Source organism: Ranitomeya imitator, chromosome 1, assembly GCF_032444005.1.
Source record: "Ranitomeya imitator isolate aRanImi1 chromosome 1, aRanImi1.pri, whole genome shotgun sequence".
Classification (NCBI taxonomy): domain Eukaryota; kingdom Metazoa; phylum Chordata; class Amphibia; order Anura; family Dendrobatidae; genus Ranitomeya; species Ranitomeya imitator.
Genome location: NC_091282.1, coordinates 733,998,317 through 734,142,495, shown reverse-complemented (window position 1 = coordinate 734,142,495; position 144,179 = coordinate 733,998,317). Strand labels below are relative to the sequence as shown.

General features: G+C 44.5%; 2 protein-coding genes across 6 annotated transcripts; one reads left to right on the top strand and one right to left on the bottom strand.

The window, feature by feature from the left end:
- The first annotated feature begins 1,726 nt into the window (after window positions 1–1,726).
- On the top strand, window positions 1,727–20,298 carry DHRS7 (dehydrogenase/reductase 7). Its single transcript, XM_069733563.1, has 7 exons — window positions 1,727–1,913; window positions 2,131–2,283; window positions 10,951–11,057; window positions 12,529–12,768; window positions 13,999–14,121; window positions 15,867–16,082; window positions 19,889–20,298. Exons 1-7 carry the CDS (start codon window positions 1,781–1,783, stop codon window positions 19,928–19,930), a joined length of 1,014 nt encoding a protein of 337 aa, XP_069589664.1. The 5' UTR covers window positions 1,727–1,780; the 3' UTR covers window positions 19,931–20,298.
- Window positions 20,299–33,630: 13,332 nt separating this feature from the next.
- Window positions 33,631–142,122, bottom strand: PCNX4 (pecanex 4). 5 transcript variants are annotated; one of them, XM_069733542.1, is made up of 12 exons: window positions 141,995–142,122; window positions 123,146–123,198; window positions 117,438–118,184; window positions 114,255–114,434; window positions 109,023–109,525; window positions 106,816–106,916; window positions 73,891–74,007; window positions 66,334–66,697; window positions 60,364–60,467; window positions 56,593–57,641; window positions 55,280–55,466; window positions 33,631–34,181 (listed from the first exon to the last, which is right to left on the bottom strand). In XM_069733542.1, exons 3-12 carry the CDS (start codon window positions 118,124–118,126, stop codon window positions 33,930–33,932), a joined length of 3,546 nt encoding a protein of 1,181 aa, XP_069589643.1. In that variant the 5' UTR covers window positions 118,127–118,184; window positions 123,146–123,198; window positions 141,995–142,122; the 3' UTR covers window positions 33,631–33,929. The 5 variants fall into 5 exon arrangements, with proteins under 5 accessions (XP_069589643.1, XP_069589625.1, XP_069589633.1 ...); XM_069733524.1 differs by having other exon boundaries at window positions 141,915–142,037; XM_069733532.1 differs by lacking the exon at window positions 141,995–142,122 and adding an exon at window positions 123,318–123,416.
- Window positions 142,123–144,179: the final 2,057 nt, after the last annotated feature.

The window sequence follows — 144,179 nt, the reverse complement described above, 5'->3', positions numbered from 1 at the left end:
CGCTGGAGATTTCTGCATGTGGCGCTCCTACCCTGGGGATTTCTGTACATGGCGCTCCTACTTCGGGGATTTCTGCACGGGGCGCTCCTATGCTGGGGATTTCTGCATGTGGCGCTCCTACTCCGGGGATTTCTGCACATGGCGCTCCTACTTCGGGGATTTCTGCACGGGGCGGTCCTACGCTGGGGATTTCTGCATGTGGCGCTCCTACTCCGGGGATTTCTGCACATGGCGCTCCTACTTCGGGGATTTCTGCACGGGGCGCTCCTACGCTGGGGATTTCTGCACGGGGCTCTCCTACTCCAGGAATTTCTGCATGTGGCGCTCCTACTCTGGGGATTTCTGCACATGGCGCTCCTACTCCGGGGATTTCTGCATGAGGCGCTCCTACGCTGGGGATTTCTGCATGTGGCGCTCCTACTCCGGGGATTTCTGCACATGGCGCTCCTACGCTGGGGATTTCTGCACATGGCGCTCCTACTTCGGGGATTTCTGCACGGGGCGCTCCTACACTGGGGATTTCTGCACGAGGGGCTCCTACTCTGGAGATTTCTGCACGTGGCTCTCCTACTCCGGGGATTTCTGCACGGGGCTCTCCTACGCTGGGGATTTCTACATGTGGCGCTCCTACTCCGGGGATTTCTGCAAGGGGCTCTCCTACTCCGGAGATTTCTGCACTTGGCTTTCCTACTCCAGGGATTTCTGCACGTGAGGCTCCTAATTTGGGGATTTCTTAACTTGGCGCTCCTACTTTGGGGATTTCAGCACGGATCGCTAATACTTTGGGGATTTCTGCACAGGGCGCTCCTACTCCGTGGATTTCTGCACAGGGCGCTCCTTCTCCGTGGATTTCTGCACAGGGCGCTCATGCTCAGGGGGTTTCAGCACGGGACGCTCATACTCAGGGGGTTTCTGCACGGGGCGCTCATACTCAGGGGGTTTCTGCACGGGGCGCTCATACTCAGGGGATTTCTGCATGAGGCGCTCCTACGCTGGGGATTTCTGCATGTGGCGCTCCTACTCCGGAGATTTCTTCACGTGAGGCTACTTCGGGGATGTCTGCACGGGTCACTAATACTTTGGGGGTTTCTGCACAGGGCGCTCCTACTCCGTGGATTTCTTCAAAGGACGCTCATACTCAGGGGATTTCTGCCCGGGACGCTCATACTCAGGGGGTTTCTACACGGGGCGCTCATGCTCAGGGGATTTCTGCATGTTGCGCTCATACTATATATTAGAGAAATGGAGACCTTTTGAAAACGTTGTTTCCATGTGTTAATCACTTACAGTACATTTTAGTAACACGCCTAGCCATCCTGCAGTCTCCATTATTCCAGCACTTCTCCGTCTCGGTGTTGTTGAGTATATACGTGTATAAGTGTGTGTATTATGTCTACACATGTTAACAGGATAGTCATTTATTCTGGAACCCTCATGAACCTGGAGTAGAGCATTGCGTAGGGTGCTTATTTTTCACATAGCAGCAGCCCTGTCAGACTTCCATCTTGGCAACCGCTTCGCACTTATGCAACAACAGCCGTCATCATCCTCCTCCCCTAGGTGACATCGAGTGCGGCCGCCATGTTGCATGAGGGCGTGGCTTCATCAGGGTTGTCGTTAGCGTCACCGTCCAAACAAGAGGTTAGAATAGGGGAGGGGCAGCCTAGTGACTCCACCCCTTCTGATTACTAGGTGGGCGGGGACTAAGCGAGGCCGCAGGGTGATTGACAGCAGCTGCGCACAGCCGCACACACACCCGGGAGCGGTGCACGGTCCGGACATGGAGGTGTTCACCTGCTGCACGTTGCTGGTCCTCGGCTGCCTCCTATACGCCGTTGTGCAGCTCGTCAGGCTCGTTAAAGCGGATGCAGATTTAACTTTGCTATGGGCTGAACGATTTGGGAGTTCCCCAGGTAATTATCAGAGGCAGGAGATAACGTGCGTCACTAGAAAAGTATCATTACCTTATTCTATGTCCTGTCTTATGGAAAGTTGCACAAAAAAACTCTTTTACTGAGTGGAATACAAGTTTCTCGTCTTTAAGACAAGCTGGGACTTGTAGTTGCACAAAATAAAGATGGCTTATAAGTGGGAAATGTTTCATATTTATTTATTTTTCTACCTTTGCAGAAAGTAAGCTCCGTGGTGCTGTCGTCTGGGTCACCGGCGCGTCCAGCGGAATTGGGGAAGAACTATGTTACCAGCTTGCAAAGTTAGGCGCTTCCCTGATCCTTTCCTCCAGAAGAAAAGATGAATTGTTGAGAGTGAAAAGGAAATGTCTTGGTATGATTTTATTTATTCCTTCTGTCAGCTGTGGCCTGCCTAACGGTGGGGGTCCAGTGCTTGTATTGGGGTGCTGCATGGTGTCCTCCAAATAAACTTTTTTGTTTCTCAGACTGGATTTCCTGCAGTTGCAAAAAGTTTTGCAACTTTTTTTTTTTCCACTCTGTAGTAACAAAAAAGTGATTTCATGAAATAAAGGATAGTTGTGCAATATGTATCTATTATCGCCCTGCAGATTGCTGCTCCGCACTCTTATGCCACGTAACATGTACTATATGGCGAGATTTTGTTCCAGAAAGTGTCACGTGCTTTTATTGTAGCACTTTTTTATGACTCCTCCATGGCAGTGTGTCGCAGGCTAAGTTCTTTCTGACTTCAGATACGACAGTCCGATTTTTTTTTTTTTTTTTTTTTCCCTAGATCAATATGGCATCAGAGTCTCGTACCCATAACTGTGATTTTACATGAACGTTGTCCTCCTTGAACATCGTGTGGCAGAGAGTTCCATAGTCTCATTGCTCGCTTGCACAGTAAATAATCAATCTCACTGCTCTTACAGTAAAGATTCACCATCTGTGATTATGCTTAAACCTTCTTTCATCTAGGTGTAGAGGATGCCCCCTTGTCATCGTTGCAGGCCGTAGGCTTTGTTCACATTAGGCTCCATGACAGAGTTGCACATATTTGACAGTAAAATTGCCACCCTTGCCGATATTTATTTATTTATTTTCCCCAAAGTAAATTTTTCTGGTTCACTATAATGTAAATCATAAATGAATCTAAACAGATTGGCCACAGGCTCAGTAGGTGCTGTTTATTGGGTGTGATAACATACCGTATATACTTGTGTATAAGCCGAGTTTTACAGCACATTTTTTTTTTTTTTGTGCTGAAAACACCCCCTTTGGCTTATACACGAGTCACGGTACAGAAAGCTGGCGGAGCAGCGGGTGCCAGGAGCTGGCACACACATCATACTCCCCTACCTGCGCGCCCTCGGTGCTGGTACTGCATCTTGTTCCGGCCGCCGGCACCTGTCTGCGGCTCCTCCTGTGCTCCGCGTTCACGTGGTACCGCTCATTAAGGTGATGAATATGCGCTCCACTCCTATACGCTCCCAGGGCGCGCAGGTCGGTGAGTAGGATGTTTTTGTTTTTTTCAATAGGAAACATGCACACAGGGATAGGGGATAAGGAGGCATGCATACAGGGACGGAACAGAATTTAATTGGCACTTCGTCCTTTCCGAGCGTTGCTTTGCGCCGAAACAGTAGTTTTCCACCAAATACGGGGTATCTGTGTAGAATAAATTGCAGAACACATTGCACTGTCCATTTTCTCCTGTTACCCTTGAGAAAATGTAAAAATTTAAGGCTGAAGTAACACTTTTGCAGGAAAAATGTATATATTTTTTTTTATTTTTGCAGCTCAACATTATGAAATTCTGTGAAGAACCTGTTGGTTCAAAGTGTTCACCACACATCTAGATAAGTTTTGAGGGGTGTAGTTTCCAAAATGGTGTGACTTGTGAGGGGTTTCCACTGTTTAGGCACATCAGGGGCTTTGCAAGTGTGACATGGTGTTTATCTATTTCAGCCAATTTTGCACTTCAAAAAGCAAATGGCTCTCCTTTCCTTCCGAGCCCTGCCGTGTGTCCAAGCAGTAGTTTTCTTGCACACATGGGGTATCTGTGTACTTAGGAGAAATTGCACAACAAATTTTAGGGTTCATTTTCTTCTGTTATTCTTGTAAAAATGCAAAATTTGGGGCTAAATGAACATTTTTCCATCACCCATGACAGCACCACGAGAGGGGATCTGCCCATCAAGGACAGGAAACCTTCAAGATAAAAGGGCGGCTCCTCTCTCCACATCAGTTGGTTTCCTGTCCTTGATGGGAAATCCTCAAGATGAAGATCCTTGGAAGAGGATGCCCGTGCCTGGGTCGGATGGGGTTTGGTAGCCATGCTGCTGCTTCCGTCACCAGGTATCGGTAGTCTCCTCAGAGGCCATGTCTTGCCATGCCCTCCCTGAGCGAATTATGGCCACAGCCCATGAGGCAATGCCCGGGTGAAGATAGGAACCTCGGAAACCACGTTTGGTGTACCCTCCCTGATGCATGCAACCCTCACATTGGTGCCTGGGTGGGAAGAGAAGCCTCGGAGACCATAATACTGTGCCCTCCCTGTTGCAGATGGTGGCCATGCTGCCCACGAGGCACATCGGTGCCCGGGCGTTCTAGCAAGCCTCGGAGGCCACATTTGCTGTGTCCTCCCTGATGCAGGCAGCCTGTGAGACGATGGCCGGGTGAAGAGAAAAGAGCTTCCTGATATTATGACCTGCAGCCCGTGTGATGGCAGCAGGATCACGTCCCGCTGGGCCCTCCCTGACATACCTGAAAGGTGCTGGGTAAGGTTTGCTCCCTCCTGCAGCACACTTCCCTGATCGAGGTAGGACTGTGGGGGTGTCATGGCGGCAGCACATGGGCGGCAAGGGACACCGGCCCGGGAGCGTATACCGGAAGTTACCCCAGTGATGCTGGGTTCATGCGGAGTCTGAATCAATAGGAACGCGCTTCAGATGTAAATCAAAGGCTGCGGATGAGGCAGGTGTGTACAAGGAAGGGGTGGCACCCTTCTTAAGTTAATGAGGCCTAGAAGTATTTAAAGGAGCGGCAGGCTTGCAAGCGAAGACAACCATGGAAGCCTTGACGCCTGAGCACTTGCAGTCTAACCAGCAGCGGGAGCCAGTAACGCGGTCACGCTCACAGGAAAAGAGACAGCCACGCCGCAGCGCGGTTGGATCTCCGGGATTCCAGGAAGGGGGAGGGGGTCCATAGTCTCTGAAGGAGACACTGAGAAGACCATGCGAACTCTGGATCCGCTACCCGTTTGAAGCATCCAAGTGAGCTCCGAGAAAGTACAGCACGCTAATGTCTGTTTTCTTTCTCCTGTCTCCTAACCTCTCCGTTTTTTGTATACATTGGTGGGTTGGAGTATAGGGGGTCCCTAAGAAGAGTAAAGCCAAGCTTAAAAATAGTGTCCTCTATGCAGATGACGGTTAGAGCCCCCCTGGGGAAAAAAGCTATGTCAATCTCAGGACTGTATTGATAGGACGAATGCAGAGGAGATTCCCACCTTTTCTGAAAGCTTAAATCTCTGATACAGTCCGAAGTCTGTAAGTTGGTGTGGGCATTACAGGCCACAATGCATACAGACAGTAAGAGAAGAGAGAGGTCCAGTCCCTCTTTGATATCACAAGAAGACTCCACATGTTAAGAGCCGGAAGACTCGGACCAATCACAATATTCTGACAGTAGTTCAGGAGAAGAGATTATGTTCCCGGTAAAAGGCAACAGACAAACTAATAAAAGCGGTCTGGTCTACTATGGGACTGGTAGAGGAAAAAGCTAAGCAGTCAGCTCAGGAGCTCATGTTTGGCGGCTTACAAAGAAAAAAAATGTAGAACCTTCCCCATTAATGAGCAGTTGCAGGGTCTCATTAAAAGAGAATGGGAGAAGGCGGGGAAAAGAACACAGACAGTTCTTTAAGAAAGAAATATCCATTTGAAGAAGCTTTTTTTTTTTTTTAATCCTGGGATAAGGCACCAAGACTTGATGTGGCAATCTCGAAAGTCTTTCCTCCCGTTTGAAGACTCGGCGTCCTTGAAGGAGCCATTGGATAGGAAGATGAATAAGGCTACTTTCACACTAGCGTTTTCTGCAATCCGTCACAATGCGTCGTTTTGCAGAAAAAACGCATCCTGCAAAAGTGCTTGCAGGATGCGTTTTTTCCCCATAGACTTGTATTGACGACGCATTTGCGACGGATTGCCACACGTCACATCCGTCGAGCGACGGATGCGTCGTGCTTCTGCGGACCGTCGGGAGCAAAAAACGCTGCATGTAACGTTTTTGCTCCTGACAGACCGCTTTTTCCGACCGCGCATGCGCGGCCGGAACTCCGCCCCCACCTCCCCACACCTTACAATGGGGCAGCGGATGCACCGGAGAAATGCATCCGCTGCCTCCATTGTGCAATGCGCTAAACGCTAGCGTCGGAATCTCTCCCCGACGCATTGCGACGGGGAGATTCCGACGCTAGTGTGAAGTAGCCTAATTTTCTCAAGGCGACTTGGGAGTCTTCAGCAAGGGCATTGAGACCAGCCATTGCGGCCCCCTGTGTGGCTACATCTCTGAAGTTTTGGCTGGACAACCAGCTGGAACAACGGGTCCCCAGAGAAGCCTTCTTGGAGGCGATGCCTGCCATCAAAGAAGCAGCTGTATTTTTAGCAGATGCCTCATCAGATTCCGTAAGACTGGCGGCCAGATCAGCAGCACTGGCCAATGCGGGACGTTAAGCAGTATGGCTGAAATTCTGGCCTGGGGATCTGCTCCCTGCCTTGTGAAGGAAACTTCTTATTTGGGCCAGCACTAGATGAAGTACTAGAAAAGGCCAGAGATAAGAACAAAGGGTTTCCAAAAAAGCCATATCCATTCTTTTGACGCTCCTTTCGGAGGGGTCGTGGATCCAGGAGACAGCAATACAGAGATCGAGAGAGAATGGGCAAACAATTTAGGGGAGGGAGAGGCTTTTACTTCGGTAAGCCCCCCCCCCAGTGACTGCTCCTCCCAGGTAAAAGGGAGGCTCTTTCACTTCCTCTTCGCCTGGGAGAGGTTAAAGGCCAGTACCTAGATTCGGCAGATCATAGGATTGGGTCTGAGACTGAGATTCTGCAAATGGCCGCCACAGAGATACAAACAGACTCCAGTACAGCCCTCTCAGGAAAAAACAGCACAGCCTGGAAGAAGAGGTGGTGTTGTTGCTGCTGGAAAAACATGTGCTGGAGGAAGTTCTGGTGGAGGAAAGAAAGAAGGGATTTGATTCCCCCCTATTTCTCATAAAAAAGCCGGACAACTCCTGGAGGACCATTATAAATCTAAAGGGCCTCAACTGTTATCTGATAATTCCGTCATTGTGGTCCTAGACCTCAAGGACGCGTACTACCACATCCCCATCTGCCAGCAGGATCACAAGTTCCTCAGAGTGGCAGTTCAATTAAAATCCCAAGAGGAGTTCCTTGGGTATACAAAGCCTCCAAAATAGTAACTATGGATGTCAGTCCCTGGGGGTCGGGAGTACATCTAGATACTGTGGCTCCAGAATCCCTGGGCTCAAGAAGAAAGAGGTCTGTCGTCAAACAAATGGGAACTGCTGGGGGTAGAAAAGACTCTGATTGGGTTACTACCACATCTGCAGGGACAACATGTGAGAGTCCTGTCGGACAACCAGTCGACAGTGGCCTACATAAATCATCAGGGAGGCACTCGCTCTCGAACATTGATGCAGAGAGGATTCTATATCTGGCAAAACATCATTTCCTCTTATCGGCCCTGCATATCAGAGGCGTAGACAACTGGAAGGTGGACTTTTTAAGCCGCAATCATTTGAGACAAGGGGATGGTCCCTGAAGGAGGCAGTTTTCAGTCAGATTGTAGGTATGTGGGGTTGTTCCAGGATGGATCTCTTCGCTTCACGGGCCAACAGAAAAGTTCAAAGATTTTGTTCCCTGAGTCCAGCAGACAGGCCAGTGGCAGTAGACGCCTTCAGAATAGAATGGTCATCAGGTCTCCTATACGCCTTTCCGCCAATATGCCTCATACCAGCAGTCCTGAGGAAAATCCGAGAGGAGAAAGCCAGATTAATCTTGATAGCCCCGTTTTAACCAAAGAGGCCTTAGTTCTACTGGTTAAGGACAATAAGACACAAAAACGCACAGAGAGGTCAAAAATACTCTGTTGTAAAAAAACGTCACAGTAAATAAGCAAGTGCTAGTCAAAAAATGAAAAAAATACAGGGTATTTAGTTAACATACATTTTTTTTTTTTGGCAAAAAAAGTATTAAGCTGCTCCACCAATCGCCAAGGTATACCCATAATAGAGCAGTCCTATCTAATCCATATAATCCCTATCTGATGTATTTAAAAACCTGATCATCTGTATAGTACCTGTATAAGCAGGGTTCAGAGAGAAAAAATCTACATGTGGACATACAGGATGGAACAATTACAATGCAAATGACCCACAGAGGAGTGGTGGACTCCCCAGTCTTGTAGAAACAAGAGAACAATTATGTAGCCCATGTGTTTTTGGTTCTATGGTTAAGGACAATGTCCATGACAGATCCTTGGGTACTCCCAGAGGACCAGGACCTTGTAAGGCAGGGCCCCTTCTGTCATCCCCAGAAATCCGGGCTGCACCTAACAGCCTGGAATTTGAGAGGTCACTACTAGAGAGTAAGGGGGTTCTCAGCAGGGTTAGTATCTACACTTCGTAGCAGGAAGTCGATAACCACCAGAATTTGTGGAAGGATATAGCATAAGTTTTTGTCTGTTGCAGGGCCGATACGGGAAGGGGAAGTTCCGATAGTGGCCATATTAGAGTTCCCGCAGAAGGGACTAGAGTTGGGATTGGAGGTCAGTACCCTGAAGGTGTAAGGGTATGTGCACACGATGCAGATTTAGTGCAGAACTGCAGCAGATTTTTCTGCAGCAGAAACGCTGCAGAACTGCACTGTGATTTACAGTACAATGTAAATCAATGTGAAAAAAAAAAAAGCTGTGCACATGGTGCAGAAAAATCTGCGCAGAAATGCATGTCACTTCTTTTGTGCAGTTCTGCAGCGTTTCTGCACCCCTCCATAATAGAAATCCTTTGGTAAAATCTGCACCAAAAACGCATAAAAAACACACCTGCGGATTCTGCCAGGAGATGCAGATTTTATGCAGAAAATTCTGCACCAAATCTGCATCGTGTGCACACAGCCTGAGTTTCAACTCTGGCAGCTTTATTTAACTGTGACCTGGCTAATGACAGATGGGTGGCAAGGGTTGACAAAGCATGTAGTAGAAAGAACTCTGTCCCATCTCCTACACCTCCTCCTTGGGATCTAAATCTAGTGTTATCAGCTCTAGCAGAGAGTCCCTTTTGAGCCATTGAACACGGTGTCAGAAAAAATAACGCCGTCTTTAACGTGACTATTAGTGGCACTCACTTCGGCCCATAGGATAGATGACTTGCAAGCACTATCAGCAGACCCTCCCTACACTCAGGTCATGGACAATAGAGTAGTACTAAGATTAGACCAAGCCAATCTCCCCAAGGTGGTGTCGAAATTCCATAGGTGTCAGGAAATAGTCTTACAATCTTTTTGCCCTAATCCAAGAAATCAGGAGGAGAGATTTCATTGCTTGGATGTTAGGAGGTGTCTCCTATGGTACTTAGAGGTGACAGAACCCTGGAGAAAGCAAAAGGCCTTGTTTGTCTGGTTTCACGGGTCAAGAAGGGGCCTCAAAGTCTAAACAAACTATAGCTAGATGGGTGAGCGAAGCCATTATGCTAGAATATAGTAGTGCAGGCAGGGATGTTCCAGGAGGTCTAAAGGCCAATTCCAGGAGACCCATGGCAGCATCCTGGGCGGAGAGAGCAGACGCATCCATCGACCAGATCTGTAAGGTGGCCACTTGGTCCTCCGTCTACCTTCTTCAGACACTACATATTAGATCTGTCTGCTTCCTCTGACCTCACTTTCAGGAGAAGGGTGATAGAGGTTTGATCCCCCTCCCTAAGAGTATACAAAATCTCTGTAAATCTCTTGTGGTGCCTTCATGGGTGATGGAAAAACACGGGTATTACGTACCTGGTAATGAGTTGGTTTTTTTCATGACCCATGATGGCACCATTATATTCCCTCCGTATTGATCACGTTATTTGTTTTGGTGCATTGTTATATTTAGACACTCACTTAGGTGTTGCTAGTCTAGAAATGTAAAAGATTAAATGGATGTATTATTTTGAATGTACACTAATCTGCGGACTGTGGTAAAAATTAAAATGCTTAATTTTTGCCTTCCACATTGCTTTAATTCCTGTGAAGCGCCTAAAAGGTTAATGAATGTGGTTTTGAGGGATGCAGTTTTTAAAATGTTCTAACTTTTTCACTTTTGGATATTTTCTGTTTGTAGGCCCATTAAAGTCACTTCAAACGTAATGTGGTCCCCAAAAAAAAAAAATTGTTGGAATAATGATAATCAAGTAAAAGTAGATGTAAAGTAGACATATAGGAAATGTTATTTTCTACAGCATGAGTAACTGGTTTAAGGATATAAAAATTGAAAGTTTGAAATTTGCAAAATTTTCCCCCACTTTCCTATATTTTCACAAAGGCAAAAAAATTTCAACCTAAATTTACCGCTAACATAAAGTACAGTGTGTCACGAAAAAACAGTCTCTGGAAAGCTTTGACGAATGCAAGCGATTCAGAGTTATTGCCTGATAAAGTGAGTGACACTGGTGAGAATTGTAACAGGGTGTTGGGGTGAAGGGGTTAATGTAGTAATGCATGGCAGGGGATATATATTCCTCGCAGCTGCACCCTGCAGAATACAGGTGCTTATGATATGAGCGAACAATATAGATTCTCTTTATGCTGTACGTTATAATTAGAGTACATAGTGGTGCTAAATCATTTTGGTTGGGAACACATCGTAACCATTTGTTTTTGTTGTATTTCATTTCCACCTGGACAAAAAAAAAAAAATATATATATATATATATATATATATATATATATATTTTTTTTTTTTTTTTTATTTGTTTTTGTATTATCAGAGATCAGCAGTTTGGAAGAGAAGGATCTATTAGTTGTTCCTCTTGACCTGATCGATATTGGTGCACACAAGGCAGCAACGGACATGGTCATAAAATATTTTGGAAGAGTAAGTGTACATTTATAATGTGATTTCTGTCTTATTCCTCATAGTTTGGTCAGTAGTTTCTGGCCACTGAACAAGAGCCCTGCAAACAGTAGCTGGCATTCCCGGCTCCTCTTTTGACTAGGTTGCCTAGCGTGACATAATCATTGCCATATGATGCACAAACCACATCACAAAAGCCTGGCTAATGAAAAGAGGAGCCGTAGATGCCGGCAGGTAGGATGCACTTCTAAGGTGTCCTATATAGTAGCTACAGACCACCAATGTTGATAGTGGATCAGGGTCCGGTCCTGCTAATCGATTCGTTATTTGGAACCCCTCTGAGAAAGAACATGAAGTTCCTTTTCTTTGGCATTAGATGGTCAGTAGTGATGAGTGAATGGTCAGATTAGTTGTTATCTGAGCATGCTCGGGTGCTAAGCGAGTGACTTTGGCGTGTTCAAAATATATGTTCGAGTCCCCGCACCTGCATGTCTCACCGCTGTTCACAATTGCAACACCTGCTGGGATTGTCTAACAAACAGGTAATCCCAGCTTGTGTTGCAGCTGCTGAACTGCTGCGAGACATGCAGCAGGGACGCAAACATATATTTTGAACACGCCCAAATTACTCGCTTAACACCCTAGCATGCTCAGATAACACCTTATCCCAGCACGTTTGCTCATCTCTAATGGTCACCTTTGAAATCAATGGATAAGTGGGCTTGCCAATGGCTAGTAATCACTAGCTTCAGTTATCAAGAAATAAAAGTTCCAAAGTTGCCTTGACTACTGCAACCTCCTGCTCGTTGGCCTCCCCTCTAACACTCTTGCATCCCTCCAATCTATTCTAAACTCTGCTGCCCGACTAATCCACCTGTCCCCCCGCTATTCCCCAGCCACTCCCCTCTGTCAATCCCTTCACTGGCTCCCCATTGCCCAGAGACTCCAGTACAAAACCCTAACCATGACATACAAAGCCATCCACAACCTGTCTCCTCCATACATATGTGACCTCATCTCCCGTTACTTTCCTGCACGCAACCTCCGATCCTCACAAGATCTCCTTCTCTACTCCCCTCTTATCTCCTCTTCCCACAATTGCATACAAGTTTCTCTTGCGCATCACCCCTATTCTGGAACTCTCTACCACAACACATCAGACTCTCACCTACCATCGAAACCTTAAAAAAGAGCCTGAAGACCCACCTCTTCCGACAAGCCTACAACCTGCAGTAACCACCGATCAACCAAACCACTGCACGACCAGCTCTATCCTTACCTACTGTATCCTCACCCATCCCTTGTAGATTGTGAGCCCTCGCGGGCAGGGTCCTCACTCCTCCTGCACCAGTTATGACTTGTATTGTTTAAGATTATTGTACTTGTTTTTATTATGTATACCCCTCCTCACATGTAAAGCGCCATGGAATAAATGGCGCTATAACAATAAATAATAATAATAATATTAACCTTAAATTTTCTTTGTCTGTAGATTGACATTCTAGTGAATAATGGTGGCCGGTCACAGCGCTCTCTGTTTGTGGATACAGGTCTGGATGTTTATCAGGGACTGATGAATCTCAATTATATAGGAACAGTTTCCATAACTAAGCATGTATTACCCCACATGATTGAGAGGAAGAGGGGAAAGATCATCACCTTAAGCAGCATTACTGGCCTGATCGGAGTGCCCCTGTCAACGGGATATGCAGCCAGTAAGCATGCCCTTCAGGTAAATATGTTGCTGATTGTTAAATGAAATGTTTGCAAGGATTGCTCAGGCAAATATTTACTAGCACCAAAAAAAAACTTTTTTTTTTAGCTGCGTGGGAAACAATGATCTGACAGAGGAGAGAAACTAAGGCTAGAGCATTAAAAAAAAAAATGGCTGTGGAGAACGTTCCTTGAGAAATGTCTACTGATCTAGTAGATAATCAGATTGGGGGGGGGGGGGATTAACGGCGATGCAAAAATGTGCCCTTTTTACTATCCGTTGCCACTGGATCCATTCTCCAATAACTGCTAAAACTGTACCTAGTGACCTTGTCTTATAAAGTATCTGATGGTTGATTATGCATAACAACTGCACCCAGTAACCCGGTCTTAATTAATGAAAAACAGATAAACCTACAACTGTTGTATAACAGACCCTCTCACTGCATCCTCATTGCCCTGATATTAGGGATTTGGCACTGTTCAGCTATGCATGCAGGGAAAGCATGATACTGCTCTAAAGATCTCTTCCCACATGAACCACCAATGAAATGTGAAGTTTGTACTTGGTAATGAATATTGATAAAATTTTGGGCCTGTCACCAAATCCATATAAAATAAAATTTAGCCATATCAATAAGCACATAGAGTAGCGTGAGGAACCTGCAGCACTAAGGAGAAGCGGGATGCTACTGAGATATATCTTTTAGCAGATAAGAATAGAACTGCCCATTTCCCTCAGTGAAGCTGGATACACACAGGGCAGAAGGAAGTGAAAAAAAGACTCAATGGTACAAGAAATAAACTTTACTGAGCTTGTTCTGTATAACATCAGTCCTGCAAAATTATTCCCACAATCATTACTTACTATTTGGATCTGCCACGGATCCAGTGGTTTCCACTTGGACTGTAAGTGATCATGTCCCAACGGTTAATTTCATCAGTAGTCTGGTGACTAATGATGGGGATGTTGTCACTTTTGATCGTGGTGGGTACCACCAGCAGGGGGCAAGAAGAGATTGTTTCTTTTCCAATTATCCTTACTTTATGGCAACTTTTGAAGAGCCCTAGAAAACCCTCAATAAGTGAATCCCTGAATTGCATTCTATAAACCTGCTGTCTTCCATACAAGACAATGTTGCATAATTGTACAAAAGTTATTTTGGGAAGGTTTTTTGTTTTTGTTCTTTTACAAAATTACCAATCCAATGTTTTTTTATTTAATTGTTTATTCTTTTTTTTTTTGCAGGGATTTTTCAATAGTCTAAGAGTTGAGATGGGAGCGTATCCAGATATTGAAATCATCAATATATGTCCAGGACCCGTAAAGTCAAAAGTGGTGGAAAATGCTTGTACTGAGCAGTATGAAACGGTAAAGTCATGCACATTTTTTTTCCCGGCAGACCTAAAACATGTATCCTCATCTTTGTATTTTGTTGCAGATGGGCTCAGGTTTACTTTTCAAGTCTAATATTTTGTGGATTTCCCCCATGCTCTGGTCTACCACAGTTCCTTGTACTGAAGCCATTGCTACTGTGGAAGGACCTATAGCACAGTCATCATGAACACAAAACCTTTTTGTAAGGCTGTATGGCCATTTTACAGGATCATTATGTTTAAGGGTAAAAAAAATTGGATTTGATGGGTTCCTGATAAGAGAAACTTTTTTTTTTCTTTTTTTTTTAACCCCTTCATGACCTTGGGATTTTTCGTTTTTCCGTGTTCGTTTTTCACTCCTCTCCTTCCCAGAGCCATAACTTTTTTTATTTTTCCGTCAATTTGGCCATGTGAGGGCTTATTTTTTGCGGGACGAGTTGTACTTTTGAACGACATCATTGGTTTTAGCATGTCGTGTACTAGAAAACGGGAAAAAAATTCCAAGTGCGGTGAAATTGCAAAAAAAGTGCAATCCCACACTTGTTTTTTGTTTGGCTTTTTTGCTAGGTTCACTAAATGCTAAAACTGACCTGACATTATGGTTCTCCAGGCCATTATGAGTTCATAGACACCTAACATGACTAGGTTATTTTTTACCTAAGTGGTGAAAAAAAAATGCCAAACTTTGCTAAAAAAAAAAAAAAATTGCGCCATTTTCCGATACCCGTAGCGTCTCCATTTTTCATGATCTGGATTCGGGTGAGGGCTTATTTTTTGCGTGCCGAGATGACGTTTTTAATGATAGCATTTTGGTGCAGATACGTTCTTTTGATCGACCGTTATTGCATTTTAATGCAATGTCGCTGCGACCAAAAAAATGTAATTCTGGCGTTTCGCATTTTTTTTCTCGCTACGCCGTTTAGTGATCAGGTTAATGCGTTTTTTTTAATTGATAGATCGGGCGATTCTGAGCGTGGCGATACCAAATATGTGTAGATTTGATTTTTTTTTTTTTAATTCATTTATTTTGATTGGGGCGAAAGGGGGGTGATTTAAACTTTTATATTTTTTTTATTTTTTTCACATTTTTTTGAACTTTTTTTTTTTACTTTTGCCATGCTTCAATAGCCTCCATGGGAGGCTAGAAGCAGGCATAGCACGATCGGCTCTGCTACATAGCAGCGATCATCAGATCGCTGCTATGTAGCAGAATTGCAGGTGTGCTGTGAGCGCCGACCACAAGGTGGCGATCACAGCTGCCGAGGATCAGTAACCATAGAGGTCTCAAGGACCTCTATGGTTACTATTCTGAAGCATCGCCGACCCCCGATCATGTGACGGGGGTCGGCGATGACGTCATTTCCGGCCGCCCGGCCGGAAATGGTAGTTAAATGCCGCTGTCTGCGATTGACAGCGGCATTTAACTAGTTAATAGGTGCGGGCAGATCGCGATTCTGCCCGCGCCTATTACGGGCACATGTCAGCTGTTCAAAACAGCTGACATGTCCCGGCTTTGATGCGGGCTCACCGCAGAGCCCTGCATCAAAGCAGGGGATCTGACCTCGGACGTACTATCCCGTCCGAGGTCAGAAAGGGGTTAAATGTATTTTGAGGACATGCACCCTGCAGTCTAAATGCTTACAATTATTTACATAGTAACATAGTTATTAAGGTTGAAGGAAGACTTTAAGTCAGTCTAGTTCAATTTAGTTGTTTTTTAATATTTTATTTATTTTTTAGTCTGTTGAAACAGTAACAGATCAAACTCACAAGATGGCAACAGACCGCTGTGTTCGCCTCATTTTGGTATCTGCTGCAAATAACCTGAAAGAGGCCTGGATTGCAGACCAACCCTATTTAATCCTGTATTACCTATGGCAGTATGCCCCCACATGGGGATGGTGGATAACGCAGAAAGGTGGTCAGAAGAGAATACAGAATTTTAAGAGTGGAATAGTAAGTGCTGCATGTAATTATAGACCCCTTTTCAGGTCATAAATGAATATGTAATTTTAAAAGGATTGTCCCATGAACAGTATGTATCCCCTAATCACCAGATAGGTGATAAATGTATGATCGGTGGGGTCCCGTCACTGAACTCAAGGAGTCTCGTGTGAATGGAGCGGCGGTGTGTACGTGTGACCACTGCACCATTTATAGGACAGGAGATCCTGCATATATACATAGATTCCCATGGATTAATAGATGTACTCTTGCAAACCACCACTCCATTTACATAGAGGACACCAGATCAGTGGAGGTCCGATCTTGCTTGTGTAACAACCCCTTTAATAAGGTTATTAGGGGATGTACATCACTAGCGATGAGTGAACGTGCTGGGATAGGGAGTTATCTGAGCATGTTCTGGTGCTAACCGAGTGTGTTTGGCGTGCTCGAATAATATGTTTTGAGTCCCCACTGCTGCACGTCACGACAGCCACAACAAATGCAGGGATTGCCTACCAAACAGACAATCCCTTCATGTGTTGCACCTGTCGAACAGCCATGAGACATGCGGGGACTGGAGAATTATTTTCGAGCTTGCTTAGATAGCACCATATCTGAGCACGTTCGCTCATTGCTATACAGAACGTTTTATGTGACCTGTTATTAGAACGGACCTTTGTATTGGAGCATTTATTTGCATGGCTATATTGCACATACTGTATTGTATATTCATCTTCTGGTGTACGTTACATGGTTTAAGTGTGACGGAGCCATGCTGATGCTCTAAAATTGCACGTACAAGAGAACAGTGATCTGATAGATGAAGTATCCCAGTGTAATACGTGTTGGAACAGCAAAAGTATGCATGGAGATCTGACAAGTTATACTCCCCTCCAGCATCGCAGCTGAGCGCAGAGCATTCTTAGCACATACGTTCTGGTTCCTGATGACGTTCTTCACTCTTGCAGTGTGATTTCTGCCTGATTTCTGCCTGCTTAGGCAACTTTCACACATCAGGTTTTTTGCATCAGGCACAATCCGGCGAATGTTGGAAAAACCGGATCTGGCGCATATTGTAAAAAACTGATGTGACGGATCCGTTTTTTTGACGGATTTGGCTAGCATATCTAGATTATTGGATAAAAAAAATTTGGAGCATGCCAGTTTAAAAAAAAACAAAAAAAAAAAAAAAAAAAACTGGAATCTGGCACCGGAATCCGTCATTTTCCGGATCCGGCACCTTCCGGCTCCCATAGGCTTCCATTCTAGCAAACAGCCGGAAGCGCTATGGACGTTTTTTCTAGAAACGGCGAAAAACGGATGAAACGCAATGTCATCCGGTGCAATCCGGCACTAATACAAATCTATGGCAAAAAAACTGGATCCGGCGGCAACATTCGCCAGATCTGTTTTTTTTTAAATTTAGCCAGATTAAGCCTGACAACGAAAACCTGATGTGTGAAAGTAGCCTTAAAGGGACTCTGTCACCTGAATTTGGAGGGAACAATTTTCAGCCATAGAGGCGGGGTTTTCGGGTGTTTGATTCACCTTTCCGATTGTCCACAAAAAACTGAGGCTCACCTACTTCGATGCATATTGTGGATCAAATTTGCAAACGTAAATCATTGGCCTTGAGGAAAAATGTGTGGTGTTCATATTTCACAGTGTAATGGGTAGGAGAAGGAAGTTACTTGGGTGGGAGGAGATCAGGAAACTGACATGTGAAAAACAGTTAAATTCAGATGTGCATATGACCAAGGTTGTCACATTGGGTTATATGGAAAAATCATATCAGTTTGGTCTGATGTTATAGACCAGACTAGTGGATATAGATAGAAGGGGCGCTACTGTCCACTATGCCAACAACCACACGGAGCCAGCCACATCGACAATTTGCAAATGTGACTGGTCTTCAAAGTGCAGCGCTTGTCTGAACTGGGCCTTATACAGCCTGACATTGCTGCTAGCCTCTTTTCTCTATATAGCGCTTTTCAAGTATTCACTTTTCATAATTTCCAATAATGGAGTAATGATGTGAATTCATCAGTAGCTATATGAGAGGAAAAAAATCCAATTTGCCCGATTCTCTGTTCACTCAAGAGAAAAGTCACCACCAAATGGGTATATAATGCGTTGTTCCCCTCTCATTGAGAATACATACCCAGTTAAACAGTCTCCTTGTGTATAAGGAGTTGGAAGGAACTGCTGTCAGCGATCTAAGTTGTTTCATAGAATTGAGACAAAGGATGCACAGGACCCTTGTCCAATGGCCACGTTGGTAGTCCAACACCACTGAACCAGAATCCTGCAACTTTTTTTTTTTTTTTAAATTCTACCTGACAACATTCCCAGGGCCCCTCTCGATTAGTAGGGCCAGCTCAACATGACGAGCGCAATGCATCAATTACATTGTGTCAGGCTTACTAATCAGAAGGCTTAGGGCAGGGGTGGGGAACCTCATGCCCTGGGGCCATTTACAGCCCAGGATGATCTTTCTTTTCTCTGGGACCGCAGTGCTCAGGCCGGCAGCTCCATTTTGACGGCTACTGGCCCTTTAATTTCTTTTTGCTCTGTGAGCATGCACTATTCAATATTGAACACTGCGGCGCATGCAATGAAAGATTGTGCTGATGCTGGCCAGTGCCAGGACTTACTTTGGACATGTAGTTAGTGTGCTATGTGCTGCCATCCCAGAGGAAAAAAAAAAGTTGCAGCCCCAGCGTTTCCTAGGATGTCTATACTGCAGGCCCATGTCTTCTGTGATGTATATGTTTCAGCCCCATGTCTCCTATGATATGTGTATACTCTAGCCCTGGGGTCTCCTATGTGATGTGTAGACAGAAGATCTCACACTGCTTGAGTTCAATAAATCTAACATGTTCAGTGATGATTTTTTGAATTTTGCACTGTAAGTAGACCTCTAGTGTAATATACATCTATGTTCGGTACGACTTACTGCAAATCTTGAGCATTTACGATTAGCAACGACATCCATACCACCTAACATCACACACCTCACCAAAGTGAAGCAGTTCCAGCCATGACATTAAGGACGAGTTAAACGTTTGTCCAAATATAGCAGGATAATTTTCAAGTTGATAATTTTGTACAGTACTCAAACAATGCTATAAATATTGAAATGGCCCCAAGCACAAAAAAAGTTCCCCACCCTTGGCGCAGGGGATGTTGGCAGCAGGGCAGTGGAGTTGATATAAAATGGACAGACTCCCAAAATATGTAATAAATTGGGTACAGTAGTACAATGCAGGATGTACTGTATTTTTTTTCTTAAGTTGGGAAAGTTATGAAATATCCTATATGTCTGTTCTGTTCCTGATCTCGGCTGTTAGTTGAGATGAATCTGTGCTGCCCTTTATGTACATTCTCAGTAGTGACCAGTGCTGTGGGGTCAGAGTTGTGATGAATCTGTGCTGCCCTTTATGTACATTCTCAGTAGTGACCAGTGCTGTGGAGTCGAGATTCAAGTAAATTGAGGATTTGGAGGTTTGGCTTAGTGACTCCCCACGGCCCTGTTTGGCAGGTAGCGGGTGGTTAGACCGTGGCCCCCAGCACACAGCCTTGCTATCAATGTGGAAACTAGAAGAGGATCTGTCAAAACATTTTGCTCAAGTGAATGGGCTCTAATGTTTACCTAGACAACTGCTCTGCCCTTTTACCTTGAATTGTCTCCTGCCGAAAGTTTTTAAACACTTGCTGTTTATACGGTTGCTGTACTATATGGCCGCTATTATGACCCACTGTTTTATATAATTTTGAGTTACTGTCTGTAACACTTGTGCAATTTTCTTCTGCAGGATGCCGATTCTACTCTTGTCTTTTCAAAGAAAACTTCCTAATGGGAGATTCTTTGCATTCGTCAATATCAAGACTCAGGACAGCATTCTGCCTATGAACACAACTGTAATAACCAATCAAAACTGCAAGCTTTGCCATAGATATATTGATGTTTCTAGTCCTTTTGCATTGCACCTCTGCTGAGGGACAGCACCAATGCACTATGTGAAAACAAGTATATGCACTGTTAGGACAAGCTACATAACTGTTGAACAATTGTATTCACAAGGTTTTTGTTTTTACTGTTTATGATACAAAAATGTTTATTTTCAGAATGAGCAGATTCTTATTTGCTGCTGCACTAAGATTTATAAGAAAATAAAAAAATGGAAAGGTTTCAAGACCATTAAAGTAATAACTACATTAGAAATTTGGGTCAAATATTGTATCTTGCTTATATCTTAATGGTGAAATTTTGCAACTTGAGCTCAGCCACAGTTTTATGTGTTGATTCACACACATACACATTAGTGGAGATTTATCAAGCCCTCTGCACCCTGTTTCATGACGTGCATTATATTTATCATGTGCTTTTAGACACTTTCTGCACCTTATCTGACAGAGGAGCATGAATTACCAGAAAGGTGGAGAGTTTCCACATGCAAATTGAACCAGAATTTTGGAGTACAAAGTAAGCCAACTAATAGGTAGTGTAAACTTATACCAGTCTAAAGATGCGCCAGATTTAACAAAAACCATGAACTAGTATGATATAGCCGGAGCATTTTTAGGACTGTCTAGTTTGAATTTACATTTGGCATATGTCACATTAAGATTAGTGCGTAATTGTAAAATATCTTCAGATCTCCCCTGCCATTAACTTGACTCCGTGCATCTAGTATTCATAATAATTGCACAATCTTCCACAAAGGCAGCATTGACCTAAAGCATAGGCATAGTTATTAGAAACTGGGCCTATAACAGCAGTGTTGGGATCACTTCCAACAGTTGGTTTCGGGTGTTCTCAATATTCAGGAACTGTTCCAACACTGGCCGTACACACAGATGTTTTTGAGACTCCTTTTAAAAAACAAAACACCCTATGTGCAAAACATCACTTAAAATTCTATCTACTGTATATACTCGAGTATAAGCCGACCCGAGTATAAGCCGACCCCCCCCTAATTTTGCCACAAAAAACTGGGAAAACTTATTGACTCGAGTATAAGCCTAGGGTGGAAAATGGAGCAGCTACCGGTTAATGTCAAAAATAAAAATAGATACCAATAAAAGTAAAATTAATTGAGACATCAGTAGGTTGTGTTTTTGAATATCCATATTGAATCAGGAGCCCCATATAATGCTCCATACAGTTCAATATTGCCCCATAGATGCTCCATATAAAGCTGTGCCCCATATACAATGCTCTGCACCGTTCATTATTGCCCCATAGCTGTGCCATATAGTGCTCTGCACCGTTCATTCTTGCCCCATAGCTGTGCCATATAGTGCTCTGCACCGTTCATTATTGCCCCATTGATGTACCATAGAAAGGTCTGCTGCTGCAATAAAAAAAAGCCATACTCTCCTCTCTTGCTTGCAGCGCTCAGCGTCCGGTCCCGGCGTCTCTCCGCACTGACTGATCAGGCAGAGGGCGCCGCGCACACTATATGCGCTTTCTGACCTGCACAGTCAGTGCCGAGAGACGCCGGGAAGATGGAGCGACGTCCGGCGTGTGGAATGGGGATAGGTGAATATGCGATACTTACCTGCTCCCGGCGTCCCGCTCCTTCCCCCGGACAGCTGGTCTTCGGTGCCGCAGCTTCTTCCTCTGTCAGCGGTCACCGTTACCGCTGATTAGAGAAATGAATATGCGGCTCCACCCCTATGGGAGTGGAGTCCATATTCATTTTTCTAAGGAGCGGTCCCACATGACCGCTGAAGAGGGGAAAAGCTGCAGCACCGAAGACCGTGGGACGGCAGGGGGACCGCCAGGACTAGGTGAGTATGCCTCAGCGCCCTCTCCCCTGTTGTGAATTCTGTGGTCAGGCTCCCTCCTGTGGTCATGAGTGGTACTTCGGCTGGTTCTGTCTATGAGCTTCCTTTGGTGGATGTGAGTGGGGCTCGGCTTCTGAGTTTCCTTCCTCAGGTGACGAGGTTAAGTCGTTAGGTGCTGCTCTATTTAACTCCACCTAGTTCTTTGTTCCTGGCCTCCAGTCAATGTTCCAGTATTGGTCTTGCTCTCTCCTGGATCGTTCTTGTGGCCTGTCTGCCCTGCATAAGCTAAGTTCTGCTTGTGTTACTTTTGTTTGCTCTTTTTTCTGTCCAGCTTGCTATATTGGTTTGTTTTGCTTGCTGGAAGCTCTGGGACGCAGAGGGAGCACCTCCGTACCGTTAGTCGATGCGGAGGGTCTTTTTGCGCCCTCTGCGTGGTTGTTTGTAGGTTACTGTGCTGACCGCAAAGCTATCTTTCCTATCCTCGGTCTATTCAGTAAGTCGGGCCTCACTTTGCTAAATCTATTTCATCTCTGTGTTTGTATTTCATCTTTACTCACAGTCATTATATGTGGGGGGCTGCCTTTTCCTTTGGGGAATTTCTCTGAGGCAAGGTAGGCTTATTTTTCTATCTTCAGGGCTAGCTAGTTTCTCAGGCTGTGCCCGAGGCGCCTAGGTCTGGTCTGGAGCACTCCACGGCTACCTCTAGTGTGGTGTGATAGGATTAGGGATTGCGGTCAGCAGAGTTCCCACGTCTCAGAGCTCGTCCTATGTTATTAGTAACTATCAGGTCATTTTCAGTGCTCTTAACCACCAGGTCCATTGTGGTTCTAAATCACCAGTTCATAACACTCCCCCTCACCCGCTGACCATGCCACCCACTGTGACTCGAGTATAAGCCAAGAGGGGCACTTTCAGCCCAAAAATTTGGGCTGAAAATCTCGACTTATACTCGAGTATATACGGTATGTCTAATTTAAAAAAAAAAAAAAAAAAACCCCGCTTAGCTCTTTATTGTAAAATAACTAGTTATTCATCTACCTGGTGTGAGAGAAAGTAAATGTCACTTGTTTGAAAAATCTACAGATGTGGGGAAATTTTTTTTTCCAAACCAGGCAATGTCCAAGCAAAAGACTGCAAAAAAACCCACTTTGGTGGGTATAATGTGCTGTATTTTCACACAGTGGGAACATGACCTTTTTAAGAGGCATCAGCAGCACTTATGAACTTACTACAGTACAAACCAAAACGTTGGACACGCCTTCTCATTTAAAGATTTTTCTGTATTTTCATGACCATGAAAATTGTACATTCACACTGAAGGCATCAAAACTATGAATTAACACATGTGGAATTATATACTTAACAAAAAAAGTGTGAAACAACTGAAAATATGTCTTATATTCTAGGTTCTTCAAAGTAGCCACCTTTTGCTTTGATAACTGCTTTGCACACTCTTGGCATTCTCTTGATGAGTTTCAAGAGGTAGTCACCGGGAATGGTCTTCCAACAATCTTGAAAGAGTTCCCAGAGATGCTTAACACTTGTTGGCCCTTTTGCCTTCACTCTGCGGTCTAGCTCACCCCAAACCATCTCGATTGGGTTCAGGTCTGGTGACTGTGGAGGCCAGGTCATCTGGCGTAGCACCCCATCACTCTCCTTGGTCAAAAAGCCCCTACACAGCCTGGAGGTGTGTTTGGGGGTCATCGTCCTGTTGCAAAATAAATGATGGTCCAACTAAACGCAAACCGGATGGAATAGCATGCCGCTGCAAGATGCTGTGGTAGCCATGCTGGTTCAGTATGCCTTCAATTTTGAATAAATCCTCAACAGTGTCACCAGCAAAGCACCATCACACCTCCTCCTCCATGCTCCACGTTGGGAACCAGGCATGTAGAGTCCATCCATTCACCTTTTCTGCAAAGATCTCAAATTTGGACTCATCAGACCAAAGCAAAGATTTCCACTGGTCTAATGTCCATTCCTTGTGTTCTTAAGCCCAAACAAGTCTCTTCTTCTTGTTGCCTGTCCTTAGCAGTGGTTTCCTAGCAGCTATTTTACCATGAAGGCCTGCTGCACAAAGTCTCCTCTTAACGGTTGTTGTAGAGATGTGTCTGTTGCTAGAACTCTGTGTGGCATTGACCTGGTCTCTAATCTGAGCTGCTGTTAACCTGCAATTTCTGAGGCTGGTGACTCGGATAAACTTATCCTCAGAAGCAGAGGTGACTCTTGGTCTTCCTTTCCTGGGGCGGTCCTCATGTGAGCCAGTTTCTTTGTAGCACTTGATGGTTTTTGCCACTGCACTTGGGGACACTTTCAAAGTTTTCCCAATTTTTCGGACTGACTGACCTTCATTTCTTAAAGTAATGATGGCCACTCGTTTTTGTTTACTTAGCTGCTTTTTTTCTTGCCATAATACAAATTCTAACAGTCTATTCAGTAGGACTATCAGCTGTGTATCCACCATACTTTTGTGCACAACACAACTAATGATCCCAACACCATTTATAAGGCAAGAAATCCCACTTATTAAACCTGACAGGGCACACCTGAAGTAAAAACCATTCCCGGTGACTACCTCTTGAAGCTCATCAAGAGAATGCCAAGAGTGTGCAAAGCAGTCATCAAAGCAAAATGTGGCTACTTTGAAGAACCTAGAATATAAGACATAATTTCAGTTGTTTCACACTTTTTTGTTAAGTATATAATTCCACATGTGTTAATTCATAGTTTTGATGCCTTCAGTGTGAATTTACAATTTTTCCATCATACATGACGGCACCAATGAGAGAGGGGATCTGCCCATCAAGGACAGGAAACCTTCAAGATAAAAGGGGCGGCTCCTCTCTCCACATCAGTTGGTTTCCTGTCCTTGACGGGGAACCCTCAAGATGAAGACTTCTGATGAAGACAGAAGAGGATGCCTGGGCCGGGGGAATTTGGGCAGGCGCTGGTCTGCTGCACCCGTCACCAGGTACCAGTAGTCGCCTCAGGGGCCATGTATTCCATGCCCCCCCTGAGCGAAGCATGGCCACAACCCGTGAGGCAATGCCCGGGTGAAGATGGAGCCTCGGAGGCCATCCCTGTTGCCACAAAAAAATCCACCTGCCAATTATTGTCCTCTGAGGTCACAATGGTGCTCCCTCCCTGTTGACTATGGTGGCCATGCAGCCTGTGAGGCACATCGGTGCCCAGGCTAGGTAAGGCTCCTCGGAGGTATTATGCCATCCCTGTTGAGCACTGCAGATGGTCCCCTCCCCTTCTTCCTCCCTGGTCGGTACCTGAGACAGCGGAGAGGTATGGAGCGGTATCTGGCAGGCACCATGGATCTTTGGGGTGAGTGTGGTGTGTCGGATGGCGTGGACACTGCAGGGTTTCCTGCCTGGCCAGCAGCATGTTCCCAGGAGGCGGCGCAGTACGCGCATGCACACATCGCCGGGCAGCAGAACTCGGAACGTTTGTGCAGGGCACTGGGGCAGGAGGACCAAAATCTTCGGCGTGCGCCTGGAAGTAGAGTGCACATGGGCGCTGGAGGACTGCAGAGCAGCGCGCACCGGAAGTAAGTGACGGGTGCACGCGCAGGACCCAGCGGCGGCACTCGGAGCAGAGGCAGAATCAACCAGGTGAATGATTAAGTAGCACGCCCCGGTAGTGGTTGCTGGAGGCACGCTTAGATATCATTACACAGTGCAGGCGTTGCGCTAGCGGCAGCAGATGCAGGATCAACCAGGTGATTTACTGCATTTACATGCACCGGAAGTGGTGCAGGCACGATCAGCCAGGTAATTAATAGGATTATCCCCTTAGTGACCGAGCCAAATTTTTGAAATCTGACCAGTGTCACTTTATGTGGCAATAACTCTGCAACGCTTCAACAAATCCCAGTGATTTTGAGATTGTTTTTTCGTGACACATTATACTTTATGATAATGGTAAATTTAGTTCAACATTTTTTGTGTTTATTTATAAAAAATATAAAAAATTTGAGAAAAATTTTAAAAAATTAGCAATTTTCTAAATTTGAATGATTATCCCTTTAATCCAGATAGTCATACAACAGCAAACCATTAATAAATAACATTTCCCACATGTTGGCTTTACATCAGCACCATTTGTAAATAGTTATTTTATTTTGTTAGCATTTTAGGAGGTTTAAAAATGTAGCAGCAATTTTTCATTTTTTCAAAGAAATTTACCACATTTATTTTTTTAGGGACTTATCCATGTTTGAAGTGACTTTAGGGGTCCCATATATTGGGAAACCCCCAAACGTGATACCATTTTAAAAACAGCACCCCTAAACATATTGAAAACTGCTGTCAGGTAGTTTATTAACCCATCAGGTGCTTTACAGGAATTAATGCAAAGTGACATGACAGAAATGAAAATGTGTATTTTTACCACCTAAATGTCGGTAACTTCTAAACAGATTACTACAGCCATCAGACTCTAAGGCCGCTATTTGGTCATGAATTGCCATCGCAAACATCAGGACAACAAAATCATGATCTGAGGGCACCAATTGGGATAAAGAAGAAGCCCCCACACTCTGTTAACCATTTATAATGATGTAGTCACTATTGACAGCAGCATCTAAGGGGTTAAACAGATTTAGAAGGTGCAAATACTGATCATGGGTGATACAGCAAGTTGTCAGCTATAGTGTACAACCAACAGATGCTGGATTGTCATCTGTATGGGGAGGCCATTCTCTTATATGTCAGGTCAGTTAAAAGGCGTATTGGCGGTCATTAAGGGGTTAAGACATACACCTGGTTATAGCACGCACCAGGGTGCTGAGCAGCCAGTAAAGGCAGGATCAACCAGGTGATGTAAATAATAAAAAAAAAAAGAGAGGAAGTGAGTCTATTTAAACGAACCAGATGTGCTGCCCTGTTTCACTAAACCAGGCCAGGTTGAAGATGACTACTCTTGTTATGTGGTGGTGTGTAAGATGGAGAGCTTTTCACCAGAACATTTAATGCCACAGCAAGAGGTGCAGGAGAGGCGATCTCGCTCAAGTGAAAAGAGCCAGATCTGCCATGGCAGCAGAAGAAGCTCGGACAGTGTACGGATGGATTGGCATACCAAGGAGGAGTCCCTGGTCTCATTGGGAGACACGGAGAAAACCTCCGGATCCGGTACCCATACTTTGAAAACGTCCAAGTGGTGAGTGAACTTTGAGAAAGTCCAGCACGCTACTGTTTGTTCTTTTCTCTTATCTCCGTCTCTCCCCTTGTCCCTTGTGTAAAAAGCCTTTAAAGACATCTTGGGGTAAAAGACTTGTCAGGAGTGTATCAACAAGACAGTGGCGGAGGAGACACCCTCCTTTAGGCCTCTTTCAGACGTTCAGATAATTCCGGTACCAGAGAAATTGGTACCGGAATTGTCCGTGTGCGCACGTAGCACATCAGTGTGGCACACGTGCGGCATCCATGTGCCACCTGAGGACCACACGGACCGTGCAGGAGAGACAGCGCTACACTAAGCGCTGTCCCCCCTGTGTGGTGCTGAAGCCGGCATTCATCTCTTCTCCCCCGCAGGAGAGAAGAGATGAAAGATCAAGTTTTTGTTATTTTTTGCGCATATTCCTCACTGTAATGAGCGGTCCCACATGACCGCTCACACAGGAGAAGCTGCCAGCGCTGAGAGGAGACATTGCGGGAGCTGGGTGAGTATTTCTATGCAAGGGGCCGGGCGGCGCATGGGGGATGGGAGGCGGGAGCTCACCAGCAAACTTTATTTTTAACAAAAAATAACAAAAACTTGATCTTTCATCTCTTCTCTCCTGCGGGGGAGAAGAGATGAATGCCGGCTTCAGCACCACACAGGGGGGACAGAGCTTAGTGTAGCACTGTCACTCCTGTGGGCGGTACGTGCACACGGAGGAGAGTACACACTGTTCTACGTGTGCACGACATATTAGGGTACGTGCTGCCGGAGAAAAACGGACATGTCTCAGTGTTTTCAACACGGACACACGGTCCGTGAAAACACGGAGACATGTGCATAGACCCATTCATTTGAATGGGTCTACGTGTGTCAGTGTCTCGGGTATGTGAGAAAACTGTCAGTACACGTACCGGAGACACTGATGTGTGAAAGAGGCCTTACAGAGAGCCGAAGATCTCTGATCCAGTCCGAGGTCTCATGGTCTGTAAAGGCGTTAAGACAGCCGACACAGATGCCAGATCTAGGGACAGATCCAGTCCCTCAGTAGCATCCCAAAGGGATTCCTCGGAGTCAGAGGAGGACTCAGATACAGCCCGCTGCTCAGATAGTAGCTCAGAGGAGGAGGAGGATACATTTCCAGCGGAGGCTACGGATAAGCTTATAAAAGCTGTTCGCTCTACCATGGGGCTGGTAGACGAGAAGGCAAAAAAGACGGCCCAAGAACTTATGTTCAGTGGTCTGCAAAAGAAAAAACGGAGGTCATTCCCTATTAATGAACAGCTACAAGAACTGATTAAGAGGGAATGGCAAAAACCGGAGAAAGTCCCAAATTGTCAAATCCCTAAAGAGAAGATATCCTTTTGAGGAGGAGGCATCCTCATCTTGGGATAGAGCCGCAAAAATTGAGGTGGCATTTTCAAAAGTTGCCAGAAAATCCTCCCTGCCATTCGAGGATTTAGGTTCTCTAAAAGAACCTCTGGATAGAAAGGTGGACAGTTCCCTGAAAACAGCATGGGAAGCCTCGGCAGGAGCACTAAGGCCAGCTATCGCGACCACTTGTGTAGCCAGATCCCTAAAAATATGGATAGACAACCTGGAGGAACAGGTAGAACAAAAAGTTCCCAGAGAAACTATCCTAGAGGCAATACCAACCATGAGGGCAGCGGCAGTATTTCTGGCTGAGGCGTCAGCAGACTCGGCTAGACTGGCAGCAAAGTCAGCAGCTTTAGCCAACACAGGATGCCGTGCAGAATGGCTTAAATGCTGGCCACGGGATACACAGGCAAAGATGAAACTTTGCTCTTTGCAATGTGAGGGGAACTTCCTGTTTGGACTGGCATTAGACGAAGTGTTAGGGTATGTGTCCACGTTCAGGATTGCATCAGGATTTGGTCAGGATTTTTCATCAGTTTTTGTAAGCCAAAACCAGGAGTGGGTGATAAATACAGAAGTTGTGCATATGTTTCTATTCTACTTTTCCGCTAATTGTTCCACTCCTGGTTTTGGCTTACAAATACTGATGAAAAATCCTGACCAAATCCTGATGCAATCCTGAACGTGGACACATCCCCTAAGAAAAAGCCGGTGACAAAAAGAAAACTTTTCCAAAGCAGCCATTTCAGCCCTTTTGGCGCTCCTTTCAGAGAGGCCAAAAATTCCGAAGGCGGCAGTATAGTGACCGAGACAGGAGCAACTTTGACAAGCGATCCAGGGAGGAAAAGGTTTCTATTTTGGCAAGTCCCCCAGAGACACCAAAAAACCCTCCCAGTGACTGTCCTTCTCTGGTGGGAGGGAGGCTCTCCCTTCCAGCCTGGGAGAGGATCTCATCCAGCGCATGGATCCGACAGATCATAGGATCAGGCCTAAAATTAAAATTCCACCACTGGCCTCCAAGAAGATACATGCAGTCCTCCCAAGACAAACAAGACAGTCTGGAAGGCGAAGTAACATCACTCCTAGACAAACACGTCTTGGAAGAAGTTCCAATAGAGGAAAGGATGAAGGGGTTTTACTCCCTTTTTCTCATTAAAAAAAAACCGGACAATTCTTGGATGACAATAAGAAATTTAAAAGGCCTCAACAAATATCTAATAATTCCATCTTTCAAAATGGAAACAAAATCAGCAGTGAAACTGCTATATCCTCAGTGTTACATGTCAGTCCTAGACCTAAAGGACGCTTACTATCACGTCCCAATCAGACAACAAGATCGTCAGTTTCTCAGAGTGGCAGTTCAGATGTTGCGTCACTTTCAGTACATTGCTCTGCCCTTTGGGATAGCAACAGCCCCACGAGTGTTTACAAAACTGATTGCAGAGGTCACAGCACATCTCAGAGAAAAAGATACTCTGATAATACCCTACTTAAGGTACCTTCACACATAACGATTTCGTTAACGATATTGTTGCAACATCACGCTTTTTGTGACATGGCAACGATCCCGCTAATGATCTTGTTCTGTGTGCTGGGAGATCGTTGGTCGCTGGGGAATGATCAGGACCTTTTTTTGGTCGCTGATCACCCGCTGTCATCGCTGGATCGGCGTGTGACCACCACTGTGCTCTGCCTTACGGCCGGCGCTGACACACTCAGTGCGGGAAGCTGACGGCAGGGGACGTGACAGACATCGGAATGTGAGTATGTACTGTTTTTTTTTTTTTTTTTTTTTACTTTTACAATGGTAACCAGGGTAAATATTGGGTTACTAAGCGTGGCCCTGCGCTTAGTAACCCGATGTTTACCCTGGTTACCCGGGGACTTCGGGATCGTTGAAACTGTCTTCAACGATGCCGAAGTCGTTCCCCTGATCGTTGATCGCTGGAGAGAGCTGTCTGTGTGACAGCTCCCCAGTGACCACACAACGACTTACCAACGATCACGGCCAGGTCGTATCGCTGGTCGTGATCGTTGGTAAGTCGTTTAGTGTAACGGTACCTTTAGACGACTTCCTGATAGTGGGGAAAAACTTTTCTCACTGTCAGGAGCAGGTCAGAATAGTGATGGACACTCTACAGACACTAGGATGGCAACTGAACCTCAAGAAATCCAAACTAGAGCCAGCAATGGTCCAGAATTTCCTAGGGATAACGGTAGACTCCGTGGCGCAGGAGTGTCGCCTCCCAGAGGAAAAAAAAAATCAAACAAATGAGGAGTTCCCTGGACATACACAGCCTCCAAAGTAATCACACCGGATGTCAGTCCATGGGGGTGGGGAGCTCACTCAGACACACTATGGGTCCAAGACCCCTGGGCTCAAGAGGAGAAAAATCTATCCTCAAACGAGTGGGAACTCCTAGCAATCGAAAAAACGCTAAGGAGGTTACTTCCACACTTGACAGGGCATCATGTGAGGGTCCTTTCGGACAACCGAACAGTGGTCGCATACGTGAACCGCCAGGGGTGCACCCGTTCTCGGTCACTGATGCACATAACCAAGAGACTCATGACTCTAGCCGAGAGCCTGCATATTCAAGGTGTGGACAACATAAAGGCAGACTTTCTAAGCAGGAACCACTTAAGGCAAGGGGAATGGTCCCTAAAAAAGTCAATTTTTCAATGGATAGTGCACATGTGGGGAAGACCCAATGTAGACCTCTTTGCCTCAAAAGCCAACAAAAAAGTTCAAAAGTTCTGCTCCCTGAACCCAGCAGACAGGCCGTTGGCAGTAGACGCCTTCAGCATAGAATGGACGTCAGGACTCATGTATGCCTTCCCACCGATATGTCCAATTCCAGCAGTTCTGAAGAAGATCAGGGAGGACAAGGCCAGAGTGATTGTAATAGCTCCCTTCTGGCCAAAAAGACCATGGTTTTACTGGCTGAGAGTGATGTCAGTGACGGACCTGTGGGTACTCCCGGAAGACCAGGACCTTCTAACACAGGGTCCCTTCAACCACCCGCAGAATTCCGGGCTACATTTGACAGCCTGGCATTTGAACGGTCGTTGTTAGAGAAAGAAGGGTTCTCAGCTGGTTTAATATCCACCTTGCTCAGTAACAGAAAACCAGTAACTACCACGATCTATGAGAGAATATGGAAGAAATTCCTGTCCAGCTCAGGGCCAATACGGGAAGGGGAGGTCCCGATAGTGGCAATACTGGAGTTCCTGCAAAAGGGCTTAGATCTGGGATTAGCTGTTAGTACCCTCAAAGTACACATTTCAGCTTTAGCAGTCTTATTCAACTGTGACCTGGCAAGCAATAGATGGGTGATGAAGTTTATCCGAGCCTGTAGTAGAGCGGACTCTGTTCCATCCCCTACTCCTCCACCATGGGATCTAAATTTAGTGTTGACAGCTTTGACAGAAAGCCTCTTTGAGCCGTTAAATACAACATCAGATAAAGTACTAACATTAAAGACAGCTTTGTTAGTGGCACTTACATCGGCCCTTAGGGTTGGGGATTTACATGCATTGTCAGCTGACGCTCCTTACACACAAATTATGGACGATAGGGTTGTATTAAAATTAGATCTGGCATATCTCCCCAAAGTGGTATCGAGATTCCATAGGGCTCAGGATATAACCCTATCCTCTTTCTGTCCCAATCCTAGTAACAAGGAAGAGGAGAGACTCCATTGCCTAGATGTCAGGAGATGTATCCTACAGTATTTAGAGATGACAAAATCCTGGAGGAAACAGAGGCTTTATTTGTTTCGTTCCAGGGGTCAAGGAAGGGCCTTAAAGCCTCAAAACAAACTATCGCTAGATGGGTGAGAGAGGCCATTATTCTAGCGTATAGTAGTGCAGGCAGGGTTGTTCCACAGGGTCTGAAAACCCACTCCACGAGGGCCATGGCGACGTCGTGGGCGGAGAGAGCAGATGCTACCATCGACCAAATCTGTAAAGCGGCCACTTGGTCCTCTCCGTCAACATTTTTTTAAACATTATAGGCTAGACCTATCTGCTACCTCTGATCTCACATTTGGGAGAAGAGTGTTACAAGCAGTGATCCCTCCCTAACAGAGAATACAAATGTCTGTAACTCTTTCGTGGTGCCGTCATGTATGATGGAAAAACACGGGTATTACATACCTGGTATTGTGTTTTTTTCATGAGACATAACGGCACCCTTATATTCCCACCCTTTTGATCACGTCATTAGTTGGGTGCATTATTTGTATTATACACTCTCTCGGGTGTCGGTGAATAGAACTGTATAGGATGTATTATTTATGTGTACACTAACCGGTGGAGTTCCTCTCGTACTCTAAAACAACTGATGTGGAGAGAGGAGCCGCCCCTTTTATAGTGAAGGTTTCCTGTCCTTGATGGGCGGATCCCCTCTCTCGTGATGCCGTCATGTCTCATGAAAAAACACATTACCAGGTATGTAATACCTGTGTTTTCATAGTCATGAAAATACAGAAAAATCTTTAAATGAGGTGTGTCCAAACTTTTGGTCTGTACTGTATATGAGCCACAGGTCTGACTTAGGCCTCATTCAGACGTCTATTTTGGATCTGAGTTTCATCAGTGATTGTTCATGTGGAGGGGGGAGGGTTGGAAAATGAAAATCTTCTCCAGTCTATTACAATGTCACTCTGATGGCATCCATGTGATGTCCGTGATTTTAACAGACCTATAGACTTTGTATAAGTAATTTTGATCCAAGATTCAGATAAAGGCCAGGGTCACACTTGCGAGTGCAATGCGAGAAATTCGGCTCAAAACCAGACACTGCCGCCGGCACTCGGGACTGGAGCATTCAGCTGCATAGAAATACATGCAGCTACACACTCTGGTGCTGGGTATTGAGGCAAGTTTCTTGCATTGCACTCGTGAGTGTGACCCCAGCCAAAAAATGGACATATGTCCATTATTCTCTTTGTAGCCACACCGCAAAGAAAAAAAATTAATGTAACTAGCACCATAGACATGTTCAATCCACGAAAAGGATTTATAGGACACAAACAAGATTCACGGTCTTCTGAATGAGGCCATCATGAGTTTTGGTGGTTTATAGACTAATAGAGATTTAAATAGGGTAAGAAGCCTTCTAGGCTAATGGTTTGTTTTTAAGCTTTTTCTCCTGGCAGGGGCAATGAAAATGCTAATAATATTTCAAACAGAACAATTTACCACACTGACAAGTAAAAAAAACACAAACTGATTTACTACAATCAAAATTAACAATTTATAAAAGAAATATTATACATTATACACATTTTGGTCAGACATTTTTTTTTCTTTTTTTAAAGTGTACACCGAGGAAGCAATGACTGATTTTAAGTTGCCTGTCAAATTTACTATTGGACTTATTTTTCTTAAATAAGTGAGTGCAGTTTAATTATTATAAAAAAAAAAAAAAAAATCCCAAACAGCAGCATTTAGAATTGTTAGTAGGTGATAAACTAGTGTTTTCCACTGGACATGCAGAGACACGGTACACATGGATTAATACAAAGGCACGTGTAGAGGTACGGAGGAATAAATAGGGTATCCAAGAGGTGGATCTGCTGCCTGCACGGTTAAGTTGCGTAGTAGCACTGGGTGGGCTTGTATACTGTAGCGTTCTTCGTCATCATTGGTGGCATACAACAATTCCCAGGAGAGATTTGCCCACTGCCCTCGAACAGCTTCTCCATTCAGTTTTCCAATCTGTACAAGCTGGTCTTGTAAGGTGAGCACTCTGCCCGTGTATACGCCCTGCATGCACAAGAAATACAATTACTAACAGGTAGTAAAAAAAGAACCGGATTTACATGAACTTGCAGAGTGGAGAAGAAGAGATCAGTAATTGTGGGGTGGGTATGTGACCAGCCTGATAATAATAGGTACGAGGAAACGACTCTAAAGGCTGGCAGTTATTACTACCTGGGCGCTGATAGTGTATAGTATGTTCACGTGAAGCACAAATATATCTGCTTTTGCAAGTCCGTTCCATACAGCTGTTTTTTTTTTTAAGTTTCTCCAACATGTGTGCAGATTTGTACAAACCCAATAAGATTGTACAGTTGCCAAGATTTCTTCGACACTGAAACTAAAAGGATGGGGCTTGCTGAAATCCAACAGGCCTGATCTTTCTTTACCCAGACATCTATCTTCAGGAGACAGTTAGGACCCCCTATATACTCTCTACTATCAGCAGTCTACTGAAATTGTCAGCTTTGGACTACATTCACTTAATGTGTATGGCCTCCTTTAGTAGACAGATGTAGAGACAAGTGCAGATAATATCTATCTATATCTATCTATCTATATATATATATCTATATCTCTCTCTATATATATATCTATATATCTATATCTATATATATCTGGCTTTGAAAAGGAAATCTTTAACTTGAACAAGCAGGATGATCTGCCAGCGTCCGACCGAGAATAGCTGTTTGGACAATATATTTTTGTTATATTTGAAAAAGAAAATTAAGGTTAGGGCTACACAGTGTCATGTGTAGCAACGTGACTGCATGTAAGGATTTTATAAGGTTGCGCTTTGTGGCCTTCTGTGACTTAGTACAACAAATGTTTCCAAAAGTGTTGAATTTCCTGTTGCTGATCACAAGTGACTCGCCTGCCATAGACTTCAATTCAAGTCACACAGGATTTGATGCGCGACTGCAAGTTGCGCAAATGTTTTTTGGCTGCGCAACTTGTCTGAAAATTGCAGTCGTGGGACACCTGTTGCTGTACAGCTCTAACAACTTGCAACTAGGCATGGGCAGACCCGTGGAAGTTCAGGTCCGTCAGTTTCGGCCGAAATATATATATATATATATATATATATATATATATATATATATATATATATATATATATATATATATATATATTCGGTAACCAAAACTGTACCTGAACTTGATCCCAAACCCCATTCAAATGAATGGAGTGCCCGAACCGCTGGCGGTGTCATCTGTGTGACAGTGCGAGAAACACCAGGTCTGATCGGTGGTAACCCTACTGACGTTACTGTTGGTCACAGCGCTGCGGTTCCCATGCTGTCACACAAAGGACAGCATGTGAGCCAGCAGCTGTGACCGGCAGTGAAAAGGTTACTGCCAGGCAAGTGGCAGCAGATTATTTAGGCTACTTTCACACTTGCGTCGGTACGGGGCCGTCGCCATGCGTCGGCCCGACGTACCGACGCAGACTGCGAAAAAAAAGAACGGGGACAGCGGATGCAGTTTTACAATGCATCCACTGCCCCATTGTAAGGTCCGGGGAGAAGAGGAGGGGGCGGAGTTCCGGCCGCGCATGTGCGGTCAGAAATGGTGGACTCGGCGCACAAAAAAAGTTACATGTAACTTTTTTGTGCCGACGGTGCGCCAAAACACGACGCATCCGTCGCACGATGGAGAAAAAGAAACACATCCTGTGGGCAACTTTGCAGGATGCGTTTTTTCTCCAAAACGACGCATTGCGACGTACAGCAAGCAACGCTAGTGTGAAAGTAGCCTTAATCAGTGTACTCCTGGTCTGATAGCAACCAGAGCAGGAGATGCTGATGAGTGTAAGCACCAGCCCACGCCTGCGCATAGTAAGAAATATATCAGTAAGATATATAATTAGTGCAGTGTGTGTGTAGCTTACTGTAGATGTATTTAGCTAATAAAAGTAGAAAATGGTGTGCGGTCGGCCTTATTTTTAATACCCAGCCAAGAGAAAGCAGACACCTGGGGGATGGTGATATTATTCTAGGGAGGGGACAATAAACATGTAGATTCCCAGGCTATTAATATCTGCTCACAGCCAAATGCATAGCCTTTACTGGTTATTAAACAAGGGGCGACCCGCCCTTCCTCCCCAATAAAATGATGTGGGGGTCCCCTTATTTTTAATAACTAGCAAAGACTACACAGCTGCAGGCTGATCTTAAAGGGAACCTGTGACCCCCCTCAGGCGTTTGTAACTAAAAGAGCCACCTTGTGCAGCACTAATGCTGCATTCTGACAAGGTGGCTCTTTTAGTTATGCTCCCTGCACACACTGAAATAAACGTTTATAAAAAGTGCCCCCTCCTACCGTGGAATGTTCCCGGAGGCGGGTCTTTCCCCCCTAATCAGACGCAGCACAGCAGTCACTCCGGGCCTGTGTGCGCCGGCTCCTCTTGCTGAATTATTGTCCCCGGCGCCTGCGCATTATGTTTTTTTCCAGGCATTCACAATTGCGCTGCCCTTCGTACTTACAGCGCAGGCGCCGGGGACGATAATGCAGCAAGAGGAGGTGGCGCACAGGTCCGGAGTGATGGCTGTGGTGCGTCTGATTAGGGGGGAAAGATCAGCCTCTGGGAACATTTCACGATATGAGGGGGCACTTTTTATAAACGTTTATTTCAGTGTGTGCAGGCATCATAACTAAAAGAGCCACCTTGTCAGAATGCAGCATTTGTGCTGCACAAGGTGGCTCTTTTAGTTACATACGCCTGAGGGGGGGTGACAGGTTCCCTTTAATAGGCTGAGAAGGTGCCCTGGCTATTGGCCCCCTTCCAATCTAATAACATCAGCCTTCAGCCACCCCAGAAATGGAACATCCATTAGATGCACCAATTCTGGCCCTTAGCCACGGCTCTTCCAACTTGCCTTGGTGTGTTTGCAAGTGGGGTAATTGTTTTGGGGTTGATGTCAGTTCTATGTTCGCCGCCATCAAGCCCAGGGATTAGTAATGCAGAGGTGTCTATAAAACACCTCATTATCACCTCCATAATCCATAATGATGATGTCCTGCAATGAACACCAACCTTGCTACATCTGGTTACATTGCTGAGCGATTACATGAGTAATTTGACTGCTCAGTACAGATGACTGAACATCGTCGGCTCCCTCCTTATTCGGCAAGCTATAGCGCTTATCGTAGAAGCAGCACTGCAAACCCGGATACCTGGAGCGCTCCCGATGTTCAGCTGTTTGGTGCAGCAGCTGCATGTGACTGTCAAACAGCCGTGACACAACACACAGGCTCTCCATGCATGTGTTGTGACTGTCACACAGCCACGACACATGCAGCAGCGGCACCTAACAGCTGATCATCAGGAGCGCTCCAGGTATCCGGGTTCCTGATGCAGCTTCTTCCTTAAGCGCTATAGCTTGCTGAATAAGGAGGGAGCCGACTATGTTTGCGAATCTCTACAGCTCAGCCCAGTAGCCAGAAAACACTGAGCTTAGAGTGGGAACGTGGACGGGTGTGACCGGCGGTAACCTTAATAATGTCATCGCAGCCACGTTCTCACACAAAGTTGTGTATTGTGGCTGACAGGCTGAGCAGTCACATTACTCATGTCACCGCTCTGCAATGCAACCCAATATAGCAGAATTGGTATTTGTCGTGGGATATCATCCTTATGGATTAACAGCGGACAAATGAGGATTACTTTGATTTTTATATTAATAAATGAAAAACAAAGATTTGTTGAGGAGTGTTTTGTTCAATTAACCCCTTAAGCCCCGAGGGTGGTTTGCACGTTAATGACCAGGCCAATTTTTTCAATTCTGACCACTGTCCCTTTATGAGGTTATAACTCTGGAACGCTTCAACGGATCCCGGTGATTCTGACACTGTTTTCTCGAGACATATTGTACCTCATGATAGTGGTAAAATTTGTTTATTACCTGCGTTTATTTGTGAAAAAAACAGAAATTTGGCAAAAATTTTGAAAATGTCACAATTTTCCAACTTTGAATTTTTATGCCCTCAAATCACAGAGATATGTCACACAAAATACTTAATAAGTAACATTTCCCATATGTCTACTTTACATCAGCACAATTTTGGAAACATTTTTTTTGTTAAGGAGTTATAAGGGTTAAAATTTGACCAGCAATTTCTCATTTTTACAACACCATTTTTTTTTTAGGACCACGTCACATTTGAAGTCATTTTGAGGGGTCTATATGATAGAAAATAACCAAGTGTGACACCATTCTAAAAACTGCACCCTTCAAGGTGCCCAAAACCACATTCAAGAAGTTTATTAACCCTTCTGGTGCTTCACAGGAATTTTTGGAATGTTTAAAAAAAAAAAAATGAACATTTAACTTTTTTTCCACAAAAAATTTACTTCAGCTCCAATTTGTTTTATTTTACCAAGGGTAACAGGAGAAAATGGACCCCAAAAGTTGTTGTACAATTTTTCCTGAGTACCCCGATACCCCATATGTGGGGGTAAACCACTGTGTGGGCGCATGGTAGAGCTTGGAAGGAGCGCCGTTTGACTTTTCAATGCAAAATTGGCTGGAATTGAGATGGGAGGCAATGTTGCGTTTGGAGAGCCACTAATGTGCCTAAACATTGAAACCCCCCACAAGCGAGACCATTTTGGAAAGTAGACCCCCTAAGGAACTTATCTAGATGTGTGGTGAGCACTTTGACCCACCATGTGCTTCACAGAAGTTTATAATGTAGAGTCGTAAAAATAAAAAATATTTTTTCACAAAAATGAACTTTTCGCCCCCCAATTTTTTATTTTCCCAAGGTTACAAGAAAAAAATTGTACCCCAAACGTTGTTGTGCAATTTTTCCTGAGTACCCAGATACCCCATATGTGGGGGTAAACCACTGTGTGGGCGCATGGTAGAGCTTGGAAGGAGCGCCATTTGACTTTTCAATGCAAAATTGGCTGGAATTGAGATGGGACGCCATGTTGCGTTGGGGAGCCCCTGATGTGCCTAAACATTGAAACCCCCCTCAAGTGACATCATTTTGGAAAGTAGACCCCCTAAGGAACTTATCTAGATGTGTGGTGAGAGCTTTGAACCCCCCAAGTATTTCACTACAGTTTATGACGCAGAGCCGTGAAAATAAAAATTCTTTTTTTTTCACAAAAATTATTTTTTAGCCCCCAGTTTTGTATTTTCCCAAAGGTAACAAGAAATTGGTCCCCAACAGTTGTTGTCCAATTTGTCCTGAGTACGCCGATACCCCATATATGGGGGGAACCACCGTTTGGGCGCATGGCAGAGCTCGGACGGGAAGGAGCGCCATTTGCAATGCAGACTTAGATGGATTGGTCTGCAGGCGTCACGTTGCATTTGCAGAGCCCCTGATGTACCTAAACAGTAGAAACCCCCCACAAGTGACCCCATATTGGAACCTAGACCCCCCCAAGGAACTTATCTAGATGTGTTGTGAGAACTTTGAACCCCCAAGTATTTCACTACAGTTTATAACGCAGAGCCGTGAAAATAAAAAATAATTTTTTTCCTACAAAAATGTTTTTTTTTTTTTTTTAGGCCCCCAAATTTTTATTCTCCCAAGGGTAACTAGAGAAAATTGGACCCCGGAAGTTGTTGTCCAATTTGTCCTGAGTACGCGGATACCCCATATGTTGGGGTAAACCCCTGTTTGGGCGCAAGGGAGAGCTCGGAAGGGAAGGAGCACTGTTTTACTTTTTCAACGCAGAATTGGCTGAAATTGAGATCGGACGCCATGTCGCATTTGGAGAGCCCTGGTGTGCCTAAACAGTGGAAACCCCCAATTCTAACTGAAACCCTATCCCAAACACACCCCTAACCACACCCCTAACCCTGACACACCCCTAACCCCAACCGTAAATGTAATACAAACCCTAGCCCTAACGGGAAAATGTAAATAAATACATTTTTTTTATTTTTTTTTATTTTTCCCTAACTAAGGGGGTGATGAAGGGGGATTTGATTTACTATTTATAGCGGGTTTTTATGATTGACAGCCGTCACACTAAAAGACGCTTTTTATTGCAAAAAATATTTTTTTGCGTTACCACATTTTGAGAGCTATAATTTTTCCATATTTTGGTCCACAGAGTCATGTGAGGTCTTGTTTTTTTGCGGGACGAGTTGACGTTTTTATTGGTAACATTTTTGGGTACGTGACGTTTTTTGATCGCTTATTATTCCGATTTTTGTGAGGCAGTATGACTGAAAAACAGCTATTCATGAATTTCTTTTTTTTTTGTGGGGGGGGGGGGGAGGAGGGGGTGTTTATACCGTTCCACGTTTGGTAAAATTGATAAAGCAGTTTTATTCTTCGGGTCAGTACGATTACAGCGATACATCATTTATCATTTTTTTAGGTTTTGGCCCTTTTATACGATAAAATCTATTTTGGAGAAAAAATAATTATTTTTCATTGCTTTATTCTGAGGACTATAACTTTTTTATTTTTTCACTGATGATGCTGTATGGTGGCTTGTTTTTTGCGAGCCAAGATGACGTTTTCAGCGGTACCATGGTTATTTGTATCAGTCTTTTTGATCGGCAGTATGATAATAAAGCGTTTTTGCCTCTTTTTTACGGTGTTCACTGAAGGGGTTAACTAGTGGGACAGTTTTATAGGTCGGGTCGTTATGGACGCGGCGATACTAAATATGTGTACTTTTATTTTTTTATTTAGATAAAGGAATGTATTTATTGGAACTTTTTTTTTTTTTTTTTTTTAACTTTGCCCCAGGGGTGGACATCACAGTAAAATGACAGATTGCTGATCTGACACTTTGCTGTGCACTGTGTCAGATCAGCGATCACACAGGCACAGCAGGGAGGCTTCCCAGTGCCTGCACTGAGCAGGCGCTTGTAAGCCACCTCACTGCAGGACCCGGATGCAGCCCCACGGCCATTTTGGATCCGGGGCCTGCAGGGAGGAGACTCTCGGTACAATGTGAGCACATCGCCTTGTACCGAGGGTCTCAGGGAAGCCCGCAGGGAGCCCCCTCCTTGCGCGATGTTTCCCTATGCCCCCGGAACGCTGCGATCATGTTTGATCGCAGTGTGCCAGGGGTTAATGTGACGGGGGCGGTCGTAACCGCTCCTGGCACATAGTGCTGGATGTCAGCTGCGATAGTCAGCTGACACCCGGCCGCGGCCGATCGCTATGACGTACTATCCCGTCACTGGGAATTAAGTCCCAGGTCACATTGGCGGGATAGTACGTCAAATGGGATTAAGGGGTTAAAGGATTTTTTTGTCTTTATTCATTTTCACTATGAGGTTAATAATGGATGTCTGATAGACACCTCTCCATTTCTAACCCCTGGGCTTGATGTCACCTGCCATTACAAAGCTGTCATCAACTCCAAAATATTACCTTGCTTGCCAATGCACCAGGGCAAGGTGCCAGAATTGGAGCATCTAATGGATGCGCCTTTTCTGGGGAGGGCCAAATATCCATGGGCCTTCCAAGCCTGTAAATACTGGCCCTAGCGGTCTGCTTTAGCTTGGCTGGTTATCAAAAATGGGTGGACTGCAAGTCATTTTTTTTATATAATTAAAAAAACGGCGTTGGGGCCTCTATTTTTTGATAACCAGCCAAGATAAAGCTGACAGCTGAAGGCTGCAGCCCGCAGCGGTCGGATATACCTGCGCTTATTATAAAAAATAGAGGGGCCCCCATGTCTATTACAATACTTGACATGGCTGTGATGAAGCCGGAAGTGCCCACACAGGAAAAGCTTGTTAGAATGCATTCCCTGGTAAAGATTCAGTCGACTTCTTCGTGGTTGGTGAAAACCAAAGGAGGGTGCTTTGTCTTCCTGAAGTATATGGTCTGCTTGGAGAACACTGGCTCTATGTCCTTTACGTTAAGGGTCTTATTAACTGTTAAAATTAGACTATCTTCCATATCCCGTTGTTTTGAGGTCTGTTCGGAGTCCAGATCGAAATTTAATTTTGAACACAAGTCTGACAATAGACTGGGTCCAGTCCCGTGTCTGCCTCCTACTGACACCAAGCGAATTATCTTGGTGTCAGTTGGTGGGGGTATATTGCTGAGGAGGAGCTAAATTATTTTTGCCTAATGTCAGCCGTCCCAGTGGCAGCAGCATACACCTATGGTCCCCCAATGAAGCGGTAGAGAAATTCTAATGATAAAATACCTGGCAAACTAAAATTGCTTTTGGGAAGTCCACTTGATATTTTTTACATTAATTGTGCAGTATGCTACATTAGTTTGTCTTTAAATGGGGGCCCGTCTGGGCGGTAGTAGTAGAGTCGATGTAGCTTGTCTGGATTTGCTATCATATCGGGCATGGCTCCACTGTGTGAATCAAACCTTAGCAACAGATTGGAAAACTGCTGCCATAATAAATTATGCTTTACTATCTTATAGTAGTTACTTATTTTCTAAAAGTTTAGATCAGACACAGCAGTCCTGCTGGTATGATGTCCCCACTGCTTATCTGGTGTAATAAATGCGGCCAGCCTTGTAACAATCAAAATGTGGTTTGTATGTGGGTGAAAGTGCTATTGTGCAATATGGGTCTGACGCCAGGAACGCTGGGGCATCACAGACCATTTTAACTAGGCTTTAATGGGCATTGCCAAGCCTTTACATGTCATCATTAGCAGATCCGTGCAAGGTCAATAAAAGCTGCTTAAAGAGGACACTGAGTTCTAGCAGTTGTCAGGTGAAATAGTTTAATATTTGCTTATTTTTCTGTCCTTTACACGTTTATCCATTGGTAGATGATTCTATTTTTTATTTGTACAGGAGTCCGCTTTAAAATCCAAATCATGAACCGCTTCAAATAATTGTTTTCTGTATACTTTTCTCTGATGAAACTTTGCTTAAAAAAATTGGTGACATTTCACTTCTTTCATTTGGATAACCGATTGGTCAAAACAACAACAAAAAAAAGCATCAAAAACAGTCGGATCTGAAAACTGCACCAAAAAACAAATTAAGAATCTATTCCTATGTCTTTGTTCCACTTGTGGAGCCGCTGAGGTTTTCATTGCAAAGCCGCTTCAAGAAAACACGGACGGTCTTTTTTTTCCTGACACTGCTTCACTGGTCGACTTTTGTCAGTGTTTTTTTCCAGCGGTTCCGCAGGTGTCTTTTCTCTATGTTTTACACTATAGTGTGGAGACTAAAAATAAGCATGTTACTTCTTTTTAACCTCTTTAGTTTCTGAACCCTGACGTAGATAAAAGTAGTAACATAAGACGGAACATGTGCTCAGCAATGTTGCTCTTAACTATGCATTTCTTTCGATGCGGTGGATTTGCGACACTTTCAGGTGAAACCTGAAAGACTATCATCTGCACATACCTTAATTGTTGCAGAGCATTTCCCTTGAAAACCGTGTCAGATACACAAAAGGAAAAAAACAGGGATTTTTGTGTTACCGTAAAATCCTTTTCTCCGAGTCGTTCATTGGGGGACACAGGACTGTGGGGTGTATGCTACTGCCGCCAGGAGGCTGACACTAAGTAGGTATAAAAAAAAAAAAAAAAAAAAAAAAAAAGTTAGCTCCTCCTCCATAGTATACACCTTGCCACTGGCCCTGACAGCTCCAGTTTGGTGCACAAGCAGTAGGAGATAGAGAAAACAAAACAGCATTAGAGCAAAGACAACATGTCTAGAATAATACTATAGTCTGAACAACTCCATAGACAAATAAAATGAATAGGGAGGGAGCTGTGTACCCCAATGCACGACTCGGAGAAAAGGATTTTACGGTGAGTAACACAAAAATCCCTGTTTCTCCATCGTCTCATTGGGGGAAACAGGACTGTGGGATGTCCCAAAGCAGTCCCAGGGTGGGAAGAAGACTCACTGGAAGAAAACCCCTAGGCACTTACCGCCTATACAGGTCCTTCTCAAAAAATTAGCATATAGTGTTAAATTTCATTATTTACCATAATGTAATGATTACAATTAAACTTTCATATATTATAGATTCATTATCCACCAACTGAAATTTGTCAGGTCTTTTATTGTTTTAATACTGATGATTTTGGCATACAACTCCTGATAACCCAAAAAACCTGTCTCAATAAATTAGCATATTTCACCCATCCAATCAAATAAAAGTGTTTTTTAATAACAAACAAAAAAACCAACAAATAATAATGTTCAGTTATGCACTCAATACTTGGTCGGGAATCCTTTGGCAGAAATGACTGCTTCAATGCGGCGTGGCATGGAGGCAATCAGCCTGTGACACTGCTGAGATGTTATGGAGGCCCAGGATGCTTCAATAGCGGCCTTAAGCTCATCCAGAGTGTTGGGTCTTGCGTCTCTCAACTTTCTCTTCACAATATCCCACAGATTCTCTATGGGGTTCAGGTCAGGAGAGTTGGCAGGCCAATTGAGCACAGTAATACCATGGTCAGTAAACCATTTACCAGTGGTTTTGGCACTGTGAGCAGGTGCCAGGTCGTGCTGAAAAATGAAATCTTCATCTCCATAAAGCATTTCAGCCGATGGAAGCATGAAGTGCTCCAAAATCTCCTGATAGCTAGCTGCATTGACCCTGCCCTTGATGAAACACAGTGGACCAACACCAGCAGCTGACATGGCACCCCACACTATCACTGACTGTGGGTACTTGACACTGGACTTCAGGCATTTTGGCATTTCCTTCTCCCCAGTCTTCCTCCAGACTCTGGCACCTTGATTTCCGAATGACATGCAAAATTTGCTTTCATCAGAAAAAAGTACTTGGGACCACTTAGCAACAGTCCAGTGCTGCTTCTCTGTAGCCCAGGTCAGGCGCCTCTGCCGCTGTTTATGGTTCAAAAGTGGCTTTACCTGGGGAATGCGGCACCTGTAGCCCATTTCCTGCACACGCCTGTGCACGGTGGCTCTGGATGTTTCCACACCAGGCTCAGTCCACTGCTTCCTCAGGTTCCCCAAGGTCTGGAATCGGTCCTTCTCCACAATCTTCCTCAGGGTCCGGTCTCCTCTTCTCGTTGTACAGCGTTTTCTGCCACATTGTTTCCTTCCAACAGACTTACCATTGAGGTGCCTTGATACAGCACTCTGGGAACAGCCTATTTGTTGAGAAATTTCTTTCTGGGTCTTACCCTCTTGCTTGAGGGTGTCAATGATGGCCTTCTTGACATCTGTCAGGTCGCTAGTCTTACCCATGATGGGGGTTTTGAGTAATGAACCAGGCAGGGAGTTTATAAAAGCCTCAGGTATCTTTTGCATGTGTTTAGAGTTAATTAGTTGATTCAGAAGATTAGGGTAATAGGTCGTTTAGAGAACCTTTTCTTGATATGCTAATTTATTGAGACAGGTTTTTTGGGTTATCAGGAGTTGTATGCCAAAATCATCAGTATTAAAACAATAAAAGACCTGACAAATTTCAGTTGGTGGATAATGAATCTATAATATATGAAAGTTTAATTGTAATCATTACATTATGGTAAATAATGAAATTTAACACTATATGCTAATTTTTTGAGAAGGACCTGTAGGTGTGATACCGCAGCCTGAAGAATTTTCCTTCCCAAACTTGCATCAGCAGAGGCCTGAGTGTGGATATTATAATGTTTAGAGAAAGTGTGCAGGCTGGACCAAGTGGCCGCTTTGCAAACCTGCTCTGCTGAAGCTTGGTGCCGAAGCGCCAAGGAAGCCCCTACCGCCCGAGTAGAGTGTGCCCTGATCCCAGCCGGGATGGCTGCACCCTTGATACGGTAGGCCTCCTGAATAGTGGTTCTTATCCATCTGGCTAAGGTCGATCTAGAGGCTGCGAGTCCCTTTTTATGACCCGCAGGAAGAACGAACAGAACATCCGTCTTTCGAAAAGAGGCGGTCCGAGAAACGTATCTTCTCAGAGCTCTCACCAAATCTAGAGTATGGAGAGCTTTTTCCACCCGGTGTGTAGGCGCAGGACAAAAAGAAGGCAAGACAATGTCCTCATTAATGTGAAATGAGGAGACTACTTTTGGCAAAAAGGAAGGTGCTGGTCTCAGCACCACCTTATCCTGATGAAATTGTAGAAACGGCGCCTGACAGGACAAGGCCGCTAACTCCGATACCCGCCTAATGGATGTTATAGCTACCAGAAACAAAACCTTCCAAGAAAGGTACCTAAAAGGAATATCTTGGAGGGGCTCAAATGGAGGTTCCTGAAGAACACTCAAGACCAAATTAAGGTCTCAAGCTTCTATCGGAGCTTTGTAAGGAGGAAATATAGGAAAGTGCAGATAGGCGTCTTGAATATCTATGGAAGCCAGGAATTCTCCCCTTTCCATAGCCGCAATGACCGAGCGGAGAGATTCCATACGGAAGCGACGAGTGCTGATGAATTTGTTTAGACACTTTAGGTCCAGAATGGGTCTCACGGTCCCATTCTTTTTGGGAACCGTAAACAGATTTGAATAAAACCCCTTGAACCTTTCTTCCTTTGGAACAGGGACAATGACCCCGTTGGACTGAAGAGACTCGACTGCTCTGAATAAAGCTCTTAGACGGGTTTTTGAACTGGGAAGACTGGACGGAAAAAACCGGCCTGGAGGGAGACAGGAAAACTCTATTTTGTACCCTGAAACCACCAGGTCTCTTACCCATCTGTCGTGAACAACTGACAGCCAGGACTGATGAAACAGTAGTAGGCGACCGCCTACTCTGTTGGAAGCGACGAGAGGCTGCCTCCAGTCATTTAGCCGAAGATCGAGGATATCTAGATCCCCTAGATCTTGACGGTTGATACCGCATTCTTGCTAATGGATTGGCCCTATAGGAGACCTGGTGCTCCTGGTCTTGGACAGGCCGACTTGGGGGACCTGCGCTTGGTGCCGCAGACCACCGGGAGTTACGAAAGGATTTAAATCTTGCTTGAAATTGGCGACGAAAAGGTTGCTTAACCTTTTGTTGAGGAAGGAAATTACTTTTACCTCCCGTGGTATCAGATATAAGCTGATCCAATTTTTCGCCATAAAGACGGACACCTTGATAAGGAAGGGATGTAAGGGACTTCTTTGAAGTAGAGTCCGCCCGCCAATTTCTTAGCCATAGGGCCCTTCTGATAGCAATAGCATTTGCCGCAGCCAATGCTGAACAATTTGCCGCATCCAAGGATGCATTAATCAGATAATTTCGTGCTAAAGATATCTGATTTGACATCTCTATCACCTCTACAGGAAACCCCTTATCCTGAAGAGCCTTAAGGTACCTTCACACATAACGATATTGTTAACGATATCGTTGCTATTTGTGACGTAGCAACGATATCGTTAATGAAATCGTTATGTGTGACAGCGACCAACGATCAGGCCCCTGCTGGGAGATCGTTGGTCGCTGAATAAAGTCCAGAACTTTATTTCGTCGCTGGACTCCCTGGAGACATCGCTGGATCGGCGTGTGTGACACCGATCCAGCGATGTCTTCACTGGTAACCAGGGTAAACATCGGGTAACTAAGCGCAGGGCCGCGCTTAGTAACCCGATGTTTACCCTGGTTACCATGCTAAAAGTAAAAAAAAACAAACAGTACATACTTACCTACAGCTGTCTGTCCTCCAGCGCTGCGCTCTGCACTCCTCCTGTACTGGCTGTGAGCCGGAAAGCAGAGCGGTGACGTCACCGCTCTGCTTTCCGGCTCCCAGACAGTACAGGAGGAGAGCAGAGAAGCAGAGCGCAGCGCTGGAGGACAGACAGCGGTAGGTAAGTATGTACTGTTTGTTTTTTTTTACTTTTAGCATGGTAACCAGGGTAAACATCGGGTTACTAAGCGCGGCCCTGCGCTTAGTTACCCGATGTTTACCCTGGTTACCGGCATCGTTGGTCACTGGAGAGCGGTCTGTGTGACAGCTCTCCAGCGACCAAACAGCGACGCTGCAGCGATCCGGATCGTTGTCGGTATCGCTGCAGCGTCGCTAAATGTGAAGGGGCCTTTAGTTACAGACTCTGACCAAGCTATCATAGCTTTGGCAACCCATGTGGCCGCAAAAGACGGTGCGAGGGCTGACCCTGAAGCCTCAAACAGAGACCGAGCTAGACTCTCTAGGAGCTGATCAGTCGGATCCTTAATAGACGACCCATTAGGAAGAGACAGCAACGTACTAGAGGCCAAACGGGATACGGGAGGATCCACTGAAGGGGATTCTGCCCACTTTTTACAAAGCTCTGGAGCGAACGGATACCTTGCACCTAGGGCCTTCTGGCCTAAGAAACGTTTATCCGGTCGCTCCATGTGACGTTGGACTAAATCCTCAAACTCAGGATGAGTAGAAAACACCTTATGAGGTTGCTTGAATTTCTTAAAGGACACCTTATGACCAGAAGGTAAGGTGGCCACATCCTCTACTCCCAAGGTCTGGTTAACGGCCTCAATGAGACTGTCAACAGATTCCTGATAACCAGGAGCTTCTAAATCAAAAGACTCCTCTGAGTCATAGTCCGAACCGTGCACACTCAATTCCGCAGGAGAGGGAGATCGAGAGACAGGATTCAAAGATGCTGATGCACCTGACGGACCGGGAGACGCTGTGTGGGATAGTTTCCCCTGTGTCTGCCTAAAGGGAGTACGGCCCCTGCAGGCCGGAGGATCCTGAAAATCGGAGGATCTTTCCAAAACAGGCGGATGAATGTCCCTGACAGGGGCTTGAAGGGACTCAACCGCCTTTGTCAGAGACGCCATAGACTGCGTTAATGATATGACCCACTCAGGGGGAGACACTGCCGACCCAGGTACAGGTACACCCGGCAGGATAGCCGGTGGGGAAGCAGACAGGGTAGCAGACGGGGGCTCCTGCACGCGCTCGGAATCACAAGCCTCACAGAAATGGTTACTTTGCGCACGCGGAAAAGTAGACTGACAGGTAATGCATGAGGTATACAGAACTGAGTGAGTCTTAGTCTTTCTAGACATGACTCTATTGCTGCTGCTGCTGCTATGCTCCGTATCTCCTTATGAGCTACTAGGTCTAGAACAAATACTGTTGTCAGGCTGAGGGAAGTAGCACTTACCCCAGTCCTGTGTCCCCGTATGCTCTCAAACACTGAACCATGTCTCCTGTGCAAACCACACATATAAACTAATTCACAGGGCGGATGCCTGAAAAAAGTGGGAGGAGTTACCGCACATGGACCCGGTTTAGGCCAAAGCAGGGATCTAGATTTTACTCTTTCCCCTGCTCTCCCGAGAAAGCTGGATGCTCGAAACCGGAAGTAAACCGTCGCCATGGAGGCGGGACTTCCCCCAGACTACAAGACCCATAATGCCACAGGCTGTACAGAGAAAAACAGGAAGCCACCAAAAAAGGGGCGGGACTTCCGCCCATGCTCAGACTACAAGATCCATAATGCCTCAGCGAACAGGAAACCGCCTAAAAAAGGGGCGGGACTTCCGCCCATGCCTCTGCTGAAGTTTGCTTGTGGGGAAAAAACGCTGGAAACCAGCACAGCGCCGGATATAGTCGCCAGAACGCGCAATGAAGCAGGAGCCCCCCCCGTGCAGCCCTCTGACAGCGCATAAGGTTAGACATAAAAAATCCACATATAAATATATATATATATAAATATTAAAAGACGGTGCAGGCACCCTAACTCCTTACACCCTTCAGAAGGCGAGGAGAGGGACCGTCTGCCTCCTTTAAACACCGTAGTCGTGCATTGGTGATGAAGTGGAGGCTGCACGGACAAGGAATGAATGCCTGTACAACCTAGGGTTCCGTTACCTGTTCCGAATAACTGTTTAACTCCATATCAGCATGGGCTTATGAGAAATCGCTCCTGTCAAACCAATCTAATCAGTTTTTATGAAGAGGTAAGCTATAGGCTGGACCACGGTGAGTCATTGGACGTGGTATATCTCGATTTTTCCAAAGCGTTTGATACCGTGCCGCACAAGAGGTTGGTACACAAAATGAGAATGCTTGGTCTGGGGGAAAATGTGTGTAAATGGGTTAGTAACTGGCTTAGTGATAGAAAGCAGAGGGTGGTTATAAATGGTATAGTCTCTAACTGGGTCGCTGTGACCAGTGGGGTTCCGCAGGGGTCGGTATTGGGACCTGTTCTCTTCAACATATTCATTAATGATCTGGTAGAGGGTTTACACAGTAAAATATCGATATTTGCAGATGATACAAAACTATGTAAAGCAGTTAATACAAGAGAAGTATTCTGCTACAGATGGATCTGGATAAGTTGGAAACTTGGGCTGAAAGGTGGCAGATGAGGTTTAACAATGATAAATGTAAGGTTATACACATGGGAAGAAGGAATCAATATCACCATTACACACTGAATGGGAAACCACTGGGTAAATCTGACAGGGAGAAGGACTTGGGGATCCTAGTTAATGATAAACTTACCTGGAGCAGCCAGTGCCAGGCAGCAGCTGCCAAGGCAAACAGGATCATGGGGTGCATTAAAAGAGGTCTGGATACACATGATGAGAGCATTATACTGCCTCTGTACAAATCCCTAGTTAGACCGCACATGGAGTACTGTGTCTAGTTTTGGGCACCGGTGCTCATGAAGGATATAATGGAACTAGAGAGAGTACAAAGGAGGGCAACAAAATTAATAAAGGGGATGGGAGAACTACAATACCCAGATAGATTAGCGAAATTAGGATTATTTAGTCTAGAAAAAAGACGACTGAGGGGCGATCTAATAACCATGTATAAGTATATAAGGGGACAATACAAATATCTCGCTGAGGATCTGTTTATACCAAGGAAGGTGACGGGCACAAGGGGGCATTCTTTGCGTCTGGAGGAGAGAAGGTTTTTCCACCAACATAGAAGAGGATTCTTTACTGTTAGGGCAGTGAGAATCTGGAATTGCTTGCCTGAGGAGGTGGTGATGGCGAACTCAGTCGAGGGGTTCAAGAGAGGCCTGGATGTCTTCCTGGAGCAGAACAATATTGTATCATACAATTATTAGGTTCTGTAGATGGACGTAGATCTGGGGATTTATTATGATGGAATATAGGCTGAACTGGATGGACAAATGTCTTTTTTCGGCCTTACTAACTATGTTACTATGTTACCTCAGGGTGGTCAGGTTCTTAGTCCGGCAAAAAAAAATCCCACGTCGCGGGAGAGGATACGTGGAGGCGACACTCCACGTGCTCGCCCGTTGTTGGTTTGGGGAGATCGGACCCCTTCAAAAGGGTCCGTCGCCCGTCTTATCTTCAGAGAAAAAAGCATCTGGGAAAACCCAGAGATGTGCCTCCTACGGACACTAAGCATAAACTGGAGCTGTCAGGGCCAGTGGCAAGGTGTATACTATGGAGGAGGAGCTAACTTTTTTTTTTTTTTTTTTTTATACCTACTTAGTGTCAGCCTCCTGGCGGCAGTAGCATACACCCCACAGTCCTGTGTCCCCCAATGAGACGATGGAGAAAAAATGTGAATGTGATCTTTTGATTTGGTTTTTGGTATTTGCTGCCAAAATCTACGTAAAGAAAACAAAAAACTCTTTCAAATCCTCTTCTAACAAGCTTTCCACTCATTGCAATTGGAAAACATACCTATGGTTCACGTCACTGTTTTTATAATGCCACGTGTTTGCTGTGCATAACTCATGGTAAAATGTGCACTTTGTCATAAGTTTTTATCGAGGTTTCGGATTGTTTTTTGGTCTATATTTTTCCTGCCAAAATGGGCAAAACAAAAAAAATATTGTTATACCCAATATTAAAAATGCATCAAAACACAGAAGAACCGTGTCAAAACCTGCATTAAATACAGCGTAAAAAACTGCATGTTCTTACTGAACCATGAGTGGTTTTTGGGGGATCTGAGGCCATGTTGCAATCATCATTGGGAATTACAACACTGCTTGGTATGCAGTGTTTTGCAAAAGTATTCACCCCTTTGGCATTTTTTTACTGTTTTGCTACCTCACAACCTGGAATTTCATTTGTTTATTTGAGAGTTTGCATCCGTTCATGTAAATGTAAGGATACAGCAGGCACGTAGGATGCGGTAATGGAATGTAGTCAGAGCAAGGGTTATCAGGGGATTTAATTCTACAGTGGATACTCCACGCAGGGAGAAGTACAGGGAAATTTTCTGAATACAAATTACTGCAACTTGGAACACGGTAGCAAAACAAGTAACAGACAATACGTTCAGAGGAAATAGACTTATCAATCTGACGCAGTCCTCAGTGTATTCCCTGGGTGCAAACGGTGGCGCCAAGGCAATGGCGCTGTGGAAATTCGGCATTGTCCTGGAGAGGATGGCATCTTGGGTCCTGCTGTGGGCGATGTTTCCTTGTGGTCCTGATGCCGGCTTTGGGTCCGGAAGGAGAAGGAATACACAAGGCAATGTCTCTGTCCTGCATTACGGTTTCCCCTATGTGGGGTCTGTTTAGAAGCTTAACAGGATAAAGTTCACAATGGGTGGTACGACCCTTCGGTCTGCGTGGGTGCGAGGCTATGACCCGTACACGGGCCCTTTGTCAGCAATATCAGTATATGGCTCTGACGACAGTCTTCGTTTATCGCCCTCTGGCATTCAAGTCTTAGGCCTGCTCTCTCACGATACTCAGCGTTAGGAGCACCTACATCGACCTCTTGCGCACTGCACGTACCCGCCGTAACTGTCAGATTACTCGCACGCTGCAATTCCCTCAACTTAGCCACGCCCCCTTTTCTCAACTGCCGGTAACAGATCAGGGCCTTAAGCTTTCCCCCCTGCAACATAGGTGACAGCCCCAACGGTTCTGGACCCGTCACAGAGGAAGCACGCCTAGCTGGATTCTTCTCCTTACATAAAGATGCCTACAACTGTAAACATTTGGTTTTCTTTTTATTGTGAAGCAAACAGATAGGACAAAATTACTGAAAACTTCAGTGTGCATAACTATTCACCCCCTTCCCTATCCCCCGCCCAATAAAAAAAAAAAAAAAGTACCTGTAGAGCCTCCTACTGTGGCAATTTCAGCTGCAAGTCACTTTGGATAAGTCTCTATGAGGTTTCCACATCTTGCCACTGGAGTTTTTGCCCATTTCTCAAGGCAAAACTGTTCCAGCTCCTGCAAGTTAGATGGTTTCCTTTGGTGAACAGCAATCTTCAAGTCTGACTACAGATTCTCAATTGGATTAAGGTCTGGGCTTTGACTAGGCCACTCCAAAACATTTACACGTTTCGTAATCCACAAGTGTTGATTTAGCAGTATGCTTTGGGTAATTGTCCTGCTGGAAGATGAACCTCCGTCCCAGTCTCAAATCACTGATTGGCTAAAACAGGTATTGCTCAAGAATATCCCTGTATTTTACACCATCCATCTTTCCCTCAACTTGGACTATTTTCCCGGTTGCCAAAAAACATCCCCACAGCATGATACCTTGTTTCACTGAGGGGATGGTGTTCTGGGGGTGATGTGTAGTGTTGATTTGAAACCAGACATAGTGTTTACCTTGGGGGTCAAAAAGTTAAATTTTGGTCTCATCTGAGCATTGCACCTTCCTCCATACATTTGGGGAGTCTCCCACGTCTTTTGGCAAACTCAAAACGAGCCTTACAATTTTTGTGTGCAAGTAAAGGCTTTTATTCTGGTCACTCTTCTATAAAAGGCCAACTCTATGGAGTGTACGGCTTATTGTGGTTGTATGGACAGATAGTCCAGTCTCTGCTTTGGAACTCTACAGTTCCTTCAGGGTTACCTTTGGTCTTTGTGCTGCCTCCGTGATTAATGCCCTCCTTGCCCGGGCTGAGAGCTTTGGTGAGCGGCCCTCTCTTGGCAGGTTTGTTGTGGTACCATGTTCTTTCCATTTGATGGTGCTCTGGGGGATCATCAGAAATTGGGATACTATTATTATTATTTTTTAATAACCCAACCATGATTTGTACTTCTCAACAACTTTGTGCCTGACTTGTTTGGAGATCTCCTTGGTCTTCATGGTGCTTGGTTAGTGGTGCCTCTTGCTTAACGGTGTTGCAGCCTCTGTGGCCTTTCAGAAAAGGTAAAGTGTATGTACTGACAGATATGCAACGCTTAGGACGTCCACCTGTGGGTAATCACTAAGCATGTGACTTATGAAGATAATTGCTTGCACCAGACATTTTCAGGGGCTTCATAGGAAAAGGGGTGAATACATTTGTACATGACAATTTTTAGTTAATTGATCCATTAAATTTAATTTATGCCTGTATTTTTCTCACTTCATCTACTTAGACTATTTAGTGCTGATGCATCACACACAAACTGGATTACAAAAATATTTAAAACATAGGTTGTAATGTATAAAAATAAATAAGCCAAGGGGGTGAATACTTTTGTAAGCCATGGCATGGCTAGGATACGTGACTAATGCCTATGCTGTAGAGTTGATCGAGCATTGAAATGCTCAAGGGCTTGAATTGAGTACATTGGACACTTGGATGTGCAGCGAACATAATGGAAGTGAATGGCATTTTTCCGGAGGATGGAAGTCTCTCTGCACCCGACTCATTTAATTCACTTATGTGGATTTGAGCACCATGCAATACTCTGCACCGCTCGCTACTCGATCGAGCACCGAACAGTGCCCCTTCTCACTTCTATCCTGTGTTAACCCTTCTAAAGTTGATCATACACATAGCCATCAGCAGAATGAGCAACTCCTACCGAATAGTGATGAGCGAATATACTCGTTACTCGAGATTTCCCGAGCACACTTGGGTGTCTTCCGAGTATTTTTTAGTGCTCAGAAATTTAGTTTTCCTCACCTCAGCTGGATTAATTACAGCTATTAGCCAGCTTGATTACATGTGGGGATTCCCTAGCAACCAGGCAACCCCCACATGTACTTATGCTGGCTAACAGCTGTTAATCATTCAGCTGCGGAGATGAAAACTAAATCTCCGAGTACTAAAAAATACTCTGTGGACACCCGTGCATGCTCGGGAAATCTCGAGTACCGAGTATACTTGCTCATCACTACTACCGAACCCACCTGTTCCATACCAATGCACACTTGGCAGAGGGTGCAAGTGCTCGCAGTGGGAGGAGGGGAACAAACTGATGGCAGATGCCTGTTGCAGCAGCTACAGGTGATCGGACATCTACGGGGAGGGGGTGGAAGTATCGCGACACCCCTATACACATTTGATGAACTTCATATGACCTAATGTGTATGGGCAACTTACAACCTTGCATATCTTACCATGTTTGGATCATGACCCAAGGAGAAAAGATATGGTTTTTCTTGCAGAACTGCCTGTTGCCACTCCGAGTCTGACACCAGACCAATGTACCAATCGTTATCATACTCTTCCAGATAATTGAGCAGTTCTTTGAAATCTTCAACAGGTCCCAGACTTGCTTTATCAACCATGAGCTTGAAAGTATACCTACAAGATAAAAGTCAAAGACTGGGCAAAGGTGACAGATTATGAGCACGTGTAGTCATAAAGAATAGAAAGCTGCACACCAGCTCCATTAAATCTTCTATAAAATAACGATAACAGCAATGTCTTGCACGCCCCCTGCCGCTTTCCATGACAGCGCTTCAGTGGTACTCGCTGGTTGTAGTGCACCGCTGGTAAACAGACTGGCAGCAGTATGGTTATTAGTAAGTTAGCCTAGAAGAGGAGAGACATAGCTCCCAAACCGCAGGCAGCATGAATTAGTGCTTGGATGCATGACTGCAGCGCCGATGTTTCAGAGAAGATATAGTTAGAAATTCTGGGGAGGGGGTAGGTTCTGGACACCATAGCCAGCGACGAGACTAGACCATCGTCCCCGGCCGGCATTTCTTAGCACTGCTACAGGTGATTGACAGATTTCTAGCTATAAGAGACACCAGCAGACTAGTCTTATCTCTCGTTCCCCCAACCCAGATAATCTAACTATATAATTTTTTTAAAATGTCGGAGCCATACTTAGAAAAAAATATACCTGTTTACAATCTTGCAGCCAGGATCCGATTCATGCGACACTTGGAATGGGAAGCCTGGGTCAAGTGATAGGTTCCCTTAAAAAAATAATAATAGTACTGAAATGCTAGATGGAAAGGGAACAAAGTGAGCCTGGAGACCGGGTTTTTTTTTTTTACAACCACAATGTCTTTAGATAATTCTCGGCCACTACACATGTAAGGAGTGGTGCTCTTCCATTATACACTGAGCTTCCGGCTGCAGCAGCACCATGTATCAACTGAGCAATAGGGGGGCTGAATGTCGGACCCCCATTGATCTTATATTAATGACCTATCCTAAGTGTAGGTCATAAATAGCTTGGTCCCAATGAATGAAAATGATGTCCCTGTGAAATTGTAAAATAACAGTATAAATTATGTCAGCCTTCAGAAAAAAAGGTCTACTTCTACCAAGCGGTGCAAAATCTACTATGTAGCATCCATGATAGTTGATACATTTGGCGCAGCTTGTGATGACCTGGTTTGCCCATAAAACTTTGGGATGGCCATGAATTTTGGTACAAGCACCATATAAATGGCATCTTCCATGCATTCCTTACCTAAATGCCTTAAGTGCAAGTTGAAACAGTTCTGGATTTCCAGTCAACCAGTCTAATGAAACAGACCAGGGTATACCACCTAAATACGCCCTGAACAGCCAAGCAGAACTGGGGGAAGAGTTTTCCATCCCGAAGAAAGCGAAATAAATAGAAGTCAGTCCTTTAATATATTGATCTCTAAGTGATCGGTCTCTTATTCCTTCTTCCAGCAAAACGGAAGGCTTTCCACTGATGTGGTGGAAATCTAACTGAGTCAAAATGAATTCATACCAGTCTGCTGGGAACATCTGCTTCATCTCAGCTATTTTTAATCCAGTAAACGAACCTAAAATCCAGTCCTGAGGTAAGGTGAGAAACTTTGAGTAAGAGGAATTAAATTCCACCATTCTGAAATGTTCAACGCAAGTTGCATTTCCTTTGTCAGTGGCGGGAAAACCAAAGCCCACCACCGAGTAAAGTTTATCCACTGCTACATCTTGCTCTACGTAGGAGTTGACCTGTATGGTTTGCACACTGCCAGGGATGGAGAACCCATCGGCAGACGTGGTCATGCTTGGTTTGACTCCAGTTTTCTTTGGATGTGGAAGTATTTCAAATATGTCATCGTCTGACCACTCCTCAGCGATATCCTCGTTGTAGCTTTCCACGTCCTTCAATGATTCGTTATATTCTGCAGGACGGACGTCCATAGATCCTTGCCATTTTTCAGACTGAGCTGTCACATCAGTCTCCTTTTGTTCCTCTTCAGCATTTTCCTGCGCACGGGACTTTTTGTAGCAGGTGTGTAGAAGCACCCAGAGAAGCACTTTAATGAAATCCTCTTTGAATTGTTTCAAGTTCTCGTGCGAGTCGATTATACCGGACAGGACGTTCCTAGCGTCAGAATATACTCGGACTGGAACGACGGTGCACGGGGTTAAGACGTTCCCGAAATGGTTATTCAGCGCCAGTCTACCAGAATTTTCTGCTTGTTCAAATGCCATTTCAAATACTTCATCTACTCTCCGGGCTTCCGCTGTATGACAGGAGGTCTCCTGCAGCTCCAGTCCCTATGGCAGAAAAAGGAATCTAAATGTTAATTATTGCTAGAAATTAGAGGAGTTTTTAGAAAAATTATGCCTGCACTAAGGATATGTCCGCCCCTGTCACAGCTAATATGAGATGCAATTGCACAGGTAGTTTGGGAACTAAGGCTCTCAAAATTCTCTGTGTTTCTCCTGTCCTGGCGGACTCAAGCCACCGACAGAATGGCCGTGACATGATACTGCATTTCCTCAGTGTTTGCGAAAATAATTTCCTTTAGGTCTGTTTGCCCAAGCTCGGTTACCACATCTCCTGACATTGGAGTTTTCTCAATCTCAGACATTAAAATCATAATTATAGGAATGACTTAAGTATCATCTCTGGTACCCGCACCCATCTTGTCATGACGCCAGGATAAGAAGTGGATGCAAATGCACTTCCCTCTCATAAGATTTCTGTGGTGAGGTCCTGAAAATGACTTCGTGCATGCACGGTCATCTCTCCATCTCCAGAGGTGCTAGAGGAGGCCCAGTTCTCCATATAGATGCAGGTCCTACATGTGAGACATTTATGGCTTATCTTATGTAGCGGCAGCACTCACACCTGTAAATTGGCAAACTGCAAATTGCTGCTTGCTGTATTCTTCATCCATTCAGCGACCTAGTGCCAAACACCAATATCACACATAGATTGGCTAATAGAAATCTACGGATGTTTCTTAAGATGTGGATGTCGACTGGGTGCAAATTTAATTAGTTCAAGACATTAAATCAAACTTGGTGGCAGCAACGTTAAGCAGATGGAGCTTCACTCTGTAAATAAGACTGATGCCTTTTGGACTGAAATGAATTATTTCACAACAGAGAATTTCTGCTTACAATACTAATCACAGTCACATGCTAATCTTGGCTCGTTCCGAGTGTCCCCAAGAGCCCTCTTAGAGGGGTGGGGGCTTTTAGCCCTCTGAAACAATAAAGTATATAGACATCTTTGGGGATTTTTTACATTTTTTATTTTAAGAGTGTCACCAGGTCAAAATTGGTCAGTTTTTCTTTTATTTTCATTCCTGCTGCTTCCCTGAATTCTTTTTATTTGTTAAATCTGCAGTACGGTTCCATGGGGCTTTTCTATTTAGTGCTAATTTTTATTGCATGTACAAGGGGGCGTGACTGGCTACTCTGGGGAACATGGCTCGCTGGCTACTCCGGCGGGCGTGGCTCCCTGGGTATTTTGGGGGGGGGGTTTTGGACTTTGCATTATTACTCTGTGATAGCCGCCCCCTTGTAAAGACTCTAAAAATTAGTGGCAGCTCCCTGCTGCGGGTAAAACTCATACAGAATTCACATGCGTTTTCCCGCAAAACATAAGCGTTTTTAGCTTGCAGGATGCTTGTATTTTCCAAGTGATTTGAAGCATCGCTTGGAAAACTGATTGACAGGTTGGTCACACTTGTCAAACACAGTGCTTGACAAGTGTAACCAACTTTTTACTAGTGATGCTGCCTATACAGCATCACCAGTAAAAGATAGGATGTTAAATAAATAATTTAAAAAAAATTATATATACACACATATATACATACTGTATATTCCCACCTTCTGATGGCCCTGGCCCCCGATCTCCTCAGCAGTGCTCCTGGTACGTTCCATTCTCAGGGATGCTTTGCGAGAAGGACCTTTGTGACGTCACGGTCGCATGACCGCGACGTCATCCCAGGTGCTTTGCGCAATGCATCCCTGGAAACGGAAGCTGCCGCGTGCACCGCTGAGAGGCGGGAGGACTCCAGGGGCCATCAGAAGGTAAGTATATCCATATTTTTTATTTTAATTCTTTTTTTTACATGAATATTATACCCAGGGCCTGAAGGAGAGTCTTCTCCTGCAGATCCTGGGTACCATCCGCACATGAAGCGCTCACTTTATGCATGGTGGGCATAGCCACATGCGTAAAGTGAGCGTTTCATTGCAATCCTATGGCTGCGGAATCGCCGCGATTCCGCAGAAATATTGAACATGCTGCGGATTTTACCGCTATGCGATTCCGCAGCGGGAAAATCCGCAGCATGGGCACAGCAACTGCGGAATCCCATAGGATTGCATGGGAATGGGTTTTTAAGCATTTTTCAGAGTTTCCCCCCAAAAAACGCAGAAGAAACGCATAAAAAAACGCAATGTGGGCACACAGCCTAACACTTATCTCTCCTCTCCTGGACAACTTGCCAGCAGATTTACAACCTTATAGATTGTAAGCTTGCGAGCAGGGCCTTCTCTCCTGTAAGGCTGCCGTCACACTAGCAGTATTTGGTCAGTATTTTACATCAGTATTTGTAAGCCAAAACCAGGAGTGGAACAATTAGAGGAAAAGTATAATAGAAACATATGCACAACTGCTGCATTTATCACCCACTCCTGGTTTTGGCTTACAAATACTGATGTAAAATACTCACCAAATACTGCTAGTGTGACGGCAGCGTAACTGGTGAACTGTGTGTTACTTTGTTTATTGTCTGTACGTGTCCCTGCTTAATTGTAAAGTTCTGCAGAATATGTTGCCATTTTATAAAATTATTACATTAGGTATCTAAAATGGGATATATTACAGACAAAAAAAAGGAATCGGATGATCTATTTCACCCGATAGATAGGTGGCTGCAAAGGTGAGACTAATACCTAACAGACATTTATAGCATATCCTATGCAATTCCACTTTCAAGGGCAACAGACCCTATAAACACATGTAAAAAATCACCTTTATGTTAACGCAGCAATAACTGTAGCCCCTTTCAAGTATCAGCAGCCATATTAGTCGGTCCTGAAAACGGCAAAGGAAATGTGATCCTGGATTAACAAGACCTGAAATAAAAATAAGTATTATTTGCTAACCTATAACAAAGTCTCGGTATAATATATAAAGCTTTACACCTTACTACCCTAGACTTTCCAATTCAACATTTCTATCAATTTCAAGACTTAAATTCCCCATGTCTGGACCATCACTCTATAGGCTTGGGGAGGTCCTGTATATTCTTGTGAAGACCACCAGTTGGAGTAGGGAGACTATTAGGTCAGGAAATGCTGACTGGAAAAAGTGTATGCAAATTAGTTCTCCTTCAGGAGGCGGAAAGCTGGCTTTCTAGCGTCACCTACTGTAGGTAGCCACAGTGCTGGGTCCTTTATGAGCCTTGCAACATGACATTTAGCTAAACCAAAGTCTTCTCCAAAGGGCACCGATCTGCAGACAGCTCTTACCCCTCATGAGTGCAGGGTAGGATAATACTTTGCTGGGTGAGAGGCCTTTCAGGGTGGTCCATGTAGGAGAGACTGTTTCTCCCTGCTGATGATCGAAAAGGACACGTGCATGATTCAGCCTATCGATCGTAGAACAGGACACGTGCACTATACCACCTGCCGATCGTAGAACAGGACATGTGCACGATACCTGCCAATTAAACAGGACATGTGCACGATACCGTCTGCCGATCGTAGAACAAGACACATGCACGATACCATCTGCCGATCGTAGAACAGGACACGTGCACAATACCTCTACCAATCGTAGAACAGGACATGTGCACGATACCATCTACCAATCGTAGAACAGGACATGTGCACGATACCATCTGCCGATTGTAAAACAAGTTACGTGCACGATACCATCTGCCGATTGTAGAACAGGGCACATGCATGATACCATCTGCCAATCGTAGAACAGGACACGTGTACGATACCTGCCGATCGCAGAACAGGACACGTGCACGATACCTGCCGATCGTAGAACAGGACACATGCACGATACCTGCCGATCGTAGAACAGGACACGTGTACGATACCTGCCGATCGTAGAACAGGACACGTGCACGATACCTGCCGATCGTTGAACAAAACTTGTGCACGATACCTGCTGATCGTAGAACAGGACACGTGTACGATACCTGCCGATCGTAGAACAGGGCACGTGCACGATACCTGCTGATCGTTGAACAAAACTTGTGCACGATACCTGCTGATCGTAGAACAGGACACATGCACAATAGCAGGTGATCATTCATGTGTTCTGGTTGGTATCCGCTGATACATTTTTTCAGTAACTTTGTACAGTGCTGAAAACATTGCATCTCATAGCTGCACCAAAACTTCATAGACACTGGGGAAGATACTCTCCAATGTGCTGGTACACTAAGAAGGTAACAACCCTCATAAAAACAAAGCTATTTTCCACTACATATCGTGTAGAAGAAAATCTAGTTTTAGCTACAAGCATTACACCGTCCACCTTCGTTTGCTCCCATGTAACGTTGCTTTTTGTGTGACAAGAGCGCTGTGTGTAATATTATCCTGCAGGCTGCCATTCCTCACATTCAGAACATGACTGTAAATACAAGAGTAGTGTTTTTGTCGAATTGTCATACTTCCCTCATTTGCTGTGGCAACACACCATGGAAACGTCAGTATACCATTAAAAAAACAAAACAAAAGGAGTGTAAAAGATGTATTCTTTCATCAAACACCAGGGTGTAGGCCAGACACCATTTTTAATTTTGCAACTATAGCTTCAAACACAAACTCCCGTATTTAAAACAAGTTTGACATATAATGACACGTCTGCGAGTCATCCTCGCCTGCCAAGTTGCTAAAAAGTTAATTCAGGCATCTGATAGCCTAGCCCTTGTCTAACGACTGCCATCATAGTTCCCACAAAGGTTTTTGCCTGCCCACTTTGCTACTCAATTAGGCAGATCTGCTATGGAGGAGTCTGGGAAAACAGACTAACAATCCCTAAATGACGGGATTATCATCTCCTATTGGGCATAAGAATAAATAAATTGGAATCACAACCTCTTATTCAAAGCAGAAGGTTGCTGCAAAAAAATGTCTGGAGGACCTGCGGCATCTCAACATTACACGGATGTCCAATTGGTGTCAATAAAAGACGAACGATGCTTCAGAGGAAGTGAACACTTACCGTAATGGAAAAGGCAACCGGAATTATACTGGCATATCAAAATGGAACTCATTGGAATGGTCAAGGCCTTTAACATTGTCAGTTTTGGAAACCGAAGAAGAAATAGAAGAAAATATAAAAGAACTTAAAGGGAATCTGTCACCCCCCCCCCCCCCCTCAGGCGTTTGTAACTAAAAGAGCCACCTTGTCCAGCAGTAATGCTGCATTCTGACAATGTGGCTCTTTTAGTTATGATGCCTGCACACGCTGAAATAAACAATAAAATCTGCTCCCTCGTACCCTGAAATCGCCAGGGAGGCAGGTCTTTCCTTCCTAAGCCACACGCCTCCCAGCTGTCACTCCGGGCCTGTGCGCGTCGGGCGCCAACTCCTCTTGCTTCATTATTGTCTCCGGCGCCTGCATTGTAAGTACGAAGGGCAGCGCAACTGCGCATGCCCGGAAAAGAAACTTAATGCGCAGGCGCTGGGGACGATAATGAAGCAAGAGGAGGCGGCGCCCGACGCGCACAGGCCCGGAGTGACAGCTGTGCTGCGTCTGATTAGGAAGGAAAGACCTGCCTCCCCGGCGATTTCAGGGTATGAGGGGACACATTTTATAAGTGTTAACTTCAGCGTGTGCAGGGAGCATAATGAAAAGAGGCACCTTTTCCTTGTGCAGCATTGGTGCTGCACAAGGTGGCTCTTTTAGTTACAAACGCCTGAGGGGGGTGACAAGTTCCCTTTAATTTTTGTTCATTTAGGATGAAATATCTTTTAATACTACACAATGCCAAGTATACTGACCCTGTAGTACAATGTATTTTGTATCTGTTACACAGGTTAGAAAAAAACAATATCAGTTCATCCTTGGTGGAAACTCCCTGTGAGTTTCAGTGTTGGAAGCACAGGATCACGTCTCTGCCAGACGCTAATTATACTAGCAAGAAAGGTAAGGATCCAGCTTCAGTCCATAAAATCCATAAAGTTTTATTGTTTCTTTTAAAATATGGAAAGCACTACTGCATATACCTTAGCATAGGTGTGAGTTTTGAGTTTTTTGCAAGTATTTTGTATCTGTGCACAATTTGCATCAATATACAAAATATTTTTTTTTCATTGCATGTGTGTAAAAAATATATATTGGAAATTAGAATTTAAAGCCCTTTTACATAAGCAGATTTCTGCATGTAAAACTGGTCAGTGCTCATTTATGGCTCTATTCACACAAGCCAACTATATTTGAACCAAAAACAGACCAGAATATAATCCAAAATATTCAATTTTATTAGCAACAATCACATACAAATATAAATAGTGTAATCCAGAGGCTGGCAAGCTACATTATAAGGAATACACTGGCTGTGTATTAGAATATATGTAACGTGCATAGTGCAAATACATGTAAACAATCATTGTGCAAAGAAAGCAAATTGCTGTAGAATCCTTCAAAAATTCATCAATAAAATGAATAAAAGAAAATAAATTTTCAAATTCCCTCAGTGGGGTGTCATATATTGCCGTATATACTCGTATATAAGCCTATTTTTTCAGCACATAAATCCAATACATCTTGGTTAGGCAGAATTATTCTTTTTAAGATGATGATCCTTCCTATGCTCCAATACATATTTCGTACTATCCCCATCCAAATTTCTGACAATTGGATTAATAAACTGCAGAAACAATTATCCAATTTTATATGGCAATTTAAACCTGCAAGGATCTCAAAACTTTCACTGTTTAGAAAAATGGTGGAATCGGCCTACCTACAGTAATATCTATGCCTACCATGCTTCTAATATATCATTATTCAAAGTAGATACTGGTTCCTTGAATCTGGCAAACCTAGCTGGACAGAACTTGAAAAAGCTTCTAATAATAATTTGTCTTTATCATTTATAATATCCCATTTATTGGATCCATCTCTTCCTTTACCTAATCGCTCTTTGATAAAATCTTCTATCTCACTTTGGAAAAAGCTATATATCATCTCAAAAACTAATAAATGTAATATTAATCCCAACAAACTTACTATCTCAATTTTTCATACAGCTCTACCACATTTTCCAATGTAAAAAATGGGAAAAGTTTGGAATTATAGACTGTTCTTCACTTGTAACGGGCCCTAAATTAGACTCGATTATAAACTTTCAGTCTCGGTCCAAACAATAGCTGTGTAGTATCTTTGGGCAATATTGCGTATAGCACAAGCCAACCAGCCTAGATGGGGACAGAATGATCGGTTAAGGGGTTATCCGGGCCTTTGATTATTTTTCTCTCTGGGATGAAAAACTTACTAGCAAGTAATTGCTAACTACCTGCTTGTTCTGTGATGATCTCTCCTGGCTCAGAGAGGCCACAGACCGCTCCTCCCAACGCTTCTCCTGCTTCTGGAGACATCACGTTGAAAGAGCAGCTTCTTCTCTTCCAGTCCGCTCTGTTGACTGAGCAGCTTCTCTTCCAGTCCGCTCTGTTGACTGAGCAGCTTCTCTTCCAGTGCGCTCTGCTGACTGAGCAGCTTCTCTTCCAATCCACTCTGTTGACAGAGCAGCTTCTTCTCTTCCAGTCTGCTGTTGACCGAGCAGCTTTTTCTCTTCCAGTCTGCTTTGTTGACCAAGCATCTTCTTCTCTTCCAGTTCGCTCTGTTGACCAAGCAGCTTCTTCTCTTCCAGTCCCCTCTGTTAACCAAGCAGCTTCTTCTCTTCTAGTCAGATTTGTTAATGGAGCAGCTTCTTCTCTTCCAGTCCGTTCTGTTGACGTAGCAGCTTCTCTCCAGTCCACTCTGTTGACGGAGCAGCTTCTTCGCTTCCAGTCCGAGCTGTTGACGGAGCAGCTTCTTCTTCTCCAGTCCGCTCTGTTGACAGAGCAGCTTCTTCTCTCCAGTCTGCTCTGGTGATGGAGCAGCTTCTTCTCTTCCAGTCTGCTCGGTTGATGGAGCAGCTTCTTCGCTTCCAGTCTGCTCTGTTGATGAAGCATCACTGCCAATGTCATACTGATTAACAGCAGGGAGATAGCTGTAAATCATCATGGCGTCAGTAGTGATGCCTTATCAACAGAGCAGAATGGAAGAGAAAGACATGCTCTGTTGACGTGAGGTCAAAGGAAGCAGGAGTATTGCTGTCTGAACCAGATCAACGAGGGGCAGAAAAGGCCCCTTTTGCCAGTAAGTTCTGAGCCACATAGCAGAAAAACAAAGAAGACAACTCCTTTAATTATTCTGTCTCTACACAGCTTGCATGTTGTCCTATCTTTACAAGATCATTTAATGGCCCGCAATAAAATGTCCAATAAGCCAATGAGAGGTGGACTTTTAACAAGGGCTAATGATTGATAACGGGTGTTCTTGTGATTGCTCATTTACCATTTATCGGCATAAAAAAATTGGCTTTTAGCCTATAAACATTACGTTTTTTAAATGTATTGAATACCAATGTGATGTAAAAACGTTCTACATTCTTCCTTTTATTACACCCCTTTACTATTCCTCTCTATGGCAAGCCACAAGCAAAAAGTGAGGAATGTGTAGCCCCAACTATTTAGCAAATTGATAAGTCATTTATTAACTGTTTAATTAAAATCCCCCCTCCCCCCAAAAAAAAATGAATTAAAGGAAGGCGATTGACAACCTTCACTATATGAGATGCATAAACCTAAATACACTGGTCCATACCTTACAAGCTACTTCTCTCACCAAAACTGCATATATTGATAAAAAGTGACTTTTTGCAAGAGTTATAATTTACTATAAATTTTAACGTGCAGCACATGAGATACCTACCGAGACTACCTGAAGCAAAGGCATATTGCAGGGCAGCAGCAAAGCCTGGCACCATTTGCTGGTAATAGACGGTATCAGCGCAGACGCAGGCTGCGGCACCTACAGCTCCCGGCCAACTGCGGATAGGTCGTGGGAATCCAACCAGGAAGACGGGCAAAGTGAAAAGTGCCAGTAAAGGTGAGGAGAGGAGAGCTGAGAGGATGATGAAGGTCAGCACCACAGGGAAGAAAATAATGTTTACTGTAATCAGACTGCTTGTAGATTTCCTCCTTTGTTTCTTCTCAGTCCAGGATGTCAGCAGAACAGTTAAAGCAAACTGCAGCTTAGAGACCAGTTGACACAGCCGGTCACGTATTACAGCAACCTGAGAGGGAAGGAAAAGAGCAATGTTATATATTTACAATGTAAAAGGACAGCGACTGCAATCTGTGGGGAGCAATGAAAGAAAAAATAAAGATATTTAGTCGACAATCTCCAGAGTAAAATCTTCTGTTTCTATTGTAAGGACTAGTGATGAGCGAACGTGCTGGGATAAGGTGTTATCTGAGCATGCTCTTGTACTAACCGAGTGTCTTCGGCATGCTCGAATAATATGTTCGAGTCCCTGCGGCAGCATGTCTCGCGGCTGTTAGGCAATCCCTGCATGTGTTGTGGCTATATAACAAACAGACAATCCCTGCTTGTGTTGTGGCTGTCGAACAGCCACGAGACATGCAGCCGAAGGGACTTGAACATATTTGAGAATGCCGAAGATACTCTTAGCACATGAGCATGCTTAGATAACACCTTATCAGAACACACTCGCTCATCACTATTAAGGGTAAGGCCATGAAACTGGCTGACCACTTTATGGCTTCCCATATGGGGGGTGTATAGTCTTGAGCCTCCATACACAGATTATTCTCAGCCGAGCCGGCTGGTAATGACAAGTTTGGCTGACAGTCTATAGTCTATGGGAGCACCGGATAATTGATTGTCCGGACGTTAAAGATCTGATATGTCCGAATTAAAACTGATCGTTTTCTCCTCCCTGATACAGTATAAGTTGCTGCCAAGTACATCTGTCAGCAGCTTTTTCATAGAGAACACAAGGGCGGTGAGCAGAACAAGTCCTTCTGTGTATGGAAGAAATGGTCCAGATAGCTGCCTTCAGACAGCCATCTAATGTTTTCAGGAGGGGCTTTTAGTCTTTTTTTGAGGTAGTGTAGAGGGCTAGTCCAGTGATGCCACCAGCTCCAAAGTCTGATAGACTGCAGAGGTGTTAACTAGACTGACCGCAGAGGTGGCCGGCAACTTAGCCAACGAGTAGTAAAGTATAGAATTAAAAATCCTTCCTTTCTTGAAAATGGAAGAGATTTCTTGATTTTAACTAATAAGTTTTTATTAAAACAATTGTCAAAATTTAAACAGCATAACAGTTGGTGATAACATTATTATGTAGAATATATAAATTGATTATATACAAAAAAAATCCACTTCTGACACACAAATATAAACCACAATCTCCCCCCCACCCCTTACACTACTTCCCCACTGAGCACAAAACAACTCAAAACTAATTAAATACAATTTCTATCCTATATTAACCCCTTCACGACCGTGCCCTTTTCCGTTTTTGCGTTCTCGTTTTTCACTCCCCTCCTTCCCAGAGCCATAACTTTTTTATTTTTCTGTCAATATGGCCATGTGAGGGCTTGTTTTTTGCGGGACAAATTGTACTTTTCAACGACATCATTGGTATTAGCATGTCGTGTACTAGAAAGCGGGAAAAAAATTCCAAGTGCGGTGAAATTGCAAAAAAAAGTGCAATCCCACACTTGTTTTTTGTTTGGCTTTTTTTCTAGGTTCACTAAATGCTAAAACGGACCTGCCATTGTGATTCTTCGGGTCAGTACGAGTTCACAGACACCAAACATGTCTAGGTTACGTTTTACCTAACTTAATACCCTGTATTTTTTTATTTTTGACTAGCACTTGCTCATTTACTGTGACTTCTTTACAACAGAGTATTTTTAACCTCGCTGTGCTCTTTTTCTGTCTTCAAGTTTCTTGGTGTGTGAACAGGTTTCTACAGACTTGTTCACTGTGCAAGTAGCCCATGTGTTTTTGGTTCTATAATTGTTCTCTTGTTTCTACAAGACTGGGGAGTCCACCACTCCTCTGTGGGCCATTTGCACTAAAGCTGTTCCATCCTGCATGTCCACATGGATATTTTCTCTCTGAACCCTGCTTATACAGGTACTATACAGATGATCAGGTTTTTAAATACATCAGATAGGGAATATATACATTAGATAGGACTGCTCATCAGATCGCTGCTATGTAGCTGAAATGCAGGCTTGCTATGAGCGCCGACCACAGGAGGGCGCTCACAGCAGGCCGGCATCAGTAACCATAGAGGACTCAAGGCTCATGTCCCGGCTTTGAGGTGGGCTCACCGCCGGAGCCCACATCAAAGCAGGGTACCCGACCTCCGATGTAATAGTACGGCGGAGGTTGGGAAGGGGTTAAAGGGAACTTGTCGGCTGTTTTGGCTGCTATAAGATACGGCCACTGCCTTTCAGGGCTTATCTACGGCATTCTATAATGCCCCCGATCCGACCTGCAAGTGAAGAAAAAAACTTTTTATTATACTCACCCGGGGGCGGTCCAGTCCGATGGGTGTCGCAGGTCCTGGTCCGGCGCCTCCCATCTTCTTGCGATGCCACCCTCCTGCTTCTTCATTGCTCCTGCACTCCTCCACAGGTGTACTTCTCTGCCCTGTTGAGGAAGGAGATTACTGCAGCGTGCAGGTGCTGGGAAAGGTCAAAGAGGCCCAGCACCTGCGCACTGCAGTAGTCTCCTCTGCCCTCAACAGGGCAGATAAGCACGCAGCACGATGCCAGGGAGCGACGGAGCAAGCAGGAGGTGCAACAAGATGGGAGATGCTGGACCCGGACCTGCGACACCCATCGGACCGGACCGCCCCCGGGTGAGTATAATAAAAAATTTTCTTATCTTTTAGGATGGATCGGAGCTTATATACAGCATTATAGAATGCTGTATATAAGCGCAAAAAGGAGGTAGCCGCATCTTATAGTGGCCAAATCAGGTGACAGGTTCCCAATAAATTTTCTATATTAACCCCTTCCCGACATGCGCCGTACTAGTACTGCTCTGCGGGAACAGTGTTCCCGCAAACCGCAGTACTAGTACGGCGGCACGATCACGCGGTCTCACGGTGAGCACCGCAGCGATCGCGTGCGAGTGTCAGCTGTATGTGACAGCTGACACTCCGCAACAATGCCCATGATCGGAGCTAGCACCTATTGTGGGCATTTAACCCCTCTGATTGTGCTGTCAGTAGTGACAGCGACATAGAGGGGCATCGCGCAGGGACGAGGGCTCCCTGCGGTCTCCCACCAGAACAACGTGATACGATCGCGTTGTTCTGGTGGTCTCCATGGAGTCCCCGGATCCAAAATGGCCTGCTGAGAACAGGCGCCGGAAAGCCTCCTGCACTGCCTGTCAGATCGCTGATCCGACACAGTGCTATGCAAAGTGTCAGATCAGCGATCTGATGTAATATAGTGATGTCCCAACCTGGGACAATGTTAGAAATTAAACAAAAATAAAAATGGAATATATAAAAAATAAATAAAGAAATACATAAAAAATAAATAAATATATTTTCCAAAAAATCCATTTATGTAAATTAAAAAAAACAACAATAAAAGTACACATATTTGGTATCGCCATGTACGTAATGACCCGCTCTATAAAACTATCCCACTAGTTAACCCCTTCAGTTAACACCGCAAAAAAACAAATAAAAAACAATGCTTTATCATCATACTGCTGAACAAAAAGTGCAATAAAATGTGATCAAAAAGACGGAAATAAATAACCATGGTACTGCTGAAAACGTCATCTTGTCCCGTAAAAAAAACCCACCATACAGCCTCATCGGCAGAAAAATAAAAAGTTATAGCTCTCAGAATAAAGCGATGCAAAAACAAAATTTTTTTTATATAAAATAGTTTTTATTGTATAAAAGCGCCAAAACATAAAAAAATTATATAATTGAGGTATCGCTGTAATCGTACTGACCCGAAGACTAAAACTGCTTTATCAATTTTACCACACATGGAATGGTATAAATGCCCCCCTAAAAAATTCAGGAATTGTTCATTCTGCCTCGCAAAAGTCGGAATAAAAAGCGATCAAAAAATGTCATTTGCCCGAAAATGGTGCCAATAAAAACGTCAACTCATCCCGCAAAAAACAAGACCCCACATGACTCTGTGGGTCAAAATGTGGAAAAATTATAGCTCTCAAAATGTGGTGATGCAGAAACTATTTTTTGCAATAAAAAGGCGTCTCTTAGCGTGTCACAGCTGCCAAACATAAAAACTCGCTATAAAAACCTGCTATAAATAGTAAATCAAACCCCCTTTAGGGAAAAATACTAAAATTAAAAAAATGTATTTATTTCCATTTTCCCATTAGTGTTAGGGTTGGGGCTAACGTTAGGGTTATGGTTGGGGCTAAAGTTAGGGTTAGGGTTGGGGCTAAAGAGAGTTTGGAGTATGTTTACGTTTGGGATTAGGGGTGTGTCAGGGTCAGGGGTGTGGTTAGGGTTATGTTTGAGATTAGGGCTGGGATTAGGGTTAGGGGTGTGGTCATGGTTATGGTTCAGGTTGGGATTAGGGTAAGGGGTGTGGTTATGGTTCAGGTTGGGATTAGGGTTAGGGGTGTGTTCGGGTTAGGGGTGTGGTTAGGGTTGGGATTAGACTTAGGGGTGTGTTGGGGTTAGGGTTGGAATTAGAATTGGGGGATTTCCATTGTTTAGGCACATCAGGGGCTCTCCAAACGCAACATGGCATCCGGTCTCAATTCCAGCCAATTCTGCCTGGAAAAAGTAAAATGGTGCTCCTTCCCTTCCAAGCTGTGCCGTGCGCCCAAACAGGGGTTTACCCCCACATATGGGGTATCATTGTACTCAGGACAAATTGGACAACAACTTTTGAAGTCCAATTTCTCCTGTTACTCTCGTGAAAATAAAAATTTGGGGGCTAAAATATAATTTTCGCGGAAAAAAATAATTTTTTTATTTTCACGGCTCTGTGTTATAAACTTTAGCGAAACACTTGGGGGTTCAAAGTTCTCACAATACATTTAAATAAGTTCCTTGGGGGGCCTAGTTTCCAATATGGGGTCACTTGTGGGGGTTTCTACTGTTTAGGTACATCAGGGGTTCTGCAAACGCAACGTGACGCCCGCAGACCAATCCATCTAAGTCTGTATTCCAAACGGCGCTCCTTCCCTTCCGAGCTCTGCCATGCACCCAAACAGTGGTTCCCCCCCACATTTGGGGTATCAGCGTACTCAGGACAAATTGGACAACAACTTTTTTAGTCCAATTTCTCCTGTTACCCTTGTGAAAATAAAAAATTTGGGGTGAAAAGATCATTTTTGTGAACAAAAAATTATTTTTCTTTATGGCTCTATTATAAACTTCTGTGAAGCACCTGGGGGTTCAAACTGCTCACCACACATCTAGACTAATTCCTTAGGGGGTCTACTTTCCAAAATGGTGTCACTTGTGGAGTGTTTCCACTGCTTAGGCACATCAGGGGCTCTCCAAACGCGACATGGCATCCGATCTCAATTCCAGCCAATTCTGCGCTGAAAAAGTAAAATGGTGCTCCTTCCCTTCCAAACTGTGCCGTGCGCCCAAACAGGGGTTTACCCCCACATATGGGGTATCATTGTACTCAGGACAAATTGGACAACAACTTTTGTAGTCCAATTTCTCCTGTTACCCTTGTGAAAATAAAAAAATTGGGGCGAAAAGATCATTTTTGTGAAAAAAAATTATTTTTCTTTATGGCTCTATTATAAACTTCTGTAAAGCACCTGGGGGTTCAAAGTGCTCACCACACATCTAGATTAATTCCTTAGGGGGTCTACTTTCCAAAATGGTGTCACTTGTGGGGGGTTTCAATGTTTAGGCATATCAGAGGCTCTCCAAACGCGACATGGTGTCCGATCTCAATTCCAGCAAATTTTGCATTGAAAAGTCAAATGGAGCTCCTTCCCTTCCAAGCTCTGCCATGTGCCCAAACAGTGGTTTAACCCCACATATGGGGTATTGGCGCACTCAGGACAAATTGTACAACGACTTTTGTGGCCCAATTTCTCATGTTACCCTTGGTAAAATAAAACAAATTAGATCTGAAGTTAAAATTTTGTGGAAAAAAGTTAAATGTTCAATTTTTTTTAAAACATTCCAAAAATTCCTGTGAAGCACCTAAAGGGTTAATAAACTTCTTGAATGTGGTTTTGAGTACCTTGAGGGGTGCAGTTTTTAGCATGGTTTCACTTTTGGGCATTTTCTGTCATATAGGCCCCTCAAAGTCACTTCAAATGTGAGGTGGTCCCTAAAAAAATGGTTTTGCAAATTTTGTTGTAAAAATGAGAAATCACTGGTCAACTTTTAATTCTTATAACTTCCTAACAAAAAGAAAATTATGTTTCTAAAACTAATGTAAAGCAGACATGTGGATAATGTTATTAACTATTTTGTATGATATGACTCTAAGGGCATAAAAACTAAGTTTAAAAATTGCAAAATTTTAAACGTTTTCGCCAAATTTTCCTTTTTTCTTTCAAAAATAAACGCAAGTCATATCGAAGAAATTTTACCACTATCAAAGTACAATATGTCACGAGAAAACAATCTCAGAATCACCAGGATCCGTTGAAGCGTTTCAGATTTATGACCTCATATAGTGACAGTGGTCAGAATTGAAAAAAAAATGGAGTGGTCAGGAAGTTGAAAACAGGTTTCGGGGCCAAAAAAGTATTTTTGGTTTATCAAAGTACTAAAAAGTTAAAAATCATATCGTTCACCAACACATTAGATACAAATCATTGAGCATCTGATCCAATCTCCCCATTGTTTTCCAAATTGAGCAATTGCATCTCTTGTTATATAAATCTTCTTTTCCATCAGAATTGTAATATTTAAGCACTGGACTATTTCATCCATCTAAGGGGGACCAATGTTTAAATAAAATATTTTGGAAAATGCCAGCTGCACTAAGGAAGAACCAGCGAGACATGCAGCCGCAGGAACTCGAACATATTTTTCGAGCACGCTGAAGACACTCTGTTAGCACACTAGCATGCTTGAATAATGCTTTATCCGAGCACGTTCGATAATTATTAGTCACATCCATTCAGATCATGACTTATTTTTTGTTGGAAAAAAAAAAAGGATGAAAAAACGGATGCAAAATGTACGACAATCAGTTTGCATTCATCTTTCATAGACTAATATTTTTTAAAAATCCATTTGTTCTCCGTTTTTTTGCATCCTGTAAAAAAAATTAATAAATGGTGGACTGAAACGGATGTGTGCACAAACATATGCGAAGCGGATACATGTTAGACGTACCTATTCTATGTAAATACAAACGCATCCGTTAAGACAGGAGATTGGAAGTGAAATGACACGTTAATAACAGCGAGAAATGTGTTTCCTTCTGCCTATCACGTGGGACGCAAACTTACTACAATGAGTCGTATGCCAGTGTCCAGCCCGACGTTCCACCACACATTTGTGTTAAACAGCTGTACAACAGATACGACAACCAGCTCAAGCATGGCATTCTCTGTATTCTGCCAGATCTAAAAAAAAAAGCAGGAAAAGAAGAATGTCAGAAAAATGTGGCACTTACAAAATCCAAAACCTTATCAGCCTTTATGAATCACACGGACTATCCGTAGAGGTATAAAGTAGGGATGGCAGGTGTCCTTGGGCAGATTTATGCCCATAACAAGCACCAATTGACAATACCGCTTTGATCGGCGCTCGGTTAAGGAGATCGGTGATAACATTTTGCAAAAGAATCCACATACAGTAATAAATAGATCTTGAAAACTTGTCATAAGCAGTTTTAGTTTCTAATCAGGATTATACAGACATTCTGACATACATTTTCAAAGAACGTACACTGGCCTCATAGGTCTACTTAGGCTTCTTTCACACTTCCGTCTTGAGACGGCCGTCATAATGCGACGGACGTTGTAAAAAGATTGCCAAACAGATGGAACGCATCCAGTAACCTGAGGGATCCGTCGAATTTGGTAGTACGTGGATTTTACGTGGATCCATAAAATTTGCATGAAAATGTATAAAGAGAGATTTTTTTTTTTCTCCGGACTAGAAAATCCTTCCGGGCATGCTCAGAATGAAAAAACGGGATACGTCGCTAGATTCCTGTGTTTGACGGTCAGGGACGGATCCTGCCTCCATAGGCTTCCATTATAGCAAACGACGGACAGAGCAGGACCTGTCGCTGAGGGATTTTCCGACGTGCAATAAAAGTTCCTCTGCACGTTTTCTCCGCCCGACGGACCTCTATTTTCCAACGGATCCAGTGCACGATGGATGAAACATTTGCAGGATCCTGTTTTTTCAAAACTCAACGGATTATGACAGGAGGTAAAAGACGGAAGTGTGAAAGAGGCCTTAATGTATGCAGCTGTTTTGTGATATCTGATGACAGATCTGCATTAAGCATTGGTGAACTGAATCCCTATGAAGAATGAATGTTAAAATGATCGATCAGTCCCCATACAGTTTGCATATCCCTGTTTGCACAGGGAAAGGTGTTTCTGAGAACAAGAAAGTAAAATATGCAATGTATTTTGCTCACAGATTGGCTAATCACTGCCATGTTTACTTCCGTGTTAAAATGGGCCTTAAAATTTTTTTTCCCTACTTTAAAGCCTATTTTGTATGGGCCAAGGGTGGGAGATCTAAAAGAAAAAAAACCTGTATCTACTGCCTGGACTAATTAGCGTGGAACAGAGAAGTCGGTGCGGAGATTTCAGTTCCTCATTCTGTGCCCATAGACAATGAAAGAGATTTATCAATCTGAATATGCCAGAATTCAGTATTTCACCAAATGTGTTAGTCTCTGTCTGCACCTTGTCCTACATACAAGGGACGTGAATACCACCCTCTCCCGGCTGCAATTTGAAATAAAGGCTTGGCTTTACTCACCCTCCCCGGGTCCAGCACTAAGTCTCCACTGCTGCTCCTGGTGTGTTATTGTCGACGGCACCGCAGCCAATAACTGAGCTCAGCAGGTCTGCCCAAGCTGACAGCACGAGCCGCTGAGCTGACTGCTGAAGACAACAACATATACTGGGAGAAGAGGTAGAGACTTAGAGCTGGACCCAGGGAGGGCGAGCAATGAGCTAAATCCAAATGGGAAGCAGACTATGGGCCCATATCAGATGAAATATGGGAAAACATCCTGGATTCCACTTCCAGATATACAGGGTATACAGACTGCACAAAATGTGTGTGGTAAGGATGAAGCCCATTTAATACATATGCTATGGGAAAGCACAATTGGGAGTATTTTGAAAAGAGGTGGTATCTCTCATAGAATGGAGTCGATCACATAAAACTTCGGTTAGATCCAAGAAGGTATACTAGAAGAAGAGATGGACTCAGAGTCCTCCATATATTTCGTTCCAAGTTCACAAATTACTTATCTTATACTGGGTAGATTACAGTCCCACTACTACTGCAGAAATAATAAACAATAAGACTTGAAAAAGGCAAAGTACTGAAAAATAAATCCACTACACAAATTTGTGAAAAGTGGTTTTGATACTCCATGGTTGCCTCCTAGTATTTTTGTAAGAGAACAGATGATGCAAATGTTTTCTGCACTTTTACGATGTATCTAAATTAATACTGATAGAGATTGCATTGGTCTTTTGAATATAAACATATACTAATGGGTGGGGTGGAAATTGACTTTTTATTTGCCTAAAAAGTAGTATTTTTGGTACTCGCCATAAAATCTCTTTATCGCTTCATTGGGAGACGCAGGTAACCATGGGACGTCCTAAAGCAGTCCCAAGGGAGGAAACAGATTATCATACTCAAATTAGGTCGGGTGACAGACGAGAGTTGGTTGCAGCACCCTTCTACCTAGAGCAATATCAGCAGAGGTGTAGATATGTACCCCGTAGAATATTGCAAATTTATGAAAGGATGACCAGGTAGAGGACTTGCAAATTTGAGTTGCAGAGGCCTGGTGACGAATGGCCCAGGAAGCCCTCACTCCTAGAGGAGGTGGTCTATTCTTAAAGGGAACCTGTGACCCCCCCCCCCCCCCCCCCCCCGGCGTTTGAAACTCACAGGAGCCACCTTGTGCAGCAGTAATGCTGCATTCTGACAAGGTGGCTCTTTTAGTTATTGGTGCTGTAATTTGTCCGAAATACCTGTCTTCAGTCCTGGAGGCAGGTATTTCCCCCCCCTGCTGCAGACGCCTCACGACCGTCACTCAAGTCTTCTTGGCGCCGGGCGCCGCCTCCTCAGCGCTGTTTGTTTTGAAATCTGCCGGCGCCTGCGCTCTTTTGTCCTGCCTGGGGTAGTCGCAGTGAGTGCTGCCCGTCTGTCCTCATATGCAGTCTCGCTGACTGCGCCTGTGCGGCCACCCTGCCTGTGAATCCCAGCCCCTCAGTGTCTTCTGATTTATTTACACTGCGGGGCTGGGATTCCTGGGCATGCGCACTGCGTGTCTAAGCCACTCACCCAGGTCGCAGTGTGTATGCCCAGGAATCCCAGCCCCGCAGTGTGAATAAGTCAGAAGACACTGAGGGGCTGGGATTCACAGGCAGGGCGGCCGCACAGGCGCAGTCAGCGAGACTGCATATGAGGACAGACGGGCAGCGCTCACTGTGCCTGCCCCAGGCAAGACAAAAGAGTGCAGGCGTCAGCAGATTTCAAAACAAACAGCGCTGAGGAGGCGGCGCCTGGGGGTGTGACAGGTTCCCTTTAACTCAGTAAGCTTCCAGTATAGCCGAGCAGATCTACAACAGATAGCCATGCATCCTGGTAAAGAAGATGGCCACCCACAAAGAGAGGATTCCCAGGTGAGAGGTGACCAGTCATGTAGAAGAGAATCTATTGGATCGAGACCCTGAGGACTTGGAAGAGCGACCAACTGGGGAAACATGCTGGGGCAGGTTTGTATAACGGCTTTCTTCTCTCTCGCTGAGAAGGACACCGATCTCGATGAGAGGAGGTCCCAATGGACAAGAAATGACAAAAGGGGTGAAACTGAAGAGAACGTCTCCTGGTGAATGGACGTTTTGGCTTAGGCTGAGGAAGCGTGGCGTACAGGAAGAGCCGTGATCCTTGGACGGAGAGATTGGTAAGGGATTTTATGGAGGCCGGATTAGCATTCCAGGCTTTGAGCCAGAGGATTCTGCGTTTGGCTACAATATTGCTAGTAACGCGCGGAACAGTTGGTGGCGTCAAGAGACGCAGCGAGCAAGTATCTTTCTAAGTCAGATTTTTAACATCAATATCCCACAGGAGGAGGCACAATTGTTAAAGGGGTCCTTTCCTTTCCGATGGTGTAATGGTGCTATGAAATATCTTGGGGTCCAATTGCCCCCTCAGACTTGTCCTAGCTCTTCCATCTGAATCATGAGCCTTTGCTCAGTCATGTCAAAATGGAGCTCAAGGCTTATGATAAAACATGATTATCTTGGTTGGGTAGAATTAACGTACTAAAGATGGACATTCTTCCAAAACTGCTTTATGTATTATAAGCGGTTCCAATTGCACTCCCATGTTTAAGCAACTAAATACAGTCTATAACAATTTCATTTGGAGATCAAAAAGATCAAAAGACTAGCCATTACATTTTTGGCTAGATCTAAATCTCAAGGGTGGCCGGCCTCGCGAATTTTCAACTCTATCATGCTGCGGCTGTTTTGGGGCGGATAGTGGACTGGTTTCATAGTGCAAATCAGAAGCATTGGGTCACAGTAGAGTCATTCTTATCATGCCTAGACTTAACTTCTCTACCCTGGGATTTCTAAGCACTTACTTTCTTCAAAGGGACCACTTCCCCCATTAACAGTTGATCTTCTCAGAGTTTGGGACCAATTGATAAAGAAACTTAAGATTTCTAAGATTCCAGGACCTAGAGGTACCTTCACACTAAACGATATCGCTAGCGATCCGTGACGTTGCAGCGTCCTGGCTAGCGATATCGTTCAGTTTGACAGGCAGCAGCGATCAGGATCCTGCTGTGATGTCGTTGGTCGGGGCTGAAAGGCCAGAACTTTATTTGGTCGCTGGATCTCCCGCTGACATCGCTGAATCGGCGTGTGTGACGCCGATTCAGCGATGTCTTCGCTGGTAACCAGGGTAAACATCGGGTTACTAAGCGTAGGGCCGCGCTTAGTAACCCGATGTTTACCCTGGTTACCATCCTAAAAGTAAAAAAAAAACAAACACTTCATACTTACCTTCCGCTGTCTGTCCCCGGCGCTCTGCTTCTCTGCACTCCTCCTGCACTGGCTGTGAGCACAGCGGCCGGAAAGCAGAGCGGTGACGTCACCTCTCTGCTTTCCGGCCGCTGTGCTCACAGCCAGTACAGAGAAGCACAGCGCCGGGGACAGACAGCGGAAGGCAAGTATGAAGCGTTTGGTTTTTTTACTTTTAGGATGGTAACCAGGGTAAATATCGGGTTACTAAGCGCGGCCCTGCGCTTAGTAACCCGATGTTTACCCTGGTTACCCGGGGACTTCGGGATCGTTGGTCGCTGGAGAGCGGTCTGTGTGACAGCTCTCCAGCGACCAAACAGCGACGCTGCAGCGATCCGGATTGTTGTCTGGATCGCTGCAGCGTCGTTTAGTGTGAAGGTACCTTAGGACACCGATCACTGACAATCCAGAATTCCCCCCCTGGAGTTGGAGTGAGTAAATTCCTGGTCTTCAACTATAAAACTAGACTCCATCACGTCATTGCAAATTTCACTAATGTAATCACTAAACAAGCTCTCTATCCCACTCCATCTATTCAAGAATGGTCTCTTGAAATTGATTTTTTGTGTAGAAAGGAAAGACTCTCTGCTCATAATAAAATTACCTCAGACAAAGTTTTCTGTATTTGGCAAGGATGGATTTTATTCAGAGATTCCACGGAGGAGTACTCAATCCTTCTGACGTGATGAAGACATCATATATTGTAATAGTACATACCTGAATCTGTGTGGATTCACAAATCTTGCTCAACTCTTCCTCTTGCCTAAGGGTACCGTCACACAGTGCAATTTTCATCGCTACAACGGTACGATCCGTGACGCTCCAGCATCGTAACAATATCGCTCCAGCGTCGTAGACTGCTGTCACACTTTGCAATTTACGACGCTGGAGCGATAATTTCATGACGTATGTGCGATGTAGAAGCCGTTGGTTACTATGCGCACATCTTATACGATATATGTTACACCATGCGATCATGCCGCCACAGCGGGACACTAGACGACGAAAGAAAGTTTCAAACGATCTGCTACGACGTACGATTCTCAGCGGGGTCCCTGATCGCAGGAGCGTGTCAGACACTGCGATATCGTAACTATATCGCTCGAACGTCACGAATCGTGCCGTCGTAGCGATCAAAATTGCACTGTGTGACGGTACCCTTAGGATCTCTTCTTGACTTTTCTATTTTGTTAAAATTTTCTACTAAAAGTTCTTTTCCTTCCTTTGCCAGGCTTGACAAAGCCCAACTTGATTGCAAGAAGTTAATGAACAAGTTGTTAATATGTCATACTTTTCTTTAAAAAAAAAAGGGGGTATTCTGATATGTGATTTGATGTTAATATATCTTGATATTTTTGACAACTATAATGAAAACTATCTCTTTGGTTGTATTTAAAAATGCTGTAACTATATGCTGTTCTCAATTAATAAATAAACTAGTTTATGAAAGAAAAAAAAAAAGATATCCAACTGCTTTCTACCAGGGTAGCGCTTTTCTGGGTGTTTGGTACGTGTCTGGATCAGATTCTGACTCAGAATCCAGGTAGGACCCCGGGGCCACCTCAGGAGAGGAGGAGTGGGATACCAAGGGCATCCTGGAGGATGTGGAAGGAGAAGGAAAACCAGACGAGGAAATGGAATGTATCCACTTCTTAGACTTTATCCTTGATCTGCAATGCTGGGGGTGTGACTGACAGGTGCCGGAGGGTTGTTCTGAGAAACAGTCGGGGCACTGATGCCGACTGAAGGGTTAGGTGAATGTTCAAGGACCTGTACCAAGGACTGGGACACTTCGGTTAGGTCAGGTACTGACTGAGAAATAGCAACAGTCTACTGCGGGGGAGGGGGTGTGCTCTCGTCACGGGCAGTGGGGTGTCCTGTGAAGCTTGCATGGTAGAAGGGCTGCAATTTTGGCAGAAAGCTGCGGCCTGACCTGTGCGTCATTTCTTTTTTGCAGAGGGCACAGGTGTAGTGAATGACAGTGTGGAAGGGACGCAAGACTCCTTAGGTTTGGGCATATATACATAGACCTGGGGCTAGCTAGGAAGCGTTGCTGAGGAGGGATAAGCCTATATAGGAGGAAAAAAAAAAAAAAACACAGCCAGGACAAAGCCTACCCGTTCCAGGAATTGTTCTGTTTTAGTATATGGGAAAAGACAGGCTCTGCTGAAAAACAAAGCAATGGAGCTGCGAATGGAGAAGTTACACCGCTGGAGCCGGAGGTAGTGAGGGAGAAGGAAGGGGAGAGCCCAAACAAGGTGCAGTGAAAGCCCGCATGTGAGAAAAAAAACAAGCACTCCCATAGGAGGGAAAGCGCGCACGATGGGGAAAGGAACGTGAACAAGGAGTGGAGGCCTTAGAGAAGCTGGGGGCTAAATTTAGTGTAGATTATTGGCACGTCAGAAATCGCGCACTGGAAAGACGAGATGAGCTGGACTCTCCTTTATCATATCTGATGCCCCCCGCCGCTTTGAAGAGGGACTGTGTACAGTACCTGTCTGTCAAGGTCCCAACTTCTACTCCATGGGAGTATGGAATCAGGAGCCCCCAGGTGAGGAGGGAGTCATTGGGAAAATGCGTCCTCCTTCCCATACTGACATGGTCACAAACGGTTCATAAGACTGTCGACCCTGAGGAAGGCAGGGTCACTGAGGAGTGACCACCGTCTTCCTCTCGGCCCGGGTTTTTAGTGTGCTGGGGTGGGTGAAAGGCAAAGGTCTGGCTGCCACGACCCACCCTGAGACACACCTGTTACACCCAGTTACCCTGAAGAGAAGAACCCGAAAAACACAAGAGAAAAGCGTTCTAAAACACAAAAAGGTGACCTAAGAAGAAAAATACGGATCTGGAATAAAATCTAGGTCCTCCTCCAGCTGACACTAAGCTTGAACTGACAAGGTTTGTTCCAGGCAATGGGCACACCCTACTGAGGAAGAGCCAACTTTTTCTCTTTTGCTTAGGCCTGTTTCACACGTCAGTGGCTCCGGTACATGTGGTGACAGTCTTCCACCCCTATGGGAGGTGGAGCCGCATATTCATCACTGTAATGAGCGTCACCACGTGACCGCTCATACAGGACAAGCTGCGACGCTGAGAGGAAGCATCGAGGGTGCTGGGTGACCATTTTATTTCCAGCGGGCGGGCGCACAGGGGGTGGGAGGGGGCAGATTACTGGGAACTTTATTTTAACAACCAAAAAAATAAAAAAACAATGATTTTTCATTCCTTCTCTCCAGCGAACACTGCTGGGGAGAAGGAATGAATGCTGGCTTCAGCACCACATGCAGGGGACAGCGCTCAACTCTAGCGCTGTCTCCTGCACGGTCCATGTGGTCCTTGGTCGGCACACGGCTGCCGCACGTGTGCCACGTGAGCACATGGACACGGATAACTCCGGTACCGATTTTTCCGGTACCGGAATTATCTGGACGTGTGAGACCGGCCTTAGTGTCAGTATACTAGCGACAGCAGCATGCACCTATTCTTAACCTAGGCCCCCAATGAGAAATATAAAAAATAGAAAATACTGTTATCTAGGCGTCCAGTTTGACAATATGTGGACACCAAAAGTCAGGCCTTAAAAATGTGCAACTTTCAAACTGTGTTATATAAATAGTGCATTCAAGTTCTGCCAGACTTGTGAATCCTCACATCGCATGCTGTGAGGATTCTCCTATAATGGCGGTGACCATAAGTATGTGATTTGCACACATGCAGTCACATGCAAACTAGACATATGCAACCTCACTCAATGCAAAGATGTTAAGCGAGGCCGGACACGTCTAGTCGGAATGTAATAAGCCTGATTAAGTTTTAAAGTAAGGCTATGTGCACACGTTGCGGATTAGCCTTAGGAATTTCTGGTGCAGATTCTGCCTCTCCTGGCAAAAAACACAGCTGTGGATTTGTCGCTTTTTTTGTGCGGATCCGCAGCGTTTTTTTGCGTTTTTGCTGCATTTTTTTTTGCGGATTTGCTGCGTTTTTTACCCCTGCGGATTTCTATAATGGAATGGGTACAAAAGCGCTGCAGATCCGCAAAAAGTAGTGACATGCTACTTCTTTTAAACCGCAGCATTTCCGCAGTGGATTTTCCGCAACGTGTGCACAGCTTTTTTTTTTCCTCATTGATTTACATTGCACTGTAAGTCAATTGCGGTTCTGCAGCGTTTCTGCACCGCAAAAAAACGCTGTAGATCCGCAGAGAATCCGCAACGTGTCACATAGCCTAAAGGATAAGCCCTGTATCTAATAATAATAATTTTATTTCTAGAGCGCCAACATATTCCGCAGCACTTTACATTTTAGAGGAGACTTGTACAGACAATAAAAGACATTACAGAGCAACAATCACATAAAAAACAGATTCCGAGAGGAATGAGGGCTCTGTCCACAAGCTTACAATCTATGAGGAAATAGGGGAGACACGAAAGTTGGATGGTAACTATTGCTTATATCGTACGGTCCAGCCACCAATATAATAAATAGGGTGTTAACGAAATGCTGCATGAACCTGTAACTAACCAGTATGTGTAAAAGTACAGACAGAGAGGGCTATTAATTGCATCAAGGGTGTGAGAACAGATGGTACGAGGGTCCTGGTTTTGAAGAAAATGTTGTATGGGCAAAACAGGGATAGTTAGATAAGTATGTTGAGGAAATAGGCCAGTCTGAAGAAATGCATTTTTAGGCCATGCTTAAAACTGTTGATAATGGGGATTAACGCCTTCGCGACCTTGGGTTTTTCGGTGTTTGAGTTTCCGTTTTTTGCTTTTTTTGTAGATACCAAACATGTATAGGTTCTTTTTTATTTAAGTGGTGAAAAGACAAATCCAAAGCTTCTATAAAAATAAAGTCGCCATTGTCCGAAACCTGTAGCGTCTCCATTTTTTTGTAATCTGGGGCTGGGTGAGGTCTTATTTTTTTGCGCACCGAGCTGATGTTTTTATGGATACCATTTTGGTGCAGATAATCTTTTGATTTTCTGTTATTACATTTTAATGCAATGTTGCAGCTACCAAAAAAAAACGTAATTCTGTCGTTTTGACTTTTTTCTCATTGCGCCGTTTAGCGATCGGGTTAATTCTTTTTCTATATTGATAGATCGGGCCATACTGAAAGCGGTGATACCAAATGTGTGTTTTTTATTATTTTTTCTGGAATGGGGCAAATGGGAGGTGATTTGAACTTTTATATATTTTTTAAAAACTTTTTTTTTCACTTTTTTACTTGCTTTAATAGTGTCCATGGGAGACTAGAAGCTGCGATTATCTGATCGCTTGCGCTAAAATGATCAGCGGCCGGCGCTCATATCAATCCGGCAATGACAACCACATGGGTTTGCTGCAGACCCTGGGTTGTCATGCCAAACCATCAGAGACCCGCGAGCATGTGACAAGGGTGCCAATGGGCGGGATTGGTGACGCGCTTCCGACACTATCGTGTTTAATATGTTAAAAGCAGCGAGTGGGTCGCGATTCCACCGACGGCTGTTAGGGGCACATGTCCGCTGATAACATCAGCTGACATGTGCCGGAAAAGTTGTGGGCTTATCGCTGGAGCCAGCAGCAAACAGGGGAAGCCCATCTTAGACGTAACTATACGTCTAAGGTGGGAAAGGGGTTAATCATGGGTAATGCATTCCAAAGAATTGGCACAGCACACGAGAAGTCTTTTGGAGACGGGAGTGGGAGGTTTGGATTATTGAGGATGCTAATCTTAGGCCATTAGCAGAACGGAGGGCACGGGTAGGGTGCTAGACTGAGACAAGGGAGGAGATTTAGGGTGGTGCAGAAGCATGGAGCGCTTTGTGGGTGAGATTGATAAGTTTATATTACATTCTGTAGTGGATAGACAACCAGTGCAACAACTAGCACAGGCTAGAGGCATCGGTGTAATGGTTGGCAAGGAATATGATCCTGGCTGATGCATTCAGGACGGATTTGAGAGGGGATAGTTTAGTAAGAGTGAGACCGATTAGTAGAGAGTTACAATAGTCCAGAGGAGAATGAATAAGAGCTACAGTAAGGGTTTTTGCATAGTCTAAAGGTACCGTCACATTAAGCGACGCTGCAGCGATATAGGCAACGATGCCGATCGCTGCAGCGTCGCTGTTTCGTCGTTGTGTGGTCGCTGGAGAGCTGTCACAGACAGCTCTCCAGCGACCAACGATGCCGAAGTCCCCAGATAACCAGGGTAAACATCGGGTTACTAAGTGCAGGGCTGCGCTTAGTAACCCGATGTTTACCCTGGTTACCATTGTAAAAGTTAAAAAAAACAAACACTACATACTTACATTCCGGTGTCTGTCCCCCGGCCTCAGCTTCCCTGCACTGTGTCAGCGCCGGCCAGCCGTAAAGCAGAGCACAGCGGTGACGTCACCGCTGTGCTCTGCTTTACGGCCGGCCGGCGCTGACACAGTGCAGGGAAGCTGAGGCCGGGGGACAGACACCGGAATGTAAGTATGTAGTGTTTGGTTTTTTTAGGTAACCAGGGTAAATATCGGGTTACTAAACGCGGCCCTGCGCTTAGTAACCCTATGTTTACCCTGGTTACCAGTGAAGATATCGCTGAATCGGCGTCACACACACCGATTCAGCGATGTCAGCGGGTGATCCAGCGACGAAATAAAGTTCTGGCCTTCTAGCTCCGACCAGCGATGTCACAGCAGGATCCTGATCGCTGCTGCGTGTCAAACACAACGATATCGCTATCCAGGACGCTGCAACGTCACGGATCGCTATCGTTATCGTTGTTAAGTTGTTCAGTGTGAAGGTACCTTAAGGTAAGAAAAGGCTGAATTCTAGAAATGTTTTTGAGGTGAAGATGACATGAGCGAGCAAGCAAGTGATTGGATGTAGGGAGTGAATGAAAGAAAGGGAGTGTATGACCCATAGACAGCGGGCATGTTGCTGGGTAATAATGGTAGAACCACACACGGAAATAGCAATGTCGAGCATAGGTAGGTTAGTGGAGGGAGGAAACACAAGATGTTCAGTTTTTGAAAAGTTTTGTTTCAGATAAAAGGAGGATATGATATTAGAGACAGCGGTAAGACAATCACTGGTGTTTTGCAGTAATGAAGGTGATGTCAGGAGGCTATGTGTATAATTGGGTGTTATCAGCATAGAGCTGGTACTGAAAACCAAATCTATTGATTGTTTGTCCAATAGGGGCAGTATACAAGAGGAAGAGAAGGGGGCTTAGGACTAATCCTTGAGGAACCCCGACAATAAAGGGAAGATGAGAGGAGGAGGAGGCAGCAAAAGATACAGAGAAGGAGCAATCAGAGAGGTAGGAGGAGAACCAGGAGAGAACGGTGTTCCTTGAGGCCGATGGAGCGGAGCGTTAGTGAGAAGGAGCTGGAGATCCACGGTGTTGAATGCTGCAGAGACATCCAGAAGGATCAGCAGGGAGTTGTGACCCTTATATTTAGCTGTTAGCAGATCATTAGAGACTTTAGTAAGGGCAGTTTCAGCAGAGTGTAAAGAGTAGAAACCGGATTGTAGATTGTCAAGAAGAGAGTGATCTGAGAGATGGCAGATTAGACGGGAGTGGACCAAGCATTCCAGGAGTTTAGAGATGAAGGGAAGATTAGAGATAGGTCTATAGTTAGCAGCACAGTTTTTTTTTTGAGGGATTGTTTTTAAAGCAATGAATGTATGCTGGCATGTTTAAATGAAAAGGGAAAAATACCAGATGAGGGAGAGGTTGAATATTTTTGTTAGGCAAGTGGTGACAGCTGGGGAAATGGACTTGGGGAGATGTGAGGGAATAGGGTCACTGGTGCAAGTAGTAGGGTGAGAAGTGAGAAGATGCAAGGAGCCTGATCACTTCTCTGAGACAGGTTCAAAGACAGAGAGTGAGCTACATGCAGTGGGGATGGAGGACAGTGCATGGTAAGAAGGAATTTGGATAAAATTTCCTCTCCGATATGCTCAAATTTTTATCTTTGAAATAATTGGCCAGATCGTCAGCACAGAGGTCGGTGGTCGGGGCCTGTACTGTGGACTGAGGAGGGAATGAAAAGTGTCAAAGCAACGTTTTGGATTCTTGGATAGTGAGGTAATGAGGGTGTTGAAATAGGTTTGTTTAGAGAGGTGAAGGGCAGTTTCTGAGTGTTAATGGCATGTATATATTTCTATAGGTGTGGAAAATGGGGGTGTCCTGAGCAGGGTGACAGTTCTTGACAGAGAATGAAATAAGGTTGTGTCAGAGAGTGGAAGAGAGGAGTTAATAAAATCATGCGATGAGCAGAGCCGGGAGAAGACCAGGGCCAACGTATCTCCGTCTTCATGCATAGGAGAGTTAGTTAACTGTGAAATGCCAAATAACGAGGTTAGAGAAAAAGGTGAGTAACAGATGAGGAGATGGAATCACCAATGGGGATGTTAAAGTCTCCCATGAGGTTGGGGATGTCATAGGATAGAAAAGGTGGAAGCCAAGTGGTAAAGTGATCCAAGAACTGATGGGAGGGGCCTGGAGGATGATATACAAAAGTAGAGTCTGACAGCATGGACCTCAAATGAAGGGAAGCTATGCGAGGGTACTTGGGATAACATGAAAATTTGGTTGATAGGAGCAGACTAACACTTCTAACTGGTCTGTTGTCAGATCTCGGGGTATGATAGAAATGCAGACCATCATATGAGAGAGCAGCAGCAGCGGCGGTGGTGGTATCTGACTGCTGGATCCAGGTTTCAGTAAGAGCCAGAAGTTTAAGAGTATCAGAAAGGAAGAAGTCATGGATGTAGGGGTGTTTGTTACAGGCTGAGTGTGAATTCCAGAAGGCACAGTTAAAAGAGAGAGAAGGCTGAGTATAGTAGGGGATGGGTTTGATTTACTATTACAAGAACGGCCTGGGTTGAGAGTGATATCCCCTGCGACAAGGAGGATAGAGAGAGTGAGCAGATAGTTAAGTGATTTGTGAGAGCGTCTCTTGTGTTGTATGGTGGGAATGAATGGATCTGTGCAATTTAGGACTGTGAAAAGAGCATGAGCACTGTATAAAGGAGAGGAAAGAGGGGCTGATATGGACGGAGTGCAAAAATTTTGTTAAAGGAGGGTGGATGTGAGTGAATGCAACAGTCAGGATATAGATGATACAAATATATAAGGTGAATATTTGTTAAATGCAAATGTTCTGGAAGTAGGTTTCTTTGAATGTCTTACCCGTCTACTGCCCAGTGTAACTGCTTCGATTAAGGCCATGTGCACATGTTGCAGATTTTTTTGCGGATCAACAGCGGTTTTTACTTGCATATTGGCACCAAATCCACAAAGAGTGCTTAGGCAATGTTAACCCCTTCATGACCCAGCCTATTTTGACCATAATGACCTGGCCGTTTTTGGCAATTCGGACCAGTGTCCCTTTATGAGGTAATAACTCAGGAACGCTTCAACGAATCCTAGCGGTTCTGAGACATATTTTCGTGACATATTGGGATTCATGTTAGTGGTAAATTTAGGTCGATACTTTTTGTGTTTATTTATGAAATAAATGGAAATTTGGCTAAAATTTTGAAAATTTTGCAATTTTCAAATTTTGAATTTTTATTCTGTTAAACAAGAGAGTTATGTGACACAAAATAGTTAACAAATAACATTACCCACATGTCTACTTTACATCAGCACAATTTTGGAAACAAAATTTTTTTGCTGGGAAGTTATAAGGGTTAAAATTTGACCAGCGATTTCTCATTTTTACACCGAAATTTACAATACCATTTTTTTTAGGGACCACCTCACATTTGAAGTCAGATTGAGGGGTCTATATGGCTGAAAATACCCAAAAGTGACACCATTCTAAAAACTGCACCCCTCAAGGTACTCAAAACCACATTCAAGAAGTTTATTAACCCTTCAGGTGCTTCACAGCAGCAGAAGCAACATGGAAGGAAAAAAATGAACATTTAACTTTTTAGTCACAAAAATGATGTTTTAGCAACAATTTTTTTCCCTAAGGTAAAAAGGGCAACTGGACCCCAAAAGTTATTGTACAATTTGTCCTGAGTACGCCGATACCCCATATGTGGGGGGGAACCACTGTTTGGGCGCACGACAGGTTTGCATTTGGAGAGCTCCTGTATGCCTAAATATTGGAGCTCCCCCACAAATGACCCCATTTTGGAAACTAGACCCCCCAAGGAGCTTATCTAGTGAGCACTTTGAACCCCCAGGTGCTTCACAAATTGATCCGTAAAAATGAAAAAGTACTTTTTTTTTTTCACAAAAAAATTCTTTTAGCCTCAATTTTTTCATTTTCACATGGGCAACAGGATAAAATGGATCCTAAAATGTGTTGGGCAATTTCTCCCGAGTACACCGATACCTCATATGTGGTCACAAACCACTGTTTGGGCATACGGCAGGGCTCGGAAGGGAAGGAGCGCCATTTGACTTTTTGAATGAAAAATTAGCTCCAATCGTTAGCGGACACCATGTCGCGTTTGGAGAGCCCCCTGTGTGCCTAAACATTGGAGCTCCCCACATGTGACCCCATTTTGGAATCTAGACCTCCCATGGAAATAATCTAGATGTGCGGTGACCACTTCAAACCCTCAAGTGCTTCACAGAAGTTTATAAAGGCGAGCCGTGAAAATAAAAAATCATTTTTCTTTCCTCAAAAAATATGTTTTAGCAAGCAATTTTTTATTTTCACAAGGGTAACAGGAGAAATTGGACCCCAATAATTGTTGCCCAGCTTGTCCTGAGTATCCCGGTACCCCATATGTGGGGGTAAACCACTCTTTGGGCACACGTCAGGGCTCGGAAGGGAGGGAGCACCATTTGACTTTTTGAATGCAAGATTGGCTGGAATCAATGGTGGCGCCATGTTGCGTTTGGAGACCCCTGATGTGCCGAAATAGTGGAAACCCCTCAATTCTAACTCCAACACTAACCCCAACACACCCCTAACCCTAATCCCAACTCTAGCCATAACCTTAATCACAACCCTAACCCTAATCCCAACCCTAATCGTAACCCTAATCCTAACCCTAACCCTAATCCCAACCCTAACCACAACACACCCCTAACCATAACCCTAACCACAATCTAATCTTAACCCTATTTCCAACCCTAGCCCTAATTCCAACCCTAACCCTAAGGCTATGTGCCCACGTTGCGGATTTGTGTGATATTTTTCAGCACCATTTTTGAAAAATCCGTAGGTAAAAGGCACTGTGTTTTACCTGCGAATTTCCAGTGTGTTTTGTGCGGATTTCACTTGCGGATTCCTATAGAGGAACAGGTGTAAAACGCTGCGGAATCCGCACAAAGATTTGACATGCTGCGGAAAATACAACACAGCGTTTCCGCGCGGTATTTTCCGCAGCATGGGCACAGCGGATTTGGTTTTCCATAGGTTTATGGGGTACTGTAAACCTGATGGAAAACTGCTACGAATCCGCAACAGCGAATCCGCTGCGGATCCGCAGCCAAATCCGCACCGTGTGCATATAGCCTAATTCTAACCCTAACCCTAGTGGGGGAAAAAAAATAATATTTTCTTTATTTTATTTTTGTCCCTACCTATGGGGGTGATAAAGGGGGGGGTTTATTTATTATTTTTTTATTTTGATCACTGTGATAGAACCTATCACAGCGATCAAAATGTACTTGTAACGAATCTGCCGGCCATTTTGCAAGATGGCGGCGCCCATGGAGCAGACGGACGGACACCGGGAGGGAGACGGGAGGTCGGTAAGTATGATGGGGGGGATCGGACAGGAGGACGGAGGGGAGCGGAGGACAGCTAATGACCGGACGGACTACGGAGGGGAGGACTACGGAGGGGAGGAGATCGGTGGCGGTGGGGGGCGCGGCAGATCGCGATCTCCAGCAATGGCTGATGCTAGTGCAGCATCGGCCATGGCTGGATTGTAATATTTCACCAATTTTCATTGGTGAAATATTACTATCGCTCTGATTGAAAGTGAAAGTGAAACGTCACTTTCAACAGTCAATCAGAGCGATGGTAGCCACGTGGGGGCAAAGCCACCCCCCCCGGGCTAAAGTACCACTCCCCCTGTCCCTGCAGATCGGGTGAAATTGGAGATAACACTTTCACCCAATTTGCAGGGACGCGATCATTCTGTGACACAACATATGCGTCACAGGTCGGATTGGCACCGACTTTCATGACGCATACGCTGTCACAGGCCGGGAAGGGGTTAATCAATGAGAATCCAAAATTGGTGTGCACATGCTGCAGAAAATACAGCACTGATTTGCAGCGTTTTATTTTCCGCAGCATGTCAATTCTTTTTGCGGACCTGCAGCGTTTCTGCACCCATTGACTTACATTAAGTCAGTCAAATCCGCAGCTAAACAGGAGGTGTAAAAAGGTCTGCAGATTTGCATGCCAAAAACGCTGCGGTACGGAAGGAGGAAGAGTGTGTGGGCAGAGACTGTGTGGGCGGAGAATATGTGCGGGTCTGTCTGCGGGTGTCTGTCTCTGTGTGTGTGTTGTGTGTGTACAGGTGTGTGTAGCCAGGCATCGTCTGATGGGACTACTACTCCCATCCAGCTATGTCTGATGTCACATATAACAGTGTCAACATGAGCCGATGATGGGACAGTAGTAGTCCCATCATCCGCGACTGTGTTCAATTAAAAAGCACTTTCATACTCACCAAACACCTAATTCCCCGACGCCCTCGATCTCCTGCAATAAAAATAAAATAAATCACCATATAATTACCTTTCTGCCGTAGTCCATTTAACAACGAGTGTCCCACGACGATCTCACATGTAGAACAGTCACATCGGGAGATGTGACCGCTCTACACGACTCCGGCGATACTGCGGGAGGATACCTCCTGTCAGTGTGTATCACTACGCCACCGTAAGAGTTCACCGGAGTTTGTGCTGTCACTTGCGGCACCGCTGCATGAGAAAATTCCCACGCTGCGGTGCTGTAAGTGAGAGCACGAACTCCAGTGAACTCTGTGTATCTCCGGAGGCCGATCTCCCGATGTGACTGTTCTACAAGGGAGATCATCGTGGGACACTCGTTATTAAATGGACTACGGCGGACAAGGAGTATTTGTGTTGGTTTATTATTTTATTTTTGTTGCAGGAGATCGAGGGAGTCGGGGATTAGGCGATGCAGTAAGTATGGTTAATTAAGATTAATAAAGGACTTTATTCTGGCCGTGTCTTTATTTACCATACAACTATAGGATTAGTAATGGACAGGTGTCTTATAGACGCTTCTCCATTACTTATCCCTGGGCTTGATGTCACCTGACAATACAAAGGTGACATCAACACCACAAATATAAACCCCACTTGCCACCACTACAGGGCAAGGGGGAAGAGCGAGGCTAAGTGCCAGAATTGGCGAATCTATAAGATGGGCCATTTCTTGGGCGGCTGAGAGCTGATGTTTATAGCCTGGGGGGTGCCAATATCCATGCCAACTTCCAGGCTATTAATATCAACCTGCGGCTGTCTGCCTAGCCTTTGCTGGTTCGATTTTATAGGGGGACCCCATGTCAATTTTTTGCTGGGGTTCCCCTGTAAAATATTGGCTCCTTCCCAGAATATTAACATCAGCCCTCAGCCGTTGGCTTTCCCTCTGCTGGTTAAGAAAATTACACGGGAGCCCACACAATCTTTTTTTTAGGGTATGTTCTCACAGTCAGGAACCGACAGCCCTTTGGAAGCAGCACATGCCAGCTCCATCTAAAGCACTGCCGTCTTTTGAACGCAGGTGATTCCACATGTGTTCATTGAACCGTGCAGAATCACCACACTCAATACACTGTACGGGGACGTTTATCTTGTGGAGTGTGCGTCTCAGCCAGATAAATTGACATGCTGCAGTCTGGAAAGACGCGCCGCATGTCCGTCTGCGCAGGGAAGCTGTGGGGCGCCGGTGCACGCATAGTGGAGAAGGGATTTCTTCAAATCCCATCCACTATGCTTTAACATCTGGCCTCTGCGGGTTGGACGCTGCGGATGTACACAGCGTTTACTGACCGTGGAACATACCCTTCTAAAGTTTTTGAAAATTAAACAGATATTGCGTTTCATGCAGATTTTGCGCGCGAGCATGTGTGTCTTATTTAACTCTTTATTTACCACTAGATGGTGGCCCGATTCTAACGCATCGGGTATTCTAGAATATGTATGTAGTTTATTTATTTATGAACATTTCAGAATAATGCAATGAACACACAGGATTCCGCCGGCCAGGTGCGACCAATTAACAAGCGTGGTTCAAATCCCGTGCCAATTCACGGCCGCACTGCGTCTGTCGCTGATTGGTAGCGCCTGGCCGGCCACGAACAATCAGTGAAGCCAGGGCCAGCTCCAGGTATTTGAGGGCCCAGTGCGAAAGAGTCTCACAGCCCACGTAGCATATAACACAGCCCACTTGGTATATAGCACAGTCACATAGTATATAACACAGCCCACGTAGTATATAACACAGCCCACGTAGTATATAACACAGCCCACGTAGTATATAACACAGCCCACGTAGTATATAACACAGCCCACGTAGTATATAACACAGCCCACGTAGTATATAGCAGTGTGGGCACCACATCCCTGTTAAATAAGGAATTAAAATAAAATTAAAATAAAAAATAGTTATATAATCACCTTCCGGCGGCCCCCGGATACAGCCCAGGCCTTTAGCGATGCTCCTCGCGATGCTCTGTTCCCAGTAATGCCTTGCGGCAATAACTCGTGATGATGTAGCGGTCTCGCGAGACTGCTACGTCATCTGGGGTCATTGCTGCACTGCATTCTTGGGACCGGAGCGTCGCGAGGAGTGGGAAAGGCTGTCGCAGATGCCGGAAGGTGAGAATATAATGATTTTTTTTTATTATTATTATTATTTTTAACATTATATGTTTTTACTATTGATACTGCATAGGCAGCATCAACAGTAAAAAGTTGGTCACACGTACAGGGTTAATGGCAGCGTTAACGGACTGCGTTACATCGCGTTTAACGGACTGCTAAACTGCTATGTGGGTGCTGACTGGAGGGGAGTATGGAGGGTGCGTACGCAGCATCAATAGTAAAACGAACTAATGTTAAAAATAATTAAAAAAATAAATCATTATATACTCACCTTCCGCCGCCTTTCCCGCTCCTCGCGACGCTCCGGTGACCGCTCCATGCAAGCGGCAGGTTCCGGTGGCAAGCAGGGTATGCGAGAAGGACCTGCCATGATGTCACCGTCATGTGACCGCGACGTCATCACAGGTCCTGCGAGAAGGACCTTCCATGACGTCACGGTCATGTGACCGCGACGTCAACACAGATCCTGCGCTCATACCAATCCTGGGACAGGAAGCTGCCGCATGCACCGCACACAGTCGACAGGACTACAAGGGACCCTCAGGACTACAAGGGGCCCTCGGAAGGTGAGTATATGTTTCTTTTTTATTTTTTAACCTGTTACATACGTGGCTGGGCAATATACTACGTGTCTGTGCTGTATACTACGTGGCTGGGCAATATACTACGTGGCTCTGTGCTGTATACTACGTCGCTGTGCAATATACTACGTGGCTGGGCAATATACTACGTCGCCGGGCAATATACTACGTCGCCGGGCAATATACTACGTAGCTGGGCAATATACTACGTAGCTGGGCAATATACTACGTAGCCGGGCAATATACTACGTAGCTGGGCAATATACTACGTGGACATACATATTCTAGAATACCCGATGCGTTAGAATCGGGCCACCATCTAGTTATATACCGTATATACTCGAGTATAAGCTGAGATTTTCAGCCCAAATTTTTGGGCTGAAAGTGCCCCTCTCGGCTTATACTCGAGTCACGGTGGGCGGCAGGGTCGGCGGGTGAGGGGGAGAGGGCGCTGAGGCATACTTACCTAGTCCTGGCGCTCCTGACACTGCCCCTGCCTGTCACACTGTCTCCGGGTGCCGCAGCTCTTCCTGTCAGCGGTCACAAGGGACCGCTCAGAGAAATGAATATGAACTCCACTCCCATAGGGGTGGAGCCACATATTCATTCCTCTGAGTCTGAGTGGTGCCAGTGACCGCTGACAGGGGCAGCGTCAGGAGCGACGGGACTAGGTGAGTATTTTATATTCACCTGTCCGCGTTCCACACGCCGGGCGTCGCTCCATCTTCCCGGCGCCGCTCTGTCTTCCCGGCGTCTCTGCGCTGACTGTGCAGGTCAGAGGGCGCGATGACGCATATAGTGTGCACGGCGCCCTCTGCCTGATCAGTCAGTGCAGAGAGACGCCGGGACGAGACGCCGGAACGAGACGCCGGGAGCTGCAATCAAGAGAGGAGAGTATGGCTTTTTTTTTTATTATTGCAGCAGCAGCAATGGCAGGGCTTTATAAGGAGCATATATGGGGCAAGAATGAACGGTGCACAGCTTTATAAGGAGCATATATGGGGCAAGAATGAACGGTGCACAGCTTTAGGCTATGTGCACACGTTCAGGAATTCATGCAGAAAATTCCTGAGAATTACGGACATTTTCTGCATGAAATCCGCAAGAAAACCGCATGCGTTTTTGCCGCGGTTTTGACGCGTTTTTTTCCGGACACTTCCCAATGCATTTTTGGAGTGGGAAATCCGCAAAAAAACGCAAAAAGATAGAGCATGTCCGGATTTTGTGCGGTATGCGTTTTTTATGCGGAAAAAAACGCATCATGTGCACAAAACATGCGGAATTCATTCTAAATGATGGGATGCTTATTGTATGCGTTTTTTTTTGCGGTTTTATAGCGTTTTTATCGGGAAAAAACGCGAAAAAACCGCAAAAAAACCGCAACGTGTGAACACCGCCTTATAAGGAGCATATATGGGGCAAGAATGAACGGTGCACAGCTTTATAAGGAGCATATGTGGGGCAAGAATGAACGGTGCACAGCTTTATAAGGAGCATATATGGGGCAAGAATGAACGGTGCAGAGCACTATATGGCACAGCTATGGGGCAATAATGAACGGTGCAGAGCACTATATGGCACAGATATGGGGCAAAAATGAACAGTGCCGAGCACTATATGGCACAGCTATGGGACAATAATGAACGGTGCCGAGCACTATATGGCACAGCTATGGGGCAATAATGAACTGTGCAGAGCACTATATGGCACAGCTATGGGGCAATAATGAACGGTGCAGAGCACTATATGGCACAGCTATGGGGCAATAATGAACGGTGCAGAGCACTATATGGCACAGCTATGGGGCAATAATGAACGGTGCAGAGCACTATATGGCACAGCTATGGGGCAAGAATGAACGGTGCAGAGCACTATATGGCACAGCTATGGGGCCATAATGAACGGTATGGAGCACTATATGGCACAGCTATGGGGCAATAATGAACGGTGCAGAGCACTATATGGCACAGCTATGGGGCAATAATGAACGGTGCAGAGCACTATATGGCACAGCTATGGGGCAATAATGAACGGTGCAGAGCACTATATGGCACAGCTATGGGGCAATAATGAATGGTGCAGAGCACTATATGGCACAGCTATGGGGCAATAATGAACGGTGCTGAGCACTATATGGCACAGCTATGGGGCCATAATGAACGGTATGGAGCATCTATTTTTATTTTTGAAATTCACCGGTAGCTGCTGCATTTTCCACCCTAGGCTTATACTCGAGTCAATAAGTTTTCCCAGTTTTTTTGTGGCAAAATTAGGGGGGGTCGGCTTATACTCGGGTCGGCTTATACTCGAGTATATACGGTATATAGATCATATTAATGAGGGCATCTGGCTGACACCTGTTCATTACTAAGCCTCGTGCTTGGAATATATATATATATATATATATATATATATATATATATATATATATATATATATATATATATTATATTTGAACACGGTATTTAATGATATTATAGTCTTCAATGGAAAATATAAAAGAAAAGGTTGGACAAGGAAATTACATCACAATTCTTTTTTCTTTTTTTTGTTAAATAATATATCTTTACTTAGCTTACAAATCAGCATGGAAATCCGAATAAAAAACGCATTGGATTTTCAACTGCGTTTTCTGAAAAGAGAGGAAGAATCCACGCAGATTTTTACAAGAGCAAATCCGCAAGGTGTGCACATACCCTAACTGTTAGGTACTTTGAAAAAATGCACATAAATGCCCCCTGCACAAATGCTTCCCCAAAGCTGTTTGAATATATAGGTTTGTTCTTTGATCCATTACTAATTTAACTCCTGAACAACCAACTAAATTAAGACAGCAGGAGACATCTGTAAGCAGTCTATCTAGGACCATCATATTTAACCCCTTTACCCCCAAGGGTGGCTTGCACGTTAATGACCAGGCCAATTTTTACAATTCTGACCACTGTCCCTTTATGAGGTTATAACTCTGGAACGCTTCAACGGATCCCAGTGATTCTGACATTGTTTTCTCGTGACATATTGTACTTCATGATAGTGGTAAAATTTCTTTGATATTACTTGTGTTTATTTGTGAAAAAATGGAAATTTGGCAAAAATTTTGAAAATTTCACAATTTTCCAACTTTGAATTTTATGCAATTAAATCACAGAGATATGCCACACAAAATACTTAATAAGTAACATATCCCACATGTCTACTTTACATCAGCACAATTTTGGCACCAAATTTTTTTTTTGTTAAGGAGTTATAAGGGTTAAAAGTTGACCAGAAATTTGTCATTTTTACAACACCATATTTTTTAGGAACCACATCTCATTTTAAGTCATTTTGAGGGGTCTATATGATAGAAAATAACCAAGTGTGACACCATTCTAAACACTGCACCCCTCAAGGTGCTCAAAACCACATTCAAGAAGTTTATTAACCCTTCAGGTGCTTCACAGGAATTTTTGGAATGTTTAAATAAAAATGAACATTTAACTTTTTTTCACAAAAAATTTACTTCAGCTCCAATTTGTTTTATTTTACCAAGGGTAACAGGAGAAAATGGACCCCAAAAGTTGTTGTACAATTTGTCCTGAGTACGCTGATACCCCATATGTGGGGGTAATCCACTGTTTGGGCGCATGGGAAAGCTCGGAAGGGAAGGAGCGCCATTTGACTTTTCAATGCAAAATTGACAGTAATTGAGATGGGACGCCATGTTGCGTTTGGAGAGCCACTGATGTGCCTAAACATTGAAACCCCCCACAAGTGACACCATTTTGGAAAGTAGACCCCCTAAGGAACTTATCTAGAGGTGTGGTGAGCACTTTGACCCACCAAGTGCTTCACAGAAGTTTATAATGCAGAACCGTAAAAATAAAAAATCATTTTTTTCCCACAAAAATTATTTTTTAGCCCCCAGTTTTGTATTTTCCCGAGGGTAACAGGAGAAATTGGACCCTAATTATTGTTGTCCAATTTGTCCTGAGTACGCTGATACCCGATATGTGGGGGGGAACCACCGTTTGAGCGCATGGCAGAGCTCGGAAGGGAAGGAGCATCATTTGGAATGCAGACTTAGATGGATTGGTCTGCAGGCGTCACATTGCATTTGCAGAGCCCCTGATGTACCTAAACAGTAGAAACCCCCCACAAGTGACCCCATATTGGAAACTAGACCCCCCAAGGAACTTATCTAGATGTGTTGTGAGAACTTTGAACCCCCAAGTGTTTTACTACAGTTTATAAAACTGTTTATAAAACAGCTCCGCCCTCTCCCCTCCGGCGACTTCCTGCAGCGGGCGCGGGCGGGACCTGTTGGTGCCCGCCGGCTCCCGAGGCCGGATATGACCGGGCGGGGGCGGGTGGACCGGTGAGGGCAGCGCGCGCATGCGCCGGACGTTCACGGCAGCAATCTGGGACCGGACAGCTGCTTTTAATCTGCACACTATATAAAGGGTGTGATGGGCACTAATAGAGCATACTATCCCCTTGAGAAAGCGAGGCGAAACGCGCGTCGGGGCGTGTTAAGTGGCCTACCCGCAGTAAGGTGAGAATACAGTCCCCCCTTTTTATCCCTCTCCCCCCCCTTTACGTTTATAGTGGCTCATGCTAGGCACTTAGTGTGGGTGAGAGTCTCCGACTACCTATACATTATACTCTGAATTGACTTTATATGAGACTTGGACTATTGGGAGACGTTAGTGGGGATTTCTTCTTACCAGCACCTTACTATACCTTATTGTTTGGTGTTATGTTTACTATTTGTATGCGGTAGACCCAACTTTTTCTGGTGTCTTTTACTTGTTGTGTCTGTGTCTACGCTGTCAATATGTGACAGTTGTATGTATTTATGTGTCTTATTTAATAAAGTTATGTTTATTTTTTTAATGAACTTCCATGCGCCCTCCTGATTTATATACAGTTTATAATGCAGAGCCGTGAAATTAAATCTTTTTTTTCCCCACAAAAATTATATTTAGCCCCCATTGAGATCGGACGCCATGTCGCGTTTGGAGAGCCCCTGATGTGCCTAAACAGTGGAAACCCCCCAATTATAACTGAAACCCTAATCCAAACACACCCCTAACCCTAATCCCAATGGTAACCCTAACCACACCTCTAACCCAGACACACCCCTAACCCTAATCCCAACCCTATTCCCAACCGTAAATGTAATCCAAACCCTAACCCTAAGTTTAGCCCCAACCCTAACTGTAGCCTTAACCCTAGCCCCAGCCCTAACCCTAGCCCTAACCCTAATGGGAAAATGGAAATAAATACATTTTTTTAATTTTTTAATTTTTCACCAACTAAGGGGGTGATGAAGGGGGGTTTGATTTACTTTTATAGCGGGTTTTTTAGCGGATTTTTATGATTGGCAGCCGTCACACACTAAAAGACGCTTTTTATTGCAAAAAATATTTTTTGCGTTACCACATTTTGAGAGCTATAATTTTTCCATATTTGAGTCCACTAAGTCATGTGAGGTCTTGTTTTTTGCAAGACGAGTTGACGTTTTTATTGGTAACATTTTCGGGCACGTGACATTTTTTAATCGCTTTTTATTCCGATTTTTGTGAGGCAGAATGACCAAAAACCAGCTATTCATGAATTTCTTTTGGTGGAGGCGTTTATACCGTTCCGCGTTTGGTAAATTTGATAAAGCAGTTTAATTCTTCGTGTCAGTACGATTACAGCGATACCTCATGTATATAATTTTTTGTGTTTTGGCGCTTTTATACGATAAAAACTATTTTATAGAACAAATAATTATTTTTGCATCGCTTTATTCTGAGGACGATAATTTTTTTATTTTTTCGCTGATGATGCTGTATGGCGGCTCGTTTTTTGCGGGACAAGATGACGTTTTCAGCGGTACCATGGTTATTTATATCCGTCTTTTTGATCGCGTGTTATTCCACTTTTTGTTTGGCGGTATGAGAATAAAGCGTTGTTTTTTTACTTCGTTTTTTTTTTTTTTTACGGTGTTCACTGAAGGGGTTAACTAGTGATATAGTTTTATAGGTGGGGTAGTTACGGACGCGGCGATACTAAATATGTGTACTTTTATTGGTTTTTTTTATTATTTAGATAAAGAAATGTATTTATAGGAACAATATTTTTGGGGGGGAATTTTTTTAAAATTATTTTTACACATTGGAATATTTTTTTTTTTTACACTATAACATTGCCCCAGTGGGGGCATCATGTTATAGTGTAAGATCGCTGATCTGACACTTTGCTGTGCACTTTTCCCATGCTTCCCGGCGCCTGCTCTGAGCAGGCGCAGTGAAGCCACCTCCCTGCAGGATCTGGATGCCGTGGCCATCTTGGATCCGGGCCTACAAGGAGGAGGTAAGAGACCCTCGCAGCAACGCGATCACATCGCATTGCTGCGGGGGTCTCAGGGAAGCCCGCAGGGAGCGCCCCTCCCTGCACGATGCTTCCCTATGCCGCCAGCACACTGCGATCATGTTTGATCGCAGTGTGTCAGGGGTTAAAGTGCCGGGAACGGTCCGTGACCACTCCTGGCACATAGTGCCGGATGTCAGCTGCGATAGGCAGCTGACAATCGGCCGCGCTCCCCCCGTGAGCGCGGCCGATCGCTATGACGTACTATCCAGTCAGTGGTCATACGGGCCCACCCCACCTCAACGGAATAGTACGTCCAATGTCAGAAAGGGGTTAAGGAGAGATTTTATTTTAACCCCTTTCATTTTTTCGCTCCTCTCCTTACCAGAGACTTAACTTTTTTATTTTTCCGTCAGTATGGCCATGTGAGGGCTTATTTTTTGCGGGACGAGCTGTGCTTTTGAACGACATCATTGGCTTTAGCATGTCGTGTACTAGAAAACGGGAAAAAATTCCAAGTGCGGTGAAATTGCAAAAAACGTGCAATGCCACACTGGTTTTTTGTTTGGCTTTTTTGCTAGGTACACGAAATGCTAAAATTGACCTGCCATTTTGATTCTCCAGGTCATTACGATTTCATAGACACCAAGCATGTTTAGGTTATTTTTATCTAGGTGGTAAAAAAAATTCCAAACTTTGCTAAAAAAATAAAATAAAAAAAGATTAAAAAAAATAATAATAATAATGTGCCATTGTCCGATACCGGCAGTAGCGTTTCCATTTTTCGTGATCTGGGGTCGGGTGAGGGCTTATTTTTTGTGCGTTGAGATGACGTTTTTAATTATACTATTTTGGTGCAGATACGTTCTTTTGATTGCCCGTTATTGCATTTTAATGTAAAGTCGCGGCGACCGAAAAAAAATGGTAGTTACCTGCCGTTAACGGTATTTCTCTGATCCCATGATGGCACCACGGAGAGAGGGGTCCGCCCCCAGGGACAGGAAACCTACAGCTGAAAAAGGGCGTACCTCTCGCCCACATCAGTTGGATTACAGAGCCTTATACAGAACTTCAGCTGCAACTCAATATTTGCACAAATTAAACTTAACCTATTTAACTTAACAGAGGCACCGTGACTAAAATTAATTACTAGTACATTATCAAGTGCACACCTGTGTGTGAAAAAGGGAGGGAATATACGGGTGCCATCATGGGATCAGAGAAATACTGTTATCGTCAGGTAACTACCATTTTCTCTATCCCCATGATGGCACCACGGAGAGATTTGAATAGATAGAGCTCTTAGGGAGGGACCACTGCCTCTAGAACCCTTCGCCCAAAGGTAGGATCAGAGGAGGTCAAGTCTAAGCGGTAATGCTTGAAAAATGTAGACTGGGAAGACCAAGTGGCCGCTCTACATATCTGTTGTATTGAAGCGCCAGCTCTCTCCGCCCAGGATGATGCCACTGCTCTGGTCGAATGAGCCTTTATATTCTCTGGGATGGCTGTCCCACAGGATAAGTAAGATAGGGCGATGGCGTCTCTTATCCATCTCGCTAAGGTGGCTTTCGATGCTTTTTGTCCCTTCCGTGGACTCTGGAAGCAGACAAACAGAGCCCTATCCTTCCTGCACTCCCTAGTGGCTGATAGATATTGGACCAGACATCTTTTTACATCTAGGGTATGCAGTGTCTTTTCCCCCTCATTTTTAGGGTTGGGACAAAAGGAGGGTAAAGAAATTTCTTGCGTTCTATGAAACTGTGACGCTATTTTAGGGAGATAAGCCGGGTCAGTTTTTAGAATGACTCTGTCATCAAGTATCTGAGTAAAGGGCTGGCATGAAGATAACACTTGTATATCGCTGACACGACGAGCTGAGGTTAGGGCCACTAGGAGTGTGGTTTTTAGAGATAAGATCTTTAAGGGAATTTCTGTCAGGGGCTCAAAGGGAGGTTTGGTTAGAGCGTTTAGTACGAGGTTTAGATCCCATGGAGGAGAGTTGTGGAGGGGAATGGGTCTGGACCTAGATGAGGCTTTAATAAATCGCATGACCCACCGATTTCTGGCCAAATCATAATTATACAGTGCTCCCAAGGCTGCTACCTGAACCTTTAGAGTGCTTGTAGCCAAACCTCTTTCCAGACCTTTCTGTAAGAACTCAAGGATTTTCTCTATTGGGATCTCCCCGGACGGGTCTGCCCCTGATACTGACATAAATTTTTTCCAGACTTTCCCATATATTTTAGTGGTTACGGGTTTTCTACTCTGTAAAAGAGTGGACACCAAGTTAGGAGAGAACCCTTTGTCCCTTAGCAGCCTCCTTTCAAAAGCCATGCTGTCATGTGTAAATTTTTTACATTGGGGTGAAATACTGGACCCTGGGACAGAAGTTTCGGGGTGTCTGGTAGAACCCATGGACTTGATATGGACATTTTTCTTAGCCAAGAAAACCATATTCTGCGGGGCCAGAATGGCGCTATTAGTATCACTGTGGCTCCCTCCTCCCGAATTTTCCTCAACACTAAGGGGATGAGCGACATTGGAGGGAACGCATAGGCGAGATGATAGTTCCAAGGAATTGTCAGTGCGTCTAGAGCTACAGGGTTCCCCCGAGGGTCGATTGAGCAGAATGTTTTTACTTTGCAGTTTTGGCTGTTCGCGAATAGGTCTATTTCTGGTAGACCCCAGAGATTCACGATTTGATCGAAGACCGACTGGTTTAGTTCCCACTCCCCCTGCTTTAAGCATGTTCTGCTCAGGAAGTCTGCAGTTTGGTTTTCGGAGCCTTTTAAGTGGAGAGCTGTCAAGGACTTTAGACTGTGTTCCGCTATGTGGAAGATGGATTGGGTTACCTCCATCAGAGCTCGACACCTGGTTCCCCCTTGGTGGTTTAGGTATGCAACCACTACCTGGTTGTCCGAAAAGACTTTTACTTGATGACCGTGAAGGAGATATAGAAAGTGTGTTAGGGCCAGTTTTACCGCTAGCAGTTCTTTCATGTTGGAAGAGTCTAGCTCTTGACTTTTGTTCCAACTCCCCTGTGCCACTTGATCGCCTATATGTGCTCCCCAGCCCCAGGGGCTTGCATCCGTGGTTAGAATCTTCTCCGTCGGTAGCGCCCAAGGAATCCCTTTGGTTAAATTCCCTGGGTCTGCCCACCATGCTAGGGAGTGTATCGTGTTTGGAGATATACTTAACTGCCTGTCTAAATTTCCGTGCAGAGATATGCCTAAATTTAAAGTCTCCCATTGTAGATCCCGGGAATGACGTTGTGCCCACTGTACTGCCGGGATACAGGCAGTCATAGAGCCCAGAAGGGACATTGCTCTCCTCAGAGTAGTGACTGGGGATGCCGTCAGCTGTAACACTGCCTGTGTCATTTTTTGAACCTTCTCCTGAGGAAGATAGCATGTCTGCGTGATCGAGTCTAGGACTATCCCTAAGTACTCCTGTACCTGGGATGGCACCATTTTGGACTTGGGTATGTTTAGCAGCCACCCTAGACACGACAGAGAAGCAATGACCAGATTCAACTGTTGTTCGCAGTGTTGAAATGAGTTCCCTACCACGAGGTCGTCCAGATAGGGAACTATTAAGATATTCTGTTCCCGTATGTGGGCCATTACCTCTGACATTATTTTCGTGAATACCCGAGGAGCGATGGCTATCCCGAAGGGGAGAGCCCGGAATTGGAAGTGTTTTACTTCCCCCTGGATATTCACTGCCAGTCTGAGATATTTTTGATAATCTCTGTGGATGGGCACATGGTAATATGCGTCTCGTAAATCTAGAACAGTCATGAAACACAAGGGAAAGAGTATTCTCACGCAAGATTTTATTGTCTCCATTTTGAAATGTTGTATCTCCAGGAAACTGTTTAGTTTTTTGAGATTTATGATCGTTCTGTACGATCCGTCCGTTTTTTTGCGAAGGAAGAGAGGAGAATAGAAACCCGTGCCTCTTTCCTGGTATGGGACTTCTTGCAATACATCTTTCTGGATTAGGTTCAGAATCTCCTTCTGGAGAGCTGACTGTTCGTGTGATTGTTTTTGAGGCGTTACCATGAAGGAGTTGCCAGGAGGGATACGAAATTTGAATTTGAGGCCTTCTCGTATAATACCTAGAATCCAAGGACTGTTTGAAATTCTTTCCCAGGCTGGAAGAAACTCGGCTAGTCTCCCTCCGACCCGGGGAGTACCTTCATTGGGATTTTTTATTATCTGGAGGGGGGGGGTTGTTGAACAAGAAGCCCCTGTTTTTGTTTCTTCTGTCTTCCCATCCGTCTTTATTTCCTTTTGGAGGTCTTCTCCGCATGAACTTTCTGTTCCGAAAGGAGCGCCTATTTGACTGGTTGGGGAACCCGGGGAAAGATTTCTTTTTATCTCCTGCTTTGTCGAGGATGTCGTCTAACGTTGATCCAAACAGGAATTCACCTTCGCAAGGTATTGAGCATAGCTTGGTCTTTGTCTGCAGGTCCCCCGGCCAGCACTTTAGCCACAGGGCGCGTCTTGCGGCGTTTGAGAAAGAAGCCGACCTGGCTGCTAATCTTGCTGAGTCCACCGAAGCATCCGCCAAAAAAGCTGCTGCCCCTTTCATCATGGACACTGACTTTTGTATTGTCTGTACATTTTCTTCCCTAGGAGAAAAAAGTAATCTCGTATTACATTATTACTTTCACGTAGATCACTCACCCCTTACGACTAAGAGATACCGTCTCTGGCCTCGGGACTGTATCCACTGGATTCGTCGCCGGCCGCGTATTTTTCCCAGAGACACGGCTGCGTTGTGACCCTGAGCGTCCGCTGCTGCTGCGCTGCTGGGATGAAGCGTTTCCCTTGCGCTGATGCTGTGAGCGCGGACGCAGTACTTGCTCAGGTGATGATTGTGCACATTCCTGTGCCTCTTGCTGCTCTTTACCGCTCATAGTGGTTCCGCTCTGCGTTTTCACCAAAGAGAGGGTTTCCCACGCTTCCTCCATAGAGAACGCTGTTTTTTAAACTTGCCGCCGGCAGAAGCGGTCATCTGCGCATGCGCGCGCGTCACTTCCGGTTCGCGGCACAGGCATCCTATAGGGAAGTTATTATCGGGGACGCCTGTGCGCGCGTTCTATCGTTCCGCCCTTGCCCGTACTTCTGGTTTGGGCGGCGGTATCCAGCGGTGACCTGAGGCGCTTTTGCGCGCTCTAGCGCTCCTGCGCCTGCTATGGTAGCGTAGCCGCCGCTACCTCCATGTACCGATTAGAGGTACAGAGGCTGTATCGGTGACCGCCGTCACCTGCCTCTTTCCTCCCCCTTTTTTTTTTTTCTACTGGGGAAGGCAGGCTCGATCCTCTTCACTGCCTCCCCCCGCAACACTCACCCATAGGGCCCGCCGACCCCCGTGGTGGTGCTTTAGGGTCGGAAGAAAAGGGGGGAGAAAACCTGCTGGACCCAGCTGTGACAGGGCGCCCCCTGTCAGGAACCGACCGGCCAGCTCCCTGGAATCCCACGAAGAATCCTTCAGGTACGTGCTGTAGGTTCCCCGTCAGGAACAGGAAACCAACTGATGTGGGAGAGAGGTACGCCCTTTTTCATCTGTAGGTTTCCTGTCCCTGGGGGCGGACCCCTCTCTCCGTGGTGCCATCATGGGGATAGAGAAAACCTAATTCTGGCGTTTCAAATTTTTTTCTCGCTACGCCTTTTAGCGATCAGGTTAATCCTTTTTTTTTTTTTTTATAGATCGAGCGATTCTGAACGCGGCGATACCAAATATGTGTATTTTTTATTTTTTTTATTTTGAGTGGGGCAAAAGGGGGGTGATTGTAACTTTTCTTTTCATATTTTTTTAAAACATTTTTTTTTTACTTTTGCCATGCTTCAATAGTCTCCATGGGAGGCTAGAAGCTGGCACAACTCGATCACCTCTGCTACATAGAAGCGAAGCTCAGATCGCTCCTATGTAGTAGAATTGCTGCATTGCTATGAGCACCGACCACAGGGTGGCGCTCATAGCAATCCGGCATCAACAACCATAGAGGTCTCAAGGAGACCTCTGGTTGTCATGCTGACGCATCGCTGACCCCCGATCACGTGACGGGATCAGGGATGCGCTCATTGCTGGTCTGATGGCCGGAAGCGCCAGTTAAATGCCGCTGTCAGTGTTTGACAGCGGCATTTAACTAGTTAATAGCGGCAGGTGAATCGTGATTCCACCCGCCGCTATTGCGGGCACATGTCAGCTATACAAAACAGCTGACATGTCCTGGCTTTGATGCGGGCTCACCACCGGAGCCCGCATCAAAGGAGGGGATCTGACCTCGTATGTACTATCGCGTCCGAGGTTAGAAAGGGGTTAAATACTACATGTCACATTTAAAAGGCACTTTCAACGAGTAGACAAAATAGTATATTACCATCCTGTAAGCCCTTGTGAATCCAATGCAGACTGATACAGAGTGCAGGTTATACAGTGAAGTGTCTAGAGAGAGGTAAGCGACCATTGCGAAAGGAGAGACTGAAATAAATTAAAAAGAAAATTAATATTGCACATAATTATCAATCCAAAATTCATTTTAGGAAAGTGATAGAAAGCAATTTAGTTTTTAACGGAGATCTTCATGCCCCCAAAACTAAAGGTCCTTGTCACGTACCTGCTTCTCAGCACGTGACTGGGGGTTGCTCCTGCAAAGGTTAATCTATCTCCTCTCACTCAGTCCAGCATTCAGCCTCTGTCCTATACTGCAATGGGAGCATAAATCACACCATGCACCCCACTCATACACGTTGTCATTACTCACCGAACACACAGGCGTTGAGTCCCGGAAATATTACTACTACTGTCTGCCAATGAGCAGGGTCACATACTCTAAGGCTATGGATTCTTTAGAGCATACAAGGTTCAAACTTATTAAAATGTTACGCTTTAATAGAAAAGGTACAGTGCTTACAATAAACGATATAAAAACATGGAAATAAAAATGACATACAAATATGCAAAACAGTTTTAAAAATAAAGGGAGAAAACTTGCAGAGCATTCTGCTCTCTGAGGGGGGGATGAATATGGAATGGCTCAAATCAGATTGGCTGCCCCTCAATCTGTGAACATCTTTCTATGTGTAAAGCCTGGGGGTGAGATGTCTAGACCAGCCTCTCAGGTTAATATTCTAATCCTTGGTTTCTGACTGGATCCTGGCTATTTTACCAATGAATACATTATTTTTCTTTGAACACTATTCCTGTAAACTTTCTTTCTCAGAGTAAATATAGTGTCAGGCTGCAATTTGGCATCTTCCCATCAAAGGCACTAGGAGGTGTGAAATGTTTCCAATTCTGTGTGTGTTCAGGAAATCCCCCCTGGGGTGACTGGAGACCAGGAGACTACCTACTCAGGAAAACATAGGTCATGACCTTTGTGAGAGCTGCAGTCTAAAGGTACCGTCACACTAAGCGACGCTGCAGCGATACCGACAACGATCCGGATCGCTGCAGCGTCGCTGTTTGGTCGCTGGAGAGCTGTCACACAGACCGCTCTCCAGCGACCAACGATGCCGGTAACCAGGGTAAACATCGGGTAACTAAGCGCAGGGCCGCGCTTAGTAACCCGATGTTTACCCTGGTTACCATCCTAAAAAGTAAAAAAACAAACGCTACATACTTACCTACCGCTGTCTGTCCTCGGCGCTCAGCTTCTCTGGTCTGGCTGTGAGCGCCGGGCAGCCGGAAAGCAGAGCGGTGACGTCACCGCTCTGCTTTCCGGCTGCCCGGCGCTCACAGCCAGTACAGGAGGAGAGCAGAGCACAGCGCTGGAGGACAGACAGCGTTAGGTAAGTATGTAGTGTTTGTTTTTTTACTTTTAGGATGGTAACCAGGGTAAACATCGGGTTACTAAGCGCGGCCCTGCGCTTAGTTACCCGATGTTTACCCTGGTTACCAGCGAAGACATCGCTGAATCGGTGTCACACACGCCGATTCAGCGATGTCTGCGGGGAATCCAGCGACCAAATAAAGTTCTGGACTTTCTTCCCCGACCAGCGACAGCACAGCAGGGGCCTGATCGCTGCTGCCTGTCACACTGGACGATATCGCTAGCGAGGACGCTGCAACGTCACGGATCGCTAGCGATATCGTCTAGTGTGACGGTACCTTTAGGACAGATGTTAATTTACTGCTGGTCATACATCCATACATACACATATTTCACTACAGTCCTTTTACATATTAGACTAAAGTCAGACGAGGTAATATGTATGGTGGAGAAATAGCAATCCAAAGTGTTTTGGGGTGCTTTACTTGCAAAGTGTTGTTCAAGAGACTTTGCTGCCCTTTTCTAGTTTGCTGCATGAGCGCACGATAGCCCGGCGGCATTGCCATGATCCACCCAGGTGTATGTAGGAAATATTACAACTAGCAACTATTGCAGCTGGTAGTTGCCCATGCCAGGTAGTCAAGGCTTCACCAGCAACTGAAAAAAAAAAGATATTATCAATTCTCCCATATGGCCCCTAAAGCTTTGGGGGCATGCAGATCTACACAATTAGGGATTAAAAGCAAAATCTGCCACTGATGCAATTCTTTCTATTCTTGATGATCTAATGCCTTTGTATTTTTTCTCCTACTTACCCAGCATGAGCACAATTCTCCTTACAAGAGCAGCTTTCTGTAATCTGCTTTGCTTCTTCATGAAGACATTTAACATCCGGATATCGTTCTGAAAAAAGGGATTCCTTACAATCCCCAATATATAAGCACCTTGAATTTCTTTGAGAATCCATAAAAAAGCTAAAAGTATAATGAGACAATATCCGACAATGGCCTGAGGACTTTGCAAGGAAAAAGTGGAAATGCAGTAGTGATGTAACAAGCTGGACTCCAGCAGAACCAACGTCAGGATGACGCAGTACATTGCCGGTTCCTTCCAGGTCATCTTCCAGGAGAAGGTATCATAGTTCTCTGTGGATCCCTTCCATTTCTTCACACGATGTCTGAGAACAATTCCTATTTCTGCTAAATTAAGACTGAGAATAAAGCCGAGTCCGGCAATGAACAGAACCAGACCGATGGAGTTTGGTATGAAGTACGCTGATATGGTTACCCCAACGGATACTACGAACATGATGAGCAACCTGCAAAAGTACAGAGAACAGCGTGATTACAAAACAAAAAAATCAAAACGTCCAAAACACATCAATAAAGGTCCGAGTGACCTAAGGGGTCCTTTTCCTCCTAATATACAGTTGAAGCCAGAAGTTTACATACACTGTATAAAAAGACACGTATGCATGTTTTTCTCAATATTTGACATGAAATGAGAATAAACCTTTCCCGTTATAGGTTAATTAGGATTACCATAATTATTAATATTTGCCAAATGTCAGAATAATCAGAGCGAGAGAGAGAGAATGTGAAGATATTTTTATTACTTACTGCAAAGTCAAAAGTTTACATACACTAAGATTACTAAGCCTTTAAACAATTCTGAATTGCCCATATGATGAGGTCATGTGTTTGGAAGCTTCAGATAGGTTTTTCTGCAACATCTGAGTTACCGTATATACTCGAATATAAGCCGAGATTTTCAGCCCATTTTTTTGGGCTGAAAGTCCCCCTCTCGGCTTATACTCGAGTTATACCCAGGGGTCGGCAGGGGAGGGGGATCGGGGGCTGTGTAATTATACTCACCTACTCCCAGCGCGGTCCCTGGACGTCCCTGCTTCTTCCAGCACTGCAGATTCTTCCTGTACTGAGCGGTCACATGGTACCGCTCATTACAGTAATGAATATGCGGCTCCACCTCCCAGCCGCATATTCACTACTGTAATGAGCGGTTACTGTGACCGCTTAATACAGGAAGAAGATGCAGCGGTGGAAGAAGCAGGGACACAGCGCCAGCAGTAGGTAAGTATACGGGGAGGGGGAGCGCAGCGCGATAATTACCTCTCCTCGTTCCAGTGCGGCTCCGTCTTCAGCGTCCTCTGGCTGTGACGCTCAGGTCAGAGGGCACTGTGACGTAGTCAGTGCGCGCCCTCTGCTGAACGTCAGTGCCGAAGACGGAGCCACACGAGGAGAAGGTAAATATTGAAAGTGCCGGGGTCCTGTGCGAAGAGAGGTGAGTATGTGATTTTTTTTTTTTTTTTATCGCAGCAAAAGCATATGGGGCAAGTAACTGTACGGAGCATCTTATGGGGCCATAACACTTGTGCAGCACTATATGGGACAAGTAACTGTACAGAGCATCTTATGGGGCCATAACGCTTGTGCAGCAGTATATGGGGCAAGTGTCTGTATGCAACATCTTATGGGGCCATAACGCTTGTGCAGCATTATATGGGGCAAGTGGCTGTACGGAGCATCTTATGGGGCCATAACGTTTGTGCAGCACTATATGGGGCAAGTGACTGTACGGAGCATCTTATGGGGCCATAACACTTGTGCAGCACTATATGGAGCAAGTGGCTGTACGAAGCATCTTATGGGCCCATAACTCTTGTGCAGCACTATATGGGGCAAGTGGCTGTACGGAGCATCTTATGGGGCCATAACACTTGTGCAGCACTATATGGGGCAAGTGGCTGTACGGAGCATCTTATGGGGCCATAACACTTGTGCAGCACTATAAGGGGCAAGTGACTGGGGCATCTTATGGGGCCATAACACTTGTGCAGCACTATATGGGGCAAGTGACTGTATGGAGCATCTTATGGGGCCATAACGCTTGTGCAGCACTATATAGGGCAAATAGCTCTATGGAGCATCTTATGGGGCTCTTATTAGCCATTATGCAGGATTATATGGGGAATATTTTAATATGGAGCATCAAACTTTATTGAGCATTATATGGGGCTCCTGATTCAATATGGATATTCAAAAACACTTAACCTACTGATGTCTCAATTAATTTTACTTTTATTGGTATCTATTTTTACTTTTGAAATTTACGGGTAGCTGCTGCATTTTCCACCCTAGGCTTATACTCGAGTCATTAAGTTTTCCCAGTTTTTTGTGGCAAAATTAGGGGGGGTCGGCTTATACTCGGGTCGACTTATACTCGAGTATATACGGTAATTACAGACACACCTGTGGATGTATGTTAATGCACACCTGAAACACCCTGCTTTGTAGAGCATCACGGGAAAGTCTCAAGAAATCAGCCAAGACATCAGGAAGAGAGTTGTGGACCTGTACAAGTTTGGCTCATCTTTGGGTACGATTTCAAGTTACCTGAAGGTGCCTCAATTGTCTGTTCATCAATTATACGCAAGTACAAACATGATGGGAATGTTCAACCATCATACTGCTCAGGAAGGAGACGGATTCTGTGTCCCAGAGATGAACGTGCTTTGGTCTGACATATGCATATGAACCCAAGGACAAAAGCAAAAAACCTTAAGAAGATGATGTCGGAAGCTGGTAAGACTGTGTCAATATCCACAGTGAAATGAGCACTGTATTAACATGGCCTGAAAGGCCACTCTGCCAGGAAAAAGCCATTACTCCAAAGAAACATAAAAGCCAGATTAATGTTTGCAAATGCACACAAGAACAAAAACCTTAATTTTTGGAGCCATGTCCTGTGCTCTGATGAAACTAAAATGGAACTTTTTGGGCATAATGACCATTGTTACGTTTGGAAAAAAGGAGAAGCTTGGACAGCTAAGAGCACCATCCCAACTGTGAAATAAGGAGGTGGCAGCATCATGTTGTGGGGTTGTTTTGCTGCAGGAGTGACTGAGAAAAGAAGATTATGTGGCAATACTGAAGCAACATCTCAAGACATCAGCCAGGAAGTTAAAGCTTGGGCGGAAATGGGTCTTCCAAATGGACAATGACCCGAAGCATATTGCCAAAATGGTAACAAAGTGGCTTAAAGATAAAGTCAATGTTTTGGAGTGGCCATCACAAAGCCCTGATCTCAATCCTATAGAAAATATATGTCCAAAGCGGAAAAGTCAGCTGTGAGAAAGGCGACCTAAAAACTTGGATCAGTTACACCAGTTTTGTCAGGCAGAATGGACCCAAATTCTGACCAACTATTGTGAGAAGCTCGTGTAAGGATATTCCAAACGTTTCAGTTTAAGGGCAATGGTACAAAATACTAATGAAATCTATGTAAAGTTTTGATTTTGCAGTAAGTAATAAAAATGCCTTAAAATATTCTCTTTCTCTCATTATTCTGGCATTTGGAAAATAATAATAATAATGATGGTAATCCTAATTGACCTAAAACGGGAAAGGTTTATTCTGACTTCATGTCAAATATTGAGAAAAACATGCATATGTGCCTTTTTATATAGTGTATGTAAAACTTATGGTTTCAACTGTGCATGGGTCAACTTTAGGTTACGTTCTTACAATGATTTTTTGATACTGTGTATTTTCCCTGTGCAAAAATTAAAACAAAAAAACAGCATCCTTACAGTTCCAGCACAGTGGATGGGATCTATAGAAATCTCATGTCCACTTTAAATCTCATCTTTTTAAAGGGATTCTGTCACCCCCTCCAGCCGTTATAAACTAAAAGAGCCACCTTGTGGCGTTTCCAGCAGGGGGGTTAAGACCTGCCTCCCTGTCTAAAGAAAGGTATTTTGGCGAAATTATAAAACGCTTTATTTTGGCAATAACTGCACCAAAAACTAAAAGAGCCACCTTGTCAGAATGCAGCATTACTGCTGCACAAGGTGGCTTTTTTAGTTTATAACGGCTGGAGGGGGTGACAGAGTCCCTTTAAAGAGGACCTATCACTAGACTGGATTTTTTATTTTATATAAACTGAGCACCATTCTCCAATTTGTTATGTTCCATTGATTCTGGAACAGTTTCTTTTTTCTTCTGTGCTCCTCCTTTCCAAAATTATGCCCTCCCCCTCGGTAATAGAGGTGCAAATTTTCCCTTCAATCAACTGGGCGTATAACACAGAACTTCTACGAGTCCAAGTTGTTTGTTCCATATACTGAAATACTACTGTATTACATTAGATAAAGAAACTGATGGTTTTATATGAAGCGCATAGAAATACCAACATATCAGCCTTGACGGCTTTTACCATGATCATGCCGTTTAAGTGACACTGTCAGACTGATAGCGTCATTTGAGGGTATGTGCACACATTGTAGATTCTCTGCGGATCTGCAGCGTTTTTTGCAGTGCAAACGCTGCAGATCCGCAATTGATTTACAGTACAATGTAAATCAATGACAAAAAAATGCTGTGCATACTTTGCGAAAAATCCACTGCGGAAACGCTGCGGTTTAAAAGAAATAGCATGTCAATTATTTTTTGTGAATCTGCAGCGTTTTTGTACCCATTCCATTATAGAAAACCGCAGGGGTAAAAAAACGCAGCAAATCCGCAAGAAAACCGCAGCAAAAACGCACAAATGCTGCGGAACCGCACAAAAAACATGACAAATCCGCAGGTGCGTTTTCTGTCAGGAGAGACAGATTCCGTACCAGAAATTCCTAAGCCTAATCCGCAACGTGTGCACATAGCCTAAAAGGTTAGATAGCAGCGATTGGAGATTGCTCTGGTTGCTGCTGTTAGAGGCAGATGCCAGCTGTGTTACACAGCTGGCACCCACCGTGTGTGAAGCGAGCTCTGCTACTGAACCTGCTCTATTCACCACCACCTTCCATGGGATGCAACAATTTGTTCCATGTCGGAAAAGAGCTAGAGAGGACTATTCACACAAGCCAAATATGAACTGTATTTTTTTCCCTCACATTTGGTTAAAAGTAGCCAAGAAAATTAATATAGCTACTAAAAACAGAAGAGGATCGTCATAAAAAGGTTGTTCCAATCATTTTCATTCCTGCATGTCACCACCATATTATGTAGGACAATAAAAAAATACCATACCTTAAATTACCGGCCATCGGTGACCCTCCCAAAATAAATTCCAGTATCTGCTCCATTCCCCAAAGAAGAAGTGCATCAAGAGGTGGAAGGATGCCCAGAGCCCAAAGAAAGGGCAAAAACAAAAAGACAATATGTAAGACTTTGTTGACCAAAACTAAAGCTGGTACCGTTGTGAGAAATCTGCAAAAAAAAAAAAAAAAAAGTACTATATTACATTAAGCATTATCTGAAGCGAAATAAGACATATCTATAAACACAAAACATATCAGGAATAAAAAGCTAAAAGAAAAAAATAGAAAAAAAACACAAGAGAAAAATAAAGAGTAAGGCTATGTGTGTGACCGTTCAGTACCGTATTTGCTTGCAGAAATTTCTGCAAGGTTTCTGCATCTTGTGGCAGCAAAACTCTGAGGCAAAAATGCTGCATTTTTGCATGTGCTTTTGTACAGCAATGAAGGCTTTTTTTTTAGCTAAATAAAGATTAAAAAAGTTTTGTGATGTAATTTTTTGGTTCAACACCACCTTTTTTCATTCCGATGCAGTAGCATTAGAGTAATGGGATTAGGGCTTGGTGTCAGCAGCTGTCATTGACACCAAGCCCTAGGCTTAGTAATGGAAAGGTGTCAGACCGACACCCTCATTACTAAGCGTGTAAGTAAACACAAAAACACATACAAACACAAATTGTCACCAGCCTATGTAGGAGCATTCTTGTAGAAAACTTGGCACTCAGGTAGATGTTGTGGAGGTAATTTTATTTTGTGCAGGCAATCCAAAAATAAAAAAAGTTTCGATGCTATAAAGACCTTCCTCAGTCAGACAGATTGCAGTGTGCACAGGGTTACAGGCAGAAACGAACACTCAGGATAACTACTCACATCTACCTGAGTGCCAAGTTTTCTACAAGATTTACATTGGATAGGATCCTACTTGGACACCATTCACAGGAGTGCCGTGATTACCTTTTTTTTATCACATGTAGGAGCATTAAAAGAATGTTAAGCTGTAACCAAACAGCAATTCTTAATTTAAAAAAAAAAAAAAAATGGGAAAAAAAATTGTGTGGGCGCCCACATAATCCCGCTGCGGGCTGATATTAATAGTCTAGGAAGGGGTCATGGATATTGCCCCCCCCCCAGGCTAACACTATCAACTCTCAGCCGCCTCAGAAAAAGTGCATCTATAAGATGCACCTAATCTGGCGCTTAACCTCGCTCTTCCCACTTGCCCTGTATTAGGTGAGTATATGGTGGTTTACTATTTTACACTATTTCTAGGAGACAAGGGCATCAGGGATTTGGTGTTAGGCAAGTATATATATTTTTTTTATATGTATGTAATTATTTTACATGTGTGTTTTTTTTGTTTTTTTTCTTTAAGTGTGAACACAGGTGCCGACTGATGAGACTACGTCTCCCATCAGCGGCTCTTGCCATCACTGGCAAAAAAAAAACGCACTGCAAATACTTAGGCTATGTGCACACGTTGCAGATTTGGCTGCGGATTGCAGCTATTTTCCATACGGTTTACAGTACCATGTAAACCTATGGAAAACAAAATCCGCAGTGCACATGCTGCAAAAAATACCACACGGAAATGCTGTATTTTCCGCAGCATGTCAATTCTTTGTGTGGATTCCGCAGCGGTTTACACCTGTTCTTCAATAGGAATCCGCAGGTGTAAAACCGCAGGTGGAATCCGTTAAAAAACGCAGGAAATCTGGGGCAAATCCGAAGGTAAAATACAGTGCGTTTTACCTGCGCATTTTGCAAAAACGGTGCCGAAAAATCCGCAACGTGTGCACATAGCCTTAAGGAAAATTACTGATCATGTGCGCAACACTTCAGGATTGTCATTGAATTAGCTTGCATAAGGATTCCATAACATTTTTGGCCCATTTCCAAGTGGAGAAAATACATAACAAAACGCACCATGTGCACATAGCCTAAGCGGTTCAAGTTAGAAAGCTGCACTTTTTTACATGCATAAAAGTTAAATCCTTTTCCTGTGAGCAAAAAGCATTTTATTGATTGCTATTTACAACATTCTGGAAAATGTGAATTTCCCACTACTAAGAATAAGCGATCTTCTCTGTTACATGGGTATGCCTCAGCTGTCACCGGTCTGAAGTCGGCCATCAATTTTTCTGGGTGAAAATCATAATTTTTCATACACTCGTCTAATGCTGACCTAAAAGGGAACCTGTCACCCCCAAAATCGAAGATGAGCTAAGCCCAGGGGCGTTCCCGCTGTGGTCCGGTCTGATGGGCGTCGCGGTCCGGTCCGGGGCCTCCCATCTTCTTACAATGACGTCCTCTTGTATTCACGCTGCGGCTCCGGCACAGGTGTACTTATCTGCCCTGTTGAGGGCAAAGTACTGAAGTGCACAGGCGCCAGGAAAGGTCAGAGAGGCCCGGCACCTGCGCACTGCAGTACTTTGCTCTGCCCTCAACAGGGCAGACAAAGTACGCCTGCGCCGGAGCCGCAAAGTGAAGACAAGAAGAGGACATCATCCTATGAAAATAGGAGGCGGCGGACCGGACCGCCCTCCAAGGTGAGTATAATCTAACCTCTTTTTCTGATCTTTCAGGATACATCGGGGGCTTATCTACAGCATTCCAGAATGCTGTAGATAAGCCCCTGATGCTGGTGGGCTTAGCTCATCTTCGATATTGTGGGGGTGACAGGTTCCCTTTAAAACAACCATACACATTAGTCAATAGAAGTCCAAAGTCGCCGATTTCAGCCACCAATCTAATGTGTATGGAGGACTCCTGACTGTCACCAGACATTGGAGCAGAGAAGGATCTGGGTGTCGGAATATTAACAACCAATCCTTTTTTCTCCAGGAGGAAAGACGAGTCTGGCAGCGGATCTCTCATACTGTAGAGAAGAAATTTCAATGTTCATATGCCAAAGTAAGGCGCATACACTGTGGTTATCTTCATTAGACAACTCCTTTAAGATGTTTCTTGCCATGACCGATTGGAGGGAGAAAACTAATGATCGACAGGTGTATTTTCCTCATGTGCCGCTTACGTGTCATTATCAGAAGTGTGGAACGCACCTAAAAGCCCGGAATCAGACCGCTCTCCCCCACTCACTAATCTAACCCCTAATAATATGATAGTTTGCTTTCGGAGCAAAGAAAAAAAAAATTGTTCCACCATCAGTACAATTTACCTGTATACAAGATCAACGGCAATGAAAGCAAGTATATAGACGGGTCGCAGAAGGGGCGTGATTTCATAAGTGTCTTGTGCATGAAACGTGGCCGTCTCTGTGGCCGAATTGATAATTAAAGAATATTCTCCAATGCAGATTGTTATCCAGCCGAAAATAAAGATCATAACCGTTCCTCCGGTGTTTCCGTACAACAAATTTATCCTATACGGCATCAGATACCACGTCCCCAGCCCACAAAGAACCCCAGCGAGGATGGAATGAAAGATCAGGTTTGCTATAAACTTCTTGCCGGGTATGATGAATTTCACAGTCTCTGAGCCAAGGCAGCTCGAAAAGTCAAAGTCGTCTTCATCTGTGAGGGTGTTTTGATTCTGTAGCCTTTCTATGGTGGATGTTTTCCTGCGGGCATCCTGGTTTAATAATTGAATGACGAAGGAGGCGATGAGCATCAGTCCTGTAGAGAGCGCGGCGGCATAGTAGTCCTCTAGGATATGGACTTCGTATAGCACAGTGCCCACACCGCCTAGGACCCATGGTGTCAGAAACAAGATCACCTGGTTGATGTATATGTAAGGAGGTGCACTGTAACCCAACTTAAATCGGGGACCGCCAAGAATGGTTTGTGGAAAACGCTTCCAGAAGAATTCCTGCTTGTAATCATTTAGTAAAGGAACATCAGGACCCATTCTTCTGAATCACAACTTTGAATTCGGTTTCATTTTTTATGCGGTGAAATGGCAATATCTAAAAAGGACCAAAAGAAAACACAATAAAATAACAAATGGACAATAAGCGCATGTATCATATTACTATGATCACACAACTAACCTAAGGAATCATGCACACAGGTGTATCACCACTTCATTAAAAATGTGAGTTCTGCCAAATTCTAACACTTAAGTCTATAGGGCCACGCTGTACCTCCAAATGGTGCTAATTATATACGGAAGTTACAGGTACTAATGGCACACACCACACATCTATCATACTTCTATCCTAATGCCTCCATTAAATGTCCATTTCCACACACCCCCCCCCCAAAAAAAAGAAGCAATTTGAATCCAATTTCTAGATCCTATTTTCTTACCCATGCGTGCTTTTCTCATCGCATTCATATGGCATCTGTTTTTATTATATGCAAAAAATAAAAAATCTCCCCAAGCTTCTCTTACCCATTAAACAGTAAGGCCTCTTTCAGATGTCAGTGTGTCCCGTACGTGTGGTGACAGTTTTCACACGTTCCCGAGACACTTACACATGTAGACCCATTCAAGTGAATGGCTCTGTGCACATGTCAGTGTGTTTCCACGGAAGGTGTGTCCTTGTGCAAAATACGATGACATGTCAGTTTTTTTAAAAGCACGGGCCACAAAACGTCCCACACACATATGACACAGGGATGTCATCAGTGTGACAAGTACCAGTGCCCGAGAAGCAGCGGTACTGTTGTGCGCTGTTCCCCGACGCCGGGTGCTGAAGACGGCTCTCATCATTCTCCCCTGCTCTGCCGGCAATCAGCGCGAGCAGGGGAGAATGATAAGAGTTATAATCGACTGATAACAGCGGCAGCAGGCATAGACTGATGGGAGTAGTAGTCCTATCAGCTGCCGCCTGATCTCACTGTCATCACTTGAATATCTAATTATTCTCCCCTGCTGGCACTGATCACCGGGAGAACAAGGGAGAATGATGAGAGCCATTTTCAGGACCCGGCACCGGTGTCGAACAGCCGTAAGACATGCAGTCACGGGGCACTCGACATTATAATTCGAGCACGCCAAAGACACTGGGTTAGTACACGAGCATGCTCAGATAACACCTTATCCCAGCACATTTGCTCATCACTAGTACCCATACATCATCAATAGCTGTTGGATGAACATATGAAGAATTGAGTTTACAATTGCTTACATAAAATAAATATATTATTTTTATTAGACTGACAACATGATATAAAATTAAAACATACAGAAATTTAAAAGCAGAACCACAATGGGCATAAAGACGACACAGCAGAGAAGATGGGCAAAGGCAACAATAATACAATAGATAATGTGCCGCGCAAATAATTTACAGGAATTCCCATAAATGCACAATGATGTAATTACAAAATGTGATATAAAATACATGCATATTTATATTGTACTATGTGTCGTAGTCGGTGACCAAATTCCCATGTATAGGACCTACGGGGCATCTTATCAAAATATTGGGGTATTTTACAAAGTGAGTCCAAGCTGCTTCCCCACATTGCCCCTCAACCTAATCTTATCGCCAGGAGGGCTAGAAGCCTCAGGGACTGTCTAAGCCACAGTCATTTTCAGCGTCCGGTTACAAAACTCCGCAGGGGGGGGCAGATTGACTGGCACCTTCCCGTGCGGCAATTGTAGTATTTGTCCTTATACCAGTGGCAATGAAAGAATTATGGTACCCTCTTTGTTTCCACAGACTCCCATCAAGGCCTACTTCAATTGCAGGTCCCGGAATTTGGTTTACGCGATGGTATGCCCATGCCCTAAAGTATATGTGGGTCAAACTACACAGGAGCTAAGAAGACGCATACAGCAACATCTTTCCACCATCACGACGGCTAAAAGGGATAAGCTCAAAGGGAAAACCCTGACTTCTGTGGCCGCGCACTTCTTGGCCGAACATGATTCACAATGGGCTGGCACAAAGGTCCTGGGACTTGAAGCGGTGCACATGAACATTAGGGGAGGAAATGTCACCCTTAACTTTTATAGCGGGAATCCAAGTGGATATTTGATTTAAATTGTGTTATTCCTGTGGGCATTAATGAAGATTTACTATTCACCGGTTTTTACAAACAATAAGTTGCACTAGTATTGGATGTGGTTTCTTTCTGCATAGTGAACCCTTGCCAGCGTTTCGTGTGGAGTTGTCGTCCTTTTATATACCCCATTCGGGGTGTTTGCCTTATCCCCTTATATTGGTGCCCCATTTTGGATTCTTGGGGGTTGTCTCCTTCTGGACTCTGATGTCTCGATCAGGTGGCTTTATGGTATTCTGCCATTTTTTGGGCCCTTCATTCTGTTCGTCTTGGTATTAGTTACCACACCATGGAGGCCGCTTCTTTTCCTTTATTTTATTTTATTTCATTATTTTTTGCTTTATAGTTTTTACTTCTTATTTATTATTTTTTTGGGGTATTTTACATCCAGTCCCTTGTCTATCGAGCTGCCTCCATTTTTGGTGCCATTAGGACATGCTCCACTCCATGCTTAGGATGGGATTTAGCCCATGCAGTTGGGCATGTGGGATTTAGTTTATTGTTTATTTATTTATTTGTGTATTTTTTTCTTATGGCCTTTTTCCTTTGGGCCAATGCCTTTGTTATGGCTGTGGTCTATAATTCTATAATAACCCTTGCATGTGTGGCCTCATTGTGGCACCGTCGCTACACTGGTATTCTTTTTTCCTTTTTTTTTTTTTTATTGTGCTCATTCCATCCCCCCTTTATAATTTGTGCTTGCGGTTTATTTATTTATTTGTATTTTCGTATGGTTCTCATTTCCTTTAGGGTCCATGCCTTTATTATGGTTGTAGTCCTGTATACCCTATTTGTGTGTGTCCCCATTGTGGCACCGCCGCTACACCAGTATCTTCTGTGCTCATTTTATCCCCCTGAACATTCTGCGCAAGCGCAGTGCACATGTTGCTATGACGATCAGGAGCGGACTAGACACATCCGCTCCAGGACGCTGGCGCATGCGCACTGCATACATGCCGGGCCCGGCTCATCGTCACCATCACTCCATGCGGCGCTCTCAGCTGCTACACAGCTGCTCTCGGTAAGTGACCGATTACTCTATATTTAAGCAAGGGGCTGGGCATGCAGGCATCACCCCTGACGAAGCCACTTTTGCGTGGCGACACGTGTTGGGTGCCTGCTGCCCGCACCTCTCCTCCTTCAGGGTACACATGCCCTTTTGAATCTTGCCCTGGACCGGCTCCTATGGGACCGGGTTTTTGCACCTCGTATAGGGTTTAGACTCCTCAGGTCACTGGTTCCATGTGTGGTGGGTATTGGATTTTACTTCTATCCATACATTTGCGTTAGTGATTTACCCTCACCACTGGCATATTTACCTTCACCTATATAGTTGTGGCCATTGCGGCTTATTTATCCTACGGTGCCTGGTAGGTCTTCCTCTTCCCCAGGGGATTATTATGCCCCTGTAGGGTGCATGACTATATGAGATTGGCTGGGTAATTTTTGGTGCGTTATCACGCTACTATTTAGGCCACTTTCAGTTTTTGGGCATGTGTATTATACTCTGTGTAGGTATGTGCGGGTTTTTTTGCCTTATTTTGGGCTTTTGGGTATTGAGTATATGGGGTTATGTTATATCCCCTTGTTTTAAATGTTTTTAATGTGCTGTTTGTTCCTTGCATATATGTCTAATAAAGCTGTGTTTTGATATGGTTTGTTGGTGGAGATTCCCAGTTTATAAGGCCTACCTTTTTCTCCTCTCTATATACTTGGCATTTGTTTAGGCCTTGGTTTGAGTCCCATCGACCGTGGTGCTCCCATTAACTCCTTGCCTCAAATTCCCATGTATAAAGCACAAATTTATCCACTGCCTATCATAAGATAAAAGGCTTAGTGCCATATAACACCGCATGATTAATGAAAGTGGAAAAAATGAACCCATCCTATAATGTGCCGGTAGAACTGCTCCGGCGTCTGTCCCAACAGGTTTCAGTGTTGCCTTCTTCCGAGGGGGGGGGGGGTTTGGCGCTGACACCATTGCAGTTATACAGGACCATTCTAATATGGGTTCATTTTTTGCACTTGATTTAATAATCATTCTTAGCATTTAGATCCAGGTTCATGTTATATATCGCTAGGCCCTTTATCTTCTGAGCATTATTATAACTATATATTTGTGTATACTATACTACTTTAAGTTCCATCTCCACTATTTCAGTGTCAGTATTTCCTTATACACCAGTATGTTATAAAACAAATACTATTGTTTTCATCAATAGCTGTTGGTCAAATAGTCTTTTGGCTGACAGCTATTCCTCCTGACCCTCCTATACATATGAATGCTCAGTTTGGCCGAGTGAGCATGTGTTCTCATTGGGGAGAAGGGAATACGGTAAGTAGTTGCCCAACACTTCATATATCTACTTATCTACCCTGAGAACAAAAAGGACCAGACATTAAAATTTAACATGCCTAAACTATCTTTCCTCTGTCAAGGGAACAATCGGAAGTACCTATACTGTAAGAAATTCGGCAGATTCCGCCGAAATTGGTGGATTTGACAATGTGTAACGATATCCTAAGTACCACCATGTGATACCCCTTCCCCTCATAGCCCTATTTTTTATCCTCCAACATATCCCAGAATAAAAATAAAAGAATAGAACATTATATTTATTGTTCTACCCATTATAACAAATATACAGGCAGTTGCAGCAGGTAAGGAAATCCCTAGCCGGAGGAGCGTCAGACCCCATGGGGGATCTCTCAGACTTATTATTATTATTATTATACATTTTTATAGCGCCATTTATTCCATGGCGCTTTACATGTGAATACGGGGCAAATATAGACAAATACATTAAACATGAGCAGATAACAAGGCACACGAGTACATAAGGAGGGAGGACCCTGCCCGCGAGGGCTCACAGTCTGCACTTATAAACATGAATCGCCTTAGTATTTACCATACCTGCCAAACAAAAGGATTTACTTCTCTCGTTTGCATCACAAGGTTTGGATTTCCTGTTATAAGAGGAAAGATTACAAGGGAATATAAATTGTGCACAGTCAATACTCAAAAGCAACAATGTAACAACAGAAAAAGAAACTAGAAATGCATCCATGTACATAGGGACACTTACCCTCCCGTTACATTGTCATTCTAAACAGAAACTTTTCCTTGTCTCCACATGGACACATTTTCGACTGGAAGAGACGTTTCTCCCTTACAGTGTTCCCTTAGTAATGGTAAACTGAACACTTAGCAACCCCAAACACTGATACCTCATACCAGCCCATTCAGGTGGAAACACACCCTGGACATGTTAACCCTTTAAGAACTACGGTCGTTTTGTCTTTCCGATCATACCATTTTTTTTTTCTCACTATTATTCTACATATAACTAAAAACAAATAAAAACACCATAAGAAGGGGTGGTCGCTACAGGGGAGGTCCCATTTTTAACCTGCTAGGTCATGAATGACACTTCTGGGACCTCACCTGCCGGGAAAATAAGGTCCATTGACACCTATTCCGCAATTTTTGTGGTGGGTTTCCTTATTTACTTGTATAACTGTACTGTACAGTAGAGGATTATTAGGAGGAAATACAAAACCGATAATTATCAGAAATGACACCGCATGTAAGGTGGAAACAAGTTCGGCTATCAATTGGATAAGATTGATCAGTAAGTTATCAACTTTCCTTACAAGTTTTCTATGTAATTCTTCACACTACGACCCTTTCACATATCCAATATTCTCATTTTTTTTAATTGTTTTTACAGACCGAACGCACACTCATGCGAGTCTATGGGCATGGTGAAATCCATCCAAGTGTGTCTGTTATTTTTTAATGGTTAATGGATAGGAGAAAAAAAGAAAAAAGAAAAGAGGGTTGGTTTTCACTTGTACCCACAAAAAACAACATCTGTGCATATTAATAAGACCTAACTAGGCGCCAACTAAAATCCACTTTTTTTTGGCTTTTTCTACAGTATGTCAATTAGGATGCAAAAGTCATAGTCCCTCCTTGAAATAATATGGAATTAATAGAGATATAGGTGCAGAATCCAGGTGAACAAGGCCTTTTAGTGTTTTTTCTTAATAAATTTATATTGTTATAAATATTTTCTTTAATACAGATTATATAAATTAAGAAGTTTACATTTAATAAATTTGATAAATATTTTCTCCAATAAAACTTTTAAAAACACCTGGCAAAAAAATGTCTGTACAAAAAGGATAAAAATTATAAAATGCAATAAAAACAAAAAAACTCAGTGCACTCCTAAAAAAAAAAAAATGATGATTTGTTGTTTATTAGACAACCCCATTCAACCATATCGTATGGTACGTACTATGTTGTGTGCAGGATGTATGGAGAAGGCTCAGGGGCTGAGCCCGCTCCATACGGGGGGCGGCGACAGCTCTGGTATACAGAGTCCGGAATGAGGTCTGATCGCTGCTTTTTAACAATTTTAATGCTCCAGTCAAGATCTGACAGACATAAATGGTGTGATTGCAATCATTCCAAAGCCTCCTACACAGAGCTCACTCTGTCGCAGCCATCTTGATCCACCCTTGCAGTGATTTTACTCTCTACTACCGCGTTGCAGCTTCAAGTCGCTTAGGCGGACTAAAAAAAAAAATAGTAAAAATTAAGGCTATGTGCACACGATGCGGATTTACTGCGGATCCGCAGCGTTTTTTTCGGTGCAGAAACGCTGCAGATCCGCAAAGTGATTTACAGTACAATGTAAATCAATGGGGAAAAAAATGCTGTGCCAATGGTGTGGAAAATTCCGCATGAAAAATGCTGCGGATCAAAAGAAGGAGCATGTCACCTCTTTTGTGCTGATCTGCAGCGTTTCTGCATCCTCCCATTAGAGAAATCCGCAGGGGTAAAAAAATCATGAAATCCGCACAAAATCCGCATCAAATCCGAACCTGCAGTTTTTGCCAGGAGATGCAGATTTTGTGCAGAAAATTCTGCACCAAAATCCGCAACGTGTGCACATAGCCTAATACAAAAAAATGAAAACATATCAAATAAATATAACTATCAAATACATATACGGTAAGTAAATAAAGGTCAAATAAATCTATATACATAATTGTCTAAGGGGTACTTCCGTCTGTCTGTCTGTCTGTCCTTCTGTCACGGTTATTCGTTCACTGATTGGTCTCGGCAGCTGCCTGTCATGGCTGCCGCGACCAATCAGCGACGGCCACAGTCCGATTACTCCCTCCCCTACTCCCCTGCACTCACTGCCCGGCGCCCGCTCCGTAATCCCCACTGCTCACACAGGGTTAATGGCAGCGGTAACGGCCCGCGGTGTAACGCGCTCCGTTACCGCTGCTATTAACCCCGTGTGTCCCCAACTATTTACTATTGATGCTGCCTATGCAGCATCAATAGTAAAAATAGGTCATGTTAAAAATAATAATAATAAAAAAAAAAAACCTGCTATACTCACCCTCCGCCGCCTTTCTCGCTCCTCGCCACACTCCCCGGACCGCTCCATTGCAAGCGGCAGCTTCCGGTCCCGTCCCAAGGCTGGTGTGCGACAAGGACCTGCCGTGACGTCACGTCATGTGACCGCGACGTCATCATAGGTCCTGCTCACACCAGCCCTGGGACTGCAAGCTGCCGCTTGCAATGGAGCGATCCCAGGAACGTGGCGAGGAGCGGCAAAGGCGGCAGATGGTGAGTATAGCAGGACTTCAACGGGCTATAGGTGAGTATATGTTTATTTATTTTTTTAAGTCTCTATACTACGTGGCTCTGTGCTGGCCAATATACCACGTGACTGGGCAATATACAACATGGCACTGCTATATACTATGTGGCTGGGCAATATGTAACTGGGCAATATACTACGTGGCTGGGCAATATACTATGTCGCTGGGCAATATACTATGTTACTGGGCAATATACTACATGGACATGCATATTCTAGAATACCCAATGCGTTAGAATCGGGCCACCATCTAGTAAAATATAAATAAATACAATAAATATAAGTAAATTAATATAAATAAATATAATAATATAATCATAAGTATCAAATAAGTAAATAAATAACTACATTTCAAATAAAGATATAAATGTCAAATATAAGTAAACTACTGGTAATATAATATAAATAATATAGGGTCATTCCATCTCAAGTGATCCAAATATGAATATTTTTTTTTTACCTGACATCTTTAGATTTTTTAGTTAATTACAAATGTAAAAAGTTTTGAATTTTTCATCAGTTAATTTTTTACAGACTTCTAAAGTTTTGAAAAAGCCCGGATTTTGGCCTGGTATGGCTTTACATATTTTAGCATATCTCGGGCAAGAATTAAGATAAAGAGGTGGGAGAGGCAACATTTTTCTCAGAACGGTACCGGCTTTCATTTGATATGTCGGAAGACTGTTTCTTTATATTTTGTTTTAGAGAAATCAGATTCAAAATTTTGATGCGCAATTGTGAAAAAATCGTATGTTTTAAAATTGTGAAAACATGCATGTGTGTTACTTGTGTTCTTGATTATATTTGTACATGGATGGGACCTATCAATTTTTATTTTAAGCCTTGAATCATTTGATTTTATGTTTGTGTGCGTTCTTTTTTCTTTTCAAATTACAACTTAGGCTTCTTTCACACTAGCGTCGGGCTCGGCCCGTCGCAGTGCGTCGGGCCAAGGTTACCGACGCTAGCGTTGTAAGCGCCGCACAACGGGTGCAGCGGATGAAGATTTTCATCGCATCCGCTGCCCCATTGTGAGGTGCGGGGAGGTGGGGGAGGAGTTCCGGCCACGCATGCGAGGTCGGAAAAAGCGGTCCGTCGGCAGCAAAAAACGTTACATGTAGCGTTTTTTTGTGCAGACGGTCCGCCAAAGCACGACGCATCCGTCGCACGACGGATGCGATGTGTGGCAATCCATCGCAATGCGTCGTCAATACAAGTCTATCGGGGAAAAAACGCATCCTGCAAGCACTTTTGCAGGATGCGTTTTTTCTGCAAAACGACGCATTGTGACGGATTGCAGTTAACGCTAGTGTGAAAGTAGCCTTATTGAATTCAACATTTATTTGCAACAATAAAGAAACACAAAAAACAAATACCGAAGTGCCAGAATAAATCCATCTTAATCATTATAACACAACTTGCTCAGCATTTTCAACCTGAATGCATTGAACAAACCAAAAGAAAGAAGGTGATCATATCCTTAAGTGTGATTTTCTAAATACAGTCTCATCCTAATTACCGTATATATTCGAGTATAAGCCGAGATTTTCAGCCCAAATTTTTGCCCCTCTCGGCTTATACTCGAGTCATGATCGGCGGTGGGGTCGGCGGGTGAGGGGAAGAGAGGATTGTCGCATACTCGCCTAGTCCCGGCGCTCCCCCTGCCCGTCCCACTGTCTTCGGTGCCGCAGCTCTTCCCCTGTTCAGCGGTCAGGTGGGACCGCTCATTAAAGTTATGAGTATGGACTCCACTCCCATAGGGGTGGAGCTGCATATTCATTCCTCTAATGAGCGGTAACGGTGACCGCCGCTGACAGAGGAAGAGGCTGCAGCACCCGGAGACCAGCTGTCCGAGATAAGGAGCCACGGACGCCGGGAGCAGGTAAGTATGTCATAGTTACCTGTCCACGTTCCACCCACCGGGCATTGCTCCGTCTTCCGCGTCCTCTTGCTCTGACTGTTCAGGTCAGAGGGCGCGATGACGTACTAGTGTGCGCCGCCCTCTGCCTGAACAGTCAGTGTGGAGAGACGCTGAGACGGGACGCTGAGGAGCTGCAAGCAAGAAAGGCGAGTATGTCTTTTTTTTTTTATTGCAGCAGCAGCAGCAGCATTATATATTGCACAGATTTATATGGAGCATCTATGGGGCCATAATGAACGGTGCAGAGCATTATATATATGGCACAGCTTTATGTGGAGCATCTATGGGGCCATACTGAACGGTGCAGAGCATTCTATATGGCACAGCTTTATATGGAGCATCTATGGGGCCATACTGAACGATGCAGAGCATTATATATGGCACAGCTTTATGTGGAGCATCTATGGGGCCATAATGAATGGTATGGAGCATTTATTTTTATTTTTGACATTCACCGGTAGCTGCTGCATTTTCCACCCTAGGCTTATACTCGAGTCAATAAGTTTTCCCAGTTTTTTGTGGCAAAATTAGGGGGGTCGGCTTATACTCGAGTATATACGGTATGTTAAAAACAAGATTAAAAGAACCAATATCTTTACCACCTATTTATATATGTAACAATTTTTTTCTATTATATCACTAAACATGTCATTTATGAAGTGTTTAAGAATAGTACAGTAGTTTAATCCTCGTTCTATAAAATATGAACTAATTAAACAATAGTAGGTTTTTAAACTGGCCTTTTATCATCAATTTGTCCCTTCTAGTGGGTGAAATTTAATCTTGTCCATACACGCTTACTAGCAATGGCCATTTCCTTTTGTGTCAAAGAGTTTGTACGGCCTGTCATGGTGTTCAGCTCCACCTGAGTTAAAGGGAACCTGTCACCCCCAAAATCGAAGATGAGCTAAGCCCACCAGCATCAGGGGCTTATCTATAGTATTCTGGAATGCTGTAGATAAGCCCCCGATGTATCCTGAAAGATGAGAAATAGAGGTTCTCATCTTTCACATCATAAACTGTATGGAGCATTAAATGGGGCGTATTTTGTATGGAGCATCTTATGGAGCCCATCATGAACTGTATGGAGCATTATATGGGGCTCCTGATTCAATATGGATATTCAAAAACACTTAACCTACTGATGTATCAATTAATTTTACTTTTATTGGTACCTATTTTTTATTTTTGAAATTTACCGGTAGCTGCTGCATTTTCCACCCTAGGCTTATACTCGAGTCATTAACCCCTTTACCCCCAAGGGTGGTTTGCACGTTAATGACCGGGCCAATTTTTACAATTCTGACCACTGTCCCTTTATGAGGTTATAACTCTGGAACGCTTCAATGGATCCTGGTGATTCTGACATTGTTTTCTCATGACATATTGTACTTCATGACAATGGTAAAAATTATTTGATAGTACCTGCGTTTATTTGTGAAAAAAACGGAAATTTGGCGAAAATTATGAAAATTTCGCAATTTTCCAACTTTGAATTTTTATGCAATTAAATCACAGAGATATGTCACACAAAATACTTAATAAGTAACATTTCCCACATGTCTACTTTACATCAGCACAATTTTGGAACCAAAATTTTTTTTTGTTAGGGAGTTATAAGGGTTAAAAGTTGACCAGCAATTTCTCATTTCTACAACACCATTTTATTTTAGGGACCACATCTCATTTGAAGTCATTTTGAGGGGTCTATATGATAGAAAATACCCAAGTGACACCATTCTAAAAACTACACCCCTGAAGGTGCTCAAAACCATATTCAAGAAGTTTATTAACCCTTCTGGTGCTTCACAGGAATTTTTTGAATGTTTAAATAAAAATGAACATTTAACTTTTTTTCACAAAAACTTTAATTCAGCTCCAATTTGTTTTATTTTACCAAGGGTAACAGGAGAAAATGGACCCCAAACATTGTTGTACAATTTGTCCTGAGTATGCTAATACCCCATATGTGGGGGTAAACCACTGTTTGGGCGCATGGCAGAGCTCGGAAGCGAAGGAGTGCCATTTGACTTTTCAATGCAAAATTGACTGGAATTGAGATGGGACGCCATGTTTCGTTTGGAGAGCCCCTGATGTGGCTAAACATTGAAACCCCCCACAAGTGACACCATTTTGGAAAGTAGACCCCCTAAGGAGCTTATCTAGAGGTGTGGTGAGCACTTTGACCCAACAAGTGCGTCACAGAAGTTTATAATGTAGAACCGTAAAAATAAAAAATCATATTTTTTCACAAAAATTATCTTTTCGCCCCCAATTTTTTATTTTCCCAAGGGTAAGAGAAGAATTTGGACCCCAAAAGTTGTTGTACAATTTGTCCTGAGTACGCTGATAGCCCATATGTGGGGGTAAACCACTGTTTGGGCGGATGGGAGAGCTCGGAAGGGAAGGAGCGCCGTTTGACTTTTCAATGCAAAATTGACAGGAATTGAGATGGGACGTCATGTTGCGTTTGAAGAGCCACTGATGTGCCTAAACATTGAAACCCCCCACAAGTGACACCATTTTGGAAAGTAGACCCCCTAAGGAACTTATCTAGAGGTGTGGTGAGCACTTTGACCCACCAAGTGCTTCACAGAAGTTTATAATGTAGAACCGTAAAAATAAAAAATCATATTTTTTCACAAAAATTATCTTTTTGCCCCCAATTTTTTATTTTCCCAAGGGTAAGAGAAGAAATTGGATCCCAAAAGTTGTTGTACAATTTGTCCTGAGTACGCTGATAGCCCATATGTGGGGGTAAACCACTGTTTGGGCGGATGGGAGAGCTCGGAAGGGAAGGAGCGCCGTTTGACTTTTCAATGCAAAATTGACAGGAATTGAGATGGGACGTCATGTTGCGTTTGAAGAGCCACTGATGTGCCTAAACATTGAAACCCCCCACAAGTGACACCATTTTGGAAAGTAGACCCCCTAAGGAACTTATCTAGACGTGTGGTGAGCACTTTGACCCACCAAGTGCTTCACAGAAGTTTATAATGCAGAGCCGTAAAAATAAAACAATTTTTTTCCCACAAAAATTATTTTTTTAGCCCCCAGTTTTGTATTTTCCTGAGGGTAACAGGAGAAATTGGACCCCAAAATTTGTTGCCCAATTTGTCCTGAGTGCGATGATACACCATATGTGGGGGGAACCACTGTTTGGGCACATGGGAGGGCTCAGAAGGGAAGGAGTGCCATTTGAATGCAGACTTAGATGGAATGGTCTGCAGGTGTCACATTGCGTTTGCAGAGCCCCTAATGTACCTAAACAGTAGAAACCCCCCACAAGTGACACCATTTTGGAAAGTAGACCCCCTTAGGAACTTATCTAGATGTGTGCTGAGCGCTTTGACCCACCAAGGGCTTCACAGAAGTTTATAATGGAGAGCCGTAAAAATAAAACAAAAATTTTTTCCCACAAAAATTATTTTTTAGCCCCCAGTTTTGTATTTTCCCGAGGGTAACAGGAGAAATTCGACCCCACAATTTGTTGTCCAATTTGTCCTGAGTGCGCTGATACCCCATATGTGGGGGGGAACCACTGTTTGGGCGCATGGGAGGGCTCGGAAGGGAAGGAGCTCCATTTGGAATGAGGACTTAGATGGAATGGTCTGCAGGTGTCACATTGCATTTGCAGAGCCCCTAATGTACCTAAACAGTAGAAACCTCCCACAAGTGACACCATTTTGGAAACTAGACCCCCTAAGGAACTCATCTAGATGTGTTGTGATAGCTTTGAACCCCCAAGTGTTTCACTACAGTTTGTAACGCAGAGCCGTGAAAATTAAAAAAAAAAAATCTTTCCCCCCAAAATTATTTTTTAGCCCCCAGTTTTGTATTTTCCCGAGGGTAAGAGGAGAAATTCGACCCCAAAAGTTGTTGTCCAATTTGTCCTGAGTACGCTGATACCCCGTATGTTGGGGGAAACCACCGTTTGAGCGCATGGCAGAGCTCGGAAGGGAAGGAGCGCCATTTGGAATGCAGACTTAGATGGAATGGTCTGCAGACGTCACATTGCGTTTGCAGAACCCCTAATGTACCTAAACAGTAGAAACCCCCCACAAGTGACCCCATATTGGAAACTAGACCCCCCAGGGAACTAATCTAGATGTGTTGTGAGAACTTTGAACCCCCAAGTGTTTCACTACAGTTTATAACGCAGAGCCGTGAAAATAAAAAATCTTTTTTTTTCCCACAAAAAATATGTTTTAGCCCCGAGTTTTGTATTTTCCCAAGGGTAGCAGGAGAAATTGGACCCCAAAAGTTGTTGTCCTATTTGTCCTGAGTACGCTGATACCCCATATGTTGGGGTAAACCCCTGTTTGGGCACACGGGAGAGCTCGGAAGGGAAGAAGCACTGTTTTACTTATTCAACGCAGAATTGGCTGGAATTGAGATCGGACGCCATGTCGCGTTTGGAGAGCCCCTGATGTGCCTAAACAGTGGAAACCCCCCAATTATAACTGAAACCCTAATCCAAACACATCTCTAACCCTAATCCCAACAGTAACCCTAACCACACCTCTAACCCTGACACACCCCTAACCCTAATCCCAACCCTATTCCCAACCGTAAATGTAATCTAAACCCTAACTGTAACTTTAGCCCCAACCCAAACTGTAGCCCTAGCCCTAACCCTAGCCCTAATCCTAACCCTAGCCCTAACCCTAGCCCTAACCCTATCCCTAACCCTAACCCTAGCCCTAGCCCTAACCCTAGCCCTAACCCTAACCCTAACCCTAGCCCTAACCCTAGCCCTAACCCTAATGGGAAAATGGAAATAAATACATTTTTTTAATTTTTCCCTAACTAAGGGGGTGATGAAGGGGGGTTTGATTTACTTTTATAGCGGGTTTTTTAGCGGATTTTTATGATTGGCAGCCGTCACACACTGAAAGACGCTTTTTATTGCAAAAAATATTTTTTGCGTTACCACATTTTGAGAGCTATAATTTTTCTATATTTTGGTCCACAGAGTCATGTGAGGTCTTGTTTTTTGCGGGACGAGTTGATGTTTTTATTGGTAACATTTTCGGGCACGTGACATTTTTTGATCGCTTTTTATTCCGATTTTTGTGAGGCAGAATGACCAAAAACCAGCTATTCATGAATTTCTTTTGGGGGAGGCGTTTATACCGTTCCACGTTTGGTAAAATTGATGAAGCAGTTTTATTCTTCGGGTCAGTACGATTACAGCGCCACCTCATTTATATCATTTTTTTATGTTTTGGCGCTTTTATACGATAAAAACTATTTTATAGAAAAAATAATTATTTTTGCATCGCTTTATTCTCAGGACTATAACTTTTTTATTTTTTTGCTGATGATGCTGTATGGCGGCTAGTTTTTTGCGGGACAATATGACGCTTTCAGCGGTACCATGGTTAGTTATATCTGTCTTTTTGATCGCGTGTTATTCCACTTTTTGTTCGGCGGTATGATAATAAAGCGTTGTTTTTTGCCTCGTTTTTTTTTTTTTTTCTTACGGTGTTTACTGAAGGGGTTAACTAGTGGGCCAGTTTTATAGGTCGGGCCGTTACGGACGCGGCGATCTAAATATGTGTACTTTTATTGTTTTGTTTTTTTTATTTAGATAAAGAAATGTATTTATGGGAATAATATATATATTTTTTTTTTCATTATTTTGGAATATTTTTTTTAATTTTTTTTTTTACACATTTGAAATTTTTTTTTTTTACTTTTTTACTTTGTCCCAGGGGGGACATCACAGATCAGTGATCTGACAGTTTGCACAGCACTCTGTCAGATCACTGATCTGACATGCAGCGCTGCAGCCTTCACAGTGCCTGCTCTGAGCAGGCTCTGTGAAGCCACCTCCCTCCCTGCAGGACCCGGATCCGCGGCCATCTTGGATCCGGGGCTGGAGGGAGCAGGGAGGGAGGTGAGACCCTCGCAGCAACGCGATCACATCGCGTTGCTGCGGGGGGCTCAGGGAAGCCCGCAGGGAGCCCCCTCCCTGCGCGGTGCTTCCCTGCACCGCCGGCACATCGCGATTATCTTTGATCGCGGTGTGCCGGGGGTTAATGTGCCGGGGGCGGTCCGTGACCGCTCCTGGCACATAGTGCCGGATGTCAGCTGCGATAAACAGCTGACACCCGGCCGCGATCGGCGGCGCTCCCCCCGTGAGCGCTGCCGATCGCATATGACGTACTATTGCGTCCTTGGGAAGTAAAGCCCACCCCACATGGACGCAATAGTACGTCTAATGGCAGAAAGGGGTTAAAGGGCCACTGTCACCCCCCTCCAGCCGTTATAAACTAAAAGAGCCACCTTGTGCAGCAGTAATGCTGCATTCTAACAAGGTGGCTCTTTTAGTTTTAGGTTCAACTATACCCCAAATAAAGTGTTTTTATACTTAGCCACAATTCCTGTCTCTAGCCAGGGAGGCGGGTCCTCACTCCCCAGCTCTAACCGCTCCTCTGCCGTCACTCCAATCTTCCTGCGCTATCGGCGCCGCCCCCTCTGCGCTGTGTACGTTTCAAAACCGGCGCCTGCGCAGTGTACTGCTGTGCTGCGCAGATGTAGTAAGCTCTGGCCGTCTGACGTCCCAGCCAGGCTTGCAGACTGCGCCTGCGTGGGCATTGCGGCCAGCCACCTTTGGAATCCCCGCCCCGCACTGTGTTATGCATTATGCACAGTGCGGGGCGGGGATTCCAAAGGTGGCTGGCCGCAATGCCCGTGCAGGCGCAGTCTGCAAGCCTGGCTGGGACGTCAGACAGCCAGAGCTTACTGCGTCTGCGCAGTACACTGCGCAGGCGCCGGTTTTTGAAACGTACACAGCGCTGAGGGGGCGGCGCCGGAAGATTGGAGTGACGGCAGAGGAGCGGTGAGAGCTGGGGAGTGAGGACCCGCCTCCCTGGCTAGAGACAGGAATTGTAGCTAAGCATAAAAACGCTTTATTTGGGATATACTTGAACCTAAAACTAAAAGAGCCACCTTGTTAGAATGCAGCACTACTGCTGCACAAGGTCGCTCTTTTAGTTTATAACGGCTGGAGGGGGGTGACAGTGGCCCTTTAAGTTTTCCCAGTTTTTTGTGGCAAAATTAGGGGGGTCGGCTTATACTCGAGTATATACGGTAAGTAAATAAATAAATGTCAAATAAATCATATAACATACAGTACAGACCAAAAGTTTGGACACACATTCTCATTTAAAGATTTTTCTGTATTTTCATGACTATGAAAATTGTACATTCACACTGAAGGCATCAAAACTATGAATTACCACATGTGGAATTATATACTTAACAAAAAAGTGTGAAACAACTGAAATTATGTCTTATATTCTAGGTTCTTCAAAGTATCCACCTTTAGCTTTGATGACTGCTTTGCACACTCTTCGCATTCTCTTGATGAGGTTCAAGAGGTTGTCACCGGGAATGGTTTTCCTTCACAGGTGTGCCCTGTCAGGTTTAATAAGTGGGATTTCTTGCCTTATAAATGGGGTTAGGACCATCAGTTGTGTTGTGCAGAAGTCTGGTGGATACACAGTTGATAGTTAGATAGACTGTTAGCTGCTTTTTTCTTGCCATAATACAAATTCTAAGTAAAGAAAAACGAGTGGCCATCATTACTTTAAGAAATTAAGGTCAGTCAGTCCGAAAAATTGGGCAAACTTTGAAAGTGTCCCCAAGTGCAGTGGCAAAAACCATCAAGCGCTACAAAGAAACTGGCTCACATGAGGACCACCCCAGGAAAGTAAGACCAAGAGTCACCTCTGCTTCTGAGGATAAGTTTATCCAAGTCACCAGCCTCAGGCCGGCGTCACACTCAGCGTATGCAAATACGGTCCGTATATTACGGCCGTAATACGCTGAAAAGTCCCGAAAATAGTGGTCCGTAGCTCCTCCGTAGGCAGGGTGTGTCACCGTTTTTTGCGCATGGCATCCTCCGTATGTAATCCGTATGGCAGCCGTACTGCGTGTTTTTATCGCAGGCTTGCCAAACCGACATACGCCTATACAAGGGATCCATGTGTTAAAAAAAAAATAAAAACATATATACTGTTATATATGTCAGTAGATATATATATATATATATATATATATATATATATATATATACATATATATATATATATATATATATATATTATTCCTTCATACAGCGCGAGATAGCAAAAAGCCGGTAATTCAATTACCGGCTTTTGCTTTCTCCTTCCTAAACCCGACATGATATGAGACATGGTTTACATACAGTAAACCATCTCATATCACCATTTTTTTTGCATAATCCACACTACTAATGTTAGTAGTGTGTATCTGCAAAATTTGGCCGTTCTAGCTCTTAAAATAAAGGGTTAAATGGCGCAATTTTCTCCGCCAGAGTAGTAAAGCCAGTGACTGAGGGCAGATAATAGCCTGGAGAGGGTCCACGGTTATTGGCCCCCCCTGGCTAAAAACACCTGCCCCCAGCCACCCCAGAAAAGGCACATCTGGAAGATGCGCCTATTCTGGCACTTGGCCACTCTCTTCCCATTCCCGTGTAGCGGTGGGATATGGGGTAATGAAGGGTTAATGCCACCTTGCCATTGTAAGGTGACATTAAGCCTAATTAATAATGGAGAGGCGTCAATTCTGACACCTATCCATTATTAATCCAATTGAATGAAAGGGTTAAAAAAAACCACACATTAATAAAAATTATTTTAATGAAATAAAAACAAAGGTTGTTGTAATATTTTATTTAACGCCCAATCCAATCACTGAAGACCCTCGTTCTGTAAAAGAAAAAACATAATAAACCAACAATATACTTACCTTCCGCAGATCTGTAAAGTCCAACGATGTAAATCCTTCTGAAGGGGTTAAAACATTTTGCAGCAAGGAGTTCCGCTAATGCAGGCTGCTCCTTGCTGCAAAACCCCAGGGAATGAAGCTAAAAATAGGTCAATGATCTATTTTTAGCTTCATTTGCGGTGAGGCGCCCTCTGCTGGCTGTTCATAGATCGTGGGAACTTTCCTAGAAAGTCATGTCGGGTTTAGGAAGGAGAAAGAAAAAGCCGGTAATTGAATTACCGGCTTTCAAGCTGTATAGCGCTGGAATAAATATTAATATATATACCGTACATATATGTGTCTCACTGACCTATTCGATGTGTACACATTTATTCTACCTATTGGACTGGAAGCTGTCAGTGTGATTTTACTGTACACCGCACTGAATTACCGGCTTTTCTCTCTAACACCGCTGCGTATTTCTCGCAAGTCACACTGCTTGTCCGTGTGTAATCCGTATTTTTCACGCTTCCATAGACTTTCATTGGCGTATTTCTTGCGCAGTACGGTGACAAACGCAGCATGCTGCGATTTTGTACGGCCTTAGAAAGCCGTATAATACTGATCAGTAAAATACGGCAGATAGGAGCAGGGGCATAGAGAATAATTGTGCCGTATTTTTTGCGAGTTTTACGGACGTAGTTTCTGCGCTCTTACGTCCGTAAAACTCGCAAGTGTGACGCGGCCTCAGAAATAGCAGGTTAACAGCAGCTCAGATTAGAGACCAGGTCAATGCCACACAGAGTTCTAGCAGCAGACACATCTCTACAACAACTGTTAAGAGGAGACTTTGTGCAGCAAGCAGGCCTTCATGGTAAAACAGCTGCTAGGAAACCACTGCTAAGGACAGGCAACAAGCAGAAGAGACTTGTTTGGGCTAAAGAACACAAGGAATGGACATTAGACCAGTGGAAATCTGTGTTTTGGTCTGATGAGTCCAAATTTGAGATCTTTGGTTCCAACCACCGTGTCTTTGTGCGACGCAAAAATGGTGAACGGATGGACTCTTCATGCCTGGTTCCCACCGTGAAGCATGGAGGAGGAGGTGTGATGTGTGGGGGTGCTTTGCTGGTGACACTGTTGGGGATTTATTCAAAATTGAAGGCATACTAAACCAGCATGGCTACCACAGCAACTTGCAGCGGCATGCTATTCCATCCGGTTTGCGTTTTAGTTGGACCATCATTTATTTTTCAACAGGACAATGACCCCAAACACACCTCCAGGCTGTGTAAGGGCTATTTGACCAAGAAGGAAAGTGATGGGGTGCTACGCCAGATGACCTGGCCTCCACAGTCTCCAGACCTCAACCCAATCGAGATGGTTTGGGGTGAGCTGGACCGCAGAGTGAAGGCAAAAGGGCCAACAAGTGCTAAGCATCTCTGGGAACTCCTTTAAGATTGTTGGAAGACCATTCTCAGTGACTACCTCTTGAAGCTCATCAAGAGAATGCCAAGAGTGTGCAAAGCAGTCATCAAAGCAAAAGCTGGCTACTTTGAAGAACCTAGAATATAAGACATAATTTCAGTTGTTTCACACTTTTTTGTTAAAGGGAACCTGTCACCCCCCCCCCCCCCCCAGGCATTTGTAACTAAAAGAGCCACCTTGTGCAGCACTAATGCTGCATTCTGACAAGGTGGCTCTTTTAGTTATTGTTCGTTGCACTGCAGAAATAATCGCTTTTGAATTTGGTCCCTCATACCTGTGAAATCACCAGGGAGCCAGGTCTTTCCCCCCTCATCCAGACACCTCCCAGCCGTCACTCTGCGAGAAGGGCGCCGCCTCCTCAGCGTTATTCAGTTGTCCAGGCGCCTGCGTGATCATATTCTGCCTTGGGCATGCGCAGTTCGCGCTGCCCGACAACTGACATCACTTGATGTCTGGTTTACTGTGCCTGCGTGAACCTGCGGGATCTCGGGCCGCGCGTGCAGGCAGGCGCAGTAAACAAGACATAAAGTGATGTCCGTTGTCGGGCAGCGCGAACCGCACATGCCCAAGGCAGAATATGACTGCGCAGGCGCCTGGACAACTGAATAATGCCGAGGAGTTATAAACGCCTGGGGGAGGGGGGGGGAGGGTGGCAGGTTCCCTTTAAGTATATAATTCCACATGTGTTAATTCATAGTTTTGATGCCTTCAGTGTGAATGTATCATTTTCATAGTCTTGAAAATACAGAAAAATCTTTAAATGAGGTGGTGTGTCGGGAGGGCAGTAATGTCACGATGGGGGCAGGCATGCGGCGCTGTTGTTGCCTAATGGCATCCTGTGATAATCTAAAGACTTTTGTATCAGGGGACTCATGTGCTTGACGCCTACGCTTATATGCATTGTTTTGATCCCAGCGATGCTGTTGCTCTTCAAAAGTCTCATTTGCCCTTTGTTGTCTTCGACCTTGTGCCTTTGCTGCTTTCATTTAATTGCCATTGGCGTACTTTTTATGAGGAGCCATGTTGGCGTTGATATTTTCTTTTTAAAGGGGTTTTCCCACAAACAAAATTTCATTTTAAAAATTGTCTGTATCTGACCGTGTACCGAACAAACCACAGCTCCTGGGCAGGGGAAGAAGCAAAAGACAATACTGACATTACAGCAGGAGATCGCAGAGGATGCATTTTGTAAGGTAAATTTGTTTTAAAAACAGTCAGTGAAATGTTTTACCTGACAAAATGAATCCTCTGTGATCTCCTGCTGTAACGTCAGTATTGTCTTTTGCTTCCTCCCCTGCTCAGGAGATGTCTTATGCTCCGTATGCAGTCAGACACAGTCAATTTTTAAAATGAACTTTTGTTTCTGGGAAAACCCCTGTAATGTGACCGGCTTCCTCTGCCTGTAGACACATCGCGCATCTGCCGCCAGGATCAGCCGAATGATTCACTGCACCTGCGCGTAATTCACGCAGGTGCAGTAAATCAGACCGCTGCCATCTTTGTGCAGACAGATATCGGCGGTGACATTAAAACTATGCATGCACTCCTCCTGTACAAAGATGGCAGCAGTCAGTGAATCGTTCGGCTGATCCCGGCGGCGGCGTGTTCGCGACGGTGTTCCGCTGGTGGTACCATGCAAGAGGCTGCGTGAGTGTGTGAAGGAGTGTGTGGTGCATACGGCGTATAGAGTGTGTGTCAGTGTAAGTGTTGCTTACGGCATATAGTGTGTGTGTGTGTGTACAGTGTTTCGCTGGTGGTACTGCACAATAGTTTGGTACCAGCAGCAGTTTCCATATTGAGACACCCATCACTTGGGTGTCCCAATATGGCTGTCGGTGAACTTCCTCCGCTTGGAATTCTGGGATATGGTGACATCTGGACAGAACAGGAAATGAAAACATTACAAGGATATATATATACTAGATGGTGGCCCGATTCTAACGCATCGGGTATTCTAGAATATGCATGGCCACGTAGTATATTGCCCGGCCACGTAGTATATTGCCCAGCCACGTAGTATATTGCCCAGCCACGTAGTATATTGCCCAGCCACGTAGTATATTGCCCAGCCACGTAGTATATTGCCCAGCCATGTAGTATATTGCCCAGTGATGTAGTATATTGCCCAGCCACGTAGAATATAGCAGAGCCACGTAGTATATTGCCCAGGCACGTAGTATATTGCCCAGCACAAAGCCACGTAGTATAGAGACTTAAAAAAAAAATAACCATATACTCACCATCCGCCGCCTTTCCCGCCCCTCGCCACGCTCCCGGGACCGCTCCATTGCAAGCGGCAGCTTCCGGTCCCAGGGCTGGTGTGATCAGGACCTATGATGACATCGCGGTCACATGATCGTGACATCACGGCAGGTCCTTGTCGCACACCAGCCCTGGGCCCAGAAGCTGCCGCTTGCAATGGAGCGGTCCCGGGAGCGTGGCGAGGAGCGGGAAAGGCGGCGGAGGGTGAGTATAGCAGGTTTTTTGTTTTTTTTATTATTTTTAACATGACCTATTTTTACTATTGATGCTGCATAGGCAGCATCAATAGTAAATAGTTGGGGACACACAGGGTTAATAGCAGCGGTAACGGAGTGCGTTACACCGCGGGCCGTTACCGCTGCCATTAACCCTGTGTGAGCGGTGAGTGGAGGGGATTACGGAGGGGGCGCCGGGCAGTGAGTGTAGGGGAGGGACTAATCGGACTGTGCCCGTCGCTGATTGGTCGCGGCAGCCATGACAGGCAGCTGCTGAGACCAATCAGCGAACGAATAACCGTGACAGAAGGACAGACAGACAGACGGAAGTGACCCTTAGACAATTATATATATACTAGATGGCAGCCCGATTCTAAAGAATCGGGAGTCTAGAATCCATATATACTTTATTTATTCAAATGTAAGAATAATACAATTAATAAATAATAGTAAGAAAGAACAAAAATAGGCAGTATATGGAGAAAACACCAAACAAAAGTTCAAAATTGGTGTGAAAATGTCACTGAACCACTTCACAACTAAATATATATAGTTTTGGTAAATGGTATTATCATTTTTTTGACGAAATTCGGCAGGAGCTTGAAGAGCAACGTCACTGGGCCCGCCTCCACGCAGTAGAAACTTGCTGTGAGGTAAAAATTCAAAAATCACACCAAAATGGCGGGCGGAGTGTGTCACAGTACGGCACGTTTCTGATTGGTCGCTCGCAGCAGGCGGCAACCAATCAGACACTGGACACTGTTGACGTCACTTATCTCCGGACATTAGCTCCGGACATTAGCTCCGGACATTAGCTCCGGACATTGCCACGGAAGTTGGCACAAATTGCAGGAAGTAGTATTCTAGGCAATTATATATTAGATAACATTATATGGTAAAAATGAATGATATATTGCTGTCATTCAAAACTACAACTCGTACCGCAAAAAAGTAAAACAAAAAATATGTGGAAGCAGAAATTGTCCAAGAAGGGTTAAAGGTACATTCACACATGCATAAAACAAGGCAATAATGTTGTGCGGCGGATAGCGCATACTCTAAGTGACCCCACAGACCCCAATGCGGTTTCTGATACCGACCATTCAGATTTCAGCTATGGAATATGTAAGAGGACATCTGATTGGTTGCTAGTGGTAACTGCATTCATACCGTGCTAGGACATGACGTCACAGAACGTCAGAGCGAGCCCTAGGTGCCCGGGGAACGGCAGACGCTGCTAACAAAGCGCACACTATGTCGCCCGCTCCTCCCGGAGGCGCTAGTGACTGCGGCCTATGTCCCGGTACCCGCACTGAGGAGGTCTCTGTATTCTCGTCCGTCCCACACTTCCCTCCGTTTCCGTGCACTCACCCGCCCCCCTCGGTTAGCGGGCCGCGGCGCTCCTCAGGCGGCTCCCGGTGCTGTGCACACAGCCTCCATCTGCTCCTCACCTCCCTCCTCATCCCCCTGCTGAGGCGCAGGGGCGCGCACCGTGCGGGAGCCCGCGGAGAAGTGCACAGGCCGGGGCAGGAGGCGGGTGTCAGCGCCTGTGTGCGGTCATTTCACCTGGCAGCAGACTGCGGTGTTACCTGTGGGGGGCGCTGTGCTGGGATTCCACAACAAAGGCTCCACATCACATTCACATTAGTCTTTTGGAGTAGGTCAGCTTTGAAAAACGCTTGAAACATCGTAAATAATTAGAAAAAAAGACGCTGGCAAGAATCTTCCTATTCATTCCTTTGTTCAGTGCTTTGTCTTTTTTTTCCCTTCAGGTTTTGAAGAAAAAACCTTGTGAGGTAAAAAGAAATTGCAGTGTCCAAAAAGGCTGCAAATAATTCCATCAGGAAACGACAAATACTCCCCCAAAAGCTCATAAAAGGAGCGTCTCTACTAGAAGGAGATGCGTCGCCTGACGAGCTCTTCCTTGGCGGAAACGCTTCAAGAAAAACCTGGCGGTCTTTGGCGGTATTTTCCTGTTTTGGGTTTTTTTTTTTCTGTAATTTAAGCTATGACGACTGAAGAAGAATGGACATTTTATTTATTTTATCTCAAGGCTGTGTGCCCATGTTGTGTTTTTTATGCGTTTCCACCACGTCTTTTGCCGCAGCGGAAAAGCTTAAAAAAACGCATTCCCATGCAATCCTAACTGATTCTGCAGTTGCTGTGCCCATGCTGCGGATTTTCCCACTGCGGAATCGAATATCGATAAAATCTGCAGCATGTTCATTATTTCTGCGGAATTGCGGCTATTCCGCCACCATAGGATTGCATTGAAACGCTCACTTTATGCATATGGCTGTGCCCACCATGCGTAAAGTGAGCGCTTCATGTGCGGATGGTACCCAGGGTTTGCAGGAGAGGAGACTCTCCTCCAGGCCCTGGGTACCATATTCCTCCCGGCTCTCAGTGGTGCACGTGATGGCTTCCATTCCCAGGGATGAATTGCGCGAATCACCTGAGATGACGTCGCGGTCACTCAACCGTGACGTCACAAAGGTCCTTTGGGCAAATCATCCCTGGGAACGGAACATACCGGGAGCGCCGCTGAGGAGATCGGGGGCCGGCAGAAGGTGAGAATAACTATATTTTTTATTATTTTTAACATTCTATCTTTTACTATTGATGCTGCGTAGGCAGCATCAATAGTAAAAAGTTGGTTACACTTGTCAAGCACTATGCTTGACAAGTGTGACCAACCTGTCAATCACTTTTCCAAGCAATGCTTCAAATCGCTTGTAAAGCGCAAGCATTCTGCAAGCTAAAAACGCTTGTGTTTTGCGGGAAAACGCATGCGAATTCTGCATGCGTTTTACCCGCAGCAGGGAGTTGCAGAAATTCTGCAGACATTTCCACAGCATTTCTGCAATGTGGGTACATAGCCTTACAGTTTCCAGACCCAAAAGAGACAGAAATGTGCAGAGCAACAGCGATTTTACATTGCTGGACAATGTAATGTAATTAGAGGGGTTTTTTTCCAGGATAAATATTCCTGAAAAAAAAGGCGTCATGTGCACATACACGAAAAATCATTTTGACCACCTCAAAAAAAAACACATATGCTGATAGCTTAAGGGTGTGTGCACACCAGGACCCCAATTAAGCAAAAAAAAGTCAAAATTTCGGCGCAGCTTTTGGCGTTTTCAGGCAAAAAAAAACAAGTATGACGATCGCTTAAGGGTGTGTGCACACCAGGACCCCAATTAAGCAAAAGCAAAAAAAAGTCACAAAATTTCGGCGCAGCTTTTGACGTTTTCAGGCAAAAAAAAAAAACAAGTATGACAATAGCTTAAGGGTGTGTGCACACCAGGACCCCAATTAAGCAAAAGCAAAAAAAGTCACAATTTCAGCGCAGCTTTTGGCATTATCAGGTCAATACTTCTCAGCTACGCCAAAACTGTTGTGTGTTGTGACGCTGAAGAGGGGTGACGTGGCGGACATGTGCAAGCCACTCAGCAATTGCTCCTGATTGATGAAGAGACGCACTCCTCTTCATGAATCCGGAATGTCTGACTCCACCATGCCCCATCATCGAGAAAGTCGCCAGTCTTGATTAATCAGGGCGTATGTTTGTTTTAGATGGACAAAACTTAAGGAAACTCTCCTTTTCTCTTACGGTTTGTAAACCTGAAGCATCTC

Excerpts from the sequence above, each read along its gene's own strand:
- DHRS7 (XM_069733563.1), top strand. The coding sequence starts at position 1,781 with ATGGAGGTGTTCACCTGCTGCACGTTGCTGGTCCTCGGCTGCCTCCTA. Across the intron at positions 14,122-15,866 it reads GTACTGAGCAGTATGAAACG|TCTGTTGAAACAGTAACAGA; the intron begins GTAAAGTCATGC and ends TTTATTTTTTAG. Across the intron at positions 16,083-19,888 it reads AGAATTTTAAGAGTGGAATA|GATGCCGATTCTACTCTTGT; the intron begins GTAAGTGCTGCA and ends TTTCTTCTGCAG.
- PCNX4 (XM_069733514.1), bottom strand. The coding sequence starts at position 118,126 with ATGGGTCCTGATGTTCCTTTACTAAATGATTACAAGCAGGAATTCTTC. Across the intron at positions 114,435-117,437 it reads GCCGTTGATCTTGTATACAG|ATTTCTCACAACGGTACCAG; the intron begins GTAAATTGTACT and ends TTTTTTTTGCAG. Across the intron at positions 66,698-73,890 it reads CTGGCATACGACTCATTGTA|GTTGCTGTAATACGTGACCG; the intron begins GTAAGTTTGCGT and ends CTTCCCTCTCAG.